The sequence below is a fragment of the Gopherus flavomarginatus genome, chromosome 4 (genome assembly GCF_025201925.1).
Source record: "Gopherus flavomarginatus isolate rGopFla2 chromosome 4, rGopFla2.mat.asm, whole genome shotgun sequence".
Lineage (NCBI taxonomy): Eukaryota > Metazoa > Chordata > Testudines > Testudinidae > Gopherus > Gopherus flavomarginatus.
In genome coordinates, this window is record NC_066620.1 from 85,070,325 (window position 1) to 85,197,929 (window position 127,605).

Genomic DNA, 127,605 nt, shown 5'->3' on the forward strand with positions numbered 1-127,605 from the left:
GACCCGGCTGGACAGAAAAGCAAACACATTCCTTTCAGTTTACTAACTCCCCCTGATACGCCTGTTTTGCCAATCACCAGCGTTAACGCTGCAGTGAAGACAAACCCTTCCTTCTGCTGACACACATCTCAGGAGACACGTTGTTTGAAAGACTCTTTACACAATACATGGGTATTGCGTGTTCATTTTAGTTATACCCAATATAACTTACCACCACACAACCTGAGGAAGACATAATTGACAGCAATTATCTGAACAAATATTCACTGTGCTAAGGCACCAAAAATGAACAAGAAGGAGGTCTGTGACTGGAGAAAGGGGAAAAAGGGCAAAATCTATAATGGAAAAACAACAAGGAGTCCTTGTGGCACCTTAGAGACTAACAAATTTTTTTGGGCATAAGCTTTTGTGGGCTAGAACCCACTTCATCAGATGCATGGAGTGGAAAATACAGAAGCAGGTATATATATATACACACACATAGCACATGAAAAGATGGGAGTTGCCCTAACAAGTGGGGGGTCAGTCTAACAAGTGCTTTTGTTGTGTGGTATGTGGTTGCTGGTGAGTATTTGCTTCAGGTTAGGGGGCCGTCTGTAAGTGAGGACTGGTCTGTCTCCCAAGATCTGTGAGAGTGAGGGATCATCCTTCAGGATAGGTTGTAGATCCTTGATGATGCACTGGAGAGGTTTTAGTTGGAGGCTGTACTTTCTTTGTTGGGCCTGTCTTGTAATAGGTGACTTCTGGGTACTCTTCTGACTCTGTCAATCTGTTTCTTCACTTCATCAGCAAATACTCACCAGCAACTACACACTACACAACAAAAACACTAACCCAGGAAACAAACCCTGCAACAAACCCCGGTGCAAACTCTGTCTGCATATTTATTCAAGGGACACCATCATAGAACCTAACCACATCAGCCACACCATCAGGGGCGTGTTCACCTGCATATCTACCAATGTGATATATGCCATCATGTGCCAGCAATGCCCCTCTGCCATGTATTGGCCAAAACAAACAGTCTCTGCGCAAAAGAATAAATGGACACAAATCTGACATCAGGAATTATACCATTCAAAAACCAGAAGAATAACACTTCAACCTCTCTGGTCACTCAATAACAGACTTAAAAGTGGGAATTCTTCAACACAAAAACTTCAGAAACAGACTCCAACGTGAAACTGCAGAACTGGAATTAATTTGCAAACTGGACACCATCAAATTAGGCCTGAATAAAAAGACTGGGAGTGGATGGGTCATTACAAAAACTAATTTTACAATACTAATTTCCCCCTACTGTTACTCATACCTTCTTGTCAACGGTTTGAAATGGGCCACCCTCATTACTACTATAAAAGTGTTTTTTTCCCTCCCTTGGTGTTCTACTGTTAATTGAATTGTCTCATTAGACTGACTCCTGCACTTGGCAAGGCAACTCATGTACTGTGTGTGTGTGTGTGTATATACACACACCTGCTTCTGTATTTTCCACTCCACGTATCTGATGAAGTGGGTTATATCCCACGAAAGCTTATGCCCAATAAATTTGTTAGTCTCTAAAGTGCCACAAAGAGTCCTCATTGTTTTTGCTGATACAGACTAATAACAGGGCTACCGCTCTGAAACCTGTCATAATGGAAAAAGTTCACATTGTTGTATAAAACAGCAAATAGACCCTGTCTTGCTATACCATCAGCTGAGATACATAAAATAATTACCTCCTGAATGTGTGCCAGTGTCTCTAATTTACTTGATAGCAGGCACCACGTAGCAGCAGCAAGAACCAGAAATGTGCTGGCAAACACAGTTCATTTCCCAGTTTAAAACAAGACAAATAGATGGCAAACACACTCCTGCAGAAACAACTTTTGAAAAGGAAGCTATCCTACATACATATTGTTAAAAAAAAATCATAAAAAGGTCATGATCAAAATGCCACTGCTAAGACGCTTCCTCAGATCTGGCAGAGGAGTATTAGAATGGAAATGCATTAGGATACACGAAAAGCATGTCACACCTTTAAATGGACATGAAATGAGCCACAAAGGGATGGGCTTTATTTTTAACTCTTTGGCGTCCGCCGATGTATGTGTATATCTGTAGCTAGAGAGAGTAGGGTGATCAGATAGCAAATGTGAAAAATCAGGACTGGAGTAGGGGGGTAAGAGTATCCTATATAAGAAAAAGCCCTAAATACCGAGATGGTCCCTATAAAATCGGGACATCTGGTCACCCTAAGCCTTGAATAACAGTCTGGAAAATGCAACTGGAACAGAGGATTAAAGTCTTATCGTGTATCTTCTTTTGGGTTTATCAAGATCCCGGCTGGCTGGCTGCACATGCTAAACACTCTTACTCCTACTGTACATCAGATTTGCAGTTTTGCCTTCCAAAGGGTTCTATTTAGTCAGAGTTCCTAACCTACGTGTTCATCCTGACAGCGTCTGTGTGACTGAGACAACAGCTGCAGGACGCCAGGGAGCCCCAAGTAGGGCAAAATGTATATCTGTTGCTTGCTGTTTCAGTCAGGATAGGGCTATTGTGGAGGCTTCTGATATCTATCAGCATTGCTTTGAAGTTAGCATTACTTGACGCTGGCTTTTTTGGCCTGTTGCACATAGCTTTACTCAGAATACTAAGAGGTTGTCCTGTTACAGTTCCTGCCCTGGCATAGGGATGGACTAGATGACCTAATAGTTCTTTTCCAGCTCTAGCTCTATAATTAAACAGGAGACCTACGTTTAGGTGAAGGAGAGAGGGCTCACATACAGTATTACAAGTTGCTCTCTGCCCTAATATACTCATGTGAAAGTTTCTATATCTTGTCATGAGTCTTTCTTGCTGCCTTGGTGATGAGAAAAGTCAACACAGGCAGCATAATTGCTCATAGAAAGATAGACATGGCTATAAATAGCACTGATCAAACACTGCAATCAATTTTCTGTGACTATTCACATATTTAATGAATTCACTTCAGCTATATTTGTGTCCCTTTTGCATTCTCTATGTACAAATATTCTAGCAAACTAGTCTCTCAACAAGAATGATTACAAAAACAGTGGATCATAAGTGACAGTTGCAGCTATTCTCATGGAAAGCAAATTTCAAATTTGTGATCACACACTTTGGTTCCAGAGAATTGATTCTGAAAGTTAAAAACTCTTCCACTCAGGGAAGAGATATATACCATGTGACTTGCACGTCCAATTAAAGCCACCTGAATTTCAGATGATGGATTCTCCCAAGAGCTGATGGAGAGGTGTTCACAAAGGATTCTTGGAAGAATGATCTTGAGTAGCAAATATGTCTGAGAAAATCATGCTCTATTCATGAACAATTTGTGATGAGACAGACCTGACATTTGTCTGTTACCTCACAATACACAATGTATTTACCCAGCAGCAGGAACTGGATAGCTTTAGGGGCTTGTATTACAAAACCGTTCATCTCTAAGTAGCTGGTTTGAATCCACCCTAGACCGCTAGTGACCAAAAACTGTTACATTCTGAGGCCCAATCCCATTCCTGAAGTGTGTTTGCTGACCTGTGTGCAATGAGCTGGTGGTCACCAAGACCCCTACGGCAATTGATAACCTTGCTGAGGAACCTCATCAGGGAGACCTAGAACTCAATGAGCACAGAGAATTAAAATGTTCTTGGCTCCCAGAGGTGCTCGCCTTGAGAAAAGTTTGCCCATGCTGGATCAGTACCTGTTCTGCGGAAGCAGAGAGGACTTTGCCATGGAGCAAGTCAACCTGATATCTTCCCTTTTGCACTGAATTCACTTTAAAGCTATACTAGAAAGAAATGGCTACAGTTGGGGGCCACTTCGTGTAGAGAATTCAAGAAATAACAAGACACTGATCTAAAGAGAAGCTCGGTTTAAAGAACAAGAGATCATCCTCATGCATATTTATCTGAGGTGTAAGGTAAAGCTAAGCATTATCCACAAACAGAAGTGAACTGCCCATTTCACTAGCAGCTACCAAGGAGCTGGATGGGTTTTTAGCTAAAGCACAAGATTGGGTGTCATGCGAGCTGGGTTCTATTCCTGGATCTGTCATGAGCTTTTGTAACTTTAAGAAAGTGGCTTAATTTCTCTATGCCTCAATTTTCCCATCTGTAAAATGGGAATAGAAATGACCTGGAAAAATGAGCCCTGTGTAGGGATGATTAACGCTGTTTGAATTCTGCTTTACACAGCTGATGATGCAAGAAGAGAGGCAATGAAAAGGGTGTTAATACCACTTTCCCTCACAGGGAGATTGTGTTAAGCCATTAGTCTTTCCAAAGCACTGTGAGACTTGACTGAAAGGCGTTTATGGAAGTGCAAAACATTATACAAACATGTTTGTGCCTAGGACCAACCAGCCTGCTTAGATGAAGACACTCAATAGCTGAAAGGTCAATATGGGGCCCTTGCTTTGCTGACCTAGTGATAATTAACTACACTCATTAATGCTAAAGTTACAGACGTAGGTGACAACAGCTACAGTGCAATTGCTTTTCACACAAGAACACATCTGTGTCTGGTGTTCCTAAATTGGGTTTGTTCATTGGTGAGCTCACTGCGAGGAAGGAGGCAAGGACACGTGATATGAGTTTTAGCCAGGCCGCAACTTTATAAGGCAAATTACATCCTGGGGCCCACTGTGGGATAGTCACTCATACCCCGTTGATCCTTTCCTAATTCTTGGGGGCTCCTACCACAGGGGGAGCCAATCATCACATAAGGAGGGTCTCTACTAGCATCCCTCCCTCTTTTGCGGGGTTGAGGCAAGAGGAGGCCTTGACCCCCAGCCAGCACCACTCTCAAGTGTATTGGCAGGATGGTTCCCCCAGCCCCTGGTTCACATTTGCCACCAGGGGGTAGACACAATGCCCCTTGCTCATAAGGAGATGCCCCCTGGGTGCCCACTATGTTACCTTATTAGATCTGGAGGCTAAATCAGTGAGTTCCTGCCCTGGGCACTGGCCACGAGAAGAAGCCAGCATCAGCTTGGCTGCCTCCACCTCATTTCACAGGGGCTACCCAGAAGTTCATCCAACCCAGTACCGAGATCATCCAGGAACAAATTGGCACCTGCAGATGCATTCTGTCCTGTCAATAAAGCTCAGCCACACTCTGGGCTTTAAACTGAGCCACTTCAAGACTCCAGCTATGTCAGTACTTTCCAGTTGGCTTCCATTAGGCCCTATCCACCTTTTCCATGGGTGGATTGCCATGGGTTGTCTGCCAAACCCTGTGAGCTGATATCTCCAACTATACTATCCCCATGCCAGGAAACCATGTCTACCCGCAGTCCAATAGCCCTCTTAGAACTTCCAAATCAGCTGGAGCCCAGAGCGTATTCTCAGGTCGTTCTCCCTTAGGTGGCTAACAATGATATCTGGTGTGTACTCATGGGGCACCAGCCCATGCAAAAGAGGCATGAGATGGTCCCAGTGTATGCTCCATCTGCTGTTGCACCAAGACAAAATTTGCACCAGCTTGAAGCCCAGCTGTGAGCCCCTTGCAGAATTAAATGCTCTCTCGGAAGCCCAGTGCACAGTGCTGTGCCCGCTAATCCACGTCCTCCCCCACAGGCATGCTCCAATACATTCTGTATGATAGACATGGGGAAGGAAGCAGATGTGGTTAAAACAATGGATAATTTCAGCTCCAAGCTCTGACATCTGTGCAAACATTTTAGCTGTGTGAGTACAGCATAAGGCTCCATGGCTAATAATGGCACAGGGACATCATACCTGACAGCTTCAAGGTCCCCAGAGGTTATAAACAGACAGGCCAGCAGTACAAAGGAGACATGCGGAGCTGGGCTTGCTGATCCGAGAGGCTGGAACACAATGCGTGAGTGAGAGAGAAACAGATAGGATTTAACAGCCTGGCGGCTCTAATCAGTGTCCCTAAAGAGGTCTCTGATTTTTTCCCACTGTAACTCCAATGGTTTTACCTGCTCTGGTGAGACCAAGAGCTGACCAAGGGTTCCATTTCATAAGGTGCTGCCAGTATTTTGACTTCAGTTACCCTAAAGCCCAGAAAAAGCTAAAAGACTACATCTGAGAAAGAATGGGCTAATGTTCAACCACATCTTTATCAAGTTATTAAATGTCACTGTCCCTCTTGGCCCTTTCAGTCTGGAGAGCAGCCAGTGTAAAACAGGTCAAGAATTGTTCCTATTGCATTAATGACATTGTCACTACGCTGCCTGCATGTTATTTTCATTATATGGCTTATACACCCTTCCTTTCATAAGAATCAAGGGCAGCTTATTTACTATTTACTTATTTACATTCAGTCTAATGTGAATGCAATAAAGATAAAGTGTGGCTGGCTTTTAAATAAAGCAACCACTTTAGCTCATGTATTCTTTACTCCTGAGGAGATAATCTCCTCTTTCATGTCTCCAAAAAAGCTCCTACGTAGAATAATGGTAAAAATGCATGGAATATTTTACTGTAGTAATTATATTCAGCATTCCAGCTGATGGGGGAGATTTTCCCTGCCTCCAGTACAGATACTATAATGATGGGTGCTTTATAAATGTCAGAGATAAATAGTTTATCCCTTTCCCTAGGCACTGCAAAATATTCTTGCCAAGGAAGGCTATTATTCCTAGCTCAGATAAAAGACCTCTCAAGAGGGATATTTTTTGCCCTTGGGCTGAGCCAGATCTCATCAAATGAAGTGAAGTTTGAAACAACTTTCCTATGGAAGAATACCAGTAAAAAGACTTACTAGTTGTGTAGTTAGATTTAATAGAGGGGTCAAAAGCTCCACCAAATATTTTTAATAGAAAATGACCTTTTATTCTAAATACAAATTCCCTCCGACATTTTAGATTTCTTTTGATTTTTTAAATGAAAAAACACACCAATCGTCCCCTCAACCACCAATTTTTTTTGTATTTTTTCAAAATCTGAAAAATTTCATATTTTCATCCTCCACTTCTCATTTCTCATCCCATGGACACCAGACAGGCAGAGAAGTAGAAGGAAGGGATTGACAATATTTTAGGTTGGGGCTTTTCATGGAAATACCCCAAAAATTTTGCAGGAAATTTTTGGGAATATTATGTATATTTAAAAATAAATTATTTATTGTAAAGAAACATTGGCATTTTTCAGCTAGTTCTATTTATACAGATGCTAAAACAGAGAGCACCTAGCCAGAATATAGTTCATGTTTATTATGGGAAAAGAATGCAGAAATTGGGCTTGTTTTTGGCTTATTGGCTGGTGAGTTGCTTGTTGGCTAGTTTTTGGCTTGTAGTTTGTTGCAGCTTGTTGCTTCTTTTATTTTATCTGCTCCTGGCAAGCAGAGGCAAGTGGGGGGCAAGTGGAGGAGAGAGTCAGGGGTGCACAGCGGGCCCGCCACAAAGACTGCACGCTGGGGAGATCTAGTCACAGAGTGTTGGGGTTATTAGGGATTGGCTTGTTTTGGCCTTGTTTTGAAATGGGATTAGCTTGATTTTTGGCTTATTGTGAAAGTCAGGGTGCTTATTTACCGCATGAAAGTTGGCAGCTGTGGAGTACCTGCGTGTAACACAAAGGTCCATTGGTGCCAACTGGCAAAGGGTTCACTGAACTTCACAAGCAAGCTCAAGCAACTCTTGTCTCAGACCTGAAAACCTCACTACACCTAATACACCACTTTCATGGTATTTATCCATGAGGGGTAATATATGAGGTCTCTACTGAAAACGTGTAACTTATCAATGCTCATAATCAGTGTGAGGTATGTATGAATAATATTTAAGGAATAATATAACTATACTGAAAATTATGCCCTTATGGTCTTGGCATAAAAGTGAGTCACCAGGGAACTACATATCTTGGTGTGCAAACACAGAATTGCAGACAGTCCCTGCCCCAAGGAGCTTACAGTCTAAATAGACAAGACGGACACAGGGTGGGGGAAGGGGACAGAATATATCAGCAGGGGGAACAGAATAATGGGTTGAAAACAGCATACTGTATATTAGTGCCATGATTTATTGGTTGAGGTTTTGTTAAGGGGGTGGCATTAGCTATATAAGATAAAGGAAGGAGGAGGGGAGAGGATGTAAAGGTGTGACAGACTGCTGAGGTCCAGTGGATGGATCAGCACACTGATAGCTGTAGCCTCAATTAGTTTCCCCAGTGAGGGCTGATTGAGAAAACCCAGAGGAATTCACTACTCAGAGAAGGAAGCTGGGTGAGTAAAGGAATTAAGTGGCCCATCAGCTGACGAGCTGGATAAAAGGCAGGAAGGCAGCATTAAGGAGAGGGCTGGTCTGGATTAGGTTAGATTGGATTGAAGGAGATTCTAAGGAAGAGCATTTCATTGTATCCCAGGGCCCTGATGAACAGGGGCTGAAGGTCATAGGGATTAGGACTGTTGTGTTGCTCTGTACAGGTGTGGCTGGAGGAGACTTGAATTAATTATACAGAGTGGACACTAAAAGAAGAGAGTTGGAGCAATTCCAAGGATAGTCAAGGATGGATGGGGCAGGGGCATGTGTCCTGTCACAAGTGGGAGCTTGTCCAAGATCTGATTTTCCTCGAACACACGGTGAGAGAAAATTCATGGGGGGAAACTGGTGAAGATTCGGCATCTGGACATGGAGCAGGCTCTGTAGCAGTTGGAGCTGCAAAAGACAATGCAGCCCTTCGAGCAATCCCACCACACTGAAGGGCAGTCCCTATTGGCATGGCAGGCAGAGCAGCAGAAGAGCCAGCAGGCATTCATTAGGGAGTAGGCACCGGTGCAACAACAGTTGGTGCAGAAGTTGGTGAGTCCCATAGTGGAGATCAGGAGACATAAGCAGGGAGTAAGTCTGTGCAATATGGGCCCAGTGGATGGCCCAGATTAATTCCTAGTAACTTTTAAGAGGGTAGCCATGGGAGCTGGATGGGGTAAGGAAATCTGCGCCCTCCAGATGCTGCTCAGGTGGCTGATATGGCTCTGAGCAAAGAACAGGACTGATGTTATGAAGATGGCCTCTTTAGACTGAGAGGGGCTTTCTGCCAAGAAAAACTGGCAGAAATTTCAGGCCATTGGCTGGGCTAGAGTATGGCCCAGGGTATATGCACAAAAACTGACAACCTGGGCTACCGCTGGCTGAGATCAGATGTTTGACTAATGAGGGGAAATTATGGACCTGGTGATACTGGAACAATTTCTCCAGAGCCTCTTGGAGAGTGCCAGAGTCTGGGTGAGGAGGCATCAGCCCAATATCCTGGAGGCCGATATTAAACTCTCTGAAGCATTCCTAGAAGCTGATTTTCCCAGAAGAGAGATCTAGCCTGCTAGGGGCCTGGAAAAAGGGGTAGATTGAAAAGCCCCTAGAAGCAAAGGGAGGAGATGAAAGAAACTATCTGAGGGAAGCAGGGAATAGCGTGCTATCAATAGGGAAAACCAGGTCATATAAAACAGGACTGCCCTGAAATGGAATGTGGATTTGCAGAATTCTGCAGATGGACTGGGACTCTTAGGACAGGATAAAAAGGAAAACTTCTACCATCCCTACAGAGGTGGGAACAAGGGGTCAAATGGGATTGTGGAGGCTGCCTCGGGATCTGGGGGGATTTAGTGAAGCCCCACTGGGGGCTTCTGTGGGAGAAAGCAGACAGAATGCATTTATGGGGAGAAGAGTCCCTGCCAAATGGCAGAGGTACTCCTAGAGGCAGTGGGTAGAGATGATATTGGTACTTTTCATTCCAAATCCAATACCAAACCAATACCCGTGCATTGTGGTATAGGGAAGGGGGCACTCTGGTGCTGGAGAAGCCATTTTGTGAATGAGATGGAAACTCAGCATTCTGACCACTTGTAATTAAGGATCCCAGATCACTTTTCATAAGCGTAGGAATGCTAGTCTCAGTGCCCCAGCAATTCTTATAATGATATTCAGCCTTCTTGCATTCATCCTGCTCGAATGTATATGCTGCTCTACTTTGTTCTCTTTCTTATTTTCTGTCTTAAATTAAGTGATGTTGCTGGGTATTGGTAAGCTGCTGACTTATTCTACCTTAAAGATGGGTGAATTGTACTGCTGGGTGAAGTGGCACTAGCATATACATAAATTAAATATTGCATAGGGCCTTCACATTTGTAAAAGATGCTCAGATGAAAATCCCCCCCCAACAGCACAAGGGGTTATTATTTTACTAGCTTAACCTTTTGGTAACATTTGTGTTTCCTACAGCAGATTTGTCTTCTTAAAACGCTCTTCTTCTTCCACGTGACAATGGAGCGGTTCTCTTTCAGAGGCAATTGCGTGATTCCCATTTGCACTAGTATGGGCCTATCCATTTATATAGACCCCCAGCTCCACAGTAGCTGAGCACCTCAGCACTGATTTGTTAAATCTCACACCACTCCCATGAGGTGTAGCAGATATTATCCTCATTTCCAAACAGAGCGGGTAAATGCACAGAAAGCCTGTGACAGAGCCATGGATTGAACCTACACCTCCTGTGTCTCAGTGCAGTGCTGAACATAGACTACCCTTCCTCCCACCTTTATCTGACCGGTGAGGGAAGGGCAAGTGCAGTGGCAGCAAGCAGAGGTTGCAGATACAGAGTGTAGGGGGGCCCAGGACTGGCCCTGCTGGCTGCCCTCCATCCCCACAGTTCTACCCTGCCTTTCCACCCCTCCCCGCATTGTGCCCATTGCCCCCAGATTCCAAAGCTCCCTGTCTTCCCCCCTCCCCCAAACTCAACTATCCCTAGCTTATCCAAGCTGTGCTCTGGACTGCCCCATTAATCTAGCCACCCCCAGCTTCTTTGTGCCCCCCGAGACCCCAAATTCCCTTAGTTATTGCCCTGCTTCTCCCAGCAGCCTCCACCCAAACAATTCCTGTCAGCCTCCCCCATCTTTTCCCAGACACCACTCCCACCCCAAAACCAAGCTGTCCCACCTTTTCCCCTCCATGGATAGCTCTCCCACAGCACCCATCGGCATCCATCCACCCACCTGTCATGCCCTGTGCAGCTCCATGTCCTATCACCAGTACTGCTTGGGAGTGCAGGTTCTGTGTGGCGTGCTGGGCAGTTGTGGCAGGGCTGTAGGCAGGGGGGCACTGGGCATAGCAGATCCAAGGGGGCTCTGGACATAGGTAATTGGTGGGGTGGGCTGTTCTGGTGTTGGGGATGTGTGGCACAGCATGGGCCACCCAGTGCAGGGAAGGGGCATGCTGGCAGCACAGGGCCGGGCAGGCCATTATGCATCTGGCAACTACCGGTTTGTAAATAGTGCCCTTGCACTGGGCTGGGCAGAGCGGGGCCGCCCCTGTCATGCCATACCCTGGCCAGGCCCTCACTCCGGGGGCTGCCCCCCCCACCACGCTCCATTGCCCCCATGAGGTGCCCACAAATATGTTTGGTGCGGGGCCCATAGACGCCAACTCTGTGGGTGCTCCAGGGCTGGAGCACCCACAGGGAAAAACTGATGGGTGCTGTGCACCACCTGCAGCTCCCTGCTGTGCCCGAGCTCACCTCCACCTCCTCTCCTGAGCACACCGCGTGCCCACTTTTTCCCTCCTCGCTCCCAGCACTTGCCGCCATGAAACAGCTGTTTCATGTGGCAAGCACTGGGAAGGAAGGGAGAGTAGGGGGAATGCAGTGCGCTCAGGGGAAGAGGCGGGGCCAGGATTTGGGGAGGGGTCCAATGGGGGCAGAGTTGGGGCAGGGACTTTGGGGAAAGGGTTGGAATGGGAGCAGGGAAGGGGTGGGGTAGGAGTGGAGTCAAGGTGGGGCCAGGGGCAGGAGGGGGCACGAGCACCCACCGGCACCATGAGAAGTTGGCACCTATGGCTGGGCCAACAAAAGGTATATCCAGCCCTGGCCCTGGCCTCACCCCTGCCTCCAGCTGGGCTGGGGACTGAGAGAACCTGGGAGGCTGAGCCCTGAGCTGAAGCCTGACTGCACACAGGGACTACAGCCTGCCTGAAACCTGGGGTAGAAAGAGTGACCCAGGAACTGGGACTGGTATTGGGATGGCTTGAAGCTGGGCCTAGCTTCCAAACAAGGTGGCTACCAGCTGGCGGGGAAGATTTAATTGTTTTGCTGTTTTCTATCAGACTTTAAGTGAAGGGCTCTGAGACCATGCAAAGGGCTGGTGGACTCTGTTACCTGTCTTGGCTGGAGAGCCAGGTCATTCAACAACTGAAAATAGGCCACAGAAGACACTGAGGAAACTGAAGCACACCTCTTGCAAAGCCACATATAGCCACTAGGGGGCATGGTCTGGTGTCTACTTTGCCTCAAGTCTCATTGACTTTATAAAGATGCTTTCCCGGATTAGCCTTACTTTCACCCTCTCTCTCCTAAAACATTTGCAATTTGTACAGTGCCAATGACAAAACACAGCTAGGATGAAGGAATCTTTGCACAGATTTGCTGTGCCTTTTATAATTACACTTCTAAATTATTCCCGAGGTCCTATGATATACCACCAGAATCCCATCCATACTTTGGAATGCTTATTTAACAAGTCAGATATAGCAAGGCATGAATTTATAAACAGAGGGGGGGTATGGTTTGGGGACTGTGCAGTGTGACTCACAAATCAAACTGCCGGGGAGCAACTTATCAGACATTGGCTTTAAACATTCAGTTAGCAATTCCAAATATGGCTTGTCATTACACTTGTCATATAAGCACGATACACATGTTCAACCAATTTGATTTAGGGTGATTTCTTTAAAACTAATGTGAAACAATTTATCATCCTGCTGTTGAGGTATAAACCATGATGTAAATCCAACCTCAGCATCTGATCCTGCTCTCACTTTCAACCATATAAGGCCTGATCTACACTCAAAAATTATATCAACCTGGCTACATTGCTGAGGGCTGTAGTTAAGTCAGCCTAACCCCTGGTGTAGACATGGCTAAGTCAATGGAAGAAATCTGTCAACCTAGCTACCACTGCTCAGAGGGGTAGATTAACTACATGAATGGAAAAACCCTTTCCATCAATGCAGGAAGCCTCTATGCTATAGCAGCACAGCTGCAGCACTGTATCTGTGCCACTGTAGTGGCTTAGTGTAGACATACTGTAAATCAGTTGAAGTTAGTGGTGTTATACAGGCATAAAATGGATATAGCTGAGAGCAGGATGAGGCCTTATGCTTGTACTCCAATTTCTTCTTTAGAGGTTTCTTCTTCAAAGAATCTTACCTGCCAAGCTCTATGAAATATTTGTAGCCTGATTTTTTTCACATACATACTTATTACCTTTTACTTTTATTGCATGCCCTTTTCCATTCTGTTTCTGTGATATAAAATAGAGAAAGAGACAAGTTTGAAACTTACTTTTAAGAAAGTGGGAAACAGGCAGAGGTTTAAAAATTACAAAAAAATAAACAGGCGGAGGATTTATTATTTTTTTAAAATTAATTATTTTATAGACTCAAGCTGTGCCCATTGCTGGACCGTATAACTAATTATATTACTCCTCCCTTCTTGCTGCTATTGTTTTTGGTTCTGTTCGGGTACTGTTAACAGCAACTAAATTGAGCCACCCCTCAAAATGTATTCACAGGAACATTTCTAATGAAGTTTCTTTGTAATGATGCATAAAAAAAATTGGAATTTGAATGAAAAACCCATCTTTAAAGAAGATAAGAAATATTGACATTAAAGAATCATCATGTTTTCCTTAACTCCTCCTCTCCTTTCTAACAGATCAAGGATAGCACAGAATGACTTTAACATTCAGATATAAGGAAGAATTGTTAATGGTAACATTAAAAGTTTTTAGCTATATGTTAACTATTTATAGTTACAGATAGTGAATGAGTACAGATGAGAACATTTATGCCAGCAAGGCCTTGGCCTAAGTGTGGTTTTGCCAATTCTTCTTTTATACGGAATTGCTAATCTGCTTAAAATGTCATTGCTGACAGACCAAAGGTAAGATGTTGTGTTAGAAGATGTAAGTAAACAATACACAAAACAGGGAATGATAAATAAACCCCTGCTTTTTCTGGGAGTGACATGGTAGCACACATTAATGTGACTCAGAAACTGCAAAGCCAGCTGGAAAAATGCACAAGTTGGGTAATTGAAGCTTGTGTGTGCATAATGTACAGGTTACCTAAAACCTAAAGGGCTGATGTGCTAAAAGCCAATTGGATAAAGATGAACTAATGTAGAAATGTACAAAGGACCTAAGTGAACTTGGGCCCAAACTGGACCAGAAGCTGAAGAATGTGACTGAAGGACCACACGAGGGGATCAGAGAAGATGACAGCTGTCATGGATGGTGGAAGGACTCCCAGTGCCCCAGAATGGGATAAGATGGAACTGGTAAGTGGGCCCAAGTTGTCTGTTATTATTTGTCTGGCACACATGTATGTCCAGGCACTATAAGTGATCATTCTGTCTGAAACTGTACAAAATAAAGGTGAAAATTGATTAAGCCTAAATTGACTCAGTTTCCCAACCTTTACCCACAGCAGCTCTCCCTTATTGCATCTATGGCCTGATCCTGCCCATACTTTTGCATGGGAATAATTATAGTCATGTGCGTTTTTCCCCATTTGCTTCAGTTAAAACTGTTCCTGAGTCAAGCTACTACGTTTCTAAGTATGTATGTCAAATAGAGCGTTTGGGCCTGATGCTGCAAAGTTACAAGTGCCTTAAAGCACTTGGGGCCAAATCCAGCTCTGTCAATTCACACCAGCTGAGAATTTGCCTCTGACTATATAATAATACATACCAGAACAGAGTTAATAGGAGCACTCAGTTGGCCATCTTAATCATTTTATATCTCTTTCATACCTTCTGTGTTCTGTCCCTTGGCCTTTCCAAACAAAGAGCCAGACTCAGATCACCTTATTCACACAGATTATTCTATCATGTAAGTAAAGTGAGTAGGATCTGGTCCTCAGTGACCCCAGGATTTTTCCTCTGTCCTTGTCAGGAATCTTCCCCATGACTCCACTCACTTTCTTTGTGTCTCTCAGGAGTTCTTCTGTCTTTGTTGAGACAATTGTATCAAAATTCAGTCCAGTATCCAAGGGGAGGGTGTTCCATCAATGCATATGCTGACCTTACAATATTTTCCTTCTTATCCTTTGTTCTCTCCTCACTGCAATCTATTCCCTTTGTTTTTTAAGCAATGATTCACAATGCGTAGATGTTCTCACTGAGCTGTCCATGAGGATGCTTAACACTCTGTCCTGGGGAGTTGCAGATAATTCAGAAACCAACGTTGTTTACAAGTAGGTTAACATATACCTTCTAATGCGTATTACCTTTCACTTATCTCTGCTAAATTTCATCTGGTATCATGTTGCCTAATCACTCAGTTTTAACAGCTATGTTTGGAGTACTTCACAAGCCACCATACAAACAAGTAATTTTGCAGTTGTACATATTGTCACTGGCTCTTCTAAATCATTTATAAACATACTGGATAACCTGACTCTGAACCCAGCTGGGTCAGCCAGCTCTTTTAAAATGATGACTCTCTTCTTAACTAAGGCCTGGGCTACACTAGTGGGAGGGGAGGGATCGAACTAAGATACTTCGACTTCAGCTATGCGTAGCTGAAGTCGAAGTATCTTAGTTCGACTTATCTGACCGCACTCACAGCGGCAAGTCGACTCCGCTTACTCCTCTTGGTGAGGTAGAGGATGGGCGTCAATTCGAGGATTGATTTATCGCATCTACATGAGACACGATAAATTGATCCCCAATACATCGAACACTACCCGCCATTCTGGCGGGTAGTATAGACATACCCATGGTGACTTGTACACAGACAAAAAATGCCACAGCTAGGACTGGAGCTTCATGGCACAGCAGTCCTGCTCTTGTCTTGCCCCTCCCACACTGCCTAGAGTGTACCAAACTAAAGCTGACTGAAAAAAAGGGGACACTTTTGTGAAAAAATTGTGCTACGTTTTATTGAAAAGTTGCTAAATTTTGGATTTTTTAAAAACTCAGCTCCAGAGCTCAGACTCCTCACACTCTCACTGGCTCCATCTGTAATCTGGCATTGGAGAACTGGAACTCAGGATTTAGACTGTCATCCTTGTGTGCTGTAAGACATCACCAGCTCCAGTTGTTTGTGCTTCTGGAGCAACCAAATCTGTGAAAAGGGCTGCTGGGATACTCAGCAGTCAGACAGAAAAGGAGCGTATTGTGTGGTATCCATTTGTTGGGGCCCAAAAGAAGAGACACCCAGCCTGGGATCCCATAAGATGATCGATATTGCAACACCTCATAACCAAAGCAATGCCTTATTTTCAGACAGTGGTGAGTTTTAGAACTTTTATTTGTACTGTGAAAATGGGACCTGACTTGCGGAGTTGAATTTGGAATGACTACACTTGGTCTACACTTGAACGCAATATGGGCACAGCTACAGGTAAAAAACCCCACATCCCTGACCGACACAGCTATGCTGACAAAATTCCAGAAGGGCTGCAGCTATGTCAACGGAAGAGAGCCTCCATCAACACGCCAACAGAAAACACCCTCTTACCCTTGAACCTCAGCATAGCTATGCCAGTATAATTTTTATAGTTTAGACATATCTTAATACTCTGGATTACTATAGCTACTTCCTTGCCAAGATCTCAAAATCCTTCACAAATATTAATCAATCCTCATAATCCTCCTGTGTGGTAAGTATAATTAGCCCTATTTTACAGATGGGAAACTGAGGCACAGAAAACCACCTCTACAAGCCCACATGCTCTCACAGGAAGTCTGTGGCAAAACTGGGATTATAAACAGTTTTCAGGATTCCCACTTGTGCATCTTTACCACAAAGCCACTGTTCCTAGCTAAGGAGCCCAATCCTGCATTCACATTAATGCAGCTTCTCAGCTATAGAATCACTCTTGGATTTGATGGTAATAATAGTTTAGAGGGGTAGCCGTGTTAGTCTGGATCTGTAAAAGCAGCAAAGAATCCTGTGGCACCTTATAGACTAACAGACATTTAGGACCATGAGCTTTCGTGGGTGAATACCCACTTCGTCAGATGCAGGTAGTGGAAATTTCCAGGGGCAAGTATATATATATGCAAGCAAGAAGCAAGCTAGAGATAACGTGGTTAGTTCAATCAGGGAGAATGAGGCCCTGTTCTAGCAGTTGAGGTGTGAAAACCAAGGGAGGAGAAACTGGTTTTGTAGTTGGCAAGCCATTCACAGTCTTTGTTTAATCCTGAGCTGATGGTGTCAAATTTGCAGATGAACTGAAGCTCAGCAGTTTCTCTTTGAAGTCTGGTCCTGAAGTTTTTTTGCTGCAGGATGGCCACCTTAAGATCTGCTATTGTGTGGCCAGGGAGGTTGAAGTGTTCTCCTACAGGTTTTTGTATATTGCCATTCCTAATATCTGATTTGTGTCCATTTATCCTTTTCCATAGAGACTGTTCAGTTTGGCCAGTGTACATAGCAGAGGCGCATTGCTGGCATATGATGGTGTATATTACATTGGTGGACGTGCAGGTGAATGAACCGGTGATGGTGTGGCTGATCTGGTTAGGTCCTGTGATGCTGTCGCTGGTGTAGATATGTGGGCAGAGTTGGCATCGAGGTTTGTTGCATGGATTGGTTCCTGAGCTAGAGTTACTATGATGCGGTGTGCAGTTACTGGTGAGAATATGCTTCAGGTTGGCAGGTTGTCTGTGGGCGAGGACTGGCCTGCCACCCAAGGCCTGTGAAAGTGTGGGATCATTGTCCAGGATGAGTAATAGATCCCTGATGATGGGTTGGAGGGGTTTTAGCTGGGGACTGTATGTGATGGCCAGTGGAGTCCTGTTGATTTCTTTCTTGGGTTTGTCTTGCAGTAGGAGGCTTCTGGGTACACATCTGGCTCTGTTGATCTGCTTCCTTATTTCCTCGTGCAGGTATTATAGTTTTGAGAATGCTTGGTGTAGATAAGACGGTTACTCACCTTTGTAACTGTTGTTCTTCGAGATGTGTTGCTCACATCCATTCCAGTTAGGTGTGCGCGCCGCGCGTGCACGTTCGTCGGAAACTTTTTACCCTAGCAACTCCAGTGGGCCGGCAGGTCGCCCCCTGGAGTGGCGCCGCCATGGCGCTCAATATATATCCCTGCCGGCCCACCCGCTCCTCAGTTCCTTCTTGCCGGCTACTCCGACAGTGGGGAAGGAGGGCGGGTGTGGAATGGATGTGAGCAACACATCTCGAAGAACAACAGTTACAAAGGTGAGTAACCGTCTTTTCTTCTTCGAGTGATTGCTCACATCCATTCCAGTTAGGTGAATCCCAAGCCATACCTAGGCGGTGGGGGTCGGAGTGAGAAGTCGCGGCATGGAGCACTGCAGATCCGAAGGCCGCATCCTCTCTTGACTGCTGGACCAGGGCGTAGTGGGAAGCAAAGGTGTGGACCGATGACCAGGTCGCTGCCCGACAGATTTCCTGGATGGGCACACGGGCAAGGAAAGCCAGCGACGACGCCTGCGCCCTGGTAGAATGCGCAGTCACCCGGCCCGTAGGGACGTGGGCCAAGTCATAGCAGGTCCTGATACAGGACGTTACCCATGAGGATAACCTCTGGGAGGAGATAGGAAGCCCCTTCATGCGGTCCGCTACCGCCACGAAAAGCTGGGGGGATTTGCGGAAGGGCTTGGTCCTCTCCACATAGAACGCGAGAGCCCTACGGACATCAAGCGAGTGGAGCTGCTGCTCCCTGCCTGAGGAGTGAGGTTTTGGGAAAAAAACCGGAAGGAATATCTCTTGGCTGATGTGGAAGGACGAGACTACCTTGGGGAGAAAGGCAGGGTGTGGCCTCAGCTGCACCTTATCTTTGTGGAAGACTGTATACGGGGGGTCTACCACAAGAGCCCGGAGTTCCGACACCCGCCTAGCTGAGGTGATAGCTACTAAAAAGGCAGTCTTCCAAGAGAGGTAAAGCAGGGAGCAAGTAGCTAACGGCTCAAAGGGGGGTCCCATGAGCCGAGACAACACCAAGTTAAGATCCCAGGTTGGAGCAGGGGGTCGGACGTTAGGGTATAAACGTTCCAGTCCCTTAAGGAATCTAGACACCGTCGGGTGAGAAAAAACAGAGCGACCATCCGCACCCGGGTGAAAGGTGGAGATAGCTGCCAGGTGGACTCACAACGACGATATCGCCAGACCCTGCTGTTTGAGGGACCAAACGTAGTCTAAGATATTGGCCACCGAAACTTCCATAGGGCGGAGATTTCTCTCCACGCACCAACAGGAGAAACGCTTCCACTTGGCCGAATATGTCGCTCTCGTGGAAGGCTTCCTGCTGCCCAAAAGCACCTCCCTCACCGGTGTGGAGCAGCGCAGCTCAGAGCCGGTCAGCCACGCAGGAACCACGCCGCTAGGTGCAGCGACTGCAGGTCCGGGTGACAGAGGGTCCCGTGCTCCTGGGTAATCAGATCCGGGTGAAGGGGCAGGGGAACTGGGTCGGCTATGGCCAGGTCCAGCAGCATGGGGTACCAATGCTGCCTGGGCCACGCTGGGGCTACCATGATCACGCGAGCCCTGTCCCTGCGCACCTTCAGAAGGACCTTGTGAACCAGAGGAAACGGGGGAAACGCGTAGTACAAGTGGGTCGACCACGGAATAAGGAAGGCATCCGCTATCGACCCGGGCTCCCTGCCCTGAAAGGAGCAGAACGCCTGGCACTTCTTGTTCCCCCCGGACGCGAAGAGGTCCACACGGGGATAACCCCACCTCTGGAAGATGGAGAGGGCGACGTCCGGGCGAAGGGACCACTCGTGCGACAGGAAGGATCTGCTCAAGCGATCTGCCAGCGTGTTCCGTACTCCGGGGAGGAAGGAAGCCGTGAGGTGAATGGAGTGGGCTACACAAAAGTCCCAGAGTCGCATCGCCTCGTGACACAGGGGAGAGGATCTGGTGCCGCCCTGCTTGTTGATATAGTACATGGTCGTCGTGTTGTCGGTAAACACCGCGACACAACGACCTTGAAGCTGATGGCAGAACGTTTGACAAGCAAGGCGGACCGCTCTCAACTCCCGCATGTTGATGTGCAACCTCACCTCCTTCAGGGACCACAGGCCCTGCGTTCTCAGGGTTCCCAGGTGGGCCCCCCCAGCCTAGATCTGAGGCATCCGTTGTCAGGGACACCGAGGGCTGAGGTGGGTGGAAAGGGAGCCCCGCACATAGCACGGACTGGTCTAGCCACCAGTCGAGAGAATCTAACACCCCTTGGGGGATCGTGATCAGCATGTCTAGCGGCTGTCTTGCCGGCCGGTAATGACCGATGAGCCACAACTGGAGGGGCCTCATGCGGAGCCGAGCGTAACCGGTCACAAAGGTGCAAGCTGCCATGTGGCCTAACAGGGCTAGACATGTCTGCACTGATGTCAAGGGGGCTGCCCGCAGTCGTTGAACGATCGCCGACAATGCCTGGAACCTCTGCAACGGCAGAAGAGCCCTGGCCATAGTGGCGTCCAGGACGGCCCCGATGAACTCCACCCTCTGCGTGGGGATCAGGGTGGACTTGTCCATGTTTATCAAAAGGCCCAAAGTAGCAAACAGGCCGGTGATCACGCGGACATGGCTGCAAACTTGCCGTTCCGACGTGCCCCGAATTAACCAATCGTCTAGGTAAGGGAACACGTGGATGCGACTGCGTCGAAGATGTGCCACAACAACTGCCATGCATTTTGTAAATACCCTCGGGGCCGTAGAAAGGCCAAATGGGAGGACTGCAAATTGGTAATGAAGGGGGCCCACCACGAAACGAAGGAAACGTCTGTGTTGTGGCCAAATGGCAATGTGAAAATAAGCGTCCTGCATGTCGAGGGCGGCGTACCAGTCTCCCGGATCCAGGGATGGGATAATGGTCCCCAGGGATACCATGCGGAACTTCAACTTCACCAGGTACTTGTTGAGCTCTCGCAAGTCGAGGATAGGCCTGAGGCCTCCCTTGGCCTTGGGGATCAGAAAGTAACGGGAATAAAACCCCTTGCCTTTCTCGTTTTCCGGAACCGCTTCTATAGCTCCTTTGCTGAGGAGCGTCTGTACCTCCTGCCGAAGGAATTGCTCGTGAGAGGGGTCCCTGAAGAGGGACGAGGAAGGGGGGCGGGAAGGAGGAAATGATACAAACTGCAGGCGGTATCCCGTCTGCACCGTGCGTAAGACCCAGCGGTCCGATGTTATTTGGGTCCACGCCGGGAGGAAAAATGAAAGGCGGTTGGAAAACGGGGGGGAAGGATCCGCGGGGGAAACTGTTACTGCGCCCTCGGGCGCACCTTCAAAATGAAGGCTTGGGTCCAGGCGGGGGCTTAGAGGAGCCTTGGTTCTGCCCCCCTTGGTTCCCCGAATGCCTGCGCCTTCCATTCCTGCCACGGCGCCTATTAAGGTCCTGCCGTTGGCGGAACTGGGAATATGGCCTGCGCTGCTGTTGCTGCTGTGGCCGGAAGGGTCTGCGTTGCGTTCCCGGTGTGTGCATCCCGAGGGAGCACATAATGACCCGATTGTCCTTTAGACTCTTAAGTCTGGGGTCTGTCTTTTCGGAAAACAGGCCCTGGCCTTCGAACGGGAGGTCCTGGATGGTATGTTGGAGCTCCGGAGGAAGGCCAGAGACCTGCAGCCAGGAGATACAGCGCATCGTTACCCCCGACGCGAGGGTGCGGGCAGCCGAGTCTGCAGCGTCCAAAGAAGCTTGCAGAGATGTACGTGCAACCTTCTTGCCCTCGTCTAAGATGGCTGCAAATTCCTGGCGGGCGTCTTGCGGCAGCAGCTCTTTAAATTTGTCTGCTGCCACCCATGAGTTGAAAGCGTACCTGCTGAGCAGGGCTTGCTGGTTCGAAACCCTGAGCTGCAGCGCCCCAGCCGAGTATACTTTGTGTCCAAGGAGGTCCATTCGCCTGGCCTCCCTGGATTTGGGGGCTGGAGCTTCCTGCCCATGACGCTCTCTGTCATTTACCGATTGTACCACCAGGGAACACGGTGTCGGGTGTATATGGAGGTACTCATAGCCTTTAGAGGGGGCCATGTACTTCCTCTCGACGCCCCTCGCCGTAGGGGGGATGGAGGCCGGTGACTGCCAGATAGTATTGGCGTTGGCCTGGATGGTCCTTATGAAGGGTAGGGCGACCCTGGTGGGAGCATCCGATGAGAGGATGGTAACAATCGGATCCTCTATTTCCGAGACCTCCTCGGCTTGTAGGCTCAGATTCTGAGCTACTCGCCTGAGGAGGTCTTGGTGCGCCCTGAGATCCAGCGGGGGGGGGCTACTGGAGGAGGTGCCAGCCACCGCTTCATCAGGGGAGGAGGATGAGGAGACCCCCGGCAAGAGAGTGTCTAATGGGGGGTCCCCCTCGGCCCTCGCCTCTGTCTCAGGAGCCAGAGCGGAGTCTTGCTGCTTGGACCCTTCCTCTCCATCCGGGGAGGGAGGGGGGCGAGACAACGAGGCTTCCGGCACCCTGTGCTCCGCCGTCGCAGGCCTAGCAGGAAGCTGTTGGGGCCCCTGGGCTTGATGGTATGCCCATGGGGTCCAAAATCCCCACTGCTGCGGGCCTTGGTCGTGTTGTGGCGGGTCCTGAAAGAGCGCCGCCTGCCGGTCGGTGCCCAGCGCATACCCGCTGTCCGTTTGTGAGGAGACCGACGGCTGTCTAGAAGGCCACTGCGGGGCCGACCCTGGCTGGTAAGGGTCTGCGCGGGTCGGCAGGGACGATCTTCTCGGTGCCGGGGATCGGTACCGGGAATCATAGCGGTGCCGGGATCGGGACCGGGACCGGGTTCTGTCTCGGTGCCGGGATCTGGACCGGTACCGGCCGCCGCTTCGGTGCCGGGATCGGGACCGGGACCTGCCACCAGCTCGGTGCCGGGAGGTCGACCGGTGCGGCGAGTGACGGCGGGACTGGCTCCTGGAGTCACGGTGCCGGTATCGGCGGCTGGAGTCCGACCGCGACCGCCTTGAGGTCGACCGGTGCCGCGAGTGCGACCGGTACCGCCGAGGAGAGCGGTGCCGGGACTGCGAGCGGCGATGAGATCTCGACCTGCCGTGACGTCGGGACCTGGACCGCGAGCGCGAGTCCCGAGACGGTGCCGACATCATGGGCTTGCCTCTAGATGCGACCCGCACCGGAGGTACCGGGGGTGGAAGCTGAGTAGGCTCAGTCAAGGCAATGAGGTCCCGTGCCGAGGCGAAGGTCTCCGGCGTGGATGGGACCAATATCTCAACCCCAGACCTCATGGGGGAGCTTGGCGGCACCGGACTCGACGGACCCGCCGGGCCCGGAGTCGACGGTGCCGGCGGCGCCGCGGCCAATGTTGAGGCCGGGCGCTCCAGTCGGGTCTGCCTGGCCGGAGTAGCAGACGTCGACGGTCTTGGTTCTGCACCCGGTGCCGGAGAAGGTCGGTGCCGGGGAGTCTTTTCGGTGCCGGAACGATCCGGTGCCGGCGCCGAGATCACGGCCTGCGAAGCCGCCGGGTCAAGTGCCGCCTCCATAAGGAGAGTCCGGAGTCTTTGATCTCTCTCCTTTTTTGTCCTTGGCTTAAAAGCCTTGCAGATGCGGCACTTGTCTGATCTGTGCGATTCCCCCAGGCACTTCAGGCACGCGTCGTGGGGGTCGCTGGTAGGCATAGGCTTCTTGCAGGCCGCACACTGCTTGAAGCCCGGCGAACCAGGCATGAGCCCGGTGCCGGGAAGGGCTACAGCCCCCGGCGAACAACTAATTACTACACTATTTACACTTAATTACTTACTAACTATACTTAACAATCTAACTAACAACTATAACAATAACGAGAGATAACAAGGAGAGCTAGGGACGTGGAGGACAGCTATGCCGCGCTCCACAGTTCCAACGACCGACACGGCGGTAAGAAGGAACTGAGGAGCGGGTGGGCCGGCAGGGATATATATTGAGCGCCATGGCGGCGCCACTCCAGGGGGCGACCTGCCGGCCCACTGGAGTTGCTAGGGTAAAAAAGTTTCCGACGAACGTGCACACGCGGCGCGCACACCTAACTGGAATGGATGTGAGCAATCACTCGAAGAAGAACCTGTAGGTGTTGGTCTCTGTCTGAGGGGTTAGAGCAGATGTGGTTGTACCAGTGCTTGGCTGTAGACAATGGATCGTGTGGTGTGCCCGGGATGGAAGCTGGAGGCATGAAGGTAGGTATAGCGGTCGGTAGGTTTTCGGTATAGGGGGTGTTAATGTGACCATCACTTATTTGCACCGTGGTGTCTAGGAAGTGGACCTCCCGTGTAGATTAGTCCAGGCTGAGGTTGATGGTGGGGTGGAAGCTGTTGAAATCATGGTGGAATTTTTCCAGAGTCTCCTTCCCATGGGTCCAGATGATGAAAATGTTATCAATGTAGCATAGGTAGAGAAGGGGCGTGAGTGGACGAGAGCTGAGGAAGCGTTGTTCCAGGTCAGCCATAAAAATATGCCCATATTGTGGGGCCATGCGGGTGCCCATAGCGGTGCCACTGATCTGGAGATATATATTGTCATCAAATTTGAAATAGTTGTGTGTGAGGATAAAGGCACAGAGCTCAGCAACCAGTTGTGCGGTGGCATCATCAGGGATAATGTTCCTGACAGCTTGTATTCCATCTGTGTGTGGGATGTTTGTGTAGAGAGCCTCTACATCCATGGTGGCTAGGACGGTGTTTTCTGGAAGGTCACCAATGCATTGTAGTTTCCTCAGGAAATCAGTGGTGTCATGGAGATAGCTGGTGGCATAGGGTCTGAATAGAGAGTCCACATATCCACAGTCCCTCAGTGAGAGTGCCAATGCCAGAGATGATGGGGCATCAGGATTTCCGGTTTTGTGGATCTTGGGTAGTAGGTAGAATAACCCTGGTCAGGGCTCTAAGGGTATGTTGATTTGTTCCGGTGTTAGTGTAGGGAGTGTCCTGAGTAGATGGTGCAGTTTCTTAGTGTATTCCTCAGTGGGATCTGAGGGAAGTGGCGTGTAGAATTTGGTGTTGGAGAGTTGTCTGGTGGGCTCCTTTTGGTAGTCAGACCTGTTCATGATGACAACAGCACCTCTTTTATCAGCCTCTTTGATTATAATGTCAGGGTGGTTTCTGAGGCTGTGGATGGCATTGTGTTCTGCACGATTTAGGTAATGGGGCAAGCAATGTTGTTTTTCCACAATTTCTGCCTATGCACGTCAGCGGAAGCATTCAATGTATAGGTCCAGACTGTCATTTCGACCCTCAGGAGGAATCCATGTGGAGTTTAATTATTTCAGAATGCTTTGAATTGCCTTGACAAGAAGCTATAGAGGCACAAAGTATTTTTTATTGCTAATTATTAAAAAAAAATTTGAAGGAAAAAAAACCAAAAACAATTTTACATTCCTCAGCACTCTTAAAGATGACCCACTTGAAAACCCTCCCACAAATAATTAGTGACACACACAAAAGCACTAATTGTATACCTGGGAGCTACTTCAGTTTTAGCAGGGTGCTTGTCAGCAGACTGCTGTGAAACCTCTGCCATGCCCTAAGGCTCAGATGCACCAAGCAGGACAAACTAAGGATAAAGTGATAGCCATGACTCTGAACTGCCTGACTTGGCATAGTTTGGCCCATGACTTCCGTGTCATACCATAACTGTTTGGTTATGGTAATTAAGACACCAAAGGTGAAACCTTATTGGGTCTGAAGGACCTAAATCTGATTTTGGGTCTCTGTTTGCATGTCACCTCGCTGTTTAGCTGGATTTCTTTAGCCAGGGGATCTTTTAGGCAGAGCAGGACCAGTTAGCATGGAATATTTTTAATAATTAATGTAGAGCACCTAAGTACTATTGCCAGAGACTAAGTTTTTCAAAAGAGCCTGTGACAAATTCCCATTGAATTTCAGTGGGATTTGGGTGCCTGCCTCAGCCCTGGGCTACACACATTGTAGCACTTAACTATACTGATTAGAGCTGTTCAGAAAAATTCTGATGAACATTTATTTTGTTGTTGGAATTGGCTCATTTGTCAAATTGAAACATTCTGTGGAGATGGTTTGATTTTGATGACGTTCCAATGGAATCTTGCCTGCTTTTCTGCCAGCTCAGCTGCCTGCCTGAAGGTCTGATGTGGACCTGGGAGCCTGGAAACCCCAGCTTTTGGCTCCTTGGCAGCCCAACCTCCCGGGATCCCTGAGGCAGGCTGCCTTGGAGATGGGGACTGCAAGGCTCCCAGGATCTGCGGCTCTAGGGCAACCACCAAGGATCCATTTCCTTTCGAAGAGACCTTTGAAATTTTTGGATTTCATTCTTAATTGGAATGAAACCAGATGTTGAGATATCAAAATCCTCTGGAAAATGGAGTTACCTTTCACCGCCCAGCTCTAACAGTGATACAGTTGAAGTTGTAGAAGACTGTAGAGCGGACATGCAGTTATACCCAATGTAAAGCACTTTACACGAGTACAGATATTTCTGTGAGGGGAAGGAAAAACTATAGGAATGTAAGGCACCTTTATATTGATGTAAGTGGCCACACTAGGGGTTGTATTGATATAACTGTGGTTTTGGTGGTTTGTTTGATTTTTTTAGAAAAATCCTCAAACACCACACCCCGAACTGAAACAGTTAAATTGGTTAAAAAAAAAAAACAAACAAACTGTGCGGAGACCAGGCCACAGGTACTTTTGAAAATCCCAACCAGAGTCTCTGGGTATGCCTACACTGCAATAAAACACCCACGGCTGACCCATATCAGCCGACTCAGGTTTGCAGGGCTTGAGCTGTGGAGCTATGAAATTGTAATGTAGACATTCAGGTTCGGGCTGGAGCCCAGGCTCTGGGACCCTCCCCCCTCACCCGAATGTCTACGCTGCCATTTTAAAGCTCTGCAGCTCAAGCTCCACAAGCCTGAGTCAAATGACTAGGGTGACCAGATGTCCTGATTTTATAGGGACAGTCCTGGTATTCAAGGCTTTGTCTTATATAGGCTTCTATTACCGCCTCACTCCATCCCAGTGTTTCACACTTGCTATCTGGTCACCCTAGCTGACACAGGCCAGCTGCAAGTGTCGTATTGCAGTGTAGACGTACCTTCTATGGAAGAGTCTAATCTACTTCCCATTGCACTTAATGACAAAACACCTATTGACTTTCATGAGCAGGCACAGCCCATTAGACACAACATAAATGCCCGTTTCTATGGGTACGGATCTGTCAGTCCTTCTCTATTGCACAACAATCCTTCCTTTTTTCCTTCACCAGGGGGATTTCTCAGCTTCAAAGAGTGATTTGCTTTGGAGCAAATAAATAAGCTGCTGGAGGTTTTTTGTAACTCTCTCCAAGCTCAGAGAGCAGTGCTCAGGGAGAGGGGCTGGGCCTGTGGTTGGGAGGGAAGCTGCTTTCAGCATTCCATATATGAGGAGCTCTCTGGAGTGTGGCTAACAGACTGGCCCATTCCATGGCTGCCTAGGATTCTCCCTAGATGCTCAGGGCCAGATTCTGATCCCAGTTACATTGTGTGATTTCCAAGTAACGTCAGTGGGGTGACTCTGGATTTACAAGGGTGTAACTAAGAGCAGAATCTGGCCTTATGCTTTTTGGGGCAAAGTTATGTGAAACTGGGTGTGAACATCCTGTGTCTGGCTTTGATCCCGGCAGGAAGAGTGGAGCTCAGCTGTCTGCAAGAACGGCTGTTCCATAGCCTGCCCCAAAGCCTACGCTTAGCAGTATTTATTGTGCATTGTTGAAGTTAACGTGACACTTTTTTTTCTTGCAAAATAAAGAGCTTCACACTGCTAGGGTGACTAGCTGTCCCGATTTTATAGGGACAGTCTCAATATTCGGGCTTTGTTGTATATAGGTGCCAATTACCCCCACCTCATCCTGATTTTTCACACTTGCTATCTTGTCACCATATTCATCCAACAAAGTCCCAAGCGTGTGCTAGTCTGTGCGATGCAATGGACACAGCCTTGCCAGTTGCATAGCAATAAGGAGCTGTCTGACTACAGGGGAGTCAATACATTGTTTAGTTAAATGCTGGAGTTTGCATTTGGACAGGGGTTAACAGCCTTGGTTACACCAAATTCTTCACTCTTCGCCCAGAACGTAGTGCAGGGAGTCCACTCAGAGAAGTGTTGCATCAACCTCCCCTTCCACCGGGGCCCAGATCAATCAGTACGCATCAGGCCCCAGAAGTATGGGGTGCTGTTCTGGGGCAGAGTATGGCCAGGAGACACTCTGAATTAATCCATCTGCCAATCAGTCCTCCCTGGCAGGGCTCCTATTCAAAGCCATCCTTCCCCAGGGGGAATTCGCCACACCTAGCCCACCCTTGCAACAGCAAGTGTCAATTAAGAGCATCATGTGAATTTGCAACACCACCCTGTAGGAACCCATAAGCCAATCAATAGGTTGCACTCACCCAGCTGTGCTTTTTCTCTATCTGCAACAAATACTTTCTGGAAGCTATTTTGAAGAGCTGGCTGAATTGTCATAATCAAAACTTTGCCCAAAAATGTTTTTTTGAACAAAACAAACATTTTTGCAGAAAATGTTCTTTTGGGGTGAATTTGGAAAAAACAAAAACTGAAAATCATTGTTTCCAGTAAAGTAAAACCAACATTTTCCAGTTTTCAAGAACCAACATTTTGGAAGGGGTCCCCCCTCTACCACTCCCAATTAAAAAAAAAAATTTCACAGGAAATCTGTTTTAAAAAGGGGTTTTTTTTTCATATTTTTTGTGAAAAATAATAGACAATTTCCAACTGGCTCTACTATTTTGATTTTTAATGTGTAACAATAAGCCCTCATTAGCTGACTAATCTAGGCCTGATGCTGATCTCTCCAAGGTGTAAATCAGGCGTGACTGATGGAGCTACATTGACATCAAACCTGTGAGAGGAGATTCTGGCCCTGGGACCGTAGGTCAATACTAACAACTAATATGGGTTAAAATGCTTTTCCATTTAACATTTTCAGAACACCATGGGAGAGAGAGATGAACAGAGTGCAGATTCCCAATTCAGAACATAAAAAGGGGTGTGGCATTCATGAGGGGCATGTGGTCCGTTTCTCAGGAAAGGGAGAGACATGTTGGACCAGATTCTGCTCTCAGTGCAATGCAGATTTATACTTCAGTGGAATTACCCTGGAGTTACAGCATCACTGAGAGGCAAGTTTGGTCCCTGAGCCTTGTGTCTTCTGCTTCCTCAATATTTGTGAGAAGTGCTGTGTAAATGATTAAATAATGCCAGGTTAATGATTATAGCAGGGAAGGGACTGTGGAAGAGCTCTGGAAGTGACAATGCAGCCTGGTTTACATTTAAAATTAGGTCAACACAACTACAGGACTCAGGGTGTGAAAAATCCACACCTCCGAACTATGTAGCTGTGCTGACCTCACCCCTGGCATAGATGCTGCTAGGTCAATGGAAGAATGTTTCCATTGATCTAGCTGCTGTTGTTCAGTAAAGTGGTGCTCCTCCAGCGATGAACATACCCCATCTGTCGCTGTAGGCTGCATCTACACTACCAGTTTGGAGGAAACTCACATCTACAGCAACTCAGGATGGTGCAATCTGAGCCCAGGACTAATTTAAACATTTATATGAATCTTCTTCTCTAAAATCCTCTTTTAGCCTTTTTCCTATCTATTTTTACCTTCCAGGGTAGATTCTCAGCTATGCCCATGGATCATTGGGCCCAGTTGAGGAGGAGGGCTGACACATGGGCCTGGCCCAGCATATGGTAGAGCAGCCTGAGGACTTTCCCAAAATTATAGCAGCTTGCTATGGCCCCAAGGGGACACTACTCCAGCAAAGAATAGCCCCAGCACAGTTGTGCTCTGGCCTTACACTCCCTCCCCTTCCCCGCCATGCTCTCTGTACCAGGGGCTGCAGAGATGGGTAGGTAGAAGTTGGTGTAACCAGATCCTTCCTCAGCTGGTGACCCCCTCAACCCTCCTCCGAGGAAATCTCCATCTGGTGTTCTCTGACTGCTCTCTGGCCCCTTTCTACCACCAGACTGGCACAAAAAAGCTGGATCACAAGAGTGAATTTGTTCCTCAGCATTTTCTTTCCCCTCCTTGCCTCAATCTTGCCCCACTATTATCCTCCTCTGCTGCGTTTCTAACTTCCTCAGGGCCTCCTCTCCCCTCCATTTCTATCACCACCCCTCCCTTGCCCCTCTCAGAATAGGAGCCGGAATACTGGTCTAGCCGACCCTTCTAGCACAGCTGATGGGAGTGTTTCAAAAAGGAGTGGGTGGCAGAGGGAATGTGTGGGTGTCATCCTCCAAAGGCGGGTGAGTTGACAGCCCTGTATTAATGACACATAGACAGGGATAGACAGAGGCTTAACTCCAACCTTATTTGGCAGAAGCATTGAGCTGGAAACTGAGCCCACAGCCACATTCACACAGACTGATCTGCTCTAACAAACTAGAGCAGATTGTGCATTGTACAATGGCTGCCCTCACAGACCATGTCAATGGGGATTCAGTGACATGGATGTATTCAGCATCCAATCAAGAATACAAATTCATAATCACCAAAAAGGATGATTAACAATGGAAACTGCCAAAGACTAGCTTAAGGGATTAGAGGAGAGATATCAGGGGTTGTCCAACGAGGTAAATTTATAGATTTGACAGTCAGGAGAAACCACTAAGATCATTCTAGTCTGACCTCCTGCAAGGGCTTCAAACATTATTTTGAAAACATAGTGGAGTGTCACAGTTTTGAGGAAGGAATCAAAATATTCATGGACTGAGGGTTTTACCCAGTGAAATCTGACCATTTCAATTGAACCCTTGTTGTATTCAAACTGCCTCAGAACCTGTTTGTAAATGTTTCCAGTCCTGTTCTGCTTGTGTTGTTATACACTGGAGCAGAATAAGCACCCGAGTGAAATGCACGCCAGGCGCAAAAGTCCCACCTGGTGAAAGCAAATGAAACTCCACAGAAAGCTGTGCAGTTGCATCCATTTATACCAAGTTGGAATTTGTCCCCTGATTTACTCTCTGACCATATAAGAAGGAAAACAGGTGTGACAGGTTGGATCACAGAAACCCCCTGGGAGCTGCCACCTGATGTGCCAAGACTACTTCTGCCCCTGCTTTCCCTGCCAGCTCGGGACCCCAGCACCCTGTCTTGCTGAGCCAGACACACCCATCTGCTCCAGCAAAGACCCAGGGTCTGAATTACTTGCCCCAAAGATGCAGGCTTGACTGAAAGCAGTTTATAGAGGTGTTCTTGTCTTTAACACTCAGATGCCCAGCTCCCAATGGGGTCTAAACCCAAATAAATCTGTTTTACCCTGTATAAATGCTTATGCAGGGTAAACTCAAAAATTGTTCACCCTTTATAACACTGATAGAGAGATATGCACAGCTGTTTGCCTCCCCAGGTATTAATACATACTCTGAGTTAATAAGTAAAAGTGATTTTATTAAGTACAGAAAGTAGGATTTAAGTGGTTCCAAGTAGTAACGGACAGAACAAAGCAAGTCACCAAGCAAAATTAACTAAAACACCCAAATCTATTTCTAATCAAACTGAAAACAGATAAGATCCTCACCAGTGCCAGAATGCTTCCTTTTACAGACTAATCTTTTAGCCTGGGTCCAGCAACCACGCACACCCTTTGCAGTCACTGTCCTTTGTTCCAGTTTCTTTCAGGTATCCTGTGGGGTGGAGAGGTTCTCTCTTTAGCCAGCTGAAGACAAAATGGAGGGATGTCCTAGGGGTTTAAACAGACTCTCTCTTGTGGGTGGAGACCCCCTCCTCTCTCCTAAGCAAAGTCCAGCTCCAAGATGGAGTTTTGGAGTCACCTGGGCAAGTCACATGTCCATGCATGACTCACAGTTTCTTACCAGGTAGCAGCCATGGGTCACATGCTACTTTGAATGTCCTCAAGTAGACTTCTTATGTGGATTGGAGCATTCCAAGATTCATTGTCCTTTAAGTGTTTCTTGATTAGGTACTTAATTTCTCCAGAAACTGACCAAATGCTCTACTAAGGTTATTTAGAAATCAAGCCAGTATACAGCCAATATTCATAACTTCGAATACGAAAATGATACATGCATACAAATAGGATTAATAGCATCAGTAGATCATAACCTTTACAGAGATATGTTACATGGCATATGTAGCATAAAACACATCCTAAGCATATTTCCATAAAGCCTTATGGGAGGTACCGTCACAACAGGCATTTGGATTTTGGAATACCACCACAATGAGCTAAGTTCCGCTATAGACATAAACGAGGATGCAAGTATCTGGCTTCCCCAAAGTGAAGAGAATGTGACAGGTTAGAGACCAATCCTGCTTCCATCTAAATCAGTGGGATCAGTCAGGATGGAGCCCGTAAGCACTCATTTAACGTTTAAATCAGAGATCCCAATTCTTCCCATTGACTTCAGTAGGAACAGGACTAGGACAATGGCACGTAGCTACAGAGTGAGAGAATCTGGTTGTAAGAACATGGCTCCTTCAGGGCAATTACTATGTATATGAGTAATACTGTGCCTAACAGCAAAATTCAGTGTAAGGACTGAGATTTCAATAGAATTATTAGGCTTTCTCCATGACATGGAGCATATGTAATTCACTGACAGCAATAATAAAGCCATTGAGTCAAATTCTGCCTGAAGATAAGCACACACAAATCCCAGTGAAATTAGTAACATTCACACATAGGTGCCTAAAGTTAAGCTCTTGACTCCATATTTGGGCACCTGAATAAGTGGACTGAATTTTAGCAGTGCTGAGCACCTACCTCCCATTGACTTCAGTCAGGATGGAGGGTGCTTGACCTCTCTGAAAATCAGGCCACTTAATCAGATGCCTGAATATGGATTTAGGGGCCTAACGTTAGGTCCTCACTTTGGAAAGTTTATTCTGCATACATAGATGTGACAGCAGCATTTGTCCTATCATGAGGAGCAGCTGCTCTTCTAGATTAACCTTTTTTTCTAGCAGTTTTAAAAAATATTTTAAACCTACTAACAAAAGCTTGAACTAAGAGTAAAATTCACGTCAGCACATAGTTCCCATGTAAGCTCCTATGCCCTGCCTAAACCCTGCATTAGGGTGAATATCATTGCAAATGCCAGCAAAATTCTTATTTGTCTAGGCATTTATCCAAGGCTCATAACTGCAATATGTGACCACTTATGCCAGCTTTTAATACAGAATTTAAGGGGTACCAGAAAACATTTGAAAAAAGAAAATGGGTCATCTCCTCTAAGGCAGTGGTCTCAAACTTTTCTACTGGTGACCCCTTTCGCATTGCAAGCCTCTGAGTGCAACCCCTCCTGATAAATTAAAAACACTTTCTAATATATTTAACACCATTATAAATGCTGGAGGCAAAGCAGGGTTTGGGGTGGAGGCTGACAGCTCACGACCCCTCATGTAATGACCTTGTGACCCCCTGAGGAGTCCTGACCCCCAGTTTGAGCACCCCTGCTCCAAGGCCTTAAAGGTCAGTGGGATAGCTGTGCAGGAGTCTGACAGGACGGTGTCCTCTGTATTTCATTGTGTCTGGAGTTATCAGAATGGTTATCAGCTCTTAGCAAAATAGATTTATAAAAGCTTTTTTTGGTTTTTGTTTTGGGAGGTTGTTATTTTTAAGATGGAGGCAAACAAGAGCAACTGAAATATAAACCCCTGAGAAGGGGGCTATCAACCAAGTCATATCGTGAGTCAGTGACATTTTACCTTAACTAGCAGTTTACAGTATATGAGGTTAGGGCAGCTGTAGAAAAGCTGCCCGAAGAGCTAAAAGGAAATGTGAACCCTTCCCAAACTTTTGGCTAACAGATCAAACCTTTGTTATGCCTTAACGTTATTGTACACTTTATAGACATCCTTAAAAAGCAAAATATTCTACAGGCTTAAAGATAACATGCATTTCATATTATGTACCTCATGCTAAAGTCTGTAGATTTCAAAACATTTGTAACCATTGATAGCAATGGTAACCACTTTAAAATCTTTTTTCAAGCGGATATTAAACCCACGCAGTCTTTCCTTACAAATAACTTACATACTTTGAAGACACTAACTGGTCTAGTCCTGAAAACACTCAACCACACGAGTAAAGCTTGTAGGATTGAGTCCTATACCAGTGTGAATCCCTTTGTGATAATCTCTTAGTCTTAACAATCATTTACACACACACACACACACACCTTATGTCTCTAAAAACCCTTATGTAAACCAAATGTAATATTTGGGGATCTTTGTAATATCTTTGGCTTTACCGTGCAAACAATGATTTAAATGGAATCATGACCAAGAAATCGATACAAAATAAGGCTCTTAGAGATTCATTTCTGTCTAGCGGAATCATGCCACAATGCTCAAATGCTCCCATTTCAGTCATTCCAGGGCATGAGGGAGAAGCACACAGAGAACAGGGCTACTGGCTTTCCTGAAGATACTGCTGTGTCCCTGAGAGTGGAGCACCTGAAGAGCGAGTGGTCAAGAGTTCCTCAACAGAGGGGAAAGAGCTGGGATTTTTGCTGCAGCTGAATTAATAAGGGCAGCTGAGTACCATCCCCTACTCAAGAGCTAAAAGGGCCGGCTTCCTCTCAGGGAAGAAATGCTATGTGGCTAATAAAAGGGAGCTTGAACAGTTAGCTCTGGCTTATCCCTGGGCCTCCTAATTGTATCCATAGTTGGGTTTGGATCTTATGGTTCAGTCTTTACTATTTACTGACAGCCAAACAAGGGTAGCCAGATTGACTCAGAGTAGGGTGACCAGATGTCCCAATTTTATAGGGACAGTCCCAATTTCAGGGTCTTTTTCTTATATAGGCTTCTATTACCCCGCACTCCATGTCCTGATTTTTTACATTTGCTGTCTGGTCACCCTAACTCAGAGTCTGAAACTGTTGAACATGAATCACAACAGTAAATTTCTAACCCCCTCCCAAAGAGGGGTCTCCCTCAGGCACCAAAGTCCCTTGCCTAACTTTTGAGGAAGCTCCCAAGGCTCATCTGGGCCCTTCCCCCGGCTGCAGTCTCCCAAGGGGAAGTGTAGTTGATATTTGCCTGTGCATAATGGAGTGGAATGATCTATGTTTAAGCCCCACTCCCTGTCTGCCACTGGGCATTTACTTTATGCAGTGTTTCAGGGCAGTCACAGAATGGCCAAATAAGAGTGAAGGACTCTGCTAAGGTTTATATAGTTTAGCCCAGTGATTTACAAGTAGTTCTAAAGGAAAACCCTCTCCTGTCAGTTCCACTTAGAAATGAGTTATAAAAAAGTTACTATTTACATTCTGCTCCAATGAGGTATTTGAAATACGTGTGTTGCACAGGATCATTTGTCTAGTGAAATATATCTTTGGCATTGGGCCAGTGTAAGACTGCATCTCATTCAAAAGGAGTTTTGTTTTTGTTGAGTTTAAGAAACTTCTAGAACCCAACAGCCTTTTAAAAAGTTACAGAAATAGAAGAGGCTTCTAGGATGAGATGTGGCACATGTTATAGCTATGACCACGTTTTTTTTGAGCCAGGCTGTAATCCCTTGAAAAAGAGCTTTACACAGAAAATGTTAACCTGAACTTGAAGATATGGCAGTACCGGTACAATAGCACAGAGTAGAAAGATCATGTGTAAAGCAATTGAAATGTAAATTCTAAAAATAAATATTCAAGTGTTTCTCAGAACCAAGAAAGCAGGTTCATTCATATTTAAATTGGGGGGGGGGGGGGAAAAGGACACAAACCTTTTCAATATATTTTGAAAACTAATTGTGAAGCACTCTGGCGTCCTATAACCCAGTGTGTTTGTTTAATGTAACATTGCTACTGTGTGAAATAACCTGCCACCAATATTATGTCAATTATTTAAAGTGTTAGAACATTTTTCTCCCTAAACTGTAACCAGTTAAAGAACAGGATGAATGTGTATAGAGATTTCAGCTCCAGGAACGGAAATAAATCATGACATCACCAACTCCAATGAGGCGTGACAGAATGACTGATGATTTAATGCTTCTTGAAGTTTTTGGTTTCCTTCCACAGGGCATGGTTTTAAAAATAAACAAAACGAGATAAAATAAATTAATTTATGTACACTTTACATACACTCTGTGTCACGTGGAGTTTGCAGCAACAGTAACAGAAATTGTTACAAAATAGAAAGTTACATGGCTGTTGCAGGTATTCAACAACCTACAACTTACAACAGTGTCATCCTGAGAGTAGTTAGCATAGTGATCATGTAAACATGCTTAGAAGCATTTACGGTGGACAATGGATGGGCCAGCTTCATCGTATTCCTGTTTCGTGATCCACATCTGCTGGAAGGTAGACAGGGAAGCCAGGATAGAGCCACCAATCCAGACAGAGTACTTACGCTCAGGTGGTGCAATGATCTACAAGAGTAAGCAGAGCTCTGATCAGTAAACAAACCATATGTGGGCACAGAAAATTTTATGAATTACTACACATAACTTTACAACATGTTAAGTGAGGTGGAATAGCATTTCCCCAAGAGAGAGAGTTAGATGCACCCATTCGAACTGATTGTTTGCAAAGTGCTTTGAAGATCAGCAGTGTTCAGTATTATATCTTATTTTCAGACAAGTACAGTGGAATAAGAGTCTTATCTGAATATATGAGTCAATAATCCATATAGTCAAATGTACCTTGATCTTCATTGTGCTTGGAGCCAGAGCAGTGATCTCCTTCTGCATGCGGTCAGCAATACCGGGGTACATGGTGGTACCACCAGACATGACATTGTTAGCATACAGGTCCTTCCTGATGTCAATATCGCACTTCATGATACTGTTGTAAGTTGTCTCATGAATACCAGCAGATTCCATACCTGGTGACATGAAGAGATAAAGGAATACAGAGATAAGTGCACTTAATTTACCAGTAAAGCGGAAGGATCGGTAACACTGAAGGGAAGGATTTCTTTGGAGAGACAGGATTATATACCAATGAAGGATGGCTGGAAGAGGGTCTCTGGGCAACGGAAACGTTCATTGCCAATAGTGATGACCTGCCCATCAGGCAATTCATAGCTCTTTTCCAGGGAGGAGGAAGAAGCTGCAGTTGCCATCTCATTCTCAAAGTCCAGAGCCACATAGCACAGCTTCTCCTTGATGTCGCGCACAATCTCACGCTCAGCTGTCACCAGGAAAAAAAAAGAGATGTTAGAAGGCTGGAACAGGAGAGAGGAGAGCAAAGCAGCACAACCACAGATCAAGGGGAATGGTCAGGGGCTCTAAAAGAGCGTGCCTGCATGTTTTCTGGCTCTGGGGGAGACTGTGCAGAGTCGATCAACAATATGAATGGAAGGGAGGTGGGGGAGAAATCAAAGCATGGGAACATCAGATACAGATCCCTGTGTTTAATAGTCAATCTGTCAAACAGGACCTCACCGAACAAATACACACCAGGTCCCCCAGGCTCAGGTTGTGTCTATTAAGTACAAACCTGTACCAATTAACAGGCAAGTAGCTAAGTACAAGTGCCCATTGCACTGAGTGGTGACCAGGCATCCCTAGTCACACAAAAGAGTGCAGGTTTGCAGGATTTGGCCATCCCCATGGAAGTTAAACAAGTCAGCCTCGAGTGTGACTGCTGTGTGCTGCCGATCAGAGGAGGTGGTCGGTGGGCAGGCTCCACTTACCAGTGGTGACGAAAGAGTAGCCACGCTCTGTCAGGATCTTCATCAGGTAGTCAGTGAGGTCCCGACCGGCCAGGTCCAAGCGCATGATGGCATGTGGCAGAGCATACCCCTCATAGATGGGCACATTGTGTGTGACACCATCACCAGAGTCCAGCACAATACCTGCGAGGGGGTGGGAGAGTGAGTGAGACCGAGCACCTCGCTGGGCCAACACAAGGCAAGGCTGGGGAAATGGTCACAAGGGAAGGAGAAATATCTGCAGGACCTCATGGAGAAGGGGCAGGCAAAGTTTGTTTTTACTAGTGGCAACATCAATCTAAAGCACAATGGGGGTCCTGAGGGCAGGGGGTTCATGTCTCAGAGAGTCTATGCCAGTGGGTGGGTGCCCTCATTAGATGAGGCCTATGCTGGTGGGTGTATGCTCCTGGGCGAGGGTGGGATCACCTATGCTGGTAGGTGGGTGCTGTTAGAGGCCCATTACCCTCACTCACCGGTGGTACGGCCAGAGGCGTACAGTGACAGAACAGCCTGGATGGCCACATACATGGCGGGCACATTGAAGGTCTCAAACATGATCTGGGTCATCTTTTCACGGTTGGCCTTGGGGTTGAGAGGGGCCTCAGTGAGCAGGGTAGGGTGCTCCTCGGGGGCCACACGCAGCTCGTTGTAGAAGGTGTGGTGCCAGATCTTCTCCATATCATCCCAGTTGGTGATGATGCCATGTTCAATGGGGTACTTCAGGGTCAGGATACCTCTCTTGCTCTGAGCTTCATCCCCTACGTAGGAGTCTTTCTGACCCATACCCACCATGACACCCTAGAGAGGAACAAAAAGGGGTTGGGGGGGCTTAACATCTCTCCAGGGAAGGAGGGAGAGACGCACACACTATCCACCCTGGGAAGTTACAGCCAGCTCAGGACAGAAGAGAAGTCTCCCAAGTCACAACTAGGGCAAATCCAGCCCAATGTAAGAGCAGCTATTGCATTACAGGTGTGCCAGGATGAAGCATACCTGTTCTGCAACAGCACATTTCTGGGGCATTGATATATATATGCTAGTCTCATGATGGGAGGAAGGGTGATTTTGTCACAGCTGGTGTGACAGCAGACGGTTGTAACACAGTGGGCACATAAATTACTCAGTCCCATTATGGAGGTGGGGGTCAGCCCTTCCTAAGTGATTAGGGACTTTCCCCAGAAAGCAGGGGATGGTTTTTAAGCACTACCTCTGTGAAGCTGCAGTCCTGGCAGGGCTAGAAGACAGGGGATCGTACCTGATGGCGAGGGCGGCCCACGATGGAGGGGAACACAGCCCTGGGAGCATCATCCCCAGCGAAGCCAGCCTTCACCAGGCCAGAGCCGTTATCGCATACGAGCGCGGTGGTCTCATCCTCATCACACATGGTGTCGGCTTTCTGGGGAACGGCAAGAAAATCAAACCACCATCAGAGCTGACAGGAGACAATGCAACACAGCAGTAGTCTCACCATGCATGACCCACTGTCCCAGAGAGGCCAGGCTCTCCCCACCCACAGAAGGTGAGGGGTGAAGTGGGGCCTGGCTTCAGAATGGGGCTGCAAGGTCCAATGGACATCTCAGAGGGTTTGATTTAAACAAAAACTTCTATGCTACTTGAAAGTGGTTAATTAAAAATCACGTTTTAAATTCGAAGTAGATCCAGCCTTCCCTTCTATTTTAGAACTCTATTTTAAATCTTTATTCCACACAGTATCATTTATAAGAAATTGTAAATTAGCTCAAAGAACTAAGAATTAATCCACCACATCCTCAATAAACTGCATTATTCATTACTTGATCCCCATTTTATCAAATTTAGAGATTATTACCATGTAATCTGGTAGTTTTAATATACATTTAAGATTTAAGATACAGTAATTATATTTTGAGGGTGGTGGTGGTAAAAATTGTAATCCTATAATCATCTCCAATTGATTTAAAAATCTCATCAATCTGGAACACAAGTTAAAGTAGGTCATAGCTGCCAAGAGTATTTAGGAGAAATAATTGTAAACTTTTATCAGGATAACAATAGTAAGCCACAGATTTAAAATAAAGGCCAGGCACTTTGATTCAGTAGCGTGGCAAAAACGGGAGACTAAGAGACAGGAGAAGTAAACTTTCAAAAATTACTTTTTGCATAGTTATTTAAGGGTTTTGAAAGTTTGAAGCAATAATCGTGCTGGTTTCAATTGGATGGAATTAAGAAGATGCGATGTAAAAAGGAAGCAATCCAAGTTCGAGTACCACCTTGGATGGCACAAATAGTGAAAATCTTTGGTACTGTGCTTTTCCTTAAAATCTGACTCCCCTCCTCTGGGCTACAATAAAAGAGAAGCCTGGCTCATCAAGAGCCACTTCAGGGATTTCCCTGTTCATTCCGATCCGTAAGGAGTCACTGGAGGGGTACGGCGCCTGCTAGCGCTGCCTCCCTCCCGTCCGCTCCAGGGAAGCTGAGCGGAGCTTCCCTGCGGGCAAACCGCGCTAGTCTCCCGCTGCCGAGCGAGCGAGCCGAGCTGCGCCCCCGCGTGTAGACGCGATCTGCCCCCCTCCGAAGCACGAGGGCAGAGCCCAGCGAGCCCGCCCGCCCTCTGCAGCGGGGGAGGCTCCCGCCGCTGGGGGGGTGGCGCTCCGGCTGCTCCCAGACACTGGTTAGTGTCGGGCCTTGCGGGCTCACCTCGGGTGGCTCCTGGCTCTCAGCTCCGGGTCAGGCTCCTCGCAGCTCTCCAGCTCGGTGGGCTGCCCGGCCCCGGCCCGTCTTTATAGAGCGGCCGCCGCCGCCGGCCGCAGGAATGTCGCCCCGTCTGTCTCCATATTTGGGTGTTGGGCAGCGAGCGCGCCCGGCCGGAGCCCCCCAGGCCCCCTGCGCTGCCGCGGGGCTGCCCAAAGAAGGCGCTTCTGGCCCGGGCCCAGGGCCCAGAGGCCGGGCCGTATAAGGAGCGTCTGCCGGGCCCTCCCCGGCCCCCGCCTCGGGCCAGGGGAAGGGGCCGGGGGGGCTCGTGTCCGAAATAATCCCGAGCCCGCGATACCCAGAAAGGAGAAAGCGGCGCAGCGGTGGGAGCCCCCGGCCCGGCAGCGGCCGCAGGTTCGGGGCAGCCGGGGGTGGGGCGAGCCCGGCGCGAGGAAGAGGGGCTGAGAGCAGGCCCGGGGGACAAGGCGCTCGGGCTGCGGCCCGCCAGGAGCTGAGCGGCAGGTACCTCTCCAGCACTGCTAAGGCCCAGCCTGTGGCAAGTCACTTCCCCAGCCACACACCAGTCCCGGCCGCCCATCGCACAGCGCCATTTGTGTGCGGGCTCTTTAAGTGGGCACCTTGTGCCAGACACACACAGCTCGGTGGCTGCTGCCTCCTAATTAGCATTCACCACCCCAGGGGAAGGGACTGTTGCAAGGGGACACATTTTGTTGGTGTTTAATCACTGCAGATTTTTTATTGTTCGGTAGATTAATTCTTGCACAGCAGCAGCTTTTTATAATAAAAAATGCTGTGCAAAATCCGTTTTATATATAGAGGATGATAAAGAGCCACGTTCTGGCTAGTTGCCAGCATAGGTTGGACAGCTCCCATACGCAGTGGGGCTGCTGTTGTTTATGCTATTTATACCTATGATATATTCAGATTTTTTTTTTTTTAATTCTCAAGGGATTTGAATCTACTTATGGTCATGTAGAGGTTTAATGGTCATTTTGGGTTGGGGAAGGCTGGAAGTACAGTTGGTAGTCGTCCAACGTCTGTTAGGATAGGAAGCACAGCAGCTGCTTATGGAGAGAATTGAAATAAATGGCTAGCTTAGCGGGACGGGAAGGACAGATGTGATGCCAAAAGTTAGTGGAAGAGAGAAGCAGCCTCACTTGGAGCAATGGTAACTAACATCTACTTTGTACTTAATGTGCACAACACGTGCTAGAAGGAATCCCTATGCTCAACAGGTGTTTTCTCTATGGAAGCCAAAGATAGAAGTGTTCTTTCTGGCTTGTAGCCCACCATAAAATATCCTTTTATAGGCTATTTCTCTGTAAAATTAGGAGGAAACTGCTCCTACATTTCCTACTGATCGTTTCAGCAACCAGCAAGATAGCCTAGATATGTAATTAACAAAGGCCTCTCTGCATCCACCACAAAAGTAATGAAGGAGGAGAGGTTTATAACTTTCAGGAACCCTGAAAAAATGCTTGTACTGTAATTCAATTTTAAGGTAGGGATCACAGACCAGTATTAAGTACCATTCACTTCTTTTACAATTCTTTGCCAAATCAGGGAAGGGGCCATTCTTCCTCCATAAATAGGAACTGTATTCATCCCAACAAAGTATAGACATAAAAGGGGAAAAACAATTAGAAAAATAGGTTGTGTAGGTAAGAAGGGGAATTAGCACAGAAGAAAATCTAAAGCTGAAAAGGAAACAGTAGATTATGATTTATATTGACTGCCCCTCTCATGCTTTCATTTGCTCTATATCAGGTTCTCAAACTGGGGGTCGGGACCCCTAAGGGGGTCACAAGGTGTCAGCCTCCACCCCAAACCCTGCTTTGCCTCCAGCATTTATAATGGTGTTAAATATATACAAAGTATTTTATTTATAAGGAGGAGTCTCACTCAGAGGCTTTCTATGTGAAAGGGGGCACCCGTACAAAAGTTTGAGAACCACTGCCCTGTAGGGAATCTGACCTTACATTTAAAAATCAATCAGCAAGCTCTTTAAAACACAGTGATTTTATTGGGTCTGATTTAAAGATGCATATGAAAAAGAAATGCATAGGATAATGGTGGATGTCTGTTAAAGAAGCCCTTCAAAAGATACTGGTCCTGGGAAAATTTATTCCAGTGACTATTTCTAATACCAGAAGAAGTCTGATGTAGATTTAACCACTAGCTGTTGGATCCTGGTGCACTCCAATTGCAGTTATGAACTGTATCCATTATTGACCTGCTGAGTTCTGATTGGCTTAGAATACAGATGATGTGTGACTCAGAATAGCTCACCCGTAAGGGTTTTTAAAAAGGTAAATTAGTCTTACCGATAAGCTGTCTCTGACTGGATGAAACTACTCCATCGTTAAATTAAGGGGACTTAACTATTCATCTAGCCAGGCTTTCAATAAGCAGTGATTCTATTTGGCATAAGTGAAAGACTCAGGTAAAGGAGATGAAGAAAGCAGATCTGGTTTGTAGCAACTGACTTTGGAGAAATTAGGGTAGGAGTGGCTAAAGGAAAATTTTTCTGAAAAAAGACAACTAAAATGTGGGATAGAGAAAGAAGTGCTAGGAGGAAGTCTCTGTGCTACCATGAACCACTATGAAGGAGAAGACATTTTCTGCAGTTGGATTTCCCCAGCAGCAAGGTTTATCGGGAGGGTCAACTTTTCTTCTTCTTCTAACGTTTAATCTGTGCAACTCCTAATCTGGCAGCTCTCCCCTTCGCCTCTGGCTGCACCCTATGTCTTTTTGCTGCCGCTTTCCATTTCCACTTCCTGCCATGCTACTGTCGTAAAGCAGGTGGGGGAGGGAGGGGCGGAGAAATGATTTTTCTCTGCAATTTTTTCTTCTCTTCATTCTTCCCAAAACACTGTTGCCTAAAACTGAACCTACATAAATTCTCCATAAAGAGAAACTACCTTTCCTGAGGATTTTAAGGAATCACAATAATCAGGTATTAAAAAAGATACTCAGCAGCAGACTAAAATACAGATTAGTTATTTCATGAGATGTATTTGTACTCCAGTTATCCATATGCGGTGGCACAAACCCTGCTTAAAATATTAACAGAGGAAGCATTGTCAGTGACCTTTTAATGTAAATTTTGAAAAAAAATTATTGGACATATACCATTTTGGTTTTCCTACCACAAATCTCGTGGTATCTCAAAGTGATACTATAGCTAAGTATGATATATAGCAATTTAATATAGACAAATGCCTGGTGGCAATATTAATTTTCCTCATAAAAGGCCACTTCTCCTGTATACATTCTCTGTGATTAAAACATAGGATAGGCACGAGGGGCTAAATCAATATTTCTTTTTCAGGGTTCAGCCACCACAGCCACTAGTCAGTTCAAATTCCAGCAACAAGTACAGGGCAAGAATAAAACTGATCTCCGTACTGGAATGTCCAATTTCTTCTGCTTGTCGATACAAATCACGACTTCACACCCTTTCCCATAATTCTTAAACTTGTGATTTTTACAAGTGAGGGTTGGACATTAAAATGATTTGTATCCTATACAAGGAAAGAAATGCTTAACAAATTTTATAATTAAAGATTGTATTACCTTCGCGCCTCCCCCCAAACATTTGAGAACATTTTCTCCCCTATTTAATTTAATCACATGGACAACTGAAAACTTTCTTGCAGGAACAGGTAGTAGTCTATAATTATTGTAACTGTTCCTCTTCGTTGCCATTTTTTTAGATCTATTATGCAGCAAAATAGGATACCCGTGACATTCATATGCAGTGCTAAATGAAGACCTTTTCTCTGTGCCACTATTTGAGAGAAGTTTGTTCTATAAGAGAAGTGTTCACCACAAACTTTTGTTACTTTGTTTTAATGGATAGATCAGAAGAGCTTGGAAATTGGAGCAAATACCAAATTTTAACTGTGCAACTCTTGTAATATACACTTTGGACCTCATCTGCCCTAATGGAAGCAGATGAACAGGAATCAGTGGGAGTTCTGATTGCATAGAATGAACAAGCACATGCAAAGGGACAATAACCCAGTAATCTTGACCTTTCAAATTTTATACTGACATGGTGAACACACTGAACATTCCTAATATCCAAATATTGAACTTCAGTTTGAGTAAGGAAGTTATTAAAGGTGTGTTTTTTTTAATCTACTGCCTACAGCCTAGTGCTTGAGAGATCCTCAGATGAAAGGTACTGTATCAATGCAAAGTACCTTTTACACCAGCACTAGACCAAAGAGCCTTAGCTGTGAAAATTACATGGGTCATTTGTTGAGGTGCATAATCCATGCTGCGCAGGACAAACAGTCTGCCTGCAGGAGCTTACAACCGATAGATAAACATTGACTTTCTGCAAAACAGAATGATTAAATAACCCTTTCTTTGCTGTTCACTCGTGATCTACTCCAATCTATAGTTATACATAAACCTTAGCAAATCTATTTTCTTGACTAAGTATAACAGCTATTGAGATGTTTCCCTTGGCATACTCTTTGGATTATGACTGGGTACAGGTGGTTAGACTGTATGGAGATGAGTCAGAGGGCGGGGGGGTGAGAAATCCCATCAGTATGTTCAAGGCTTGACCAGAAATGTCCACATTACTAGATACTTCAAGCTAATTTTAACAAAGCCAAAGCCCAGGAATAAGATATCCTTACAAAGAGTGCCAGTCGTTTGATATACCATTTCCCATCTCCTAAATGTTTAGTTTTTTAAATAATTTGAGATACTCATGTAAAACACAATGTTAAATGGAAATGGTAAGTAAAATTCCAATACTTTGAATTATTCCTTTTTGTAAAGTCAAAGCTGTAAGTTATACTGACGGCTCTCACAGCCATGTAATACTGTAGAAACAGGTGAAGTTTAATGGTTGACTTTTTACAAGGTTGCTAATGAGTATCTTTTCCATATTAGTTAGAACATCTCTAGATAAGTCTATTCTTCCAAACATGTTCAGCCTTTCAGCCCTGAGCACTGTATTAGCACAGGGAGGAGGGGAAGCAATGGTGCGATAGCTGTGCTTTTTAAACTAGAAATTGGATTCTCTTCAACTGATTTAACTTATGACCTTCTCAGCTGTTGGATCAAGTTGTTTTAGCAGGCACCTAGCCAGGGCAAGTAGAGCATAAGGGTATGCAAGTTGCTCTGCACTCACTCTCTGGACATTAAACTATTTGTAAAAGAAAAGCTCCTCCTGCGATTTGTCAGATTAAAGCAATTTTTATATGATTTTAAATGAAACCTGTTATTTCTGTCTGAGAACCATTACAATGTTTTAAGAGTTACATGGACTTTTTTTTTTTTATCATCGTGTCAGAGATGAGTGAACGGGGGTAAGTTGGCATCTACTAGTAAAGAATGAGTCTTCGAGTAAGGAAGGTCTTCCTGGACTCTCACTTTGGTAACTGCTTTCTAGGTTTCCTGGGAGCTTAGGTTCTAGGCATTTATTGTCAATTACTGTATGGTGCAAACTTCAATCTCGTTTTAAAAATGTAAAAATCTACAGATAACTTTTGTATTTGTAACCTTAATCTAAATTGCTCTGGATTTGCTGAAAATTTATGTGAAAAACTGCATTTACTTACAAGTTGAAAGACCGATGTATTTGCTAGGCCAGGGTACTTGAGTCAGAAGATGTGGGTTCTACCCCTATCATCTGCCACTGGCACAGGGAGTGACCCTGTGCAAGTCACTTATCCTTTCTGTGACAGTTTCTTTTTCTGTAAATGGGACTACTTACCTATCCATGTATTGCATAGATCTCTTCAGATGGAAGGTGCTGTATCAATGCAAAGTTTTATACCAAAAGCCTAATTTCTAAGCAGAGTGCCTTACACAAGCATGGCTTTCATTTCTTAATCCAAAAAGCTATATATTCGGCCATCATCTAACATTTATTGTATTTTTTTCCAATATATACTCCCGGGGTGAAATCCTGGACCCAGTGAAGTCAATGGCAAAACTCCCATGGTTTTCAATGGGGCCAGGATTTCACCCCTGGTGTATGTGCCTCTAGTGTTGAGACTTCCTGCACATGAGACAAAAGTACAGAACAAATGTGAAACCAAAAGAGGCACAGAAAATGAAAATCAACCATACATTTACAGCCATCGGGAGAGAAGGTGAGTTTCCCAGAGAAAAATTAAGAGACTTAGCTATATTGTAAAGACTGGTAATTTCAAAAGCCAAACACATTACTGTATAAACTTTATTACAAAGGTTTAACTAAGTACGTACAGAATGTAAAAAAGTATACACTGCTTTAACTCAGCTCTTTAGAAGTTTCTACTTTCAAAAATGTTAAAAGTCATCATGCTTGTCCTTGAACATAGTGTTCATAGTTTGCCTTTAGCACAAATTCAAAATAAGGATTGGATTTCAAGTTCCCAAGTTCATCTGCTTGCACCAAGTCCTTCACCTCCGGTAAATATTCACTGAGCTGAACTCCTACAACACAAAAAAACTCGCATTATAGAAACTGTAAGATACTTAGAAAGGATGCCTGATGCCAATGGAAACATCTGTACCTGCATTTCAGTTCCTGAATCTCATTTATTTGCAGTTGTAAAGACTGTTCTAATTCTATTCTAGCTACTGTGTCATGCAGTGCAACAACTCTATAAAGTGTTCTGTAAAACTGAGTTCATTGTTTAAAGATTAAGATTATATTCCCCTCCTCAATTTGACCATTTTCATATTCCATATTTTAATAGTTATGTAAACTCCACAAAGTGCCTGTTTAACAAAAAAAACAAAAAACTATGATGAATCATACTTTTGATCCGTTAAAATGGACTTAGTCCAAATGACTGGATACTGCAGCCCTTAAAAAAGGTCAAGAATCAGATAGGTTTAAAAATGCAACATAAAACTGTTCTGAAGAAATGCACTTCCATAATTATAATCTTCAAGCTTCTCTCATTTGACAATATAGCTTTTTTAAATTTTAAATTAAAGGTTGAGTTACTATTCTAATCTCTTTTTTAGTTGCTTATAAAATTTCCCCCCAAAATTCCTTTTGAGTTGTCATGTTGCTTGATTGGTCTGAACACACGGCTTTTTGTTAGTTTTTTAAAAGTGTGAGTTAAAACAATTAAGCCATTCTGAATTAGTCCTGGTGTCTTAAAATTCCTCCTCTGTCCCATAGGGGATTTTTACACTGGAGGCTGAGTTCCATTGTATAATAATGAGATACTAAAAAATCAACACTATCTTCCTGCAAAACACATGTGATTTGGAGGCTCCGAGAGAATTTACATATTTTGTTGCCTCTCTAACAATACAAAAAGCTAGAGTAGGGTGCCACCATGGTCACATTTTTATCTAATGAATTACTGATGCAATTTTTTTTTGCTTCTTTTACATCTTACTTGTTCTACTTTTTATAGATAAAAGCTGTTTATTTTGTTAAGTATGTTTTAAAACAAGGATGACAGTAATTTGAGGAAGTATTTTTTACACATAACAAAACTTACCTTCTTTCAATAACTTTTGTAATATTTTCACAAATATACTGTCTTTAGATGCTTCAATTGGATCATCTTTACCTTCTGAACTGGACCAACTGCAACTCAGAAAGTATAAATTATAAGTTGTAAAGTTGATTAAAAACTTGATCAAATATGAGAACAGGATCATTAAAAACCTGATACTAAAACAGTAATACATTTTCTTGGAGTATACCTGTATTCTGTGTGCATTTCTACAGTTGAAAGCTAGTGTTCGTTGCATCTTGAACTGATTATCTTTTTAATATTTTAGAGGAAAATTTTATTAAAATTGTGGCATTACAAGACAATCTAATAAAGAAGATAATAGGAATGCCTCCCCACTGACTAAACCGTAACAGCAGAAAAAAGTTATTTGCTTCAATTAGAGAACTCAGAATCAATTACACAGATGGGTCTAAGTAAGATAATTTAAACAATTATTTTAATTATTCCACAAGCACCATTCTGACAAGAGTTTTCTGTAAAAACGCATACTTCAGAACACAGAAGCAAAGGCAACTTGCCAACAAACTTTTTTAAACTGGAGAAGCAAAGGAAGAACAAAACGTTGAGTGAAAGATTTAAAATTTCAAGGCCCTAACTCAGCACAAAATATCCATAGTTTCTATGCAAGCCTTAATATGTGATCACATATGCTGAGTCATTCAAGGGAAAAGGTCAGGCTGCTGTTGAAGCCCAAATTCAAACCATTCTTGCTTGGCAGAAAGGGGGAAAAAAAACCCTGATTTAAAATAACTTCCCTTGCTGTTGGCACTGGATTTTTCAGTTGCTGAGGTTTCTTGTCCCCAATGTCAAATGCCATGCAGCCTGGAATTATGCTGGGTATGGCTACACTGCAATTAGATACCCACAGCTGGCCTGTGCCAGCTGGCTCTGGCTAAGGGACTGTTTAATTGTGATGTAGATGTTGGGATCAGGCTGCAGTCTAAGCTCTGGGACCCTCCCATCTCACAGGGTCCTAGAGAGCCCAGGCTCCAGCCCGAGCCTGAACACCTACACTGCAATTAAACAGTACCTTAGCCTGTGAGCCTGAGACAGCTGTCATGAGCCAGCTGCAGGTTTTTAACTGCAGTGTAGCTATATCCATTATTTCAGTCCTAAAACGGACATAATTATCTTGTGTGGTCACTGGGAAATGGATGATTTGGTCAGTTCTCAGCCATGTCTCCAAAGAGGTACGCTAACAACAACAAAACATAGCACCTGGGGACAAACTCTCACTGACTACAACAGAGTCAGGATTTCACCCATGATTGTATTGGGAAGAAAAAATACAAGTTCCCTGTTATCCTCCTTTTCCCCTATCTTCACTCCTTCAACAGGCATATGAGTGGTGAAGAGAATGAGAGAAATGAAGTCCAGCACTATGTTAGGATGTTGCTAAGCATGCTTAGTGAGTCTCGGCATTTTACCAAAAAATCCAGTCACCATGTATAGTAATCAGGTCAGGGAATGTAACAAGCTCCATCCCTAAAAACAGGTATTGTGGAATGCCTAATGTAGCATTTTGCAGACGCTAGAGAATGGCCACTACCTCCTTTGGAACAGGGATTAACCTCCTTGGCTGCAGAACCTCAGTGAACTGGGAACCAAATCTGGAAATTATGTGTAAACTATGTAAACACTATTCCACCCAAACTGGTTTGAATACAGATTAGCAAGCCAATGTGGATGAGAGCCATGTTTAAAATTTGTTCTAGCAGAGTTTAAATACCATTTCTGAACTCCGTTCTTGGCCCAGCATGGACAAAGCCTAAAAACTTGTTAGGCTATAATTGTGAAGGCTTTTAAAGCAGGACCTACCCCCAATATAATGAGGAGTGGGGAAGGTTACTAATCAGCAAGTAACTATGTTGCTTGCATATTCCCTCTTGTAGGATAAATGCTCCCTGGCCATGCAAGCTGGGAATTTTCTGGAAATCCTTGTGCTTTGGAACCTCCCCTTTAAGCGAGAGTGGCTCCAACTGCTTTTCAGCTCCTTTTGATTGCCAAAGGTGCAGTGTGCATGGAATATGCTCTTCCCTCATTGGTTATTTTTTTCCCCTTCTGTCCCTTTGGAGTAGGGGTGGAGTATGACCATAGTTCAAAAATCTGACTGACTAGCATTTGAAAACTAGAAGGAAAGGGTGCCTACATGTCATGGGCATTACCTAGACCAGTGACTCTCAATTTTTCCAGACTACTGTACCCATTTCAGGAGGCTGATTTGTCTTGTCTACCCCAAGTTTCACCTCACAAACTACTCACTGAAAAAAATCAGACAGCAAAATACAAAAAAGTGTCACAACAACTATTACTGAAAAATTGCTGCCTCTCTCATTTTTACCACATAATTATAAAATAAATCGATCAGAATATAAATCTTGTACTTACATTTCAGTGTATAGTATATAGAGCAGTCTAAACAAGTCACTGTATGAAAATTCAATTTGTACTGACTTCAATAGTGCTTTTTATGTAACTTGTTGTAAAACTAGGCAAATATGTAGATAAGTTGATGTACCCCCTAAAAGACCTCTGTGTACCCTCATGGGTAGGAGTACTCCTGGTTGAGAACCACTGATTTAGAGATCTGTGAAGAGGAGGATTGCCTCAAACACTGGTGATGAGGGAAACTCTTCAGATCCAGTTGATTAAGTCTAGTAAGGTGTGTCCAGCACTGACTTTGGAGATCAGTCAAAGCGGCTCTATAGCCAGCTAAAACAATATTTAGGTCCCTGGTCTCTTCCAGTATCAACAATCCTGTTTTGTTGACTACGAAGTGAGGAACAGCTTACCAAAGTATTTGTGTCCAACATAACAGAACCAAGGTCCTTGGAGCTGTCCAACTCAACTAAGTCCAGAGCTGAACATCCAGCACTGCAGCTCTAGAGAATAATTTGTCAAAGTAGATCTGTGCCCAGCATAAGTGACATGAAAGTCTCCAGCAGTAGCGTCAATGGACAATACTCTAGAACAGTGTTTCTCTACCTTATACCAAGGATCAGCTTGCTGCCTTCCTAAACTGTGACTGGTCGTTGAGAAACACTGCTCTAGAAGATCCAAAGCTTAGGATCTGCTTATTCCAGAAGTGGAAATATGCTGTTAGCCTCAAAGAAAAAAATCCAGTTTCATAGCCAGTCATCTCTCTCCTCCATTAAAGGGCAAAAGAAAATTCAAGAAAGCACATAGTTGCATTTTAATTCCCTAAATGTTTAAAGTATTTGTAAAATAGCTAGAGGATTTAATGGATAAACTATTACAGAAGTAGCTTTGTAAGTGATACCTCTCCCCTCCCTCTAAAAACACACACTGTCCTGGACAGACTTTTCAGAATCTATATTAAACATACATACATACCATTTGAACATTCAATCTGATATTAGAAGCTGGAGATTAGTACAGAAATTTACAATTAAGAAAAATCAGTGCTAGGAATAGAGAAAATTGTACACTTCCTGTATGTTCAGTTATGACCTACCTGTCTCTTTGGAGAGCTTTACAAAGAATTTTAAGCTTAAGATCATTTACATCCACTTCTTCCTCCTTCAATTTAAAAAGAAAAGGAAAATTAATATTAACTGCTGCATTTTTTAAAAAAAGACAAATAAAGGGTTTTTCCTAATCACCACATCACATCCAGAACCCAGAGTTGACTTGGATGCTTTCATTACTCTTGTTTACAAAAGGATAATTGATATTGGTAACTAGTACATAGGAAACTGTTTGTCCACTTCACTGCAGAGAGGCAGTACCGTCTAGTGGTCAAAGCAGACCATCTCTCAAAACCCTCAAAGCAAAACAGCCTAATTTTGTTACCACTTCAACACTCGGGACAGGTACCTGAAATGACGCCCAGTTATGACTTGGGGTGGAAACAGTGAAAAATGCAGTAATTTCACATGGTTTTTACACAAAAACTTACTAAAACTTGCTATTTGTCCAAATTTCATTCAGTCATTTGGTTCATTTGATTCACAAATGCAGGGGCTTCAAGCTTCACATGGCCTCTGAATTCTATTCAGCTCTGCTTATTGTAGATAAACAACCTCCCTGTGCCTCACTTTACTGATCTATTTCACAGGAGTTTTGAGATTTAGTTCTTTGAAATCTTCAGATAAAACAGTACTGCATAAGCACAATGTAGTATGAGAGAAAGTAAGCATTGTAATATGTATGCATGTTTCTGTGCAGCTGTGTTATACCCTTGCATTGTCAAACCATCTAATTGGCCAATATATGATCATTTGACCCTGAGTAATTTTACACTACTGCCCTAGTAGCAGGACAATTGTTAGCACCAAATCTGAGAGACTTGCAAAGGGTAAATAATCTTGTGTTCTAAAACACAAGAGAATTAACAGGAGAGAAAAGACTGAAATTTACTCTACATTCAATGCAACATTTAGGGCACAATTCCTTGCTCTACTTTTTTTGTATGCTCGGCACACGTTACAAAGAACAAAACTTGTGGGAAAGTCAGCAAAAATGGTGCAAAATAAAAGCAAATAGAAACAGGTCATCTAGTTAAGAAGCCAAGCAGCACAGCCCAAGCAATGGAAGAGTGTGATGTGAACATGAGTAGGGCCTAAGAGATAAACCAACAGTGACTAGCAGAGGTAGGTCTTAATAAATATAGAAAAATCAATTACAGCATGATGGTAAGGCTGCCACGTTTTTCAACTGCCACCCATTTATGGGAAAGACCCGTTTCAGGAAACCACAAATTACTGCATTTTGGTTGAGATACAGTGACTATATGAAAAAGATGAAAGATCTCGGTGCTCATATGTCAGACAGTTAAGGATGGTTTCACCTATTTAAACCTAATTGAGAAAGTAGTAATAGCTAATAAGACCTAAAAGCATCTGATAGAAATTAGAAATAAAAAAATAAAAATAAAAATCTTCTGAAAATATCAGTCCCATGTTTGAGCTACTGAAAAGGTTTTCAAACTTTTTGAGCTGAACCCCCTCTGCCTGCAAGTTATAATTTTTGGTTACACCTCCCCGCAACCCAGACTGAGTGGCGTGCTGCAGTGAGTCAGGGGATAAAGGTAGCACTCCCTTCCTGAGCCAGGATACGTGGGGCTGGCCAAAGCCGCCTGGTGTCACTGCCTCTCTCCCTGAATGTTATTCCACATCCCATAGTTTGAAAACCTCTAGGAGCTGTTGCCAAACGGAAGGCAGAAATCAGACGGCATGCCCACCATGCATCGCTTCTGCCTGTCTCAGATGGGGGTAGATTAGACTACATTATTTGGAAAGGGGTATGCAGCCTAAAAACTTTGAAAAGCACTGCTCTAAAGTACTGCCTTGAAAAAATGCCCTTTGATGTTTAAAGACATCTGAGAAGACAGAGTGGGAAATGACACTAGCTTTGACTTGCAAAGCCACAAAGTTTAAAATAATGTCTCTCACAAAGGGGTTACCCATTGGCACTCTGGCAGCCATAAAGGCCTTGGCTATTAGGGAAACGTAAGTCTGTGAAGGAGGGGAGAATCACTTGTCTGAGTGCAACTCCTGTTTTAGGACAACATGGGCTGACCTGGGTCAGACTTCAACCATTAAACGCTGTTTCTCTCCACCTGCTGCTGAGGCTATGAATTTCTCTAACCCCATATCTATCTCTAACTAATATGGATTTTAAAATCTAGATAATCTATTTTAAAAACCTACTGTGCCCAGGGCAAGTTGTCTTACATGCTAGCTAGGTGTTCACCATGACCAGATAACTATCATTTGTTAAAATACAGTTTACCCTATCTACATTAGAGTTTTAAAATGTGTTAGCTAACATGTCTTTAAAATACGCCTTTACCCTAGTGCAGACAGACCTCTAGCACAGATACAAGAGGCTTGGCATGAGACCTTCCTGCTCAGATAATGATGCTGTCACCACAAAAGGCCATTTGTTTTCCCATTAGCCTTCTTGGGCATTTCAGCTATTTAACACCTCCCACCCCCTGGAGAAACTGAGAAACCTAGGCTGAGGGAATTCTGCAAGCAAGAGTGTGAGCAAAATCCTTGTGCTATTAGCTTTTTGCCAGTTAGATAGAATGTCACTGGGACAGCTAACAAGAGCAATCAGGCAACCCACGTCTAGCCTCAAAATTCTGCAGTTTCTCTTGTCAATCATGCTTCTCCATGGGTGATACACATGAAATCCTAATCCTTGTCCATTCAGAAATTTTAGTTTAATTTATGCTCTCTCATTTGCAGTGTATATTCTTACTCAGACATCTAAGTTTCTCTAATTTAAATGAAAGATTCTTCTAAATCTTATTTTCTTAAAATGACACTAAATGACTATTTTCATAAAGGATGGTGGGAATTTGGAAAAAGGCCATGACAAATGAAAGAAGAGTAGCAACTAAGTTCAGTAACCCCATTTGCTGCTATTCTCTCCCAAAGTAATGTTATTACTTACACTTAGTTCTTATATAGCAGTTAAATCAGGGTATGTGTGTTAAGCAACGTTTTTCTGTTTAAAGTGGAAGAAAACTAATTCTGGGTCTATCAGTACAATACATTGTCCCAAACATTAACATTTTTCTCCTCCTCCATTACATACAATGTGTACTAAAAGCACAAAATACAAACAAATATTTTCTAAATAAAACTTTTCATACATGGAGCACAAATAAGAATTATTTAAGAGGCATTACAAAAAAGGAACTTTAACAAGGAAAAGACCATAACTTAAGGTCTAAATAATCTAAATTTAATAACTGTGACCAATAAAGTTACTGTTGGACAGCACAATGGCCTTATTGTAGCACAAAGCACTATCATACAATAGATTCAAGCGAGAGCCTTTCCCCTCCAGACTAGGAAGAGCTGGGAACATCGGAGATGATTCTCCCCATTCCAGGAAGCACAGAAATGCTTTCCAGCACTTCTGTAGCAACCTTTCCTAGGTAATTTCGAAATAACCCTGCTTTGAAATGACATGGCTTTTATTTTTGGCTGAAGAATGCTGCTCAGGACTGATGGTCCTGGAGAGCTGATTTTTGGCGTTGCCCAGAGTAATTGTCAGCAAACAAGGAATAAGAGTGTGGAAGGAGAAATGGTGATCTCTCAAAGATGCAAGCTTAAGGCAGCAAGCTTTATGCCCTAAATAGTACTATCATAATGATAAAAACCACAGACGTAGGCCAAAAAGGTCTTGTCAATTTGAGGAGGCACGGCAGACTCATTTTGGATTATTTATTGGCACACAGATAAATCGATAATAGTGGACACTGATGGACACCCCACCTCCTTCGTTTGGTGACAAATTCTAGACTGGCAAGGTTCTCAATATAACACAGATGACCTATCCTGTTGCAGTTTACAAGAGTAAGTGTTATTTCACTTATGATCTAAACCACAGTTACTTTGACCTACACCACATTTGACATTATATCTCCAAAGATTGAAAAACTAGAAAAGGTCACTTCCATTGGTGGGCACCAAGGGCCAGTATGTAATCCTCTAATTACAGTAATAACACCAGCTCAGAGGAGTTAAAATATACTTCCCTCTGATTCTGCGATCATCCAATCAGTTTTCCTACCTCATCAATATATTCCAGCAGGTCCAGTGCTTTCTTGAAGTCATACTCATTAGCTCTTCTGTTCTCATCACATATGTACAGCTATGGTATGAAAAGATTAAGTACAGAATTATTCTTAGCTTGCAAACTGATACTGTGAAGAACCCTGTGGGAAGACCACCATGTATTTTCCACTTATGTGACCTTTTCATTGAAATATGTATTGATTCGGCTGCAAGTATTTTTATGGTAAGGAATATAGTCAAGGTTTTAGACTAGCATTCCACCCACATGACAATGGTCTGTGGAAAGACTATATTGGATATAAGGCTGCTATAGTACAGGTTTCAAATTTAAATGCCGTTTAAGGCTGCAACATTCCTGGCCTACTGTAGCAAGAGCTGAGCTCCACAAATAAAATGAGCTCACAGCAATATAAAAATGCATGCACTATCGTTTGTCTCCTGAAAGCAGACATGCTTGAGATCAAAATTCTAAAACAGCCTTTTACATTTAAAACTGCAAACACGTATTTTGCCAACTCACTCTTTAATACAGAGTTTCCATACAGGAAACCCTCAATCAGGATTTTAAATTGAAATTTAAGATTAAGACTAATATATTTTGTTCCCAGCCCCTGATTATCACTTCCTGGTTGTAAACAGTGACTAAGGACCCTGACTTGATGGTAGCAGGAACTTATTAGAGGAAAACTGGACAGCTGACAGTGTCCCAACTGCTTGAAAAGGGATTATGTGATATCTCCTCCTCTCCCTCTTCCTTCTAACTAGCCTAGTTTAAGGTGTGGGTAAAGGATTCAAAACCTGCTGACTACCAGGGCAAGTCCAAGACAACAGAGGGACAGTAATGACAAAATCTGCAACTTGCTGCTTCTTTTATAGAGGCTGTACAGAGAGCAATGAATACCAGAACAGACATCACTGATGGGTTCTGGTTTCTTTTGATGGTGACTGTGGCAACATGTGCATTCCTCTATAACTTTCTGCACACATCAGTGGGTGGTAAAAAGAGAAGCAGATTAAAAGATCATGCTATCTAAAGGACATAGGAACTAGTAAGGCAATTTGTGATCGTAGCTACTACTGCAAAAAGAAGTGAGGGACGAAGGAGAGAAAGTCAGCTCTGGCAGACTGTTGGCTGGATTTTCTGTAGGGGATCAAAGACTTTCTATTGGCTCTCAGTGCAGCTGGTTGTTAAAATCCCTCCTTCCTGGTTGCAGCCCTCCCCACTCTTCCACTTTGCAGCACCCTTGTCTTCCAAAAGGTGGCAAGTTCTGGGTCCCTTCTGCCTCTTAAGCCAGACTCCAAGTTATCACGTATCCACACAGAGTCCCAATCCAACAGCTCAGCTCTTGATTCTGTTTCAATCTGCTCCATCCATCATGGCAGCGCACAATGTTCAACTAGGAAGCTAAAGCAGGAACTGGAAGCAATACCTTGAAGTTTAATCATAAGCCATAATGGAGGCTTAAGTATAAATAACCAATTCATATTTTACATCTGAGGGTGGGATGGAAAACCATCCTTTAAATAACAAAGACAATTCAACTCTGATCTTCTCACCAATTCTGTGGAAAATAGCAGCACATAGGTAAACTTTAGCTAAGAAAATTTGAGGTACATACATCGATAAGCTGAGGTGCAGTCAATACAGGCATGACACTGAGGTTCATCTGCTTATCAGTCAGCAGCTGCTCAGGTAAGGTCTCCTGATGCAACAGAAAACGCTCCTGTTCCGATATTTCTTGCATTTAGTTAGGGGGAAGAATATTTCACATTATTATTTATATTATGATCATTAAACATACAAAAATTCTGACAAGTCACAAAACTATTCAATTTACAAAGTTATTTGTCTCAGAGTGTGTTTATTTAGTTTTTTTTTACATTATTTGTATTACAGAAGCACACAGACTCCCCAACTGAGACTGGGGCCCCGATGTCCTAGGCACTGGACAGAGGCAGTTCTTGTTCTGAAGGGAGTACAGTCTAAATAGCCAAGACAAAAGGTGGGAGAAAGGACAGATTACCCTTATTTTAATAAAAGAGATTATCTGACTAGCCCTCAGTCACATAGGTAATCTCTGGCAAAACTGGGAACTCAAGCCAGATCTCCAGAGTTCCTAACCACAAGACCATTCTCTCTCTCTCACTCTGAGGCTCTTGTCATTACGTTTCAAAGGCATTTCTTCACAACAGCATTGCTATGTGTTTCCAGAGTGGCTGCTTCCCCAATGTGAAAAATATGACTTTTTAACTTCAAAATTTGATGCTGCCAGTTTATTTTATTTAAAAATTTTATGTAGGAGATTAAACATACACCTTCACCCCGATATAACATGGTCCTCGGGAGCCAAAAAATCTCACCGTCTTATAGGTGAGACCGCGTTATATCGGGTTTGGTCCGGTACATCGTGCCAGACTAAACTGACTTCCCGGATGGTGATTTAAAGGGCCTGGTGCTCCAGCCGCTGCGGGGAGCCCTGGGCCCTTTAAGTTACCACCAGAGCTCTGGCAGCGGGGCTCAGGCAGGGATTTAAAGGGCCCGGGGCTCCTCGCAGCGGCTGGAGCCTCTGGCCCTTTAAACCACCACCCAAGCCCAACTGCCAGAGCCCCAGCGGGGATTTAAAGGGCCTGGTGCTCCAGCTGCTGTGGGGAGCCCTGGTCCCTTTACATCACCACCGGAGCTCTGGCAACAGGGCTCGGGGGGTGGGGGTGGGATGGGGGGTGATTTAAAGGGCCCGGGGCTTCCCACAGCAGCCAGAGCCCCGGGCCCTTTAAATCACCGCCCAAGCCTGGCTGCCAGAGCCCCGGCGGGGATTTAAAGGGCCCAGGGCTCCACGTGAATTTGGATATAATGCGGTAAAGCAGCAGGGCTCAGTTGGCGTTTTACAGGGCCTGGGGCTCCCTGCTGCTTTACCGCGTTATATCTGAAATCGTGTTATATCGGGTCACGTTCTATTGGGGCAGAAGTGTATTAAAAGCCAAAGGACACAGTTTCAAAAAGTTTGCTTAGTTACCATTAATATCCTTTGAAATTTTCAGTATTATTTCATTCGGGTTGTACAGATTACTGTTCACCTCCCTACAAAATCTGAACGAGGAGCTTTATACATCCCCAGTCCGAGTATTTGAATTAATAATGAAAGTTATGATGACAATAGTGTTGATATGCAGTGAACTGTCATTAAGTTTAAAAACACAGATAATAACAGGCTTCAGAGTAGCAGCCTCGTTAGTCTGTATCTGTAAAAAGAACAGGAGCACTTGTGGCGCCTTAGAGACGAACAAATTTATTTGAGCATAAGCTTTTGTGGGCTACAGCCCCCTTCATCGGATGCATAGAATGGAACACACAGAAAGAAGATATACAAATACATATAGAGAACATGAAAAAGTAGAAGTAACCATACCAACTGTAAGAGGCTAATTAATTAAGATGAGCTATAATCAGCAGGAGAAAAAAAAAAAAACTTTTGTAGTGATAATCAAAATGGCCCTTTTAGACAGTTGACAAGGTGTGAGGATACTTAGCAAGGGGAAATAGATTCAATATGTGTAATGACCCAGCCACTCCCAGTCTCTATTCAAACCCAAGTTGCTGGCACATGATGGCATATATCACATTGGTAGATGTGCAGGTGAACAAGCCCCTGATGGCGTGGCTAATGTGATTAGGTCCTATGATGGTGTCATTTGAATAAATATGTGGACAGGGTTGGCATCAGGCTTTGTTGCAAGGATAGGTTCCTGGGTTAGTGTTTTTGCTGTGTGGTTGCTGGTGAGTATTTGCTTCAGGCTGGGGGGCTGTCTGTAAGCAAGGACTGGTCTGTCTCCCAAGATCGGTGAGAATGAACTTTTTCATGTTCTTTGTATGTGTATATATATAGATATCTTCTTACTACTATATGTTCCACTCTATGAATCTGATGAAGTGGGCTGTAGCCCACGAAAGCTTATGCTCAAATAAATTTGTTAGTCTCTAAGGTGCCACAAGTGCTCCTGTTCTTTTTGCAGATAACAACAGGAAAGGAATGATTCAAGAACAGCCATAAATAGGTACTAAAACAAAAACAAAATACTATTGTATTAGAGATTGTGTGAAGTATGTTATAATGCTCCCCCTGGCATTGTAATTGTAACACATTATATATGTGTGAAGTATGTTATAATGCTCCCCCTGGTCAGCAATATTACAGCAGTTATTCATAACGAATCTTTCATGAGCCTTTCCACAATCTGGTAGTAAAGATACAGCAACAGTTACTATCACTGGAAAGGTATACTACACTTTAAAAACTGGAGCAAGGTTCCAGGACCTATACAGCCACTTGGAGAGGGGACAGGTGCTCTCAACCTCAGTGCGTTTTGAATTAAAGTGTTATGAAACCATTTCCCTATCAAAAAAATTAAGTGATATATTAAAAAAAAAAATGACAACCTGAGTAACAGTACACATGCTTAGACTTTCACATTGCAAATATACTAATAAAGGAAAACTGAAAGGCTTTTAAAGCTCCAAAGGCTTTCTCTTCCAACTAGATGAGGGCATGTAGCAGCACCATGCAACCTCAACTCCAAAGGCAGTCGACACCATACACCATCAGGCTCCAAGAAATGATCAGAGGTGGTTTTGAGTTTTTGTTTTTTAAAATTGCAGTAGTTTTATTAACCTATTTACCAGAGGAGATGATAGTGCCTTTTAAAAAATAACTATACACCCTTGAACTAGGGTCCAAATTTTCCAGTGACACTGGACAACAATGATGGTGAAAACTTCCAAAGACGCAGCACTAAGGATTTAACTTTACCACATGTAACACTAATAAGATTCTGATTAAAGAAATTCATCATCTTGCTGTTCTCTTTGCTCTGCTCTTTATTTCTTACCTTCTATTTTTTCTTGCAATAAGTCCTCAGAAAAGTCAGATGCCAATGCAGCTAGTTTACTCAAGCCAAGAAGAGTTTTCTTCTTTGCAAAATATCTGGTCTCCACATTTGCCAAAGCCTGCAGTGTTCTGTGAGCCTAAAGTTAAGAAGGGTATTAGAAATAACATCGAAGGCACAGGGAGAAAGAGAATAGATGGACTCCTTTAGAACTAAAGCCTTATGGCTATTTTTTCTTTAACCCCCGCCACAAGTTTTTATAGGCTATAACACTCCAAAAAAAATGTCGCACAACTTGGAAACTGAAGTTTTGCATTTTGTTGTTTAGGACATGTGGCAAGAAGACTTCATTACTGATGCAAAAGTGATATTAATAAAATTATTGTAACTTAATTGTTTTAAGTTGTTACAAACTTGTCTGCGTCTTTTAATACATATAGCTACAAGAATGTTACTGTAAGGATGGTTGGAAATGTAACAACACATATGTTTCACTATCAGGGTAGAGGTATAATTTAACTCCCACTGCTACAAATCTCTATTAACTCAGTTTATATTGACGATTTTTAGGTCCTTTGGTTTACAGAGTCATTGAAACGGACATTACAGATCTATAATGCATGAGTGAAGGCTATGTTATTCCGTATTTTATACAAGAAATGTACATATGGGTTGAAATTAATAGTTTCTGGTTAATGGCTGGGAAAACAAACTAGCACCACAGAGTTCCACTCAGGGGGTGGATGAAGGGAAGTGGTCCATGAATCAAGAAAAATGAATGGGAGGAGACAAGGAAGAGAACAGTGAGAAGTAGGGGGAGGAAAATTTGTCAACAAACTGGGCAACAAAGATCAAAATTTCAAAGATACTCGCCACAGAAATCAACCTGAATGTAGTAGAAGCCAGTTTCAAGACCTATATGCACATTACTCATGTTCATCATTTAAAGGTAACCTGTAAATAATTTTAAAAATTGGACCAATGACCTTTTTTTTGCTTCTTTATGATGTACAAGAAAAATTGGAAAGGATTATTTAAAAACAAACAAAAAAACCCAAAAGATTTACCACCTTTTAAAGCATCAAGAACGTCAACTTTGGGTTTCCCTGATTTTGCTGAAAGACTTATTGAGGGCGTTAGGAAATATTCATTGGGAATGCTTTTACTTTAATTGAAGGCGTGAAGGGTGTTGTTTTAATAAAATCTTCCTTGATCCAAAATATTAGTCAGTGACATCAAAGAGTCGTGACTAGTACACCCTTACACATCTATGTGTATTCAACAAATTGTTAGTTTTAAAACAAACATTTCAGTTAATTTTATATGAAAAAATCCTACCTTTTCCAAATCTTGACTATTGATTTCATGTAACCAACTGAGATGCTCATGAGCTTGCAAGAAACTGGCCAGCTGTCCATGCTGAGCAATAGGCTGAGATAACAGCTTTCCTCGCTTTCCTTTTTCTAAGTACCAACGAAACAGGAAATCTGAAAAATTCTAAAGATTACAAGAGATGTTAAAAACTGATGTCAGTTTTTATGTCCAATTTAGTTTCAACACAAATGTTATACAGACCACAGGTGGTTAGAACATGGATTTACCTGCTCAACAAAAGCAGAGGAAAAAGTGTTTAACAAAATCCTAGTGAAAAAGCCAGTGTTTTGATCAAAAATATAAGTGTCTATGGAAGAGGATCTACACCATTCTCTACATACTTTAATCTATAAGCAACTCAATATTTTTGTCTCAAAAGGAACATCCTTAGTATGAACTTTAGTTGTTACAGATTACATCTTTGCTCTTGTAAAGTTCATTGCCATCAATAAGCAATCTGAGTAGGCAGCAAAAGTAGAATATTAGTTTGGAAGTCTGCCACAGGGCTCTGAGTGGAGAATTTTGCCCCTCGTTATGAATTATTCTCACACGCAGAATCATTGTCCATAAAATGCATTCAAGACTGTGATCTATTAATTCTCAAATTTCAAACTGTGTACACATTGCTTATGATTACCACAGAGTTTTACTATATTTTGACCAAATTATTTCTAACTCAACAGTTATAATAAAAACAAAAGGATTCTTTTGTTTGTATCTTTTTGGTGTGATATATAAAACCACTGTAAAGAATCACCTTTTTATAAGGCTTTAAATTAGATGCATGATTGTGGAAGTCTCTCACACACTTGCAAAGACAGAAGGCTCCAGAACACTACAAGTAACTTTACCCTGTGCGTGTACTTGCAAGACTTAGAAATAGATTAGGATTGAACATATGTTATGTAGTACAGGTGAGTCAAACAATTTAAAACATTTTACTTTATTTCCAAAATGACTCAGAAGAAAATGACTAAAAATGATAAAAACTGTTAGTAGTAACTAAACTGACTACTGAATCTCCTGTTTAAAATTCATATCCTGAAGCTAACAGAATATCAGAAGAGGGATACCACCCACTAAACAAGTTTAAATCCCATTTCTAGATACAATCTTTTTGTTCAGCAAGATTCATTTTACTTTTGTACCACTTAGAATGGAGAATCAAAAAAGTAGGAAAATAATTTTTTAAATATAAAAATGACCTAAGATATCAAAGTCTATTAACTGGATTTTGAAAGCCTAAAATTACCATCAGTGTTTTGTTGGCAAAGATTTATCTCCCATCTTACTGCAGAACAATGTCTAAATGAGTGAGAAAAAAGTTACCTGATCTGCAAACTGCGTCATATAACGTTGTAGTCTGGCCTGATTATCTGTCTGCTCACACATTTGTACCAAGATATCGAAGTCACAATACTTCTCTGCTAAAGCAGCTGCCAGCTGATACTGTCCTAGGGAAACTAGGGAACCCAAAAGAGAAACAAGTCAATCAAACACACACTGTCTGTAAGAGGATGCATGCTGTTTTGGACCACAATAATAAAAATAATTCAAAATCACTGCAATATAAAAATAGTTGTATATCAAGTATGCATTTATTTGTGCTTTCAAACCACAACTGATGTGCATGCTTATGTAAACATGCATACACATGTAATATATACAGTAAGTAGCACAATAAATCTGGAAAGATTTTCAGAGCCACACAGGCCTGTTAGGCATCCAGCTACCTCTGAAAGTAAGCACACCACTCCCATTTAAACCTTTGAAATTCTTTGCTTTCATAAATATTTACAGTTCATAATCAGGTATCGCCAAAAGTGAGAAAGTAACAAGACAAGACATTTTGTCAATGTACAAAACAATTATGAGGATTACTAGATTTATATACACAATATGTTATTGGTCACTTCGATTTTGATCCAAGTAAAGTCAAGAGAAATGAGATTCAAGGGCCATCAATGTTTTGTTAAGGAAATTAAAGCTTTAAACTGAATACAATGCTACAGAGCTTGTATATATTTACACACTACCAGAATATATGTATGTTAGTATAAAAAGACTAACACATGCAATTTCTTTTGTTAGCAAAGACTTCCCTAATTATAATTTTAAAAGCTGATGGATTTAATATTCAACTGTTCTATTAATTTAATTCATTTTAAGCCTAAAAAATCAGATTAATAAATTTACCAAATATTGTGCTACCTATTATAAGTGAGCACTGTTTCCAAGATTACATTATTCAACCCAAAATATTTTGGCTACATCAATGCTATAATTATTTATGATTAAGCTATGATTATTAAAATAATATATAATCAACATTATACAATTAATATTTATGCTGTTTGATGAACGTACTGCTTGATAAATATTCAAACAGATCTATGGCTAAGTGGCAACAAAACAGACTTATTTAGAAATATATTTTAAAGCTATTTTCATCTGACACTGTCAAGTCATATCAAGTTCCTGGCATCAGGCTATGCAATAAGTAATTGGAAAGAATGCACTGAATTTACAATTCAGGAAGGAGACTTCTGTCTGCTACATAGGTTTGATTTAGGATCATTACAATAAGAATTCCATTTTCTTCAATCTACTTCTATAGCTAACTTCCCCATTAAATAGTACAAACAAACCAACAACTAATATGCTGCATATAAATGTAATTTTACTCTAGATATGGAACAATTTTTTATTTTTTTTTACTTTCTGTATTTGCTTGGATCCAAACATTCCATACATTGTTTCCTAGATGAATGGTTAATCCTTACACAAAAGAAAAGAGATCAGCACTTACGAAGAGGAGACAAAAGTTCCGATCTTTTCTGAACATATTCCATTTCCAGATTATTGTATCTATCTTGATCAGCAGGTCGGTCCACGGATTTAAGCTGAGAAACAAAGCCATCTAGAAAGCAATCTAACAACGCCACCAACTGTTCAGCCACAATGCTACGGAGGTTACTGTCCACTTGAGGATAAACAACCTTCAGAATAATTCCATGCTGACGTATTATTGCTGTTCGTATGCCAGCTGGACCACTAGATGCTTGGAAAGATAAAAAACAGTAAACATTTACAAAATTAGATTCTATAATTAGCTTGTGACTTAATATATTATGACAGTATGAAGGGAGCACAATTATAGACATTAAAGCAGTGGCTCTCAAACTTTTTTTTTTTTTTTTTTTTTTTTTTTTTTACTGGTGACACCTTTCACATGTCAAGTCTCTGAGTGCGACCCCCCCATATAAATTAAAAAACATTTTATATATTTAACACCATTATAAATGCTGGAGGCAAAGCAGGGTTTGGGATGGAGGCTGACCCCATGTAGTAACCTCACGGCCCCAAGGGGTCCCGACCCCCAGTTTGAGAACCCCTGCATTAAAGACAGACAGATACACCACCACATGCAATATATCTAGAAGACTGTAGTGTTTCTCACATTTTCAGTGTTTACTTTGTGCTTCTGTCAGTGCCTACATGTGCACTAGAAAAGCATGAGAAGTTATCACACTGGTACAGTACTCTAGGAACCCACAGGTACACAATTCCCCAAAGGGTGTTTAAAGGGAACACGACAAAAGTGGAGCTGCTGCTGTCATAGTCCAGCTGGCTGCTGCTTTTTCACTATTTTTAACTGGTATAAATGGCATAATTTCTGAAGTTCTATATTAATTTTTAAAAAAATTATACACAATGTAAAGATCTCACAGGAGCAAAAGAAGGTAAGAGAGCAGTGGTAGAAAAGGTGTCCTTCCCCTCTCTGTGATCCCTAGGCAGAACTAAGCAGTAGGGAAGTAGTGTACAATTATGAGCTAGGGAGGGAGCTTTTTCTTGGGACATTTCCACAGAGCTGGGGAAATACAACAGGATCCGGCTAACACCTCTTGAGAACTTCCAAAGGTAAACAAATAGCAGGGGAATCTTTTGCCCCTCAGTTCTCGTCAACAAAGCAGGAATGTACTGGAAGGCCAGAGCAGATGGAACAGGAGGCACATAAGCTTCTGTGAGAAGCAGATAGGAACCTGTTTGAGCGGAAGAGGGCCTGGGAGCTGGAAATGGCTTATTCAGAGCTGTGATGGCTATGTTTACCGCTGCTGGTGTGACTCAAATACCAGTGGGGAAACAGAAAATATGGAGAAAAAAATATAAAGAACATCTGAAACACTCAGTGTAGAATGCACTATCACATTGCAAATTTCAGCAACCCAGAAAAAAATTGCAATGAAATTAGCTATTTCTTTAAAGTATTCCCATTTTTCTTTTACATTATTAATACTAAGCATTAATTCTAATCTTCCCATTTTATCCACAAGTTAACTCTGAGCCCCTAACTTCTTATGCCATATGTACAATAAAAACCAAGTACAACTAAAGCAATTTTGCTTTTAAGTAATCAACCAATTTACATACCATAAATATGTTGACATGCTGACACTGACACATACTAAAATTGTAACTGATTACAAGAGATTTGATGAGCAGTAGGAAAAAAGGATTTCTTTCAATCCAATCAATAAAAAAATGAAAAATTTATATTGGGATTTTTTTGGACCTGTTTTATTTTAACAATTTAATTTTAAAAAGTATAAAGATCAGAAAATATTCTGAAACCCTTGTTATGAGGCACTGCAAACAACTCTAACTACTACAGGACAGTTTTAGTCTACCAAACTGTTTGTCACAAGATTCTGCATGCATCGACACAGCACACTCCAACACAGAGAGGCCTTAATCCGCAAAATATTTCCCAGAGTTACTATTCATGCCACTGCTAATTCAGCTGCACTGAAGGGTGCCCTGACAAACAAGCCTTCAGTGGCTTCCAGAGATTTTAACCTGTGCCAAGTAAACACTTCTACTGGAGAGGCAGCAAATATACATGAGAAAAGAATCAAACGAACAAGTGACTTAGAGATCAGAGCAGTAGAGGTTGCAAGAGCGAGGAGGAGAATAAATGTTATGTCCTCTCCCATAGCATTGGACTTTAATAGTAACAATATTCATCACATTAAAACAAGTATTTTCATCTCATCTTCCGCCTACTCCTCTACTTCCTCCTCACATTTCTCCCCCCCTTGTTCCCTCTGGAGACCTGCTTTGCTGACTGGCCTAGTAAGGGAAACTGGGGAAGGTGATCTAGGTCATTTGCAGAAAGGGTGTGAGTAGCTCTTAGAGCCAGATGCCCAATAAAGCCAGAGCGGTAAGCCAAATGGATATAGCTAGGCAGGTGCTGAGGCTCAAAGGTGATGTTTGCAAAGGAACAGGTTGAGGGGGGAAATCTGAACATCTGGAGAGGGGTCCTTGCTTGATGCTATCAAGAAAGAAGGGGTGGGTGGGAGAAGAGGAAGAAGAGTATATTTGTCCTGCAGGTGGTTATGACCCCTCTCTAATGAGATGGACAATACTGGTGTTGCAGGCTTGATTCTTTTTGATACTGGGAAGGTATGTGCTGGTAGCACTGGTAACCAAGCTGGTACTGGTGGCTCAAGGTCTGTAGTTGAACTATCTACTGGTACTGAATCAGTATTGGGTCTGGTACCAAGGGTCTCGGTGATAACAAGGAGTTATTGCCAGTAATGAGTTTTGGTATTGGGAGTGGACCTGATTTTGCTTGGAGCTGGGTGGAGCAAAGAGTCTGCCCATGCTAGGCAGTCTGAACTGATTAGACTTTTTGGGTCAGTTAACAAGAGTCAGAAAACCCATGACTTTTTTTTTTTGTTCTCTCTGGGAAAGAGGACTGCCACATTGAGCCATCCTTAGAAAGTAGCTTAGATCTGCCCTGCCTTGAAGTGGTGTAAGTGATACAGGGCTTCGGCACCAAGCATGCAGCCAGTGCTGAAATCGGTTTGGGGGGTCGAGAGGAGCTGAAAGGGTTGATGCCCTTTTCTTGATACGTAATGGGAGTATCCATACCCCAAGGGGTGCTGAAGGAAGAGCATCCCTTTTTGGAGTTTGAGAAGCATTTTCAGAATCTTGTGACTTGCTTCAACAGGTAGAATTTTAACTAAGTATTTATGGAGAAGTGGTTCTGACAGAGAAGAAAGACCTGAATACAGAGCAATGGTCCAGGACATGGCTGTCGGCCAACCAAGAGTTATCTACCATGCCCAACCGGTTAAGACTGAGTCCATTACGTGATGGGCATAGCTCGAAGCCAGATAGTTTGGGCTTAGCCATTAAGCATGGAGAGATCTCAGCTCATAATAGTCAGAAGAAAAAAAATTAATACACTAAAATAACAGAACACTTAATAGACTGCCAACAGGACAAAAATATCATCTTAAAAACTAACTGGACTAGCTACATTAATTATCAGTTTAGAAGAAAAGGCACTATGAGGCAGATTGCAGCAGACACCACAGAGATAAGTCTTGCTGCCATGGATGAGAAGTGGGAACAGAGGTGACCAAAGCCAATATGATCTATATATGCTCTTGGACATGGGGTCATCATGGCATGCAGGACAGACATAACGCCAACGCGTCCTGCTGTTCGGAAGATGTTGATTTTGGGTACATGAGACACATGCATACCATAAGAGGAGTCCACATGGACAAAAGCAGGAAGAAAGACTTTAAAATGTTTACATTACAAAACAAAACTTGTTCTGACAAGTTTTCACAGCATTGCATCCTCGAGTAGCAAAGCACAAATACTCAACAAAGAAGCAAAGTGGGCAACTGTCAGTTTTTTACTCTTGATAGGGAGCCCTGAACACTATCTGCCTGTTTTAAACAGAGCAAGATTAATATTTTATGCTTTATTTGAAAGTTATACAAAAAAAATCATGATCTTGTCAGCTGGAATCAAGACACCCTAAAAACAAAAATTATTCCTGCCTCCCAACTTTTGGCACCTTTGTTTTGTAGCCAGATTCTCAGTATCCAGTGCAACAAGCTTAAAGGAATATCATCAGTAATGGAGAAACCAACCATTCATCAACAAACTAAACCACTAGGTTCTACTATCCATATGGATATCTACATTCAAGCTTAGAATAGCACATAACAGCACTGTTCAGTTTAATATTCACAGTTTGAGCTAACGCAAAGATTTCAGAGGATACAGTCAAATGTTCTGAAAAACATTAACAGTATTTGCTAATGTTTTAAAACCAATATTAATTTGCTTAACATTTTCACTATTCTCACCTGTCCATGGAACATATTCAGGTTCTCTTTCTGGGAGCTCTCCTGTTTTATATAAAGAGGCTCTAGATTGGCGATACTGGCTGGCAGCTTGTAGCATATCCTGCACAACATTAAATGGACACCTTAAAAACTGGTCAATGTCACAAACTTGCCACATTTTCTCTTTTAATCACCTTTTTCCTGTGTCAATTTTTTTTCACCCTTTACTGCTACATGCAACTCTGAAACAGGAGAGTATGAAGAGGCCTAGCAAGAGCATTAATGTATACGCCCAGGAGCTGTAAATTCTCTACTATGCACATGTTATCAATAGTCTCTCCCAGGCTGCTAGCCATCCTGCTACTTTTAAGGTTCCCATGAAGAGTAGTTCAAGAGGGAAAGTCACCATGTACCCTCAATTCCATGCCAGTACTTCAGCCACCTTCTGAGCTCAGAGGATGTGGCCAACTATCCACTCCCTGTCTAATACTGGTCTTTCTCCCTGCTCCTGTGCACTGCTGCAGTTCATGGCAATCACTTCATCATCTCCTTCCTGCTAAAAGGATGAGAAGTAAAGGTGGCAATCCCCCCCAAAGCTCCCACTTCTATGCTGGCTTCCAGAGACTATTAAGAGCTCCACTAGGAAATGGAGGCCCCCCCCATTACGATTTTACACTGATTTCGGTGCCTCCCAGCTCTGTGAAGGGGTTCATCTCACCACCTCGAGGTCTGTGGAGGCATCCAAACTCCTTCAGCTCCATTAAAAGATCTGGTGGTGATCGTGAGCCTAAGTGTATCTCCCTCCACCTTTCTTCTGGATCCATTGTAAGGTAAAGAGGGGTGGTTAAAACTAACATGACCTTGCTTTTCATTACTTTCCTTTCTGCCTCCCTGCAGTAGTTTGGGAAAGGAGACTTTCCAAGCCCCACATACTGACACAGCAACACTTCACGAATTGCTGTTATTGTTAAGCAGACTCTTAAAATGCCTGGAGAAGTACGTGCATTATAAGCTCTTCCAGAACAGTGCTTGAGTTGTGATATCATGGTCTTGTTCAAGAGACCAGGAAGAAGTGAAACTGACCAATACAGAGGTACACCTTTACACAAAGCTCTGTCAAATGGACAAACTTGGGGAAAAAACAAATCAGGAAAAATGTTTGAGCTCTAGTAATTGGGCAGGGCAGATGTAGTGGAACAAAAAGGAACTCAGACCGAATCAGATCATCAGGACCATCATAACAAAGGAAACAAATCCAAAATTTGGGACTTAACAGGGAAAAAGAAGGCCAAAGTTGGTGATCTGACACATTACTGGGGTCAGTGCCTCTGATTTTCTGGGACTTGAGCTGCCTAAGCACTTGGTTTCTGTCAGAATTCTGAGAGAAATTGGCTCTCAAGATAACATATGGTTCATTACAGTTGTGTTACTCTGCTCTGACAAGATCTTGGAATATGATTCTATATTTCTGGAATATATCCATGCCAGCCTAGAAAGTTCAGTAAGCTTTTATCTAGTATGACACTTCTAGGACTGGAGACGAAAAGTCATATAATTAAACAGATGATGGACATTAACTCCATGTGAAGTAGTCAGAATGAGGCATACCTTGTGTTTGCATTGCTGGATGGATTAAAAGTGGATTAAGTTGCTTTGGATATTTTCCCTTTTTTGTGATACCACTGCTAACAAGGTCATATTCAGCAAGTGTTTTGTCCCTCTTGTCAAGAGAGAGATACTACTATATTTGTATAGACTAGTACAGAATGTACATAGAGTGTGACAGGCAACTGGTGAGTTTTATTTTTCCCGTTTGTGAATTTCCCTACGTATTTCCATTTTACACTGTGCTTGGATACTGAAAGGAAGACGAGGCACCTAACGGATCCTCCTTAAAACTTTTTTTGTGCATTTTCATATTAATTAATGGGTAGTTCTTCTATTTGGGCAACTTGTCTATGAGAACTACCCATGTTACTGTACTGAGCAGCAGTCAAGGATTTCCTGTGACTGAATCCAGCACCACAAATAATTCCTGTACTATATGTGAAACTATCTAACTCTACCAATTTCACTTCTTTTAATATTAGTAGTACTCATTTGTTATTAAACAACTAATATATATTCCATGGTTTTTGTTCAGCCAAGAAATGCAAATTACTGTTTTCTGTACTTTTCACCCTATCTCTCCACTCTGCCCTTCCAATATTTGGGCTGGCTGAAGTAAAAGCCTTGTTAAAAAGGGTTCCATATATGGCACTGAGTTTCGTTTTGTTTTCTTAACTCTTGCAGCTTATTAATTTCTACTACAGACTGAGCAGGTCCAGAGGTTTACATGATTCTATTAGTAATATCCATGTAATAAAATCCTACATTACTCATAGTTTATTAGTACCTTGATATTCATGCACATGGCATTTGATATTTAAATAGCCCAGATAAAGGATAAAAGTAAAATTAGATTTGCAAAGTCAAAGTACATCTTGAAGTTTCCTACCCAGATGTGTCTTCTTTAATGATTTTGTTTTCAACATTGCAGCCCCTTTTTCTTATTAATCAGGTGGAGCAACTGACATACAATTACTTCACTTAGGAAAGAAAAATCAAATGCACAATTAAAAATGGATAATAACTGGTAAGGAAGATAGCACTGCTGAAAAGGATCTGGAGGTTAACAGCGGATCACAAATTCAGTATGACTCAATGTAATGCAGTTGCAAAAAAGGCTAATATAATTTGAGGTATGTTACCAGAGTGTTGTATATCCGACACAGAAGGTAATTGTCCTGCTTTATCCAGCCCTTGTGGTGCTCAGCACTGGCTTCAGCTGGAGTACTGTGGCTTCAGCTGGAGTATTTCAGCTGGAGTACAGTTCTGGGCACCACTCTTCAGGGAAGATGTGGACAAATTTAAGAGACCCCAAAGGAGAGCAACAAAAATTATAAAAAGTTTAGAAAACCTGACCAATGAGGAAATGTTAACAGTCTTAAAAATGTTAAGGGCTGTTATAAATGACAGATCGATTGTTCTCCATGTCCACTGAAGGTAGGCCAAGAATAATGGGCTTACTCTACAGCAAGGGAGATTTAGGTTAGATATTAGCAAAAACTTTCCAACTATAAGGATAGTTAAGTTCTGGAATAGGCTTTCAAGAGAGCTTGTGGAATCTCCATCACTTGAAGTTTTAAAAACAGGTTGCACAAACACCCCTCAGCAATGGTCTATGTTTACTTGATCCTGCCTCAGAGCAGTGGGTTGGACTTGACTTCTCAAGGTCCCTTCCAGTCCTACATTTCTATAATTCTATATTTAGAAATAATTCTTAAGTTTTCTTTATTGCACTTTCTTGTTTTTTATGAAACAATACTGCATTCTCAACAACTTTCTCTTGCTTACTAATACTCAGAAAAGCAGGGTTGGACTCAACTTGCTAAATTCTGGTCTTGGTTTTTTTCTTGAGTGTTTCATTTAATCAATGTAATTTGATACCTTTATGATGTTATTCACATCGACAACTATCTGGGCCCACTCAATGGATTCAATTGGTGTATCCTTCAAGATTTGCTCCTCATGATCTAATAAGCATTCAAAGATCGTATCTATCTGGGATACCTGTAAAATATACAAAAATATTTGCACTGAACACAAGCCTACCCATTATCAGGTGATGTGTGAGAGCCAAATGATTACTATATATGAAAATACTGAAGTATTAACAGGATCTTGATTAAACAGCCTACTGGAATACAAAAAAGTATTAAATATTTATATAGATATTGAAACATCCAGTTATTTTAGTTGAGTTTTTTTTTTTTTTTTTTTTTTTTTTTAAGGGTTATAAGCCCTCTCGCTTCTGGACACAAACCAATTGGGTTAGGAAGAAACTCCCCATATGTGCAGGTTTTTCCATGATTGTACATTATGGGGCTCCTTGTGCCTTCTTCTGAAACATGTAGTACTGACTATTGTTAGGAAAAGGATAATGGACTACACAGACAACTGTTTCAATCAGGCATCACAATTCCTATTATTTATTTTCTCCACAGCTGACACCAGTTCTCACCTCTCCTAGGGAGAAATCAGTCACTGGTTATTAATGCTCTGTACATAATTAATCTAAAACTAAATCTAAACATTTTATTGCACATTGTTAAGATGAAACAGAGGAAATTAATGTAAGCTGGACCCAACTGGAACATAGTATAACTGGAATGTTTGCCTTAAAAATGTAATTGATTAATTGGATTAAACATACTGCATCAGAGAGGACAATATATTATAGTGAAAGGCTCTGAGTGGTTACAACTCATTCCAGGAAGGGAATGAAGAGATGAGGACATATTTTGCTAGCTTTATGAGAAAGAGACCTAGCAAGAAGACATTAGTGTCCTTCAGTGCTCTCCTGTAACATGGTAATCCTAGCATACAATTCTCTGATGAGAAGAGAAAACATGGCAGTCTTTTCATCCTTCCTATAGCTGAACTGGTTGGAGATCAGATTAATTTTACTCTAGCTATGTGATGTCAATCAGGATTCATACTTTTGCAGATGCATGCAAAAAGTCATGTTTTAAAATAAGAGAAAATGCTACCAATAAAGTTTTAACAGGAGAATTCTGGAAAGTTAAATTTGTTTTAGAAGAATCAAGTCTTATTTTACACATTAATGTATTTCAGTTTTTACAACATAACTATTCATCATGAAAAGGGTTCCAATTAATCATGGAGACTTCTTCCTCTTACCTCTCTAAAGAAAACATCTGCAGGGGTAAGACTTTGTGGAATATCACATTCCCTTTTGTTTAAAGCAATCAATATAGCCGTGTTCACCAAGTCTGGCAGTCTGGAGTGATGGTTCTTGAGAACAATGGCTGATGATAACTTTTCTGCATGTTCACAGAGCAACAATCGAGTTGTCATTGGCATCCCTCTTACTGGAAAACTGCCCAGACATTCAAATAAGCCAACCTTTTATTAAAAAAAAAGGTTAAGCAATGTGCAAAAAATGATTAATATAATATAAAAAATATAAGTGTTCATGCCAGCAGAATTTTAGGACCTTACCTGATGAAGAAAGTCAATGAAGAAGGAATGAGCTTTCGTCTTATCCTCCAACTGATGAAGGAGAATAAGGGATGTGTTGCTGAAACCAGCTGCTTCTGAAAAGAGTGTGTGTGTGTGTGAAGAGAAGATTTTTAGCTAAGAGCACTTTTTAAAAAGTCCACGGTATTGCAAGCTGGAATTTAAGATCTCTTACATTTTGCAGCTTTTCTGTCTTCAATTATTACCAAAAAAAAAAAAAAAAAAAAAAAAAAGAGCAAACCCTTGAAAAAAAACATATTTGATACTAATAAACTTTTACACAAAGACTGGACTTTTTTTTTTTTTTTTTTTTTATCAGATCACCTTGTTTTGATCTTAAGAGACTGAAAATACAACCTAAAACTAAGTTTTTGTAATATAAATAAAACAAATATATAAATATGGAAGACGGACAACATTAAAATGAAGATAACTATCTGAATCCTATTAAAGGTTTATTAAAGACCTAATACACCTCCACCATTGCATGGACTTTACACTCCATGCACATATGGACTTAGCAAAGAAAAAAGAAATTGCTCCCTCCTCTTCACCCCCGGATGTAGCCATGTATTGCTACACTCCTTTCCCTCAGGGTTTGAATCTGAGGATCCTGATAAAATTTTTACACAAGGGAGCAAAGACTTTAAGGAACCAGTGAGTGGAGTGGAAGCTTCTTTGGGTATATATGTGTGTTTGACATCCCAGTAGGGCCCCACTGTACCTTTTTATTGCTTTAGAATTATCACAACATCTACATACTCTATTATCAGAAGACTGCGAAGATGTGAAACTCACAAGAACAGTTGCGTCCGCAGTTTCCATCATGTGTAGGCTTATCAGGATTTTATTTTTATTTTCAAGTATTTATTGATTAATCAACACCAGTTTTTGCACTAACAGGAAATCAATTCACATAATGCACTCATAATTTAAGGTCTATTTTTCAATATTGTGGCAAATTGTCGGCACTATTATGATGGGTCTCGCACTTTTTCTTCTTGGGGGCGAGGGTTTTAGGGAGCCATTTCTTGCACCTGAATCAGAATATTAATTGCCCCACTAGTGTCCTAGAGGAGGGGAGTGGAGAGGGAGGGACCTGGGCTCGCCCTCTACTCCAGGTCCCAGCCCAGGGGCCCTAAGGATAGTAGTGAGCCACTTGAACTGATGGTTGCTTCCCCTAGCCTACTTCCCTCTCCTGCTCTTCAGCTTGTGGGGGGGCTTCTTGCCCTCCCTCTGCACAAGCCAGGTGCCCCTTACCTAGGGTCTTGGACTTCTTAGCCCACCGCAGCACTTCTCCAAACTTTCCTCTGCTTCCCTTCAAACTGTTCTCTGCTCCAACACCAATCCTTTCTGCTCCAACTCCCACACTGTCTGACTGAAGCAGGGGTTTTTATCATGTGACTGACTGCAGGTGCTCTAATTGGCTTCAGGAGCTCTAATTGGCTTCACGTGCTCCAGTTAATCTATACCAAATTTTCTTTTCCTTACAGGGAATAACGCTCCCTTCTAACCCTCTCCTGCTGCCCTCTGGCCATGCTGTATCACATATCCCACCTCCACCGCTCAACACCATGGGGTTGGGCTACTTGGGACGAGAGGCAGTGTTGTCACGATAGGCCATCAGCATTGCAGGGATAGGAACCACCTAGTCACTCTTGCGTTCTTCTCCTTATTTCTGTGCAACCACTGGAGCGGGGCGTGGTCTGTCACGAGGGTAAACCGCCGCCCCAGTAGATAGTAGCGGAGAGTCTCCATAGCCCATTTTACCACCAGACATTCCTTTTCAATGACAACATACTTTTGTTCCCTGGGGAGGAGTTTCCTGCTGAGGTACAAGATTGGCTGTTCCTCCTCCCCTACTATCTGTAAAAGGATGGCTCCTAGCCCTGCCTCCGAGGTGTCTGTTTGTAGGATGAATTCCTTCTCGAAGTCTGGGGCTATGAGTACTGGATGGCAGCACAGGGCTGTGCTTAAATCTGCAAATGCTTTTTCTGTCGTATCAGTCCACTTTACTATCTCGGGGCCCCGAGTTTTTATCAGATCCGTCAATGGCCCTGCTCTTGTGGCGAAATGAGGGATGAATCTCCAATAGTATCCTACTATCCCTAGAAATGCTCTGACCTGCTTTTTGCGGACTGGTCGAGGCCAACCTTGTATTGCCTCCACTTTGTTCCACTGGGGTTTCACCAAACCTCTCCCTACTACATACCCGAGGTATCTGGCCTCAGCTAGTCCTATCACGCACTTGAGAGGGTTAGCAGTGACGCCGGTCTTCCACAGGGCGTCTAGCACTGCTTCTACTTTTCCTAGGTGCGTTTCCCAGCCAGGGCTATGGATGACTATGTCGTCTAGATAGGCGGCGGCATACTTGGCATGGTGTCGCAGTAACTTTTCCATAAGTTGTTGGAATGTTGCAGGGGCCCCATGGAGTTCGAAAGGGATGACAGTGTATTGAAACAGGCCATCGGGTGTAGAGAAGGCAGTCTTTTCCTTGGCATTCTTGGCCAGGGGAATTTGCCAATATCCTTTGGTCAGATCCAGACTGCTTAGGTATCGGGCCTTGCCTAACTGATCAACTAGCTTGTCAATGCGTGGTATTGGACAAGCATCAAATTGGGATACTTCATTCAATTTCCGAAAGTCGTTGCAAAACCTCAGAGTGCCATCAGGCTTGGGGACTAGGACGATAGGGCTGGACCACTGACTGTGGGATTCTTCAATAACCCCGAGTTCCAGCATCTTCTTCACTTCTGTCCTAATTTCTTCCCTTTTAGCTTCCGGTATTCAGTGCGGTCTTATCGTCACCCTTACTCTGGGGCTGATGACAATATGAGGTTGGACCAGTGTCGTACGGCCCGGTTGTGTGCCGAACACGTCCTGGTTCCGGTGGATCATCTCAATGACCTCTGTTCATTGTTCTGGGGTTAATTCAGGAGATATCTTTACCTGCCCCTGTGGGTCATCTGTCTGGGGTGGAGCTCCTTCAATGACCAGACACGTCTCTCGGTCATGCCAGGGCTTCAGTATCTTGACGTGGTAGATTTGCTCTGGCCTTCGGCGGTCTGGTTGTCTGACCTTATAGTCCACCTCCCCAATGGCTTCCACTATCTCATATGGTCCATGCCGGCTGGCTAGGAGTTTGCTTTCTGCTGTCGGCACTAGCACCATCACTCATTCCCCCGGCTGAAATCTCCGTACTTTCGCCCGACGGTTGTAATATGTCCGCTGGGCCTCTTGTGCTTTTTCCAAATGTTCTCGTACTATAGAGATTACTCAAGTTATTCGCTCTCTCATCTGTGTCACATGCTCAATGACATTCTTTCCTGGGTTGGGTTGTTCTTCCCTGGGTTGGGTTGTTCTTCCCAATCTTCCTTGGCGATATCTAATATCCCACGTGGGTGGCTTCCGTATAGTAGTTCAAAGGGAGAGAAATCAGTGGATGCCTGGGAGACTTCCCGTATAGCAAACATTAGATACGGTAGAAGGGTATCCCCGTCTTTTCCATCCTGTGCTACCACCTTCCGGATCATACTTTTAAGGGAACGATTAAACCGCTCGACCAGTCCATCTGTTTGTGGATGGTAGACTGAGGTCCATATGGCCTGGATGCAGAGTAGAGCACATAAGTCCTTCATTAATTTTGACATGAACGGGGTTCCTTGGTCTGTCAGGATCTCTTAGGGATGCCCACTCTGGCAAAAACCTGTAGCAGTTCTTTTGCTATTGCCTTGGATGTGGGGTTTCTTAAAGGAATGGCTTCTCGATACTGCTTGGCGTAGTCAAGGATGACTAGTATGTTTTGGTGGCCCCATGCCGATCTTTCTGGTGGGCCCACGATGTCCATGGCTATCCTCTCGAAAGGGACTTCAATAGGCAACGGTACTAATGGGGCCCACAAGTAAGGTCGGGGGCTATGCAACTGGTATTCAGGGCAGGAGGCACAATGGCGCTGGACTTCTGCGCGTATCCCTGGCCTATAAAACCTTCTTAGGACTCTATCTAGTGTCTTGTCTACTCCTAGATGTCCCCCAAATAGATGACTGTGAGCTAACCCTAGTACTGCCCTTGTGTGTTTCCGTGGGACTAAGAGTTGCTCTACTTCTTCCCCTCATATTTGCTCTATCCTGTACAAGATATCGCGTTTGAGCACATAATATGGCCTTGGGCCTTTGATCTTTCCTTCCACAGGTACGCCATTTACTTCCACTACCTCCTCCTCACATTCGCATATAGTGGATCATTGGCCTGGTCCTGCCCAAAATTCTCACATGCAGTACCGATCTGACCTAATTCTAGAGGGCCTATTTCTACTCTTCCCCCTGGGTGGCCTACTTGGGCTAGGAACAGCCTCCGAGTCCTCCCTGGCCTGAATTATCTCCTGGTCTCCTGAGCGGGTTCGCCTACCCACAAGGGAAGTTTTTTGGTTCTCTGCTAGAATCCTGGTCCCTAATCTTTTACCTGCCCTCCTTTCTCGCCTAGACTTTCGGGGTTTCCCGGGGATGAGAATAACTCTGGAGCAAATTCGGCAAACATTGGGGTGAGGCTATCTGTAGGTGCCTCCGTCTCAGCCTGGGGGTTGCTACCCTCCCCTGGCTCTATTGGGATAAGTAAGCTCTCAAACCCAGGAAAGTCCCTACCAATTAAGACAGGGTAGGGGAGCTTGGGGACCACCCCTGCAGTCACCCTGGCAGTATTCCCCTGGATCTCAATCCGCACCGGGATTGTGGGGTAGAAATTCACGGTGCCATGAACGCACGTTACCCCTGTGTTTTTGGCCCAGGTTAGTTGATCTCGCCCCACCAATTTCCCCGAGACCAGCGTGACAGCACTCCCAGAATCTATTAATGCTATGGTCTTAATACCATTCATTTTTACTGATCTTGTATACCCATGTGAGGTCACTGTGACCCCTACCAGGCCAATTAGGCCACATTGCTTCCCGTAATCCCCCCGATTAAACTGCATAGGTTCTTCCCTGTTGGGCATTGGGCTGCTATATGCCCCAATTCCCCACATTCATAACACCGCCCCCTTATTCCAGTTGTCACCCTCTGCCTGGGGCTATTTGGCCGGACCCCCCACCTCTCTTTCCAAACCCCTAGGTCCCTTCTTGGCCTCGGGCCATTCCTCGGTGTCTTTCCTCCCTGTTACAGTTCTCCTGTAGTTCTCGACAGTCCAGGGCCTTGGGTTTGGGGTTGGCTTCCTGGATTGCCATGTCTCCCCACCTGGGGTCTGGAACAGTTCGCGGGCTGCCAGCTATCTTTCCATGAGGGAGACCAACTCATCCCAGGTGGAGGGGTCATTCTGGCCACCCAAGCCCGGAGGCCTGGTGGTAGCCCCCTCATATACCGGTCCAGTACCAAGACCTCCATCATCTTCCATCATCAGGGCGCAGCCATTTCTGGGTCAGGTGGATCAGGTCAAACAATTGTGATCGGGGTGTCTTGTCCTCCATATACTGCCACTCATGGAACCTCTGGGCTTGCAATGCCGTTGTTACTCCGGATCTGGCCAGGATCTCTGCCTTCAGCTGGGGGTAGTCTGCTGCAGTCTCTGCGGCCATATCATAGTAGACCTTTTAGACTTCCCCACATAGGAATGGGGCAAGGATACCAGACCACTGATCTCGGGCCAGGCCTCCAGCAGGGCTGCTGCCTCCACATCATCCTCCCATATCATTTTCTGTAGGCAATGGCTGGCCCGTATGGTCCGGGTCCCTTCACAGTTGTGGTTCAGTTCCACAAGGGCTTTCATCTGGTTCACCAGGTCTTTCAGCAGGGCTCGGTCCTGGGCAGCCTGACTCATCAACAGATGATTAGTCTCCTGTTGCATCCGAGTCGCCTCCTATTGGGCGGTTGCTTGGAGCCGGGTAGCCTCCTGCTGGGCCGCGGTGGCTTGTATTACGGCCTTGACACGTCGTCCATCTTAAGGACGGGAGGGTTTTGCCTAAACCTGGTTTAAGTCACCAACGCACAAATCCCACCCCTGACATCACGTGACAAATTGCCGGCACTATTATGATGGGTCTCACGCTTTTTCTTCTTGGGGGGGGGTGGTTCAGGGAGCCATTTCTTGCACCTGAATCAGAATATTAATTGCCCCACTAGTGTCCTAGAGGAGGGGAGTGGAGAGGGAGGGACCTGGGCACACCCTCTACTCCAGGTCCCAGCCCAGGGGCCCTGAGGATAGTGGTGAGCCACTTGAACTGACGGTTCCTTCCCTAGGCCTACTTCCCTCTCCTGCCCTTCAGCTTGTGGGGGGCTTCCTGCCCTCCCTCTGCACAAGCCAGGTGCCCCTTACCTAGGGTCCTGGACTTCTTAGCCCACCGCAGCACTTCTCCAAACTTTCCTCTGCTTCCCTTCAAATTGTTCTCTGCTCCAACACCAATCCTTTCTGCTCCAACGCCCACACTGTCTGACTGAAGCAGGGGGTTTTATCATGTGACTGACTGCAGATGCTCTAATTGACTTCAGGTGCTCTAATCGGCTTCACGTGCTCTAGTTAATCTATAGCAAACTTTCTTCCTCTTACAGGGAATAACGCTCCCTTCTAACCCTCTCCTGCTGCCCTCTGGCCATGCTGTATCACAATATGTTGTGAATCTTTAAAGATTTAGTTTTTGATATTTCATTATTTCTTATAGATTGCCAGGTAGAAATGATAGCAAAAACAAGCATCACATGACCATACATGTTACATATAAAACTTCCAGCCAAGTCCATGCTCAGCTCTGGGCAACTGCTGCCTGGAGATATAAAGGAAGGTCTCTTCTCATGGGTAGTTACTCAGGAAGGAGGGTCTGATCAGAAGGTGGCTTGCTTTAGTGCTTCATCTACACCAGATTCCTCCAGCAGGGGTTGGGGAGGTAAGAAAGTGGCACTTAGCCTTTGCATGTAGCTTCTCCCTGCAGCAGCTGCTATCCTCCTCTCTTCTTAACATTACTAGAGAAACAGCAGCACTAAAAAGGAGTGAAAGGAGCTATTTAGAGTAGAGGTTGCCATGCAGAAACACATGGTCAAAGGCAAAAGCCTCTTTACCCCCAAGAAAGTACACTTGAGATCGCATAGGAAAAATTGTGGGGAGGCTGTTGTTGATTAGTTTAGGAAGATGGAGTGAGGGTAGGGAAAGAAAGGTCAAAGTGGTGCAATCAATGCAAGTTGTTGAATATTAAGCAATTCACAAGTCCCCAAAATTGCCTTCACATCATGGAGCATAGGGCTTACCTTATGATTTACTTTTTAAATAGTAAACTGTGCACAACTTCCCACATATAAAACTCCAAATAATATTAAGCCTTACCCTCTGGTACAGATTCAGCCCATCGTGGGTCAGATGCAGGGTAATCATCCACTAAGTCTACACTGATCTGAATTACAGCTCTATCCAGTTCAGTATCAGAACCCAGGTCTGCACTTGGTGGAAAGAGCTCAACAACCATGCTCTGTGCACTGATTACATCTTTTCTGAAATGAAAGAGAAAGGCTGCATAAAACAAAGTGTAATCAAAAGTGGCCAGAATGTTAAAAATTTTCCCAACCAGCAGTTTTTTCTACTATCCTTTTTATGAAATTTGTAGGTTATAATCACTAACACTGTTTGTACGGACCACCTTTAACCTGAGTTTTTAAAAAGCATCTCAGTATAATTACTTATTTCATTGTATTATCTATTTTATTGATGGGTAAGTAATTTGCAGTCACTTTTGACCCAAAAAACCCTGATGTTTAGCTATGCCTGCTGAATGCCTTTCCAGTAGCCAAGCTAACAGGAGCGTCGACACAAAATTTTAACTAAAAAAACGTATGTGCCGAATGCTCCTCTTGGCTTGCTATTGGGGGCTAGTAGCAGTTGCAGATGGTCCACATGACGTTGTAGGCAATCTCATCATACCATCTCCTCCATACATTTATCAAGCTCAAGCCTGAAGCCAGTTAGGTTTTTTGTTCTCACTGCTCCCCTTAGAAGGCTACTTCAGAATTTCACTCTTCCGATGGTTAGATACCTTCGTCTAATTTCAAGCTTAAACTTGTTGATGGCCAGTTTATATCCATTTGTTCTTGTGACAACAGCAACACTTAACTTTAATAACTCCTCTCCCTCCATGGCATTTACCCCTCTGATATACTTATAAAGAACAATCATATCTCCCCTCAGCCTTAATTTGGTTAGGCTAAACAAGTCAAGCTCCTTGAATCTCCTCTCATAAGGTAGAGTTTCCATTCCTCTTATCCTAGAAGCCCTTCTCTGCACCTGTTCCAGTTCAAATTAGTCTTTCTTAAACATGGGAGACCAGAATTTCATGCAGTATTCCAGATGGGTCTCACTAGTGCCTCGTATAATGGCAATAACATTTCCCTATCTCTACTGGAAATACCTCGCCTGATGCAAACTAGGATTGCACTAGCCTTTTTCCTGGCTGCATCGCATTGACAGCTCATAGTCATCCTGTGATCAAACAATACACCCAAGTCTCTTTCCTCCTCTGTTGCCTCCAACTGATAGGTCCCCAGTTTACAGCATAAATTCTTGTTAGCTCTTAAGTGCATGACTTTGAACTTTGCACTATTAAATTTCATCTCATTTCTATTACTCTTGTTTTCAAGGTCCTCCAGATCTTCTTGTATGATATTCCAGTCCTCCTCCATGTTGGCAATACCTCCCAACTTTGTGTCATCTGCAAATTTTCTTAGCGCACATCCACTTTTTGTGCCAAGGTCATTAATAAAAATGTTAAATAAGATTGGTCCCAAGATCGATCTCTGAGAAATTCCACTAGTGAACTCCCTCCAGACTAACAGTTCACCTTTCAGTATGACCCATTGTAGTCTCCCCTTTAACCAGTTCCTCGTCCACCTTTCAATTCTCATATTTATACCATCTTCTCCAATTTAATGATTTCCCATATGTAACTGTATCAAATGTCTTACTGATATCCAGACAGATTAGATCTACTGCATTTCCTTTGCCTAAAATATCAGTTATCTTCTCAAAGAAAGAGATCAGTTTGGTCTGGCAAAATTCAACTCTCGTAAACCATGTTGTATTTTATCCCCAATACCATTTACCTCTATATCATTAACTACTTTCTCTTTCAACATTTGTTCCAAGACCTTGCATACAACTGAGGTAAGACTAACAGACCTGCAGTTTCCCAGATCACCTTTTTTCCCCTTTCTTAAAAACAGGTACTATATTAGCAATTCTCCAGTCACAGGGTACAACCCCCAAGTTTAAGGATTCATTAAAAATCCTTGCCACTGGGCTTGCAATTTCATGTGCCAGTTTCTTTAATATTCTTTGATGGAGATGATTTGGTCCCATTAAGCTGTTGGAGTTTGACTTCCATGTCAGAAGTAGTCATTTCTGCTTTCATATCCTTGTTTCCATTAGCCACCCTGCCACTACTCCCAAATTCCTCATTACCCTTATTAAAAAGTGAGGCAAAGTATTTGTTTAAGCGTCACCTACCACGGCTCAGATTATCCATTCCTTCTCATATCTGGTACCATTTGATCCAACATCTTTCTCCAAATAATGGCTCATTTTCATGCAATTTCTCTCATCACAGCTTCCATTTACCACTCCTAGTTTGCACCTTCACCTCTTCACCCCGTCCTTCCAACTCTCATCAAAAACTTCCTCTTATCTTCAGTTTCTTAACTGCCATCTTCCCCTTCTTTCAGTTTCTCTACAGCTGCTTCCTACTCTCCTTCCTCCAAAAACACTACTCACCCAGTAATCTATTGCATACACCATATCCTGTCATCATCTTCCCTTTTCCTGCATTATCCTTCAAAACGATGTCTCATTCTACAATTTATTTCCCACTCTAGCACTGGCTCTCTCTCTGACCCGGCACCATTCTCTGATGGTGATTTCTCCTCCCAGCTGCCCAGGTGGTAGCTGTATTTGTTGTTCCAACAATTCCTCACTTTCCCTTTCCTCTCTGAAGTACACACCTAGCTATCCACCCTTCCCTTCTTGCCACTGCTGTCGTTCATCATTCCAGCTTGCTCTCCCACCCTTCTCTTCTCTTTCCATTTAACTCTTGGCTCTCTTCCTAGTTTCATACCATCAACCTTCAGTTTCAGCTTCCATGTTGATGAGCCTCACTGTTTCTTGTTCTCTTACTAATACCCTTACTCAACCTGCTGTCACAAATCTATTCCCCCATTAACCTCTATCATTGCAACTTTCTACACCAAGAATTGAGCTCAATTATTTCTCTTTTCCCGGACTAATTCAGGTCCTCCTCCTTGCATTTAAGGATCTCCACAACTCAATTTTTTATCTTTCTGCTTCGCCTAACAGTCCCCTTCATGCACTTCTCCCACACAAATCTCTGTCTTTCTCATGCAGCCCCTTATCCATGGAACGCTCTTTCTGACTCTCTCTTCCATGCCTCCATCCTCTCTTTGAAGTCCCTTCTCCAACCTCAATTATTCTAGGAGGCTTAGTTTTATAGATTATTATATTCTTTCTATTCTAATATAAAAAATAGAAGTCTGCAGCCCTGAAAATATGTGCACAAATCACTAAGCAAACAAACTTACTGTTTTCACCCTTGGGTCACTCCACCCTTTCCAGCGTTTATCTCCTCCTCTACTTCTTGTCAATTTAGATCACACATTTATCAGGGCAATCACTATGTTTTGAGAAGCACTATGCACATTCATGGCACTGTATAAAAAATATCTTCTAAAGTAATATTGAAAATTACCCATTTAAATGTAAATAAAATAGTCAGGATTTTTCCATTCTTCCTTAACTTTCTTCACTAATGCCAGTTACTGAGGGGACAGACAAACAAAATTTTAAAGCTTAAAATAGCTTTACTTTGTGTCAATCAGACCATCAATACCAGCTCTGGCAGGTTCTAGCTGTAAAAAATGACGATACAAGTCTGCTCATTTCTAACATGAATCACTGGCTAGGTGGTCCAAGAATGCCAATTATTTCACGTGATAATTTTTTTTAAAAATTGTTTCTTTTTACAAAATCTCTTGTGATTTTTTGTGTAACCACAAAAATCTAAAAACTGAAAAATGTTTTTGAAAACCAGACAACATATTTACCAGTTTTTTGTGGGCTTTTTGTTTGGTTGGGTGATTTGGGGTTTTTTGGGCTGTGGGATGTGTGTGTTGAAAATCCAGAAAAATTCAACCAATATGAAAAGCATTTCAGGGAAAATAAAACAGCTAGTCAGAACAAAATTGTCAACAACAATTTACTCAGTGTCCAAGGTGTGTACACACTTTTCTAGAAAAGGGATATATTAAACATGGATATATGGTGATTTTTAATTAAATCAGCATGCATTTTATTTTTATCAAGAGAATGTCTTAATTAAAAACAAACTTGCCCTCTCTAGTATATCAACATAGTGACTCCTCATACCTGCAGTACTGTAGAAAAGCAGCTTTCAGTAATTTAGTTTTATCCTCTTGTGCTATAATCTCCATTCTACTGGTGGCATCAAATGCAGAACCCTGAAATGTAAAGTAAAAATTTAGACCGAAGGGAACATAGGCAAATACAAACCTCAGTATGGAAGGAAAGTAATCTTTCTAAAATAACAGTGGTTTAGGATTATAATAGACCTGCCAAATCTAAAGTTTTCAGTCCTGTGGGATGTTGTTGTTGTGATCAGCAAGAACAACAACAAAAGAGACAGGGACAAAGGTAACAGGATCACAGTTCAGAAGCTGTACAGATTGATCTAACCGAAGTAATGGTCATAAGGTCCCTCCATTATAAGGTACTACTACAGCAACTGATCCTAGAGGTTAAGATAAATGGGATAATGACCAATTCATTCTTAGTTATTAGCTAACTAAAGAACTGGTCAGCCCCATACTAAAAGCTCAGCTTCCATCCCCCTCTAAAAAAATATTGGGCAAAAGATTCTGCTTTAGAAAAATATTCTTGACAAGGTAACTCATCTGAGATTTTAAGTAAATGCATATTGTATAAAAGTTAAATAAGGACGTGAAAAAACGTTTTTCCATTCTAAAAAGAGTTGGTTACTTGATAAAAAAAAGTAGAATTAAAGTAGTACATTATTCAAATGAGTAGAGCTGGCTGATAAATATCAATTTGACTGGGAATTTCAAAATATTGTAAAAATTGTTTTGGGTTTTGAAAATTTGTTTTCAGCTAGATCTATATAAAAATTAAAATTTTCTCTGAATGAAACTGTGAAGGTGAGTGAACTCTAGGCATACTTTCTTTTTGCGTTACGAGGTTTTGAATTTTCATACTAAATATTACCTCATTGTTTGGTCCAGCTACAGAAGATGATAGGGAATCCTCAAGGTCTTCAGGAAGCACAGACACATTTTCCCTACAAAATATGGCCACAAGTCCACTTTTTCTGGTGAAAAATATGGGAACTCCGGTGTAAGAACCTGCTCCTAAAATGCTATCCCCTAATGGGAAGGAAAAACAAGACATTTAATAAATAAAATGATCATATAATGCTGCATTCATAGCTTGATCTTCAAGTAGACATTTACTAAGTTTTCCCATAAATCAGCTAACAGCAGTAATTCACAAGAGACTTGATCATTCAAACAAACAATAAGACTCACTACAGATTACCAAATGATATGAGGTAATAACTAAGGAAACAAACCTAATTTTAGAAAAAATCCAAAAAATGGATTCATAAAATATTCTCACATATTAAAGTAAGTCCAGCTTTATTTCATATTATACACCATACTATCCTAGTAAAAGAACTGTACTATAAAATACTAACAGCAGACCTCACTACAGTGGTCTACTCAAATCTTTGATGAGAAGTGGAATGAAACTTCCAGGTGAAGAGAGATTTGTTTGGTTTGCAGAGAAGCCTTCCTCCGCAACATGGGTCACCTGCAGGTTTAAACAGGTGTAAATGGTGGATTCTCTGTAACTTGAAGTCTTTAAATCATGATTTGAGGACTTCAATAACTCAGCCAGAATTTAGGGATCTATTACAGGAGTGGGTGGGTTAGCGAACTTCTGTGGCCTGCAATACGCAGGTCGTCATGATCATGATGGTTTGTTCTGACCTTAAAGTCTATGAGTCTATCAGAATAAGCAAGATTCGGTGGTATTTAAAAATACGGCTCCTATGTACAGTTACACAATATCATATTTTCATTTTCTGTCTGTATCCTGTCAAGTGACTTCCAATCCCATTTTTAAAGTAAAAATCCCAGACTTTTTGCAAGCAGTATATGAATAAAAATATACTCAGCACTTATATATGTGTGTATATATTTTCAAAATTGTTTGCACAAACAACTTATCATTATACATTTCACACACGAGGAAGCTGACACAAAGTAGTAAAGTGACTGGCTGCAGGCCAGAGAAAGAACTAGCTGCAACAACTAGCATTAGAGTTCAGACTTTTGACTGCCAAACCTTTGTTCATTCCATCAGCTCATGTTGCCTCAATCTTTAGTTTCGAGGTAACTGGGGTCCTTGAATGAAGGAACAGAATGCCAAAACATATGGCTCAATCTAAATGCAGTTTGGAAATAATTAAAATCAATGAAGAAATATTCTGTCAATATGGTTAACTAAGTGAGTTAATACAAATTACCGTATATACTCGTTCATAAGCCGAATTTTTTTAGCAAAAAAGGGAAGCACCAGAGAAGAGGATTGGCTTATGAACGAGTATAGAGAGGGAGAGGTGGAACACAACCCCTCCCCTCAACAGAGGGAGCAAAGAGAGGCAGCACAGCCAGAAGAGCCAGAATGGAAGAGGCAGGGCCAGAGTCTCTCTGCTTTTGGCCAAGCTGCAGCTCCGGGGTTGGCAGGCTGCAGCCATGCCGCTTGGCCCTGCCCCTCAGAGCAGGCTATGGCCACGCTGCCGGAGCATGCTGTGACCGTGCCACCCAGCCCAGCCCGCTGGAACATGCTGAGGCCGCACTGCCTGCTCTGGCCCGCCGGAGCAGGCTGCGATCATGCTGCCCAGCCTGCCGAATCAGCTCCAGCCAGGTCAGACACATCCTCTCCTGGTCCTCCCCAGATAAGGTAGGAAGGAATGGGACAGGGAGAGTGTGGGGGTCCTGGGCTAGGGATGGGGTCACATAGGGGGTGGTCACAGGTGTTACTCTCCTGACTCATCTTCTCTCCCCCCCCCCCGCCCAAAAAAAAAATTTCCCCACCAGTTGCTGTCCCAGCCCTTCAGAGTAAGCAGTTGGCATGCCAGGACACTTTGTTTACTTAGGTTTACCACCGTGCCTGCGGACGCTCGAGATAAACAAACCATCTCAGCCCACCAGCGGCTTATACTGATGGCCTGGGAGCCAAAGTTTGTTGACCCCTGAATTATAGGGTCAGCTTATGAATGGCTTATAAATTTTTTCCATTTTTACTTATCCATCTTGGGGGGGGGGGGGGGGGGGGAGTCTGTTTATAAACGAACAAGCTTATGATCGAGTATACACGGTAAGTTTCCTGTTGCTATTACCTTGTGCACCAAAAAAAATTTTCTCCTGTGGTAAAGAAATTCTTCCAGTTCCAGTTGAACAAGCAAAGACCTCATCTTCAGTGTACAGGAAGGCAGCATGGTTAAAGAAGTCTGGGACCACGAAACAGCACATCAGTTCTTCAGACTACAAGTGTTCAGAAGAATGACAGAATACACAAACAAATATTTAACACTTAAAACAGCACTTTAAAAATGTTCAAAAAGTTGTACAAACATGAATATCTGCCATTTCGTAATTTTTAACACGACAGACACATCTATCACAAATTTATTTTAAAAGGATCCCAATTTCTATTTCTAATTTGCTCTGAATATTTAAGATCTGTTTTATCACTTGCTAACTCCAAAAGAGATGGAGGTATATTTTCACCAGGATAGGAAAGAGGTGAACAAATCAGTAATTCAGCAGCCATTAGACACTCCTCCTAACGTAAGAACCAATTTTTAAATTGATACCATGGAAAAAATACCAGCCATACAAAGTTAGGTCAAAGCTAATATTCACGAACGTAAAAACTTAATTAAAGAGACCTCGACACGACACTTCTTGAAACATTTTTTGTGAAGTGTCAGTTGTGTAAGCAAATATACTTTAAGCATATTTCAGGATTTCTGTTAGAAATCTGCAGTACATCTGTAACTGAAGATTTGATTGCTGAAAATTAGGTATAGATGGGTTTAATTATCAGAGATATTCAAGATTATTGGTATTAGAGAAGCTAGTAAAGCAGACTGATGCATCAAACAACAGAGTATATACATTTTTTAAAATCTAAGATTCTGACCCCCTCTTCCCCCCCCCCCACCAAAATTAATCCATCAGAAGCTAGGAAATTTAAATTCAAAGCTGATCTGGTTTTTCAGTTCTTAGCAAAAGCATGAGGTTCTAAAATACCAACAAGCCAGATAACAGTGGAGACAAAGCCTCTTTTTTCAGCATATGATTGCATCTGAGGGGGGAAGAAGGGTACGTATATTGGAGATACAAGATGGAATTCAGAACCTTCAGCTGGCTTTGCTGAGCATCAGTACAAGGTATAAAAAAATAAAGAAGCAACTGCAGATTAGAAAATTAGTTCAGTATATATAGCACAAGGTACCCTATAAAACAATCTACAGCAGTGATACTGAAACTGAGGCTCACAAGCGGCTCTTTAAAGAGTCTACTGCAGCTCTTTGCAGCACATGATATTAAAACACTGATTTAATTATTAACCGAAGTTATTAACCAAGCAGGATGCTTTTACTATATTATTAACCAATTGTAGCTGATAAAATAATATTCGGTCAGTCATTTTGCTGTGAGAATAATATTTATTTTCCCTGTCATACTGTTTAAATATATAGTACTGTAGTAAATGAAACAATGAATTCACACTACTGAGGCTCTTTAGGGTAATGTCGATGGCTAATTTGGCTCCTGAACTACTAAGGTCTGAATATCACTGATTAACAGCATATAAATCCATGTAATCAGGTAATGCCCAAATCTCACAAAAGATTCATTTTAAAATAAAGACAAGAAGATTCACATCTGGCTGAAATGCTCTTCAAGTATTTTTTTTCTTCTTGCTCAGTATTATTTAACTGCTTTAAAAGCTCTAAAAAGACAAAGATCAAGCTTTAAAATTAAAAGCTATCTCAACAACAGCTTTTAACCTCTAGTCAGGAGTTCTCAATCTTTTTCTTTCTGAGAGCCCCTCCCTCTCCCATGCTATAAAAACTCCAGGGCCCAGTGGGGAAGGGGTGGGGGACGGGACTTGGGGCTCTGGCCACCAGGCAGGAGAGCCCTCACACATAGGTGTAGTTTGACTTCTGTTGGGGGGGGCGGAGAGGAAGGGAGTGCCACTCACCACAGCCTGTCTCAGTTGTGGGGGGAGAGGAGGGTGCAACCAAAAATTATAACTCAAAGAGGGGTGGCTCAGCTCAAAAAGTTTGAAAACTGTTCAGAGGGCAGGGGGTAGCTAGGTGTTGTGGTGTGCAGGCATGGGGGAGTAGCTCAGAATGCAGGCAGGCGGGTAGCTAGGGGCTGAGTGCAGGCAGGGGGGAACTCAGGGTGCAGGGAGAGAGATAGCTGGGGTTATGTGCCTGGAGTGCCTCCCCACCCTGTGGTCGCTGCTCTCCATTACCAGCTGCGTGAGCAGTCAAAGGGGGCCAGGAGCTGAGGAGCAGCCGCAACCCCAGGCACAGCAGCAACAAGAGGAGACAGGGGAACTCCCTGGCACCAGCTGGAGTAGCAGCTGCCCCACACTGCCCAGCTCCAACTTCCAGCCTCTAACCTAGCTGGGGGGAAGGAGGTGCCTCAGGGATCTGGGGGAGATAAGGAAGTGGGGGGGGGCATGGCGCTGCCCCCATGACTTCCCTGCTCTGGGTAAGGCACTGCAGTTTGGGGGGGCAATGCCCCCATACCCACTCAAATCCGCCCATCGACTCAGGGCATTAGCCCCAGGGGGAGTGCCAGGGCACCAGGGCTTTGGTCCCATGGGGGGCACCAGGGCTCAGGGCTTTGGCCACAGGCCCTGCAGCCCCCCTGAAATGGCTCAGACCACCAGTTGAGAACCGTTGCTCTAAGTTTTACTCTTAACTTTTCTGTATTTGCTGTTCATTTTCAGCAAAATTCCTTCAGCCTTCTCCTTCAGATTCAAGACACTAGGGATGAATTACTTTATAATTCATGCAAAATTGATTTTATAGTAAAGCTACTTACAACAGAGATAGATGGCGGTATGTAGAGGGCAAGATAGTAACCCTAAACAGTATGAAATATCTCAGCAATAACACTTGGGAAAAAGGAGAGAGTTTCTGTGGGTTTTTACTTTACACATTTTACATGAAATTTAAATATTTTACATTGAACTTTAGGTACTGCTCTCATCAAAAGCTGTTTATATTAATTCTGAGGAAAATAAAATACGCACAAAAAATGTTGCCTATATACATTATTTCCAAGACAAATTCAAAATTCACTTTAGAGCAAAGGTCCAATGACTCCATACCTGAAAGGGTGGATTATATTGGGTGACCTCCACAACAACATCATCAGACATGTGGTAACCTTTATCCTCCACTGTTATGAGAGTGTAATAGGTGAGACATGGACTGTCTCCAAGATGCCATGCTGCAGCCAAAATTACCAGTCCATCACTATTCATTGAAAAAGCAACACACCATAAGTACATGCACCATGGTTCAGAATACAGGAACATAGGTAGGATGCTACATAAATAATATTTTCAGGTATCTAATGTATTAGAAAAGTGTCTTTTTATTAAACAGAAACTTTAGTCTCCACTTAAAACAGTGAGGCGGTATATGAAGTATTTTCTTGTTTTAACGCTCTTAATGCAACAGCAATGGTTTCTAGAAACTGAAAATCTGTGGAAAACTAAATTCCCATCAAGCTGTTTAATACCAATAGAAGCCAGAGACCAGTTATTTTGGTTTGCTGGCACAGAAGTTATATCTGGCTTACCCAGCCTCCTGGAAAAAAACATTGCAAAGAAAATTATCATGAAATGACAGACACCTAATAGGGTTATTCTGGGTAAAGAATTTTTAAAACCATTAAGTTACTAATGCTATTGCATCTAGTACAATTAGTTATTTGCACTGAGGTGCCTGTTTTGTCACCAACAGCTTTCAGAGTAATTAAAATCCCAATCATTTACATATAAAACAACAATGTAGGAAAATAGAAAGCACTTATCAAATCAGCAGATGGTTCATCTCTTGCTAGACACAATGCTCATGCCTACCGGTTTCGCTGCAAATCCAAATACTGAACGTTGACTCCTCCTTTAATATCTTCATAGTTACTTTCAGAGCCCTGTAAGAGATACTAATTTACACTGACAGAAATAAAGAAGCTAACTACCAATTTCATTTTATTTTTCAAGTTTACTGCCTCTTACCCAAATTGCATCTGTGACGTGTTCTTTAAGGATTCTGTTGATATCCCAGCTGAGAACTTGACGTTCAGTAAAATCGTCTAACTCCCATTTGTTTAGATTTGAATTGGTCAGTGCATAAAAGCTTGATCTCTCTTTGTCCCAAAGAACACTAGAAAGCTGCATTAATCAAAAACAAACAAAAAAAAGCAAGCTTTGTCAGTTAAAGTATGTTTTTACTATTCTGATATACTGTGCCACTCCACTCTTACTTTGATAAGACTTATGCATGCTTGATTTGACAATTATTACTGTAGTGCCTACAAGCCCTGTTCATGGACCAGAACCCCATCGTGCAAGGGGCTATATAACCACAAGATAAAAATATGGTCCCGAAAGAGCTTACAATCTCTGCTTTAACTATGATACAAGATTTAAGTATCAAAATAATTCCAGACAGTAGTCTTATTTTATGGGATTTAAAAAAAAAGCAAAAATATCTCTCATGCTCCTCTCCAGCTTTTGTGAAATTCACATACAAAACTTGAGTTGATCCACAACCACTGGCATCCCTTTATCTAGGGAGAACCTATGAGTTACTAATAGTTTCTCCATTGTCATTCAATTTGCCCTGAATCATTCTCTGCACATCTCAAGTGTACACCAGGCTATAGTTCAATGTACACTTGAAAAATCTTGCTTTGGGTGATGCAAGGACCTGAAAGAACATTTGCCTAATGAAGTAAACATGTTATAGATGCACAGGAAATGAGGCACGGTCTCCACTGAAGCGACTGCATGAGTCTTTATGCATTTGAATGTTAAAACTGCAGCTCTTCCGATAGACAAAAGGGTATTTTTTCCTACGATTCTAGTAAGGTGCATAGGATAGGATGTTTTGCTGATGTTTAACTTAACAGGTTTTTTGTGTTTTTTTTTTAATATGAGTTGTACGGTTACGAACTCAAATCATAAAATGCCAAAGTTAATATTCATATGCAAGTTAAACTATGTCCTTCCTTATGGATATGCATGACAATATGATCACAAAATAAGTCACAAATAATACTAAAAGATGTCCATATAACCTTGAAAAGTGAATATTATATAACATTCAGCAAATGACACAGGGCCTGCTTCATTCATTGCTCATCTTTTATGTAAGTGACTTTCAGAGACTGTCAGCATAAGCGAAGTATATATACAAAACTACAAAATATCACACATCTAGTTTTATAGAAAACTGTACATTATATTTGATAAATGGTAAGTGGACATATAATTAAAGACTCTTAGAATACACAAGTACCACTACACTGGATACAACCTTAACTTTGGCATTTCCTGACTTGAATGATAATACTGGATAGTAAAGCACACACTAAAGTTTCTTTCGATTAACTTTAATTAGCCTTCCTGTGGTGAAAATCTTAAAAAATACACAAGCACTCAGCAATTAAATTGCTAGATCAGGTATGGTATGGACCAGAAAGGAAGACAATATGCTGTGTAAGACTAATGCCACTCCACAAAATAAACTAAGGGGCCACAGGCTGTTGAGAAATACCACATCTAGATAGGATACCAACTATAGTTTGCTTTTGACATTCAATTACCACGGGGATAATCTATGACAAATGAATAGGAGGGACAGTAGTACACTCCAGTTTTCTAGGCTTTCAGCCACTTGGTGTTTGACAAACGCAACGCAGGGAATCTTCTGGGAAGCATATGAAATACCAATTCTGGAACACAAATCAGGTTAAGGACTCAAGTCCAAGTGATCGTACTGGATGCAGATGCTATGAGCACACAGATGCTATGATTTCCGAGGAAATTTAAAAACAGTTGCAAGATAATTATTCTTTCCTGTTTACAACAGTGCTGTAAAGCAGTGGTTTTCTTCAGGGGGTTCGCAGAGTATGTCTAAGAGGTCTGCGAAAGATTGTCGTTACTGAAGAACAGTGGTTTTCAACCTGGGGTCCACAGATTATGTCTAAGATTTCCAAAGGAATCCATACCTCCATTCAAAATTTTTTAGGGGTCCACAAATTAAAACAGATTGAAAACCACTGCTGTCAAGTATTTCTTTTTTAAGCCTTAATGAATATAATTGATATGGAGTGGGTTTCAGAAGTTCTGTATTCTGACATGGTATGTCCTTAAGCAGCAGTGAGTGAAAAAGGAAGGAAGGAGTGAGACAAGTTGGAACATGGCATTATAATTTTTTTAAAAAAAATCTATTTATAATAATTTATTTCTTGAACTTACCGCAGCATCATTACTGGGAGATAAAATCCCCAAGAGAGAGGAGACTCTTCGGCCAATTCCAGAAAACATGCCCTGTCCCTGTGGCAAGACATGCTGGTGGATCTTACCAGAACTGTCTGGTATCAATCGAACAAGCAGGCCCCTTGAAGATGATAAAACAAAACTTCCTCCCTAACAAAAAGTAAATATGTGTTCATTAGACACATAAAAAGACATGCCACCAACTTTCAGCAACAATTACTGTCAAATAAGGATTATTTGTACCAGGTCAGGAGAAAAACAGGATTGGGAATACAGCCATTGTTGCTACGGTACAAAGAACCCGAGGGCTAGCAAAGATATACCATGAAACATTTTTCCAGCAAATTAATTTAAAGCTCAGCTGGCTGTAAATGCCTGGGAAAAACTCTACTTGGTTAAAAATGTCAGTTTTTCAATAGGCCATGCTCTTTACCCAGAAATTATAAAACATTACTTAAAAACTGAAATGTATCAGATGTTTTAACAACTATTTATAGTTCTTCCAAGGCTTAAATTATGGCATATAGAACACAATATATTTGTTAGATTAATCATGTTTAAATTAATATTTTACTACATTTTTTGAAAAACTGTTTTATTGATCACAAAAATAGTCCACCTTTAATGAACAATTCTACCAATTATTATTTGTGAACTTAATGCTCATTTTCATAATCTTCTTATTGGGAATGGCTCTGCTCCATAACAAAAGATTATTTCCAAGGGTAGCTTGCTGTTTTCACTGACATGTCCTGACTTACGTAGGACACATCACAACTAATTGCATAAGAAAACATCCATCAGACTATGTTGTGAGACTTATGTCGGTATCTTTTAAAAATGATTTTGGTAATAGTGAATGTAGTGTTTCTAAAAGATGCCAGATTGTTTGTAAAAGGAAATGCAGCACTATAGGGCAACAGTAGTGGAGAGGACAGGGACAGGCTCACCTCTTGTGCAAAGTCATTGACTTCAATGGTGTTATATGGGAGATGCATATAGCCCATACTATGAAAAACACATTTCTTAGAAGTAGTGAAAGAAGTCTGTATCAAGCAAATATTAAACTGGAGTTCAACAATGATTAATCTTCTAAACACTGCACAAGATTTAGCCTATGGAATCACATTTCAGTCAACAAAAATTGCAAAGCCAGAATTCCATGTAATGTTTTCAAATGAATATTTACACTTCTCAAAATGCTGTGGTATAGTTCCATTTGAACTCTTCCCGAGTCTGTTTATCAGTTTAGCAAATTTACCTTCAAATCTCCGAGATGCCTGCACACACACTTTCAATTGCTTTCATTTTCTGACAGATGCTTAATTCTTTTACTAGACTTTTTAAGTTAAACAAGCAACAGATGTGTTGTTTTGAGATGTTTTAATACTCACTGCTAATCAAAAATGTTACATATAAATATACTAATTCTGCCCTAAAAGGAAAATCATTTTATTTAAATTAGACTTCGGATGTGCTACGTTTTAGAAGTTGCAAAATGTAGGTAAAAATTTTCTAACAGGGTCAATCTGCTGACATCTGAAACACTTATGTGTAATTGTTCATTTAGTTAAGTGAAAAAAATTCACGATTCCTTAGTAAACATAACAGGTTAAAAAAAGAGAATAAAAGTCAGGGGTAGGCAACCTATGGCATGTGTGCCGAAGGCGGCACGCGAACTGATTTTCAGTGGCACTCACACTACCTGGGTCCTGGCCACCGGTCCAGGGGGCTCTGCATTTTAATTTAATTTTAAATGAAGCTTCTTAAACATTTTAAAAACCTTATTTACTTTACATACAACAACAGTTTAGATATATATTACAGACTCATAGAATGAGACCTTCTAAAAACATTCAAATGTATTACTGGCACGCAAAACCTTAAATTAGAGTGAATAATGAAAACTCGGCACACTGCTTCTGAAAGGTTGCCGACCCCTGATATAAGTAGTCCTGCCACCATTTTATTTTTGCAGTTTACTCTTCTTACATCTAATTTCTGAACTGGGATTTATAAAAAATATATATATATATATATATATATATATATATATATATATATATATATATTATATATATATATATATATATATATCCAGTTTAACAAGCTCATGGACAAAATAATTCTCTGTTCGTCATATTCTGGAACTTTTGGGAGGAAAGGGATCTTGCTCTCACTCATGGTGGTATTGTCTCTCTGTCAGTTCTGTGAAGTTATCCATAATGAAGCCACACAATTCACTCTGCAACTGTTTAGTTTATTAAAGTTCCTAGGGGTTTAGGACTTGATGCTCCAAATACTCTTTCCTGTTTCTAAGTTAGCAATCAAATTAATACTTTTGATGTAAACAAAATTTGTACTATACCTTTACAGCTGTTAGAAAACTGCACAGAGAGCCTCCAAAGTCTGTAAAAGTCTCCGTATAGGAACCTTCATGCACAAGGCTGGGCCAATAACGTACAAACCCTTCGCTGGTGGCAACCATTGCTGACAGAGACTTGAAATTACAGAAAAATAGTCAACACATGATATAGATGGACTATAATAAAGATAAAACTTTTTATTTGAATAATATTAATCTCCTTTGAGTGTTCCAGAGAATAACATGGTAAAAACACGAAATTGGTAAATATATACATACACACAGAGAACTAAAGCGCATTCAGGGGAGAGGAAGAGGATTATGTAAAAATGGCAATTTCTAACTCAACAGATGTATATACTGAGTCATTACAGTATATATAATTTTTTACTACTTTTTACTGCTGATCATGGAAGAGGGCCAATATAGCTATGGAGTGCAAGTGAGATTTGTTGCTGTAAGAACCAGCAAAGGATTTTAGTTCCAGATGCAAAATCTTTGTTACTGGTCATGACATGTGACCACAAAAACTCAGCTTGACTAATATCCAATGTCAGCTGGCAAGGCTGACAGAAAAAAATAAATCTCTTTACCTGTAAACCAAAAAAAATTGTTTCGGAACCCTTCAGAGAAACATAAAACTCTACCATGCCTTTTTTACACATGTATTCTTCAGAGAATAATCACACAAACTCTCAAATGTTTCTATCAGGATGTTTTGGGTGAAGAGTTCTTCACTCTAGGACTCTCTGCCCCTGGAGATCCACCCAAAGCCAAGTACAAAGAATGATGAAGTGCCTTTATCCAAGTAAAGATCTGGACAGGAAGCACTACGTCTCAACAACTGATCGCCCCAAAATCACAAAATAATAAGAACATAATAATGGCTGTAATGGGTCAGACCAATGGTCCATCTAGCCCATTATCCTATCTTCTATCAATAGCCAGTGCCAGATACTTCAGAGAGAATTAACTGAACACGGCAATTATCAAGTGATTCATCCCCTGTTGTCCAATCCCAGTTTATAGCAGTTGGAGATTAAGGGCCATGGGGTTACATCTCTGACCATCTTGGCTAATAGCCACTGATGAACCTATTCTCCATGAATTTATCTAATTCTTTTGTAACCCATTTACACTTTTGGCCTTCACAACATCCCCTGGGAAGGAGTTCCACAGGCTGACTGCACGTTGTGTGAATTACTTCTTCCTTATGTTTGTTTTAAACCTACTGTATATTAATTTATTTGGCTCACCCCTGGTTCCTGTGTTACATGAAAGGATAACTAACATTTCCTCCACACCATTAAGGATTTTAGAGACCTCTATTACATCTTACCCATTGGTTGTCTCTTTTCTGAGCTGAATAGCTGGTCTTTTTACTCTCCCCATCATATGGAAGTTGTTCCATACCCCAATCATTTTGGTAGCCCTTCTCTTTACTTATTCCAATTTTAATATATCTTTTTGAGATGGGGCAACCAGAACTGCATGCACTACTCAAGGAGTGGGCATACTATGGATTTACATAGTGGCATTAAGATATTTTATTATCTAGTCCCTTCCTAATAGCTCCTAACATTGTTAAGCTTTTTTGACTGTCACTGAACATTAAGCGGTTTTTTTCAGAGAACTATTTAAGATGACTCCAAGATCTCTTTCTTAAGTGGCAACAGCTGATTTAGACCCCATCATTTTGTGTGTATAGTTGGGGTTATGTTTTCCAATGTGCATTACTTTGCACTAATCAACATTAAATTTCATCTACTATTTTGTTGCCTAGTCATCCAGTTTTGTAAGATCCCTTTGAAACTCTTTGCAATCATCTTTGGACTTAACAATTGAGTAATTTTGTATCATCTGTAAACTCTGCCACCTCACTGTTTCCCCACTTTTCCAAATCATTTATAAATATGTTGTACAGGACTTGTCCCAGTACAGATTCTTTGGGGGAATCTGCTATTTACCTCTCTCCACTGTGACACCTAACCATTTATTCCTACCCTTTGCTTCCTAACTTTTAACCAGTTACTGATCCATGAGAGGTCCTTCCCTCTTTTCCCATGAGTGCTTACTTTGCTTAAGAGACTTTGCTGAGGCACCTTGTCAAAGGCTTTCTAAAAATTCAAGTACACTATACCTAACCCAATCATCCTTGTCCAGCTGCTTGTTGACAACCTCAAAAAATTCTAATAGATTGATGAAGCATGATTTGCCTACACAAAAGCCATGCTGACTCTTCCCCAACAGTGTTTATCTCTGCACCTGATAATTCTGTTCCTTACTATAATGTCAACCTATTTGCCTGGTACTGAAGTTAGACTTACTGGCCTGTAATTGCCAGGATTCTCTCTGGAGCCTTTTTTTTTTAAATGGCTGTACCAGTCATCTGGTACAGAAGCTAATTTAAGCAACAGGCTACACACCACAGTTGGTAGTTCTGCAATTTCATATTTGAGTTCCTTCAGAACTCTTGGGTGAATATTTGTTCCAAAACCTCTTTTACTGACACCTCAATCTGGGACATTTCCTCAGATCTGTCATCTAAAACAATGACTCAGGTGTGGGAATCACCCACACATCCTCTACAGTGAAGACCAATGAAAAGAATTCATTTCTGCAATGGCCTTGTCTTCCTTGAGTGCTCTTTTACTACCCTGATCATCCAGTGGCCCCACTGATTGTTTGGCAGGCTTCCTGCTTCTAATGTACTTACAAATATTTTTGCTGTTAGTTTTTGTGTCATTTGCTAGTTGCTCTTCAAATTCCTTTTTGGTTAGGGCAGTTCTGACAACGGGGCTGCAGGGTGCTGCCTGTGCAGCCAATGGGAGGGCCAATGGAAGAGCAGAGACCCCCGACCAGGATAGCAAAGATGCCAAGGAGCCCCAAGCCACAGGCGACACCACCCCATTGCCAAAGAGTTCCTGCCTCAGAATGGCTCCCACACTCCTGGCTCGTGAGTGAGTGGGACTGTGAGAGGAGAGCTGCCGAGAGATCCCCTACATGGCCATTGATACCACATCCCTACACAAGGAGCAGAGAAGGCTGTCATCCTGGTGGAGCAAAGCAGAGACCACCCAGCATTCCCAGATGGTGAGTGAGAATCCATGACAGCAGTGCTACAGAGGGCTCCCTGCACTGCCACATAAGCCACTCAGCAGTGGGGCAGCCACACCCACAGCCAGGGACTCTTCCTCACAGTCCTGGACAGAGATCTCTGCTCTGCCCTTCCAAGACTGCAACCTCCCCTTGCACCTTGTGTGCAGGGATCAGGGGTCACCAACCCAGAGGCAGCACAGCACAGCTCCACTGCCACAGACTGACCCACTCACTCCCGTGACAGCAGGACTGCAGAGGACTCCCTCCAGGGCCGCAGGGCTGGTGACACCAAATCCCTATAGGCACACTGACAGTTACTGACCAATGTTTTTTCGTCAATTTCAGTGTGTCAACAGAAATCGATGTTTATTGACAGTTATCGATTAAAACTGAATCCTGCCAAGCTTAATTATAACACAGGGAGTGCAGTTTCCAAATGAACAAATGACAAAGAAGGATATTCATAGATGATGTTTTTTCTAAAATTGTTAAGTTGCTCACCTGTAGAGAAGGTACTTCACTTGAGGTACTGAGACAGGATATAGCTGCCAAGCTAGAACTCCACTGGAAATCACTGGATGGCAACTGTAGTTCCTTGCATACAGATAACTACAACGAGGAATAAAGAGACACTACTATAAACATGCCTCGACAAAGTTATTTGTATATCCATTTTACAAATTCTACTAATTTTTGTTCTGACAGTAGGTACTAAGGTAAAAGGAAATAATTACTCAAATTACATGAAACTACAGCAAAGGGTTTTAGAGAGGATTATCAGAATACAGTCACATTTGTGTTAAAATAAATACCCAGGTATGCTTCAGTCCCATCTTAATGACAAATACAGGAACTCTAGATTCCACTCTTCTGTCAACCAGACACCAACTTGTATCTGCCAACAAGCAGGCAATTGTTTCACTGAACTTATTTCTTTATTAAAATGTCTTAAATGTAATTTATAATGCCAGCCATTTTTCAGATGATGCTCCCTCAGCACTTGGAGAAATTCTTCAGGAGGCGAAGGCTAGAGAAGATACAATAGCCCCAGCTTGGCAGTAGTATGAGGCTTCCAGGAGAACATAAATTCACCCCACATTTACCCCCAATTAAAAAAAAAAATACAACTAATAACCTGTGCTAATCATCAAGTTCATCTGCATGTATGTTATTACCATCTCCCCAATCCTTCATTTGCTCGAGTCTTTTAGATTGAATGCTCTAGAGTACAGACTATATCATTATCTGCTTATACAGCACCCAGCACGATGGAGCCCTAATCATGGTTGGGGGGGGAGGGGAGGGTTTGGGTGCTACTGGAATAAAAATTAAAAATAACAGAACTACTTTTTATTTTGCACTAATATGGGTTTACCAATCAGAACAATACTGTTAATGTATCAAGCACTTTCTTTTAAAAAATGTAAGCTCTGAATTTTGAACCAATTTTTTGCTTTTAAACTATCTTAAGTTCTAACATTAGGTCCCCATATGGAGTGTCACAAATGTCATTTTTAGCAAGATTGCCATAACCAGCTGATAATATGTAAATACATTTCTGAGCTATTTTCAAACACAATTCACAAATTACACAGGGTAAGAGTGCTTCTCAACACTACAATGGACAAAGCAGGTTTATTTGAAGCCTTTTAGCCAGAACACTGTTTATACATTTTCAAATACAAGATGGTAAAATCATTCCAAGAAATGTGCTTGAGAAAATCATGACTATTGAATAGGGAAGGAAAATACACACTGTATTTGACTGAGGAGGAGAGACATACTCCCTATCATCAAGAGAGGCTGGAGAATGTCTCTATTCCTTATTGCTACAACAACTACAGGCTCCCACAGATGTTAACTGCTATGCACTGAAGTGTTTTTTCACTTAAGTGTTTTTTGGTGCATAGGTAACAATATTTTCTTGACAAAAGAAAATTAATCAAAACATCCACTCACAATACAAGAGGCTTATACAGATTCATTTTTCATGGCACATGTTGAAGAGCAGGCACAGGATTATCAAAACCAATCTTAATATATTAGCTAATTTCTAAAAACATTATTTAAATCACTAGAGTGCATCTGCCTTGAGACACCTATTAAATAAAAAAACCCAATACAATATTAAGGTTGCACAGAGAGAAAATACAGGAGTTAAGTTCTAACAGCAAGTTTTCACCTTTCTTATGGAGTTGCTACCACTGATTCGATACAAACCCATTCATCTTTTTCACGTGAGTTATGGGTCTCAGTTCGTCGACTATCCCTTGGGTCAAACTACACAACTGAAAGACTTGCTCAATTAGCATAACACATACACATCCACTTTTTCATCATCATTTTGACAGCCCATTTACCTTAGCAACTGGTGATTGACCAATCTTCCAAATAATCAGCCTCTCTTTGTAGACTAGCCAGGCCCATCCACTTTCATCCACCTGCACGCTTAACGGGTCATCAGCTACATCCAAAAAGACCATATAAAATTTCATGATGCAATAAGACTTCTAAAACTCTGTAGAATAATCTTTAAACTACCAAATCTTCATTTTGGTAGGAAAAGAGGAAATTTTTTTCTAATAGACCCAATGCCACATGAAAAATTCTATGTCCTTTAGCTAATTAAATGCAAGACACTCATTTACCAAATATTGTTTAAAATACATTTCAGTGTAACATACTTTCAACTTTTGTGAGAGAAATGTAAGTCACTCCAAGAAAATGACCCATTTACATCTTATTAGATAAGAATTGAGCGCAGCAGAATCACTGAGGAAATTACTTAAAATTATTGGAGATATAATGTAAACCTAAAAAAGAGTGAACCATTATAAAAAAGAAATAGCAATGTAGAGAAAAATCTCTGAAGAGATTCTTGCTTTCAAGGCAAAGCCCATTTTCCAGGATTTTTGGAGAATGATAAGAAGAGAATAATGAGTACCTTTTTCTATTTATCTGCTATTTTATACTATTATGTGGGATTGGGTTATATCAAGCTGATGTATTTGTGTTTTAACAGTTTGGATTATGTGTTCTTAAAAAACTATTAAAGCACCTAAAGTTTGAGATAGGTAAAAAATAAAGGAAAGAAATAAAAAAAGATAGACAAACATATACACAAGTTGATTTACTTACTCAATCCTTTGGACCTGACACTCACAATCCCCTTTTAGACACTAGTTTAGGCATTTTTAATATGCCTCTAACTGTATTATCTAGGTGCCAAATTTAAAATTGGGACTCCCATTAATTTTGTCCATAAAGGATCCAGCTTCTTCATCATTCCTAGATTCAGCTATTTATATTTGGAAGAGATTTTTTTTTATATTAGTTCAGCCTTTGCTATTGAGGGAAGACTTTTTCGTAAAGTTTTGCATTGCACTCTCAAAACAGACCAGTTTTAGCTCATTCTAATCATTTCCAGTAGTGTGGTGCCCAAGTCTTGAATTTTAGAAGCCATTTGCATTTGTTATTGTTTTGAAGGTAAAAAATTTGGAACAATGGATACTGTCCAATTATGCATAAAAATACAGTACTGTGCACACATGCTGTGCACCTATTCAGCACGATTGATGGCATCATCCACCAAGTGCAAAACAAGAAACAATTAAGGATGGTTGTCCTTTTTTTAACTTAGGACTTTGAAGGTACTTGTTTTGCTTGGTCTATATGATACTCTCTGATATTACAAATAAAACAAAAATATAATGCAATAGTTCTACTTTTCACAAGAAGTCTGTTACTGAATTAATTGATATCCAGGTGATTGATATTTGAAAGAAAGTAGCTGAGTTGTTCTGGTCATAAACAATTACAGTTTTACACGTTTTGAAGCTTACAAATGCTCAAACAAGTGACTTACTGTATGCAGTTAAAAAGAGGTGCTATCTTCTCCTCCTCCTCACTCAAAAATCAACTATTTACAAGTATAAAGAGATTAACCATTTTTCCTTTATCTAATCCAATTCCCATGTGGAGAAAAGAGAAATGCAAACCTTACCATCAGCCATTCTTAGGGCCTCCATAACCTTAACAGGGAGAGTGGATCCAAAACTCTTAACATCATAGTTGATAGTCTCACTGGCTGAAGGATGTTGTATGACCCTTGTGGGTGTGGCTCTAAAAAAAAAAAATACACCCTAGCTGTGATTAATTTTCCACTATGTCTCCTGCAATTTTAATATACAATATTTATTTCATTTTTAATTGTTTAAAAGATAGATTTGATTAAATGGCCAGGTTTGTGAAAAAGGGGAACAAGTGCATAGCTTTGGGAACACTCAAAGACAAGTCAGTATATTAGGTTTCCCTTGTTGTATTAATTTAGATGGAATAAATGGACCAAAAGTGTTAACATAACCCAGTCACAATCCAACAATAAACAGTGTTAAACAAAGGTTATGTCTACACTACACAGCTTTTAGCGACATGGCTGTGTCACTACAGCCGTGCCGCTAAGTCATGCAGTGTAGCCGCTGTTTGTCGGCTTTCCTGTCGACAACATGCTAGTCACAGCAAAACTTTTAGCTGGAAAGAGTTTTAGAAGGAAAAAAAATACTTTGTGAGTCTCTCAGATGATATTAAAGATGGCAATATCTGTCCTGTTGGGTAAAAGAGAAGAAGTTGGTTGGTACGAGCTGCAGCTGTTACTGCTTTTAAAAATGTAGAACTCCTTTTGAGGAAATGAAAATAAATTAGTTGAGATGGGCTGGAACTGATGTTATTCCTGCTTCTGTAAAAGTCAGATCCCGTTTTATCTCAGGTGGTGTTGGGGATATAGCTGGAGCTGGTAGGGGGTAGCAATATCACCTGGATCGCTCCCTCTGACCCCATCTGATCAGGACATCCCTCAGGATTAGGACAAAAAAGGCCTGGGTCCCAGGAGACAGTGGGGGTGACAGCCATGATGGTGAAACTCACTCCAGCAGCCTCAGTCTGATCTTTGATCTGTATTCCCGCCCCAACAAAGACTCTCTTTTAAGAACCCAAAAAGGAGGTGAAGGTGGAATATCTCATACCCCTCATTATTTTGTCCACCAATTAGGCCTAATATCTGACTCACCAATTTTGGTACATTAATTTCTAGCTCCACATCATCTGTTTTTAACAAGCATAATTTCAACAGATTATGTCAATGACTTTTTGGTTTAGACTAATCTAGTTTCTCTGTCTGGTTTTCTTGCATCTATTCCATAAACATTTGTTATTATAGGTTAGGGATTGGCAACCTTTGGCATGTGGCCTGTCAGGGAAAGGCCAGCACATCACTCGGCCCACACTGCTTCCCGCAGCCCCCAATGGCCTGAAGCAGTGAACCGCGGCCAGGGGGAGCTGCGATCAGCTGAACTTGTGGACACAGCTGGTAAACAAACTGGCCTGGCCCACCAGGGGCTTACACCTGCTGAGCTGAGTGCCAAAGGTTGCCAATCCCTGTTATAGGTTATTGTGACATTTTATGAACTTGCACTTTTTACCATAAAACTCTAAACTATGGTAAATTTGTAGGCTCAATTATCACAGCTCATTCTAGAAAGCTGTTAGGCTGCTATTAGATTCCTTTCTACTCTAATTCAGTTCTTTACAAATTTTCCCTGCTTCTCAGTAGTGTGCCCTTTCCTTGCCAGCAAGCCAGAAAACACTGCAATGGCATGTTTCAATCAGAAAGAATGAAAGACTATCTCTGTAACCCAAACCTGAAACCAAGTGAGAATTGGCTGCCATGCTAAACAGGCTGAAAGTTCAGTCTAGCAATCCCCCAGGGCTGAAAATGTCATCTGAGCAACACTTATCAGTCTCAAAAGCACATGACTACTTTTGAGATTGAATTCTAGAGGGTCATATAACTGTTCTGGATTTATAACACTTCTGACCTATATGGGATAGGGAACAATGTACTTTTTTTGGACAGTGATTTTTTTAAATTCATGTAAACTTTGACAACTAGAGTCCCAAAAACTTAAAAGGTACAACTGACAATCATTGTAGACATAAAATGAATGGAAATCATCATATGCTAGGCTTCAGTTCATGTGACTTTCAGGGTTACTATCAGCAGCCACAAGATTACGCAAGACCTAATAAAGACCTGTGCCCCATAATTTTAGAAATGTCAGACAATGAACAGTATCATGAGCTAAAGGAAACACTATTTATCTCAATTATCACAGCGTTAGGAGCCTTAGTTGTGCACAGGAGCTCACTGTGCTAGCTGCTGTAGGAACACAGAACAAAAAACAATCCTTGCCCCAAAGTGCTTACAATCTAAGTGGGCAGACATTGTGCTTACATCACCGATGTTAGGAATGGGGTGTCCTCTGCACAAAGCCACAAAGGAATTGGGCAATGCACAAACCCCTGGGTGACCAAGCAGATTACTTGAACCACTGTCTAGGTCCCTATAATCATGAAATAAACCATACAAGTTTCCAAAGAGCACTGCAATATAAAAGCAGGCTTACAGAATGAGCAAGAGAACCAAAATATAGATGACCACATCAAAATTACACTGGATTTACAAATCCCACCTCACCCACCTACCCCACTGGGGCTTTTCAGTTGTGAATAGGGGGCCCCACTGCAGACTGTTAATTTAAACAACACCAGCTCAGTTTCTAGCCCTTTGCAGCGAAGGGATGGTTTGATGTGGGGACGGCTTCCCGAGCCGGCAGGCAGCTCAGTGCCTCCAGCCGCGGCTCTCCCAGGCAGCAGCCCCGCGGTTACGGCGCACAGCGCTGACATGCCAGGAGCTGGGCAGCGCCTGGGGACAGGGACGGCCGCTCTGGGGGGGACAAACAAGCCACGGCCCCGCTCTGGAGCACTGAGACCCACCGCCCCCGCCGGGAACTCACCGCGCCGACAGGGAGCCGCTCCGCCTCCCCACCGGGGAGAACAGCCCCGGGGAGCCGACCGCCGCCAGGCTCTTCCTGCCGCCCGGCCGGGGAACGGAGACGGCAGCGGGACCGAGGGGCCTGCGGGCCGGTCCGCCCGGGGTGCGCGGGGAGCCGGGGGCGGCAGGGAACATGGCAGGAGCTGCAGGGAGGGAGCTGGCACGAGCTCAGCAGCGCCTGGCCACCAACTGCCGGTGCCGGGTCTCGCGCGCGCGCCGCCAACGTACGCGAGCCACACGCTCAGCTGCGGGCGTCGCAACTGCCTACGTCACACTCCCGGCCCCGCTCCCCGAGAGAGGGAGGAGTCAGCTGGCGCCCAGGCGCGCGCCTCCGGCTGCAGGCGGGGGGAGTGGGAACGGGGCTCCGCCGAGGTGGTAGCTTGCGCTGCGGGGAGGCGGGCAGCGCGGGGGGGGCACCAGCAACCCAGCTGCCGCCGAGCCGGGAGTCACGCTTGGCACAAGCAGGGGGCTGGACAGGGGTCCGGAGTGCCTGACAGCGTCCGGGCAGAGCCCTGCAGGGGCGGGCTCACAGCTTCCCTCGCCACGTGGGGGCAGTGGCGGTGCCGCCAGGGCCGGGTGAGCCCCATACCATGATAGAGGGACTGAACTCTTGTGGGGAAACCCCCTACGCCTCTGTGCTACCATGTCTCCAGCATTGTCCTGGAGTCGCCAGGACTTGAAGATTATGTCATGTGCTGAAACCTCCAGGAATATGTCCAGCAAAGTTGGCAACCCTACTTGTGGCACAGCCAGCTCCAGCTTGTGGATAGTCTCAGCAGGAAGGAGCATTCTCTGACCACGGCCCACAGGCGTGCTGACTGGGTTGGGGGGCATGGAACTGAGCTCCATGCCTTGCAGGTTTTCTGACCAGACTCACTCAGTCCATCAGCATCCTCATGTGGGCTTGGATTAAGCCTTGGGGTCAGGCAAGGCCAGTTTTAGGGGCAGGTGACCGCCTGGGGTGGGTTGGGTTGGGGTTTGTTTTTGTTAGTGGCAAAAGGGAAAATAGCATATTTGAAGTAAGATGTTTCGGGTAGTCAATACATGGATTCATTTTTCACTAACCTCCTAGAATGTTTTGGATCTTTGTAGAATCTCGTGGAACCTTCCAGACTTTCTGAGAACTATGTTTAACATTGAACTTGTGAAATGGGCTACAAAATGCAATAAAAAATAAGGGAGTCAAAAGTTTAACAAATGGCAGGGGTGGGGAGAACCGAAGCTGTTCCTTGCCTGAGGCACCATGTGGTCTAGGGCCAGCCCTGATGTCAAGCGTGAGGTTTGCCCAAACCCCTTTCATTCTGAGTGAATGGAAAGAAGGCAGAGATTTCCCTACGCCCCTCCTGAATTTCCCCATCATCCACCAAGAGGTCAGCTGGTTACATGCAGTGTTGCCTATTTAGTCTGTTGGAAATTTGACTTAAAATTGAAACATTAATACAGACTTTAAAAGCATAGATAGTATATGATAAAATACCAAAAAAGCATAGTAGGTTTGAAAAGTATGAACAAAGATTAGCTTCTGATGCAGCTGTTTTATTTTTTATGACAATGTTGACACATTCAGTTTGGTGATGTTGGTCGACTTAATAATGTCAAGTTATGATTTGTAAGCGAGGTCTGAGGGAGCCTTCCCCTGACAGCCAGTAATGAGCCGAAAAGAGATGGGGAAAGGCTTCAGGATCAGACTATTTACATGAACATACCTACTCTGCCTAGGTATCCAGCCAAGCTGTGTTGCCTAGGTGATCAATTTTGGCTGGTGGTGAGTTACAAATCACTGTAGTATTGAATGCAGGAGTAATGAAATGTTATCCTTACTGTATGAGTAAAGGACAGCAGAACTGTACTTAGCTTGTCCAGAGTGAGGGGGGGCTCACACTCTGCTTAATTTGTGCCAGTGTATGCCAGGGCTGCGCCTCAGCATAGCTAGGCTTGACAGTTCATAGCCCTGGGACATCTGGGCTTGCCACATCAGTTATGAAAGTAAAAAACTTGCTTGAGTCCTGGCACCTCTTTCTTTACAAATTAAGCATTGGTCACTCTCAGCTGAACTGCACTCGCTAAGCAGGGGGCTTGGATGCCAGATCCCAGTGACAAGAGAGGGTGGGCTCTGTCTAAGAGTCACAGGCACTGTTTGGCCTGCCCTCTCCCCTGTTTAAACATAGAACTGATTAGGCTCCATAGAGAGTCTTTTGTTTTTTTAAGGTTTCAGAGTAGCAGCCATTTTTTTTTAAGTAGCCCTGGAGCTGAAATCACTGATAATCAGGTCTAAGTGCTTAGACCTGCTATGGGATAGTATTTCTGTGGAAGAAACAGCCCAACCTGCACTAGCACTGAGACCTGGGTGGAATCTCAAGACACTGACTTACAGATGTCACAGTGGCAGGTGGCATCAGAAGATGACAGCCCAGGACCATCAGCAATAGAGCAGTGGAGTGAACAGTGGCACAACAAACAACAGTGGCTAGAGCATGCATCTGGGGGAACAAGCCAGGTGCCTTCTCCTCCCTGCCCCCAGGGTGGGAAGTGGACTCACATGAAAGCACCTCTGAACTCTGGGTCTCCACTGACCAAAGACAACAGCTTTGAGGGGCAGGGCCGTCCTTAGCCATAGGCAGCCGCCTAGGGCACCACTAGGTCTGGGAGCACCGCTCTGTTGGGAGCCCAGACAGACGGGAAGCAGTGGAGCATGTAAGAGCAGGGCTGCTGGGTCCTAGAGAGAGCCGAATACAGTACAGTCTGAGGGAGGGGATTGGCTGCTGTGGTCTCTGGGAAGGGGTGGGGAAAGGAACTCATCTGTAGGGTGACCAGATGTCCCGATTTTATAGGGACAGTCCTGTTTTTTGAGTTTTTTTCTTACATAGGCTCCTATTCCCCCCATCCTGATTTTTCACACTTGCTGTCTGGTCACCCTAGGTGGGGGTAATTGGTACCTATATGAGACAAAGCCCCAAATATCAGGGCTGGCCCTATAAAATCAGGATATCTGGATCTGGTCACCCTGGCTAGGGAGCGCGTCTCTCCACCGGGCTGACAGCGATCCATCTCATCCGGGGGGGAGCTGCACAGGGCAGGATGAGCTGCTGTGGCTCCATGGGTGCCCCGTCTCTGAGATCAGATGCTATGCTAACTTCACCATGGTCTGTTGGGCTGGCGGTGGTACCCATTGGCATGTGATCAAACCTGAGGGTTTGCTGCTGCTGTTGCCACTCTGCACCCCAAGAGGTGGATTTTGGGGTCCTGCAGTTTTCCACTTATCTCTTCTACTGCAGCTGTTGGACAGGCAGGCTGTGGGGATGAGCCAAGCATGAAAGCAGTACTGTGTTGCCATTTAGATTGTCATTTAACAAATTTGTTTGCCAAAAATGTTTGCTAACAATCCTGAATTCAATTTCAATATTTTTTTAAATCAATATCTTAGACAAAAACAGAAAATTAAGTTGTTGACAATTATGTGTGACAACTTATTTGTGTTTGGTATGGGGAAGGGGGTGGGCCAGTTTTCATCAGAGAAACAAAAAATGTTGACTGACTTTCCTATAGCCCTGTTACTGCTAAATAGAGCCCTCCAACAACTGTAATATGCTCATCTCCGTACTAATGTATAGAGCAGGGATCAGCAACCTATGGCACATGTGTCAAAGGTGGCACGCGAGCTGATTTTTGGTGGCATGCAGCGGTGAGCTGAGCAGCTCAGCCTGCCACTGCTCTGGCGTTCCAGCTGCTGCCCCATTGCCACTCGGGGTCCCGGCCACCGGCCCCACTCAGCAGCCACTGCTGTCCTGGGAACCCCCAAGGAACCCCAGGCTGGCAGTGGGCTGAGCAGGCCGGCGGCTGATACCCTGGCTGAGCCACTCAACCCGCTATCGGCCTGGGGTTCCATTCACTCAGCTGGTAGGTGGGCTGAGCAGGACTAAATTCAACGAAATAGGAAAACAAGAGCAACTAATGACAAAGTGCAAGAACCTAGAGCAGTGGTCCCCAACCTTTTTCTTCTGGCGGGTGCCAGATGAAGGACTGTGGGGGTGGACGAGCATCCGCTGAAATGCCGCCAAAATTCAGTGGCATTTCAGCGGCAACGCCTCTGGATGACGCTGCTCATTGGCAGCAAGCAGCATCATCCAGAGGCGTTGCTGCTGAAATGCCGCCGAATTTTGGTGGCGTTTCGGCGGATGCTCATCCGCCGGCCAGTACGTGGGTGCACTGAGAGGCCCCAGCGGGCGTCATGGCACCCTCAGGCACCTTGGTGGGGACCCCTGACCCAGAGAGTCTCCTGAAGCACGGCGATCGTTTTGATTTAAATGGACTTGAACTGTATGAAGAATTGAGTACACTGTCATCAATAGTGCCACATGCAAAATCGGTGATGGACATTGTACAGTTTACTCATACCAGCAAACTTGTTGACATATATCCTAATGTGTACATTGCCACTCGTATTCTACTGACAATTCCTGTGACACCAGCATCAGGAGAACGGAGTTCTCAAAACTAAAGCTCATTAAAAACTATCTCCGCTCTACAAGGAGTCAGGAACACTTGATTGGTCTTGCTAGTCTTGCAATCAAACAAGACATCACTTTGTCTTTGTCATACAATGATATTATTACTGATTTTGGAGCCAAACAAGCCAGAAAGATTGCTTTTAATTAAAAACAAATCCTTGTTTCAATATCTCTTCATATCAATTTCCAATAAAATGTTGACAATTAAAAAAAAATATTATTTGCATCATTCTGTCAAATCAGAATTTTTTCTGTAGTGCTACTTCTTTAGTGCTAGTCCATCAGCATTACAGTGTGCTTAATTAAGTTTAACTGGTTTTAATAACATGCATGTGGCAAGTTTTCCAATAGTGTAAACTTATGTTTGTGTTGCTAAGAGCAAGACAGGCACAAGGGCACCAGCTTAATAATCCCGCCTAGGGCACCATAAATCCTAAGGGCGGCCCTGTTGAGGGGGGTGCGGTGGAGAGAGAAGGGAGGGCGCATTAAAGGAACGCTTGTTTATTGGATTATGTTTTAGTGATTTTGCTCCAGAATGCTTGATTTGTGACTGGGAAACATATAAATATACATTCCTAGTAGGCCAAGATTTTTAAAATGCATTATTTGCCAAGATCATTATCTCACATCATCGCTATCTCCAGCAGTCATTATCTTGGAGAGTTTCTGTACTAAATATTTATTACAATATTAATTTGTACATAAGAATGGCGATACTGGGTCAGACCAATGTTCCATCTAGCCCAGTATCCTGTCTTCTGACAGTGGCCTATGCTAGGTGCTTCAAAAAGAATGAACAGAACAGGCAGTCATAGAGTGATTCATCCATCCCCTGTTGTCCATTCCCAGCTTCCGGTGAACAGAGGCTAGGGACATTCTTTGTTGCATCCCTGCCCATCCTGGCTAATAGCCCTTAATGGAATTATTCTTCATGAACTTATCTAGTTCTTTGAACCCTGTTATAGTTTTAAACTTCAGAAAAGCCACTGGCAAAAAATTCCACAGGTTGGCTGTGTGTTGTGTGAAGAAGTACTTCCTTGTGTTCATTTTAAACCTGCTGCCTATTAATTTCATTAAGTGATCCCTGGTACTTGTGTTATGTGAAGAAGTAAACAACACTTCCTTATTCACTTTCTCCACACCCATCAAGATTTTATAGCCCTTTATCATATCCCCTCTTACTCATCTCTTTTCCAAGCTGAAACATCCCAGTCTTTTTAAATCTCTCCTCAGATGGAATCTGCTCCATACCCCTAATCATTTTAGTTGCCCTTCTCTTTATCTTTTTCAATTCCAATATATCTTTTTTGAGATGGGGCGACAAGAACTACATACAGTATTCGAGATGTGGGCATACCGTGGATTTATATAGTATACGTGGAGGAGCTTGGTTTGCCAGAGTGATCAGCAAAGCCAATGCTGACATCCTCTGTGAAAAGGCTGCAAAACACCAAGCCTCTGGACTGCATCGACGTGCAGAAAGCCCTCTAAGCCAGTAACTGTCAAAGCCAATTTTAGAAGTACTTAATGAGGCTGTTAAAAATGCTGGAGACTCACATGGTTTCTGCGAACAAATATGGCTTTTGCATCATACTTTCTATTTAAGCAAGCAATACTACAAACGAGGCCAATGGTAGGGGCATTGTCACTTGCTAATCCTGAAGTTGGACACTGGTTCTAAACAAGACCAGCAAATGCTCACTCTTCGCAAGAAACTCAAGTGACTGTTTAGAAGCATGCAGTGCAACAGTGAAAGACTCAGCAGTTAAAAAAAGTGAAGAACTCTCTGACCACATTCAGAAAATGTTCATACATGGCTGATGAATGCACCAGTGCAAATGGGCATCAAAAATTAAGTAATTGCTAGGGCCCTACCAAATTCAGTCTATTTTGTTCAATTTAATGGTCATAGGATTTTAAAATTGTAAATTTCATGATATCAGATATTTAAATTTGAAATTTCACAGTGTTGTAACTGTGAGGATCCTGGCCCAACTCTGAAGGCAGAAGTAAGGATGGCATGGTATTATATTGGTACCTGTATTTTTGCGCTGCTGCTAGCAGGGTGTTGCTTTCAGAGCTGGGTGCCTGACCAGCAGCTGCTGCTCTCTGGCCTCCCACCTCTGAAGGCAGTACAGAAGGGTGGCAATACTGTGACCCCACTACAATAACCATGTGAAACCCCCCACAATTTGAGAAATGTTGGTCTCCCCTGTGAAATCTATATAGTATAGGGTAAAAGTACACAAAAGACCAGATGTCATGGTCCATGACACATTTTTCTCGGCTATGAATTTGGTAGGGCCCTAGTCATTGTATGTGTTATCTTGATGTCAGTGGTAGGCGAGTTGATGCATTTCTAGATGTTCAGAGTATAGAAGACATTGGCTGCATCTGTTACAACCCATATCTTAGAAGAGTTAAATGCTTGTAAATTGAACCCCAAAGAGATGGCAGCTTGTGCAGTTGATGGAGCTGCAAACTTCTTTGGAAGACATGGTGGAATACAAGCTTTGACCAGAGAAAAGTGTAATCCTACTCTCTCTTATACATACTGCAAAGGCCATCTATCTACTCCAACTAGCACTAGTACAAGCTGCAGAATCTTCAAAAGACATTAAAAAGCCATACATTTAATGTCTTAGTAATATTCTTTTTTTCAGCAACAGTCCAAAAGGACTGAATGTCTTGGAAAATATAGAAGATACACTAGGACTGAAGTTAAAATTAGTCCAACCTGGGAAAACCCGCTGACTTTGTCATGAGTGATCCTTGGCAGTTGTCTTAAAATTACTGCAAGTATTATTATTGGCTTTGGAAAGTATCTACTGAGATGGGACAGATGTAAGTAGTAAGGCTGGTGAACTACATTTGCTACTAAGTTCAGTGAAGATTATTGCCATTCTCTCTTATAAGTCTACTGTTGAAACCACTTGGGTCATTAAACAATGCCACCCAAGCACCTGCTACAACAGTAGTACATCTTTGTCCAGTGATAACTCTCTGATCCAAGTTCAGTTTTTATCAATTGAAAACATACTGGAAGAAGCAAAGACTTCAGTTCTGAAGTTGATTAATTAAGGCACTTATATTAACTCCTTAAGTGAAGAGGCCAAGAAGTGTTTGTTAAGCCATCTGAAAAAGTACACGGACTTGATTCTTACAAATCTACAACAGCAACTTCTGGATTCTACTCAACCTCTACGTAGCTTTTACAGATGCCTGTCTTATAAAACAATGACAGTTGAGTAGAGTGAGGCACTACCAGCAATGGGGCTGCTATGTGATCAGGACAATAGAGAATTTGAACACAGAATGAAACATCATACAATGAACCAATGAAGGTTTTACTTCAGCTTCTACTTTATCATCACTGGTGGTTTGACCCAATCTTTATGCTAGGTTTCCTGGGGTGAAAGAATTAGGAATTCATCTCTTGCTCCTCTCAGTCACAACAGCTACAGTTTAAGATGAGTGTTCTTTTTCCTCACTGAATAGAATTTTGTGTTCTGAAAGAAGTTGCCTTCTGCCTGATCATGAACATATCATGAAGGACTGGAAAGACCAGACACACAAGAAGCTACCAAAGATGAATGCACTGCATTCGAGAAGTTCATTAATGGAGTTGTGCAAAATTACAGTAAGAAACCAACAAGGATGTAGCTGTAGTGCTTCATAGTAGGCTTGAGTAGCTAACTTTGTGTGACGATTTTAAAACAGGAGTTAAATCTAATAAAATGATCGTGAAACATTTTTCAGTTTTTACTGTGGTGCCATGCAGCCCACCTTCACCCTCACGGCCTCACCTCTCATTCCCCTGTTAATTCGAACACCTCCCCTAATTTAAACTCCTGGGGAAAACATTGAAAGAAGGGACAGACCTGAGTGTCCAAACCCAAAGCACAAGCACATGGCTCTACCCAACACATAGACTAATGCAACCAAGGCTGCCAGCAATTGGAAGAAGCAAGACTGAGGTATCACTGAGTATCCTATAACAGGTAGAAGGTGTTCAGGAGAAAAGGAGATAGCCTGGCCCACCTGTGACTGAGAAAATCCTAGGGAGGAAGCTGGTTAAAGAGGCTTGGGGCTGTAAGTAAAGAAACTGCCTCCTGTGTTTTATTTCTTCCTTGGGAAAATAGGTCTTTGTATGTTCCTTGTAAATAAACAAGTGGGGGAGGAATAAAATAAAAAAGTACCTACCCCTCCATCTCACTTTGCTGGGGCAACCTGCAACACCCCAAATTTGACCTGAGTGGTTAGACAAATGGGGTAACTGTCATAAATAGTCCCTCATCTAGTCTAGTATTGCATCTCCAACAGAGGCCTTTATCAGATCTGCCACAGGAATTATCCACCTTTTTCTTACCTAGGCTCCATGTGTGATTTTTCCCAAACTAATCCTCCTCAGATAAACCCAAGTCCTTTGGGTAAGTCCCAGGGTACCTCAAAATAGTTGCTTTGGAAATCAGTGCAATGGCTTATGGGGCATACATAGCAGCAGTAGATAACAGGTTGCAAGTAACTAAAACTCTTTGTAGTGAAAATTAGGCACCCAAGACAATTTGCTAGGAAAGCTTTTGAAGTTAGAAACAATTGGTTCAGAGGAAGGCAAACTAATACTCAACCCAGTGATGCATGTGCCATATCTCTAAAATTACCTTTGTTGTGAGCAATGTAACTTATTTTTGTCCAAGTTAACTATGTTCTACACAGATTTGTTGTTACTCACCTTTAATGTTGAAGATGACATTAGAAATAAGGAATTATGAATATGAAGTTATAGAAAAAAACATTATAGATGTGCAGTAGCATCTCCATATTAGGTAAAGATTCAGTTTTTCCATTCAAAGCAGACATTTAGCTGCACTGCTTTGTATGAAGAATACAGATTTGGGGAAAGCACACTTACAGCATCTACTCTAGGGAGATTGAAATTTAATTGTCTGGGGATTTTTAACTAAATCTGTTACTCAGGTTATGAGAGAAAATTAATTAAAACAGGATTTTAAAGACATTTTTCTTTACTTTTTGCTAACAGCTGGTTTGCGTCAGTCACACTTTTTACAAAATCATTGCTAGCATTTTTCAAATATACCTTCAAAGAAATTAGGTTGCAAATCAGCAAAGCTATTACTGTTTTTTCCTATCTTCTCCATTACATTCATAATTTTCCCATATAAGAAATGGCTGCTATAATAATTTTTTTTTAAATTTTTAATTGGATTGAAGCTACCCAATGGGACTGAAATGGATTTGGAGAGCAGGAGAGACTTCAGGCTGCATCTCCATGGTTAGATAATTGTAACAGCAGACCTCAAGCAGCTGGGAAGAACCACATGGATATAGCCACAAACTTGGAACTATATTGGTTGGGCGATGCGGGTGAGCAGCCACCAGGGAGCATCATGCAGCATCAGGAACGAACGAACGCGCGCGTGCACACGCACACACACACACACACACACCCCACAACCCAGGCACAAGTAGCACCCCTCCCATTGCAAACATAAGCACTTCTTCATACTTCACACGCAGGGCCGTCCTTAGGATTTATGGTGCCCTAGGCGAGATTATTAAACTGGTGCCCCTGTGCCTGACTTGCTCTGAGCAACACAAACATAAGCTTACACTATTGGAAAACTTGCCACATGCATGTTATTAAAACCAGTTTAAGTTAATGAAGCACACTGTAATGCTGATGAACTAGCACCAAAGAGGTAGCACTATGGAAAAAATTCTGATTTGACAGAATGGTGCAAATAATATAATTTTTTTAATTTGTCATCATTTTATTGGAAATTTATATGAAGAGGTATTGAAACAAGGATTTGTTTTTAATTAAAAGCAATCTTTCTGGCTTTTTTGGCTGCAAAATCAGTAATAATGTCATTGTATGACAAAGACAAAGTGATGTTGTTTGATTGCAAGAATAGCAAGACCAGTCAAGCGTTCCTGACTCATTGTAGAGCGGAGATAGTTTTTTAATGAGCTTTAGTTTTGAGAAACTCTGTTCTCTTCATGCTACTGTTACAGAAATTGTCAGTAGAATACGAGAGACAATGTACACATTAGGATATATATATATATATATCAACAAGTTTGCATGTGGCAACACTGATGACAGTGTACTCAATTCTTCGTACAGTTCAAGTCCATTTAAATCAAAATTATCACCGTGCTTCAGGAGGCTCTCGAGGTTCTTGCACTTTGTCATTAGTTGCTCTTGTTTTTCTCTTTAGTTGAATTTAGTCCCGCTCAGCCTGCTGCCAGCTGAGTGAATGGAACCCCAGGCCGACAGTGGGTTGAGTGGCTCAGCCGGGGTCTCAGCCACTGGCCTGCCTAGCCTGCTGCCAGCCTGGGGTTCCTTGGGGCTCCCCAGGCGAGCAGCGGGTGCTGAGTGGGGCCGGCGGCTGGGACCTTGGCTGGCAATGGGGCAGCAGCCAGAACCCCCGAGCATCAAAAATCAGCTGGCATGCCACCTTTGGCACGTGTGCCCAGGGCCAGCTCTAACCATTTCGCCGCCCCAAGCACGGTGGCACACTGCTGCTTGCCAGTCCCGCGGCTCCGGTGGACCTCCCACAGGCGTTTCTGCGGACGGTCAGCTGGTCCCGCGGCTCCGGTGGACCTGCCGCAGGCGTTTCTGCGGACGGTCAGCTGGTCCTGCGGCTCCGGTGGACCTGCCGCAGGCATGCCTGCGGGACGTCCACCGGAGCCGCCTGCCGCCCTCCCGGCAACCGGCAGAGCGCCCCCCGCGGCATGCTGCCCCAAGCATGTGCTTGACGTGCTGGGGCCTGGAGCCGGCCCTGTGTGTGCCATAGGTTGCTGACCCCTGCTCTATACCAGTGGTTCCCAAACTGGGGTTCGCAAACCCCTGGGGGTTTGCGGAACGTTACAGGGGGTTCGCCAGAAAAATTTCACTAATGGTGGCCAGAGGACCCTGGGCATTGGAGACAGCAGGTGGGACCTGGTTGCAGGGTAGACACCCCAAGCCCCAGGGAGAGCGGGGCTGGGCAGTTTGGGCTGGCAGCCCGATTTCTGGCGGTCAGTGTGGAAGCCGGCAGCCCAAACTCCAGCGCTCCGCGTGGGGCTGGTAGCCCAAGCCCCAGGGAGAGTGGGGCCGGGCAGCTCGGGCTGGCAGCCCAAGTCCTGGCGGTCGGCAAGGGAGCTGGCAGCCTGAACCCCAGTGCTCTGTGCGGGGCTGGCAGCCTGAGTAACAGGAAGAGTGGGGCTGGCAGCCTGAGCCCTGCCCCCATCAGCAGGGGAGTTGGCAGCCCAAACCCCAGCCTGAGCCCCAGGAAGAGCGGGGTGGGCAGTTCAGGCATCCATCACACTGAGGAAATTTAAACTTAAATCCTTGAAAATATTCATTTTCATGAGGGGGTTCGTGACATTTCACAATTTAGTGAAAAGGGTTCGCGAGCTGTTAAAGTTTGGGAACCCCTGCTCTATACACTAGTAAGGAGATGAGCATATTACAGTTGTTGGAGGGCTCTATTTAGCAGTAATAGGGCTATAGGAAAGTCAGTCAACATTTTTGGTTTCTTTGATGAAAACTGGCCCATTCCCTTCCCCATACCAAACTTGTCACAAATAATTGTCAACAACTTAATTTTCTGGTTTTGGCTAAGAGATTGATTTTTTAAAAAAAAATTGAAATTGAATTCAGGATTGTTAGCAAGCATTTTTGGCAAACAAATTTGTTAAATGACAATCTAAATGGCAACACAGCACTGCTTTCATGCTTGGCTCAACCCCCAGCCTGCTGGTCCAACAGCTGCAGTAGAAGAGGAGATAGGTGGAAAACTGCAGGACCCCAAAATCCACTTCTTGGGGTGCAGAGTGGCAACAGTAGCAGCAAACCCTCAGGTCCGATCACACGCCAATGGGCACCACCGCCAGCCCAACGGACCATGGTGAAGTTAGCACAGCATCTGATCTCAGGGATGGGGCACAACAGCTCATCCTGCCCTGTGCAGCTCCACCTGGGGGAGAGATGTGCTCCTCAGCTAGGGTGACCAGATCCATATATACTGATTTTATAGGGCTAGTCCCGATATTTGGGGCTTTGTCTTATATAGGCACCAGGAGCCTATATAAGAAAAAGACCCCAAAATTGGGACTGTCCCTATAAAAGTGGGACATCTGCTCACCCTACCCCAACCCCCTGTCCTGATTTTTTGCACATGCTATCTGGCTATCCCCAGCCCAGTCCTGTGTGACCTTTCCAATCCTGGCTGCCTGCCAAGGAAGTGAGTTACTTTCACTTTCATTCCTCAGTAGGCAGCCAGGGATGGGAGGGGGGAGAGAGGGGCGCTCCGTGGGGGGAGGGAGAAAGGTGGGGTGCTCCGTGGGGTAGGGGGGAGAAGAACAGATGTTATGGAGGACAACAAAGGATACTGCCAGAGCCGCCGAGCCTGCCTCACCTCATGCCGGGGGAAGGAGTCACACTCGCAGGTGAGTTCCTTCCTCCACCACTTCCCAGAGACCTCAGCAGCCAATTCCCTCCCTCAGACTGTGCTGCATTCGTCTCTCTAGGACCCAACAGCCCTGCTCTTACATGCTCCACTGCTTCTCATCTGTCTGGGCTCCCAGCAGAGCGGTGCCCCCAGACCTAGTGGTGCCCTAGTCGGCTGCCTATTCTGCCTATGGCTAAGGACGGCCCTGTTCACACGCCACAAGGGAAGTTAGGCAGCATCCCCATCCCTCTCATCCCATTCCCTGTTCTTCCGAAACCTTCATACACTCCCTGAATTACAGTAATGACTCCTACATCATTAAGCTTCCAAAACCAAATTCCATAAATAATTCTTATGCCCCTTGCTTTGGGTGGGTCACACACTGCATCTCATATTTGGGCCTTGGTACATTGTGAGGTATGGCACCTGGCCAATTGTACAGTATAAAAATACAGGGTATAAGAAATTTCTTCCTGACCCTCACATGGGGATTAGTTTCTTGTTTTAAGAGATAAGTTTAACAGTTCTTGAGCCAGATCCCCAGTTAGGGACCTATGTCAATTTACACCAGTTGTGGATGTGGCCCACAGGCTATTTATAGGCTTACTCTTGCTTCAAGACAGACAAATCCTCCTTTGCATAATTTGAAGCCAATAGAGCTCTGCTGATTTATATCCATTGAGGATCCAACCTTTTACTTTTCCTACTTAGAGAAACAGTTACTATTCATATATCCATTTAATAAACATTACTAAGCTATTAGCCTCAATCATACCTGCAGTATTAGATTTGTTAGTTATAATTGCTGCATAAAATTCCTTCCAGATGTTTTAAAGGTGTTGCCTTTTCATTTCAGTTGGTGTCCTCTGGTTCTTGCTTTACAGGAGGGGATAAATCAGAAATGTCCAATAGGACTTCACTGTACCATTCTATACTAAATTACTATCCTGCAGTCCTTCCTTGTTATGATAGTTCACCCCTATCTAATGGCATGAAACTCACATGTTATGGCGGTTTCATAAAGACAAAACAACCACAAAAATGAATGCAAACAATACAAGGAAGTGAGGGCTGGGGAACCAAAAAAAGAAATTGGAGTGCAATCCACTCCTCCCAACACCCATCAAAACAGATTTAAAAACACTTTATGTTATTTAGTTCCTTGTCACATAACTTATATCACACTTTAAAAGAACATAGTACCTACAACAGGTTTGCTTAATTACATTGCGTTTATTAATTAACAAAGCAGCTACTGTAGCAATGAAGCTTCCCCTCATTGCCTTGTCAACCCATCTTAACTGTTCTTGTGCACTGCCTCCAGGGGAGAGGAGGTACAGTAATTCAAACTTTGGCACAGGAGAAATAATGCCAACTAGTGCTAATTGTACCTATTAGCCATTTTCACCTAGGAAATGAACTTAGACAATCATCTCATTTCACATATGGCATTGAATAAAAGACTATGCTGACCTGATCTGGATTTGAACTAGCAACTTGGAAATTAAATTATTCTTTATTATTTGTATTATGATAGCCCCTAGGAGTCTGTCATGAACCAGAACCCTATTGTGCTAGGTGTACTTGCCCCAGAACTGCCCTCACCCAGTATTTGAAATGTGCAGAGATGTTAATGTTCAGGTACACCTCTTCAGAAAGATCAAGCTTGTCTTGAAATTCTGGAAAAGTAATAGGCACAAAATAGATTTATGTTTAAAGGCTACAGCAGAAAATTAGGGAATTGCCTACCTGTCTGGGAAGACAGTTTGTTTTAGGAGATACAAGCAGGCAGACTTCTGATCTGCAGAGTTAGTGTACAACTTCAAGAATTGATATGACAGCTGGTTAATATAAACCTAATTTATTTGAATACAAAGTTATCTTGGGGGGACAATACAGAGGCTCAAACTAATGTGCCTAACTGACAGAACAGTCATGTTTTTCTTCAAAAAAATAAGAAATGTAGCTTCTTGCATCACACAAAATACAAAAGATTATCCTTCATTTGTAGAGTAAATCAACTGTTGACCTGGCTCCTTTCTCCAACAATTTGTAACCTCCATTTTAAGGTGCCGACAACTTTTTGTTGACTGGTTTAACACAGCCACTAAACTTTTGCAAGACAGTTGAATAACTGTTACCCTAACCCCAGCAGTGTGGAAGTAGTGTGAAGGCAGTATTGTTTAAGCACTCTGTCAGGAATGATAATCTTTTGTATTGCGCAAGAAGTAGACTGCCAATATGCAGTCTTTGAAGAGAATGAGGGAGGTTCTATATATCAGATGATAAAAATATAGTTTGACAGCAGCAGTCAGCTACTTGAATTAAAGAATCTTCTCTATTTCAAACATATGCCAATAATTAACAGTGATAATACTTTATTCAACATTTAAATATAACTAATCAAAATAATTCTTGCAAGACAGTGATTTTATTTTCAGTGTCCTAGCTCCCTCAGGAAAGCATTCATACTATCCGAAATTAGAAACACAGTGAACAGAGCAGTCAATGCTAGCCTGTCACTGGGGCAGCAAGCACTCAACACTAAATACAAATTATATTATACATTACAGAAAAGTTTTTTATTTTCTTTGGGTCAAATCCTGAGAGATGCTGAACACCTGTTGAGTGCCTACAACTCCGAATGAAGAAAGTAGTTACTCATGCTCTCTGAGAATTTGGCTTTTGAAGTGAAGTGGACAGGTTGGTCATCTTATTTAATGTGTACAACAATCCAAGAAATGTGTCAATTACGGAATAATTAAATTGTAGGCAAAAAAAAAATCCCCATTTAGTTACAAGTGTGATACCACAGGAAACAGAGCCATATTCCACTTTCAGAGTTTTGAACATTAAATTATATGGGAGTTCTATGTACACTCATTGAATACATCACCACTAATGTTCTAAATTTCAAGTCTTTGGAAGGACAACTGTTTAATCATTCTTTGAAATGATTAAAGTTCTTGTTACATCATTATGAAGCTGTATGTCTTACCTTGAGATGACAGATGCAATAACATTTTTATTTATAAATTTTAATTCAGGATACAAAAAAATTACTAAAAACTACTGAAGAGGGCAATGCTGGAAAATGTGATCAGTGAGTATAACAAACAAATTCATTTTATATAGGGTGCTATACGGCACTATTTGGATACTCCAACTAAGCATGGCCCATTTTCCTTCATAAGACCACATTGAATTAGCAGACTGGATGAAATAAAATTGTCCTTGGCAAAACAAGTCTGTCGATAGTGTCTCAGATGCACACTAACAGTTTGCTGGGTTTAGCCTATATCGGCAACCACTGAAGGTTCCCTTAATGAACCAGAATGCAATACTGTGAGAGTTTTTAAAAACACTCTGGTTTTCTTAGCAGAAAGATTAAATCTCCCTACAAAGCCTCCAAGATGAAGAATTGTATTGTTGAAGCTTGAACTAGTAGGATTGCAGTGATATAAAACAAAACTGTGCAGAATGTCGCTAGCTATGCTGTATTGGCCACATACAGTATGCCACATCCACATACAGTACTCCCAGCATACGCTGCAGGATCTGTGGATTGGGCACCTACCCACAATGAAAATGACTGCTCCCTGCAGCAGGTGCATGGTGGTTATGGTATGTAAGCAGAGTCAGGATAAGCTCTACCCTGACATCTGGTGGAAAGAATTTCAGAGAGTGTATTTGCATAGGCACGCCTACCCTATCCCAGACTGCCGAGCTGTGGGACTGCTTGGTGACAAATGACTCACCCTCAGTTGGGTGGTACTTCCTAGACAAGGGACATGGGTTCCAAAACCCAGTGAATTGAGAGGGGCTGGGGACAGGTATCTGTGCCTGGTGGCGCAGTCTCCTTGTGGAGCCAGAAGCACCAGTTCCACCCCCTCCTCTCTCCACTGTGGAATGTCAGAGTTGATTTTTTTTATTCCCTCAAGAATCTAAATACAGGTTACTGAGCTGAACTCACTTTGGGCTAATGGTGCACTAGCACTGGGGCTCCCCCACTAAGAGCTGAGCTCACTAAGAGTTGAAATCACTAAAGAGCTGAAATTACTGAGCTGAGAGCACTGAGTACTGTGCTAACTAGTGGTGGAGCCTGAAGCTATACTGTGGAACAGAGCAGCTGGTGGAGTGGAGCAGTTGTGGGGACGGCTGGAGCGGATCACGGGACAGCTGGTGGCAGCGGAGCAGCTGGCAGAGCAGAGTAGCTGTGGGACGGGTGGAGCGGCCCACAGAGCGAGCGGAGCCGATCAGTTTGCAGAGAGAACTGGAGCAGGTCATGGAGCAGAGCAGCTGGTTGAGCGGAGCAGTTTCTGGGGACGGCTGGAGGAGCAGCGTGGAGTGGCTGGTAAAGCGGAGCAGTTCGTGGAGAAGGCGGAAAGCAGAACCCACGGAGAAGCAGGGCAGTTGGCCCCGGACCACGTAATGTGCCCCTTTCTACCCAGGCTGGGGGGAGGGACCTCTACAGATAAACTCTTGAACTCTGGGGTGGCATTGACCAGAGACTTTTGGGTTGTTGGACTTTGGGGTGATTGGACTTAAAACCCTAAGGGGAAAAAGGACAGTGCCAAATGTACTTGGAGGTGGGTTTTTGTTTATGGTTTGTGTTATAACCCTGTTTGTGGTGTTTCTCCAGTGGGATGCCGCATTGATTCCTTCCTTTATTAAAAAGATTTTGCTACACCCAGACTCCGTGCTTGCGAGAGGGGAAGTATTGCCTCCTAGAGGTGCCCAGGGGGCTGTGGTATGTGAGTGTCCCAGGTCACTGCGTGTGGGCCCGAGCCGGTTATGCATTGTGTTACTGAAACGGAAACCCTGGATACTGAACCCGGCCCTTGTTGCTGCCAACTCAGAGGGGCAGAAGGGTTACAGGTATATACCTTCTCTTTTCAAACTGGCTAAATTTTTCAAAAAGTCTTAAGTGACTTAGGAGCCCAAATCCCAATGACTCTTAGGGCTTGTTTATAGGAACACTTAATTCGTGGCAAGCTGGGGTATAAATCTACCCATGTTAGCCTGCCACGTACTAGGTGTCCCTCTGGACCCTGCCACCACACACTAAAAGTTCCACAGTGCACTTAAATCTACTCCCATTTCAAAACAGTGTAGGTGGTAAGAGTTTCACGGTGTGCTTTAATCTAGGCTGTTTTGAAATGGGAATCGATTAAAGCACGCTATGGAACTTTTACAGTGTGGCAACAGGGTCCAGACACCTAGTGCACAGTTTATGAGCTCATTCTGCACCTTACCTGAGGAATTATTATTCACATGAGTAATGGTTTTTAGGAACAAGCCCATCATTTGAAAGGTTACATAGAGAGATAATGGGTAGGAAGTATTGAAGTTAAAGCATTTTCTGTCAGCATTTTTAGCCTGTGGTGGTTTTTAGAATTGTTTTTAATGTTTCACACAATGGCATATAGGGTTGCCAACTTTCTAACTGCACAAAACTAAACAACCTAAGCCTACTCCTTCCCCGAGGCCCCACCCCCTGCTTTCTACATTCCCCCTCCCTTGGTGGCTCGCTTTCCCCCACCCTCACTCACTTTCACTGGGCTGGGGCAGGGGGTTGGGATGTGGGAGGGGGTGAGGGCTCTAACTGGGGTTTTGGGCTCCATGATGGGGCCAAAAATTAGGGGCTCGGGAGGGGGCTCTGGGCTGGAGCAGGGGTGTGGGAGGGGATGAGGGGTTTGGGGTGCAAGAGGGGGCTCCAGGCTGGGGGGTGGGGCCAAGGGATTCAGAGTGCAAAAGGGGGATGGGGTGCAGGATGGGGTATGGGATGAGGAGTTCAGGGTGTGGGAGGGGGCTCTGGGCTGGGGGTTGGGCAGGGGGAGGTGAGGGCTTCAGTTAGGGGGTGCAGGCTCTGGAATGGGACCGGGGATGAGAGGTTTGGAGTGCCAGGGGCTCCAGGCTGGGCGGGCGGTGGGAGGCTCCAGGCTGGGGCTCGGGGCAGGGGCTTACCTCAGGCGGCTCCTAGTCAGGGGTGCAGCGGGGCTAAGGCAGGCTCCCTGTCTGTCCTGGCACCGCACTCCTAAGCAGGGGGTCCAGGAGGCTCCATATGCTGCTGTTGCCTGCAGGCACCGTCCTCCCCCAGCTCCCACTGTCCACATGTCCCCACTGTCCCCAATGCTCGGGGTGAGGGCAATGCACAGAGCCCCATGTCCCCCCCACCTAGGAGCCAGACCTGCTGGCCACTTCTGGGGCACAGTGTAGTGCCAGGACAGGTAGGGACTAGCCTGCCTTAGCCCTGCAGAACCACCAACTGGACTTTTAAAGGCCTGGTCAGCAGTGCTGACCGGAGCCACCAGGCGCCCTTTTTGACTGGGCATTCCGGTCAAAAACTGGATGCCTGGAAACTCTAATTATTGGCACAACTAAGGTAGAGAGTAAAATACTTAGAGCGTTTCCTCCTAAAACAGGGACATTTAATATTCGTGCTGAAAAGTTCATTGTCTGGTACGTTCCCCTCCTCCTCCCGCTGCCTGCTCTCTCTCTTATTTACCCCAAGTTGTTCCTGAAATGTATAACTGCAAGCAGCTAAAGCACACCATTCTCAAGCACACATTTTACTGAGGCCTCACCCTGTACTAGGAAATTCACCTGCTGCTTACAATTGTGTAAGCAGAGTCAGGATGAGCGCTACCCTGACATCTGGTGGTGAATTGTAGGGAATGTGGAAAGAATTCCAAGAATTTCAAAGGATGGGGAAAGATTTGCATTGGCATCCACCCTCCACTTAGCATAAGCCCACAGCAGACTGGGATGGTTATTTTAACAGCTCTGGGATCCCCAATTTCTTTGTTATTGAGGCAGGAAAAAAAAGTTTGTCACCCTGATTGTGTGAATGGGGAGCTGTGGGACTGCTTTGTGACAGAGATGACAACCTCAGTTGGGTGGTACTTGCTAAACATGGGACATGGGTTCCAAAACCTCATGAAGGGAGAGAGGTTGGGGATTAGTGTGTGTACCTGATGGTATGGGCCCCTTGTGAGGGCCTGGAACACCAATTGCACATCCTCCTCTCTCCACTGTGGAATGTCAGAGTTGATTTTTTTATTCCCTTAAGAATCCAGATACAGCTTACTGAGCTGAACTCACTTTTGGCTAATGGTGCACTAGCACTAGCACTGGGGCTCCCCTACTATGAGCTGAAATCACTAAAGAGCTGAAATCACTGAGCTGAGAGCACTGAGTACTGTGCTAACTAGTGGGGAGCCTGAAGCTATACTGTGGAACAGAGCAGCTGGCGGAGTGGAGCAGTTTGTGGGGACGGCTGGTGGAGCAGGGCGGCTGGCAGAGCAGAGTAGCTGTGGAACTGGGGGAGCGGCCCACAGAGCAAGTGGAGCTGAGCAGTTTGCGGGGACAACTGAAGCAGCTCATGGGACAGCTGGTGGAGCAGAGCAGCTGGTGGAGCGGAGCAGTTTGTGAGGATGGCTGGAGGAGCAGAGTGGAGCGGCTGGTAAAGCGGAGCAGTTCATGGAGAAGGCGGGAGCAGAACCCACGGAGAGGCAGGGCAGTTGGCCCCGAACCACGTAAGGTGCCCCTTTCTACCCAGGTTGGGGGGAGGGACCTCTACAGATAGACTCTCGAACTTTGGGGCTGCACTGACTCAGGACAGAGACTTTTGGATTGTGGGACTGTGGGTGATTTGGGGGTTGCTGGACTCAAGAGCCCAGGAAAGAGGACACAGCCCAGTTTCCTGGGGTGGGTCTTTGCTCACGGTTTGGTCTAGGAACTCTAGTTGAGGTGTTTTCCCAGTTTAGTGTTTGTTGTTTATCTCATGTATTAAACCTTTTCTGC

General features: G+C 43.3%; 2 protein-coding genes and 1 long non-coding RNA gene across 4 annotated transcripts; 1 reads left to right on the forward strand and 2 right to left on the reverse strand.

The window, feature by feature from the left end:
- Nucleotides 1-35,874: 35,874 nt before the first annotated feature.
- Nucleotides 35,875-40,367, reverse strand: ACTA1 (actin alpha 1, skeletal muscle). Its single transcript, XM_050949147.1, has 7 exons — nucleotides 40,252-40,367; nucleotides 38,831-38,971; nucleotides 38,049-38,373; nucleotides 37,558-37,719; nucleotides 36,861-37,052; nucleotides 36,563-36,744; nucleotides 35,875-36,289 (listed from the first exon to the last, which is right to left on the reverse strand). Exons 2-7 carry the CDS (start codon nucleotides 38,957-38,959, stop codon nucleotides 36,146-36,148), a joined length of 1,134 nt encoding a protein of 377 aa, XP_050805104.1. The 5' UTR covers nucleotides 38,960-38,971; nucleotides 40,252-40,367; the 3' UTR covers nucleotides 35,875-36,145.
- Nucleotides 40,368-45,441: 5,074 nt separating this feature from the next.
- LOC127049014 (uncharacterized) lies at nucleotides 45,442-57,306 on the forward strand. The gene is made up of 3 exons (XR_007773849.1): nucleotides 45,442-45,599; nucleotides 54,979-55,096; nucleotides 57,216-57,306. It is a non-coding gene; the product is annotated as an uncharacterized LOC127049014 (long non-coding RNA).
- Nucleotides 46,461-107,058, reverse strand: NUP133 (nucleoporin 133). 2 transcript variants are annotated; one of them, XM_050949034.1, is made up of 26 exons: nucleotides 106,795-107,054; nucleotides 103,947-104,065; nucleotides 102,304-102,407; nucleotides 100,445-100,552; nucleotides 96,848-96,979; nucleotides 94,459-94,629; nucleotides 92,212-92,367; nucleotides 92,056-92,126; nucleotides 91,297-91,444; nucleotides 88,280-88,424; nucleotides 86,080-86,237; nucleotides 85,207-85,298; nucleotides 81,109-81,272; nucleotides 73,789-73,883; nucleotides 73,468-73,692; nucleotides 72,214-72,336; nucleotides 68,746-68,845; nucleotides 64,383-64,634; nucleotides 62,903-63,036; nucleotides 61,538-61,696; nucleotides 60,203-60,338; nucleotides 56,938-57,056; nucleotides 55,314-55,394; nucleotides 51,238-51,302; nucleotides 47,742-47,830; nucleotides 46,461-46,713 (listed from the first exon to the last, which is right to left on the reverse strand). In XM_050949034.1, the coding sequence occupies exons 1-26, from the start codon at nucleotides 106,965-106,967 to the stop codon at nucleotides 46,577-46,579; spliced, it is 3,456 nt and encodes a 1,151-aa protein (XP_050804991.1). In that variant the 5' UTR covers nucleotides 106,968-107,054; the 3' UTR covers nucleotides 46,461-46,576. The 2 variants fall into 2 exon arrangements, with proteins under 2 accessions (XP_050804991.1, XP_050804992.1); XM_050949035.1 differs by lacking the exons at nucleotides 46,461-46,713; nucleotides 47,742-47,830; nucleotides 51,238-51,302; nucleotides 55,314-55,394; nucleotides 56,938-57,056 and adding an exon at nucleotides 57,143-57,301 and having other exon boundaries at nucleotides 106,795-107,058.
- Between the last annotated feature and the right edge of the window lie 20,547 nt (nucleotides 107,059-127,605).

Excerpts from the sequence above, each read along its gene's own strand:
- ACTA1 (XM_050949147.1), bottom strand. The coding sequence starts at position 38,959 with ATGTGTGATGAGGATGAGACCACCGCGCTCGTATGCGATAACGGCTCT. Across the intron at positions 38,374-38,830 it reads TGGGCCGCCCTCGCCATCAG|GGTGTCATGGTGGGTATGGG; the intron begins GTACGATCCCCT and ends GTTCCTCTCTAG. Across the intron at positions 37,720-38,048 it reads CGCCTCTGGCCGTACCACCG|GTATTGTGCTGGACTCTGGT; the intron begins GTGAGTGAGGGT and ends ACCCCCTCGCAG.
- NUP133 (XM_050949034.1), bottom strand. The coding sequence starts at position 106,967 with ATGTTCCCTGCCGCCCCCGGCTCCCCGCGCACCCCGGGCGGACCGGCC. Across the intron at positions 73,693-73,788 it reads TCATTGACTTTCTTCATCAG|GTTGGCTTATTTGAATGTCT; the intron begins GTAAGGTCCTAA and ends TTTTAATAAAAG. Across the intron at positions 46,714-47,741 it reads ACAAAAGTTATTGAAAGAAG|GAGTTCAGCTCAGTGAATAT; the intron begins GTAAGTTTTGTT and ends TTTGTGTTGTAG.